Source organism: Dendrobates tinctorius, unplaced genomic scaffold (assembly GCF_039654945.1).
Source record: "Dendrobates tinctorius isolate UK_male_01 unplaced genomic scaffold, ASM3965494v1 ptg000011l, whole genome shotgun sequence".
In the NCBI taxonomy this organism is placed as follows: Eukaryota; Metazoa; Chordata; class Amphibia; order Anura; family Dendrobatidae; genus Dendrobates; species Dendrobates tinctorius.
In genome coordinates this window covers 90,752,446-90,896,624 of record NW_027361679.1, presented here as the reverse complement: position 1 = coordinate 90,896,624, position 144,179 = coordinate 90,752,446, and the positions used below count along the sequence as shown (strand labels likewise).

The 144,179-nt window shown below is 43.1% G+C and overlaps 1 protein-coding gene and 1 non-coding gene across 5 annotated transcripts; one reads left to right on the top strand and one right to left on the bottom strand.

Moving 5' to 3' along the window:
* Positions 1-8,823: 8,823 nt before the first annotated feature.
* On the bottom strand, positions 8,824-8,909 carry TRNAR-UCU (transfer RNA arginine (anticodon UCU)). The gene is given in 2 exon segments: positions 8,824-8,859; positions 8,873-8,909. It is a non-coding gene; the product is annotated as a tRNA-Arg (tRNA).
* A 35,308-nt stretch (positions 8,910-44,217) lies between these two features.
* On the top strand, positions 44,218-143,583 carry SCAMP4 (secretory carrier membrane protein 4). Of its 4 annotated transcripts, none has more exons than XM_073544731.1 (7): positions 44,243-44,344; positions 78,739-78,780; positions 84,589-84,717; positions 99,311-99,467; positions 116,710-116,811; positions 118,530-118,647; positions 142,392-143,583. In XM_073544731.1, exons 1-7 carry the CDS (start codon positions 44,272-44,274, stop codon positions 142,566-142,568), a joined length of 798 nt encoding a protein of 265 aa, XP_073400832.1. In that variant the 5' UTR covers positions 44,243-44,271; the 3' UTR covers positions 142,569-143,583. The 4 variants fall into 4 exon arrangements, with proteins under 4 accessions (XP_073400841.1, XP_073400832.1, XP_073400852.1 ...); XM_073544751.1 differs by lacking the exon at positions 44,243-44,344 and adding an exon at positions 44,404-44,415; XM_073544746.1 differs by lacking the exon at positions 44,243-44,344 and adding an exon at positions 44,455-44,603.
* Positions 143,584-144,179: the final 596 nt, after the last annotated feature.

Sequence of the window (144,179 nt, the reverse complement as noted above, 5' to 3'; positions counted from 1 at the left end):
ATCAGCCAAAATTATCTAGAAACTCCAAATCCTGACATTAGAGATCATCAAGAAATATCTTGCAATCACATACAAATAAGAATTTTAGAAAGGTTCAAATTCAAGAAAGAATATGGTCTACTGAAAACAGGTAACAGAACACCAAACACTAGACCAAAAATATGCAATAATGAATTGTGCCCTATCTGTTATCCATGGGTCAATGAGCCTTCAGTGGCTGAATTGCATAGTTCAATTTTAAATGTAACATCTAATTTGCTCTAAACGTTAACATTTTTCATCTTTTCAAGATCAACCGAGATAAAGTATCTAGATTTGACAAAACACCTACTTCTTGTTGAAGTAGGTGTTTTGTCAAATCTAGACAATATTTTCCTGATGATTAAATAACAGAAAGATTCCTGTTTTCTTTGTAACTTTGTTTTCGCCTTCTTATATGTAAAAGTAAAACTGGTCAGCAGGAAAATGCCTATGTTGTAGAAAAGAAAGAACTATTTTATATTAAAACTCCTTACATGCCCTTTTTAGTCTTACATGCCAGCAGTTCATTTTAAATTACTAACAAAGGTACCTGTTGGTAAAGTGTCACATAGAAATTCATGCAAGATAACAAAAGGGTAGCTTTTGTTGGTTTCTAAATCTCAAGCTTTGATCTTTTTCACTTTCTACAGATTCAATGCAGTAGCCACTGACCCTCAGGAAATTAAGCTGAGAAAAACGGATTGGAACATCAGTTTCGTTATACGCTAATGGGCCACTGGTTTGGGAAGGAAATTAGTCAAAACAAAAGAAATAATTTTATCCATGTGAAAAAACTATCAGGGAAGATTTGTTTTAGTCCAAATAAATGCTGGGAAATTTCCTGGAGTCTCCTACTAGATATCCTGATTTTAGCAGTCAGCTATACTTTTCTTTAGATGTTTTTCCATTCCTCATTTTTTCCTTTTGCAGTTTTTCTAAGAATATCTAGGACTGTACAATAGTGGTGAAAAGTTTTCAGACTGATACCAAATTTGGTTTTCACAGTTTACTGCCTTAGATTTTATACTGGTAATTTGTGTTAACACTAGATTATTCTGAAAAGAGATCAGATGATTTGCCCAAAATTGCAAACTCAGTTCTTACCATGAAAATTAAATCAATCGCAAAAAACTCATTTCTACTAAATTTCAGTTTCCCAAAAATGACCTACTTGTATGATTTCCGTGGTCTCATCAGCACAGCAGAAGGTGTTTATGAGGACAAGGCAGCTGATAACACTCTGTTCTTATCTTTAAACCTATTTTTTACTTTTAAGCAAACAATTGTCCATGTTTTGCATTAATGACATAAAATTGATACCAAAAAGCCATGCAAACATTTCATCAAACTATGGATGGACTGGAGAATGCTTGCACCAAAGTTGCATTTTTTAAAGTTATAGTTGACAAATCAGCCAAAAATATCTAGAAATTCCAAATCCTGACATTAGAGATCATAGAATCATAGAATCGTAGAGTTGGAAGGGACCTCCTGGGCCATCTGGTCCAACCCCCTGCTCAAAGCAGGATTCGCTAAATCATCCCAGTCAGATGTCTGTCCAGCCTCTGTTTGAAGACTTCCATTGAAGGAGAACTCACCACTTCTCGTGGCAGCCTGTTCCACTCATTGATCACTCTAACTGTCAAAAAGTTTTTTCTAATATCTAATCTGTGTCTCCTCCCATTCAGTTTCATCCCATTGCTTCTAGTCTTTCCTTGTGCAAATGAGAATAAAGTTGATCCTTCTACAATGTGACAGCCCTTTAGATATTTGTAGACAGCTATTAAGTCTCCTCTCAGTCTTCTCTTTTGCAAACTAAACATTCCCAAATCCTGCAACCTTTCCTCCTAAGACAGGGTTTGCAGACCGGTCACCATTCTGGTCGCTCTTTTCTGAACTTGCTCCAGTTTGTTGATGTCTTTTTTAAAATGTGGTGCCCAAAACTGGACACAATATTCCAGATTAGGTCTGACCAAAGAGGAGTAGAGGGAAATAATGACTTCACGTGATCTAGACTGTATGCTTCTGTTAATACATCCTAGAATTGCATTTGCCTTTTTTGCTGCTGCATCACACTGTTGACTCATATTCAGTCTGTGATCTATTATTATACCCAAGTCTTTTTCACATGTGTTGTCACTTAGCCCTATTCCTCCCATTTTATATATGCTTTTTTCATTTTTATTGCCCAGATGTAGTACTTTGCATTTCTCCCTGTTAAAAACCATTCTGTTAGTTGCTGCCCACTTCTCCAGTTTATTTAAATCTTTTTGAATCCTCTCTCTCTCTTCTCTAGTATTAGCTATCCCTCCTAGCTTAGTGTCATCAGAAAATTTAATCAGTTTACCCTCAATTCCTTCATCTAAATCGTTGATAAAGATGTTGAACAATACAGGGCCCAGGACAGAGCCCTGTGGTACCCCACTTGAGACATTCTTCCAACTGGATGTGCAGCCATTTACGACCACTCTTTGGGTCCAATCACTAAGCCAGTTATGAATCCACCTAATAGTTGCCTTGTCCATTCCATACTTAGTCATTTTTTCAATAAGGATTGTATGAGAGACTTTGTCAAATGCTTTGCTAAAGTCAAGATATACTATATCTACAGCATTTCCTTGATCCACCCAATCAGTGATACCGTCGTAGAAGGAAATTAAGTTAGTCTGACAAGACTTATTAGTTACAAACCCATGCTGACTCTGTTTAATCACTTCATTCTTATCCAGGTATTGACATACATGTTGTTTAATAATTTGTTCAAAGATCATCAAGAAATATCTTGCAATCACATACAAATAAGAATTTTAGAAAGGTTCAAATTCAAGAAAGAATATGGTCTACTGAAAACAGGTAACAGAACACCAAACACTAGACCAAAAATATGCAATAATGAATTGTGCCCTATCTGTTATCCATTGGGTCAATGAGCCTATCCTGAATTGCATAGTTCAATTTAAAATGTAACACCTAATTTGCTCTAAATGTTATTAACATTTTTCATGTTTTCAAGATCAACCGAGATAAAGTATTGATGTCTCAAAACACGACTCTGGTGGGTCTCAAACCCACAACCTTTGAATCACATCAGCTTCCTACAAGTCCAGTGCGCTATCCATTGCGCCACAGAGGCACAAGACTTCATGTTGAAGTAGGTGCTTTTTCAAATCTAGACAATATTTTCCTGATGATTAAATAACAGAAAAATTACTGTTGTCTTTGTAACTTTGTTTTCACCTTCTTATATGTAAAAGTAAAACTGGCCAGCAGGAAAATGCCTATGTTGTAGAAAAGAAAGATCTATTTTAAAATAAAACTCCTTACATGCGCTTTTTAGTCTTACATGCCAGCAGTTCATTTTAAATTACTAACAAAGGTACCTGTTGGTAAAGTGTCACAGAGAAATTCATGCAAGATAGCAAAAGGGGTAGCTTTTGTTGGTTTCTAAATCTCAAGCTTTGATCTTTTTCACTTTCTACAGATTCAATGCAGTAGCCACTGACCCTCAGGAACTTAAGCTGAGAAAAACGGATTGGAACATCAATTTCGTTGTACGCTAATGGGCCACTGGTTTGGGAAGGAAATTAGTCAAAACAAAAGAAATAATTTTATCCATGTGAAAAAACTATCAGAGAAGATTTGTTTTAGTCCAAATAAATGCTGGGAAATTTCCTGGAGTCTCCTACTAGATATCCTGATTTTAGCAGTCAGCTATACTTTTCTTTAGATGTTTTTCCATTCCTCATTTTTTCCTTTTGCAGTTTTTCTAAGAATATCTAGGACTGTACAATAGTGGTGAAAAGTTTTCAGACTGATACCAAATTTGGCTTTCACAGTTTACTGCCTTAGATTTTATACTGGTAATTTGTGTTAACTCTAGATTATTCTGAAAAGAGATCAGATGAATTGCCCAAAATTGCAAACTCAGTTCTTACCATGAAAATTAAATTAATCGCAAAAAACATATTTCCACTAAATTTCAGTTTCCCAAAAATGACCTGCTTGTATGATTTCCAATGTATGATTTTTGTATGACAAGGCAGCTGATAACACTTTGTTCTTATCTTTAAACCTATTTTTTACTTTTAAGCAATCAATTGTCCATGTTTTGCATTAATGACATAAAATTGATACCAAAAAGCCATGCAAACATTTCATCAAACTATGGATGGACTGGAGAATGCTTGCACCAAAGTTGCATTTTTTAAAGTTATAGTTGACAAATCAGCCTAAAATATCTAAAAACTCCAAATCCCAACATTAGAGATCATCAAGAAATATCTTGCAATCACATACAAATAAGAATTTTAGAAAGGTTCAAATTCAAGAAAGAATATGGTCTACTGAAAATAGGTAACAGAACACTAAACAATAGACCAATTATATGCAATAATGAATTGTGCCCTATCTGTTATCCATTGGGTCAATGAGCCTTCAGTGGCTGAATTGCATAGTTCAATTTTAAATGTAACATCTAATTTGCTCTAAACGTTATTAACACAGAGCCACAAGCCGTCTTGTTGAAGTAGGTGTTTTGTCAAATCTAGACAATATTTTCCTGATGATTAAATAACAGAAAGATTCCTGTTTTCTTTGTAACTTTGTTTTCACCTTCTTATATGTAAAAGTAAAACTGGTCAGCAGGAAAATGCCTATGTTGTAGAAAAGAAAGATCTATTTTATATTAAAACTCCTTACATGCACTTTTTAGTCTTACATGCCAGCAGTTCATTTTAAATTACTAGCAAAGGTACCTGTTGGTAAAGTGTCACATAGAAATTCATGCAAGATAACAAAAGGGGTAGCTTTTGTTGGTTTCTAAATCTCAAGCTTTGATCTTTTTCACTTTCTACATTTTCAATGCAGTAGCCACTGACCCTCAGGAACTTAAGCTGAGAAAAACGGATTGGAACATCAGTTTCGTTATACGCTAATGGGCCACTGGTTTGGGAAGGAAATTAGTCAAAACAAAAGAAATAATTTTATTCATGTGAAAAAACTATCAGAGAAGATTTGTTTTAGTCCAAATAAATGCTGGGAAATTTCCTGGAGTCTCCTACTAGATATCCTGATTTTAGCAGTCAGCTATACTTTTCTTTAGATGTTTTTCCATTCCTCATTTTTTCCTTTTGCAGTTTTTCTAAGAATATCTAGGACTGTACAATAGTGGTGAAAAGTTTTCACACTGATACCAAATTTGGCTTTCACAGTTTACTGCCTTAGATTTTATACTGGTAATTTGTGTTAACTCTAGATTATTCTGAAAAGAGATCAGATGAATTGCCCAAAATTGCAAACTCAGTTCTTACCATGAAAATTAAATTAATCGCAAAAAACTCATTTCCACTAAATTTCAGTTTCTCAAAAATGACCTGCTTGTGTGATTTCCGTGGTCTCATCAGCACAGCAGAAGGTGTCTAGGAGGACATGGCAGCTGATAACACTCTGTTCTTATCCTTAAACCTATTTTTTACTTTTAAGCAAACAATTGTCCATGTTTTGCATTAATGACATAAAATTGATACCAAAAAGCCATTCAAACATTTCATCAAAATATGGATGGACTGGAGAATGCTTGCACCAAAGTTGCATTTATTAAAGTTATAGTTGACAAATCAGCCAAAAATATCTAGAAACTCCAAATCCCGACAATAGAGATCATCAAGAAATATCTTGCAATCACATACAAATAAGGATTTTAGAAAGGTTCAAATTCAAGAAAGAATATGGTCTACTGAAAACAGGTAACAGAACACCAAACACTAGACCAAAAATATGCAATAATGAATTGTGCCCTATCTGTTATCCATTGGGTCAATGAGCCTATCCTGAATTGCATAGTTCAATTTTAAATGTAACACCTAATTTGTTCTAAACGTTATTAACATTTTTCATGTTTTCAAGATCAATTACATCAGCTCCCTACAAGTCCAATGCTCTATCCATTGCGCCACAGAGCCATAAGCTTTCTTGTTGAAGTAGGTGTTTTTTCAAATCTAGACAATATTTTCCTGATGATTAAATAACAGAAAAATTCCTGTTGTCTTTGTAACTTTGTTTTCGCCTTCTTTTATGTAAAAGTAAAACTGGCCAGCAGGAAAATGCCTATGTTGTAGAAAAGAAAGATCTATTTTATATTAAAACTCCTTACATGCGCTTTTTAGTCTTACATGCCAGCAGTTCATTTTAAATTACTAACAAAGGTACCTGTTGGTAAAGTGTCACAGAGAAATTCATGCAAGATAACAAAAGGGGTAGCTTTTGTTGGTTTCTAAATCTCAAGCTTTGATCTTTTTCCCTTTCTACAGATTCAATGCAGTAGCCACTGACCCTCAGGAACTTAAGCTGAGAAAAACGGATTGGAACATCAGTTTCGTTGTACGCTAATGGGCCACTGGTTTGGGAAGGAAATTAGTCAAAACAAAAGAAATAATTTTATCCATGTGAAAAAACTATCAGAGAAGATTTGCTTTAGTCCAAATAAATGCTGGGAAATTTCCTGGAGTCTCCTACTAGATATCCTGATTTTAGCAGTCAGCTATACTTTTCTTTAGATGTTTTTCCATTCCTCATTTTTTCCTTTTGCAGTTTTTCTAAGAATATCTAGGACTGTACAATAGTGGTGAAAAGTTTTCAGACTGATACCAAATTTGGCTTTCACAGTTTACTGCCTTAGATTTTATACTGGTAGTTTGTGTTAACTCTAGATTATTCTGAAAAGAGATCAGATGAATTGCCCAAAATTGCAAACTCAGTTCTTACCATGAAAATTAAATTAATCGCAAAAAACTCATTTCCACTAAATTTCAGTTTCCCAAAAATGACCTGCTTGTATGATTTCCGTGGTCTCATCAGCACAGCAGAAGGTGTTTATGAGGACAAGGCAGCTGATAACACTCTGTTCTTATCTTTAAACCTATTTTTTACTTTTAAGCAAACAATTGTCCATGTTTTGCATTAATGACATAAAATTGATACCAAAAAGCCATGCAAACATTTCATTAATCTATGGATGGACTGGAGAATGCTTGCAGCAAAGTTGCATTTTTTAAAGTTATAGTTTACAAATCCTCCAAAAATATCTAGAAACTCCAAATCCCGACATTAGAGATCATCAAGAAATATCTTGCAATCACATACAAATAAGAATTTTAGAAAGGTTCAAATTCAAGAAAGAATATGGTCTACTGAAAACAGGTAACAGAACACCAAACACTAGACCAAAAATATGCAATAATGAATTGTGCCCTATTTGTTATCCATTGGGTCAATGAGCCTTCAGTGGCTGAATTGCATAGTTCTATTTTAAATGTAACATCTAATTTGCTCTAAACGTTATTAACATTTTCCATGTTTTCAAGATCAACCGAGATAAAGTATGTAGATTTGACAAAACACCTACTTCGTGTTGAAGTAGGTGTTTTTTCAAATCTAGACAATATTTTCCTGATGATTAAATAACAGAAAGATTCCTGTTTTCTTTGTAACTTTGTTTTCACCTTCTTATATGTAAAAGTAAAACTGGTCAGCAGGAAAATGCCTATGTTGTAGAAAAGAAAGATCTATTTTATTTTAAAACTCCTTACATGCGCTTTTTAGTCTTACATGCCAGCAGTTCATTTTAAATTACTAACAAAGGTACCTGTTGGTAAAGTGTCACAGAGAAATTCATGCAAGATAAAAAAAAGGGTAGCTTTTGTTGGTTTCTAAATCTCAAGCTTTGATCTTTTTCACTTTCTAAAGATTCAATGCAGTAGCCACTGACCCTCAGGAACTTAAGCTGAGAAAAACGGATTGGAACATCAGTTTCGTTGTACGCTAATGGGCCACTGGTTTGGGAAGGAAATTAGTCAAAACAAAAGAAATAATTTTATCCATGTGAAAAAACTATCAGAGAAGATTTGTTTTAGTCCAAATAAATGCTGGGAAATTTCCTGGAGTCTCCTACTAGATATCCTGATTTTAGCAGTCAGCTATACTTTTCTTTAGATGTTTTTCCATTCCTCATTTTTTCCTTTTGCAGTTTTTCTAAGAATATCTAGGACTATACAATAGTGGTGAAAAATTTTCAGACTGATACCAAATTTGGCTTTCACAGTTTACTGCCTTAGATTTTATACTGGTAATTTGTGTTAACTCTAGATTATTCTGAAAAGAGATCAGATGAATTGCCCAAAATTGCAAACTCAGTTCTTACCATGAAAATTAAATTAATCGCAAAAAAATCATTTCCACTAAATTTCAGTTTCTCAAAAATGACCTGCTTGTATGATTTCCAATGTATGATTTTTGTATGACAAGGCAGCTGATAACACTCTGTTCTTATCTTTAAACCTATTTTTTACTTTTAAGCAAACAATTGTCCATGTTTTGCATTAATGACATAAAATTGATACCAAAAAGCCATGCAAACATTTCATCAAACTATGGATGGACTGGAGAATGCTTGCACCAAAGTTGCATTTTTTAAAGTTATAGTTGACAAATCAGCCAAAAATATCTAGAAACTCCATATCCCGACAATAGAGATCATCAAGAAATATCTTGCAATCACATACAATTAAGAATTTTAGAAAGGTTCAAATTCAAGAAAGAATATGGTCTACTGAAACAGGTAACAGAACACCAAACACTAGACCAAAAATATGCAATAATGAATCTGTTATCCATTGGGTCAATGAGCCTTCAGTGGCTGAATTGCATAGTTCAATTTTAAATGTAACATCTAATTTGCTCTAAACGTTATTAACATTTTTCATCTTTTCAAGATCAACCGAGATAAAATATTCATGTCTCAAAATACGACTCTGGTGGGACTCAAACCCACAACCTTTGAATCACATCAGCTCCTTAGAAGTCCAATGCGCTATCCATTGCGCCACAGAGCCACAAGACGTCTAGTTGAAGTAGGTGTTTTGTCAAATCTAGACAATATTTTCCTGATGATTAAATAACAGAAAGATTCCTGTTTTCTTTGTAACTTTGTTTTCGCCTTCTAATATGTAAAAGTAAAACTGGTCAGCAGGAAAATGCCTATGTTGTAGAAAAGAAAGAACTTTTTTATATTAAAACTCCTTACATGCACTTTTTAGTCTTACATGCCAGCAGTTCATTTTAAATTACTAACATAGGTACCTGTTGGTAAAGTGTCACATAGAAATTCATGCAAGATAACAAAAGGGGTAGCTTTTGTTGGTTTCTAAATCTCAAGCTTTGATCTTTTTCGCTTTCTGCAGATTCAATGCAGTAGCCACTGAGCCTCAGGAACTTAAGCTGAGAAAAACGGATTGGAACATCAGTTTCGTTATACGCTAATGGGCCACTGGTTTGGGAAGGAAATTAGTCAAAACAAAAGAAATAATTTTATCCATGTGAAAAAACTATCAGAGAAGATTTGTTTTAGTCCAAATAAATGCTGGGAAATTTCCTGGAGTCTCCTACTAGATATCCTGATTTTAGCAGTCAGCTATACTTTTCTTTAGATGTTTTTCCATTCCTCATTTTTTCCTTTTGCAGTTTTTCTAAGAATATCTAGGACTGTACAATAGTGGTGAAAAGTTTTCAGACTGATACCAAATTTGGCTTTCACAGTATACTGCCTTAGATTTTATACTGGTAATTTGTGTTAACTCTAGATTATTCTGAAAAGAGATCAGATGAATTGCCCAAAATTGCAAACTCAGTTCTTACCATGAAAATTAAATTAATCGCAAAAAACTCATTTCCACTAAATTTCAGTTTCCCAAAAATGACCTGCTTGTATGATTTCCGTGGTCTCATCAGCACAGCAGAAGGTGTTTATGAGGACTAGGCAGCTGATAACACTCTGTTCTTATCTTTAAACCTATTTTTTACTTTTAAGTAGAGTTGAGCGAAACGGGTCGAAAAAATTCAAAAGTCGCCGACTTTTGGCAAAGTCGGGTTTCATGAAACGAAACCCGACCCTAGGATGAGGTCGGCCACGAGGTCGGCGACTTACGCGCCAAAGTCGCGTTTCAAAAGTTTGTTTTGCGCTCTTTTTCAGCCAATCAGGATCCACGGACACTGTGGGCAACGTGATGACCTAGGCACGGGTCACCACCATCTTTCAGAAGGGCATGCAAGTGATTGGCTTGCTTTGGTGGGCGTCACAGGGTGTATAAAAGGGCGTGCACGCCGACCGCCATCTTACTTCTGCCGATCTTAGTATAGGGAGAGGTTGCTGCTGATTCTGTAGGGAGAGCGTTAGGCAGGGAAGAAGACAAAAAAACTGCTTCTGCTGCTAGCAATTTGGCCTGCACAACACACAAGTCACTGTGTGTGCAGTGCAAGGGGAGGCTATATTGTGGTGTATCAGTGGTGTTGGTTGTTGGGCTGCCTTTTAAGGCTTCCTGACACGCTGGCATTGCTGTTTACCCACTGCTCCGCAAACTGCTTTTTTAAAAGCAATCCAATCTCCCTTATCCTCTAGTCACTTTTGTCACAGCTGTGCCATCGAGCGTGTCACATAGCGCTCAGATATCAGTGGGCCTCACACAATCCACAAGTGTCCAGTGTCCAAAAGTGTACACAGAGATTCAAAATCTCCATTATCCTCTCGTCACTTTGGTCACAGGCAGCTGTGCCATCGAGCGTGTCACATAGCGCTCAGATATCAGTGGGCCTAACACAATCCACAAGTGTCCAGTGTCCAAAAGTGTACGCAGAGATTCAAAATCTCCATTATTCTCTCGTCACTTTGGTCACAGGCAGCTGTGCCATCGAGCGTGTCACATAGCGCTCAGATATCAGTGGGCCTCACACAATCCACAAGTGTCCAGTGTCCAAAAGTGTACGCAGAGATTCAAAATCTCCATTATCCTCACGTCACTTTGGTCACAGGCAGCTGTGCCATCGAGCGTGTCACATAGCGCTCAGATATCAGTGGGCCTAACACAATCCACAAGTGTCCAGTGTCCAAAAGTGTATGCAGAGATTCAAAATCTCCATTATCCTCTCGTCACTTTGGTCACAGGCAGCTGTGCCATCGAGCGTGTCACATAGCGCTCAGATATCAGTGGGCCTCACACAATCCACAAGTGTCCAGTGTCCAAAAGTGTACGCAGAGATTCAAAATCTCCATTATCCTCTCGTCACTTTGGTCACAGGCAGCTGTGCCATCGAGCGTGTCACATAGCGCTCAGATATCAGTGGGCCTCACACAATCCACAAGTGTCCAGTGTCCAAAAGTGTACGCAGAGATTCAAAATCTCCATTATCCTCTCGTCACTTTGGTCACAGGCAGCTGTGCCATCGAACGTGTCACATAGCGCTCAGATATCAGTGGGCCTCACACAATCTACAAGTGTCCAGTGTCCAAAAGTGTACGCAGAGATTCAAAATCTCCATTATCCTCTCATCACTTTGGTCACAGGCAGCTGTGCCATCGAGCGTGTCACATAGCGCTCAGATATCAGTGGGCCTCACACAATCCACAAGTGTCCAGTGTCCAAAAGTGTACGCAGAGATTCAAAATCTCCATTATCCTCTCGTCACTTTGGTCACAGGCAGCTGTGCCATCGAGCGTGTCACATAGCGCTCAGATATCAGTGGGCCTCACACAATCCACAAGTGTCCAGTGTCCAAAAGTGTACGCAGGGATTCAAAATCTCCATTATCCTCTCGTCACTTTGGTCACAGGCAGCTGTGCCATCGAGCGTGTCACATAGCGCTCAGATATCAGTGGGCCTCACACAATCCACAAGTGTCCAGTTTCCAAAAGTGTACGCAGAGATTCAAAATCTCCATTATCCTCTCGTCACTTTGGTCACATGCAGCTGTGCCATCGAGCGTGTCACATAGCGCTCAGATATCAGTGGGCCTCACACAATCTACAAGTGTCCAGTGTCCAAAAGTGTACGCAGAGATTCAAAATCTCCATTATCCTCTCGTCACTTTGGTCACAGGCAGCTGTGCCATCGAGCGTGTCACATAGCGCTCAGATATCAGTGGGCCTCACACAATCCACAAGTGTCCAGTGTCCAAAAGTGTACGCAGAGATTCAAAATCTCCATTATCCTCTCGTCACTTTGGTCACAGGCAGCTGTGCCATCGAGTGTGTCACATAGCGCTCAGATATCAGTGGGCCTCACACAATCCACAAGTGTCCAGTGTCCAAAAGTGTACGCAGGGATTCAAAATCTCCATTATCCTCTCGTCACTTTGGTCACAGGCAGCTGTGCCATCGAGCGTGTCACATAGCGCTCAGATATCAGTGGGCCTCACACAATCCACAAGTGTCCAGTTTCCAAAAGTGTACGCAGAGATTCAAAATCTCCATTATCCTCTCGTCACTTTGGTCACATGCAGCTGTGCCATCGAGCGTGTCACATAGCGCTCAGATATCAGTGGGCCTCACACAATCCACAAGTGTCCAGTGTCCAAAAGTGTACGCAGAGATTCAAAATCTCCATTATCCTCTCGTCACTTTGGTCACAGGCAGCTGTGCCATCGAGCGTGTCACATAGCGCTCAGATATCAGTGGGCCTCACACAATCCACAAGTGTCCAGTGTCCAAAAGTGTACGCAGAGATTCAAAATCTCCATTATCCTCTCGTCACTTTGGTCACAGGCAGCTGTGCCATCGAGCGTGTCACATAGCGCTCAGATATCAGTGGGCCTCACACAATCCACAAGTGTCCAGTGTCCAAAAGTGTACGCAGAGATTCAAAATCTCCATTATCCTCTCGTCACTTTGGTCACAGGCAGCTGTGCCATCGAGCGTGTCACATAGCGCTCAGATATCAGTGGGCCTCACACAATCCACAAGTGTCCAGTGTCCAAAAGTGTACGCAGAGATTCAAAATCTCCATTATCCTCTCGTCACTTTGGTCACAGGCAGCTGTGCCATCGAGCATGTCACATAGCGCTCAGATATCAGTGGGCCTCACACAATCCACAAGTGTCCAGTGTCCAAAAGTGTACGCAGAGATTCAAAATCTCCCCTGTCCTATAGACACCTTGTACCTTGTTTTACATTACTATATAGTTTGTTGGATTTTGCCTACATTTCTACCAAAAATGAGGAAGGCTGGTGGAAGAGGCCGTGGAATTGGGCGGGGGTTGGCAGCTGGTAATGATGGTGTTGGTGGTGGATCTGATGGTAGTGGCAAGAGCAAAATAGGACCGAATGCAGGAGGTGCTGACCCTGCGTCATCGTCTGGCTACATAAGGCCTCGAACGCTTAGTTTTCTAGGAGTTGGCAAACCGCTTTTAAAGGCAGAGCATCAGGAAAAAGTTTTGTCTTACATTGCTGACTCAGCCTCCAGCTCTATCGCCTCCTCTTCTTCAGTTGTAAAAAGTAAAAGCACTGAGTCGTCATTGGAGGCTCATGTTCATGAACCACACCTTTCCTTGTGTCCTTCACCCCAACCAAGATTGAAGGATGACGCAGGCCATGCTACTGATTACTCCATGGAGCTGTTTTCACATACCATGCCTGGATTATCAAGTCAAATGGTGAATTACCCAGGCCAAGATGAATCTGACATGGAGTGCACTGATGCACAGCTGCTGATGGATGATTCTGCTGGTACATTCACTCAGAGCACTACATTGTCCTCGCAGTGTACAGAGCCAGATTTTGACCCTGATGAGACTCAGGTGCCCCTTCCCGCACACTATACCACCATACACGGTGACACAGAGAAAGGTGCACATGACATAGAAGAGGAGGTGATGGATGACCCAGTTGTTGACCCAGATTGGCATCCATTGGGGGAAGAGGGTGCTGCTTCCAATAGCTCAGATGAGGAGCATCCACAGCAGACATCGACATCGCAACAGCTGTTATCTGGCAGGCCCGGAGCACTCCAAAGACAGGTTCCAAACATCAAAAGAGTTGCTGGACAGCTTGTCCAGAGGGTCAAAAGATCACAGCGTGCTAGGCCGCAAAATTTCTGCCAAAGTAGGAAGAGTGCAGTGTGGCACTTTTTTGAACAAAATCCTCATGATCAGGCCAAGGTTATCTGTAAGAAGTGCGCAAAGACCTTTAGCCGAGGGAAAAATCTGAAAAATTTGAATACCAGTTGCATGCTTAGACATTTAACCAGCATGCACTTGCAAGCGTGGACACAACACCAAACCTCAAGTGCCACATGTGCAACTGATCACAACGAAGGTAGTCAGCAACGCTACATTGTTTCCCCCACTGTAAGCCCACCGGTTAGCACAGCAGCAAATGTTGAGGTGTCGTTGCAAGGCCACAGCAGTCAGGGAATCCCACTGTTATATCAACGAAAGACTGATTCTAGGCCATCAGAAAGAACACCCACTCCATCACCATCATCAACCCTCTCTCAGTCCGCCCTGTCCACCGCTACTTCCACCATATGCAGCTCTCAAGTCCAGCTCACCCTCCCAGACACTATGAGTAGGTCAAGAAAGTACTCAGTCTCTCATCCGCATACACTGGGTTTGAACGCCCACATTGCCAAACTAATCTCGTTTGAGATGATGCCCTTTCGGTTGGTGGAAAGCACAGCTTTCCGCGAACTCATGGCCTATGCAGTACCACGCTATGACCTACCCAGTCGCCCCTTCTTCTCTCGCAAAGCCATCCCAGCCCTCCACCATCATGTGAAAGACCGCATTGTCCATGCACTCAAGCAGTCAGTGAGCGGAAAGGTGCACCTCACAACTGATGCATGGTCCAGTCGGCATGGCCAGGGCCGTTACGTGTCCATCACTGCGCACTGGGTTAATGTGGTGGATGCAGGGTCCACAGGGGACAGCGGTGGTGGGACAGTGCTGCCTAGCCCACGGTATAGGAAACAGTTGGCTGTAGGCGTTCGACCCTCCTCCTCCTCCTCCTCCTCCAGAAGCGAAATCTCGTCCACAGAGCGCAGTCGTACGAGCACTCCATCTGCAGCTGCCACTGTTGCACACGATGTGTCCCCCTATCGAGCAGCTAGTGGAAAGCGTCAGCAGGCTGTGTTGCAGATGATGTGTTTGGGCGACAGACACACCGCCGAGGTGCTGGCCGAGTACTTGAAGCGACAAACTGAGTCATGGCTGGGCAGTGTACATCTTGAGGCAGGCAAGGTAGTTAGTGATAACGGCCGTAATTTTGTGGCAGCCATAGCCCTTTCAAAACTCAGCCACATACCTTGCTTGGCTCACACCTTGAACCTGGTAGTGCAGTGCTTCCTCAAAAATTATCCGGAGTTAACAGCCCTGCTCCAGAAGGTGCGAAGACTGTGCGCGCACATCCGCCGGTCGCCTGTACACTCCGTTCGTATGCAGAAGCTGCAGCGATTGCTCCACCTTCCCAACCACCGCCTCATTATCGACATTGCAACAAGGTGGAACTCCACCCTGCACATGGTGGAGCGGCTGTGCGAGCAGAGGCAGGCCATAATGCATTTGTGGGAGGATACACGGCCAGGCACTTTGAGAGCAGACATGGAGTTGACAGGCGTGCAGTGGTCGAAGCTGAAAGACCTTTGTAAAGTCCTTCAGTGTTTTGAGGAATGCACACGGCTGGTAAGCGCAGACGACGCCATCCTAAGCATGAGCATCCCACTTATGCGTCTGCTCATGCAAACTTTGACGCACCTTAAGGAGCAGGCGTCTGCAGCCAATGTTGATGAGGAGGAAGAGGAGGAGGGAATCCTTGATGACATTCAGCCATTGTCTGCTCAGGGACCTCTCCTGGACGAGGTGGAGGAAGAAGAGGAGGAGGAGGAGGAGGATGATGGGGATGATTACTTAGGGGAGGAGGATGCATCTCGTGGGGCAAGTGAAAATGTTGGCGTGGCAAGGTCTGGTACAGGGTTTGTGCGTGACTGGAGGGATGTGGATTTGCCAGAAAGTGCTCCTCCACCCAGCACTCGCAGTGCATCATTGACACCGGGAACATTGGCCCACATGTCAGATTATGCCTTGCGGATCCTAAAAAGGGACCCCCGCATTGCCAAAATGATGAACGATGACGACTACTGGTTGGCCAGCATCCTGGATCCACGCTATAAAGGCAAATTACAAAACATCATGCCACAGGAGAACCTTGACCTAATATTGGCTAATAAACAAGCAACTCTGGTAAATCGGTTGCTTGAGGCATTCCCAGCACACAGCAGCGGTGATGGTTCTCACACGAGCCGTACGGGCCGGGGGCAGCTTGGCAGAGGTGTTCGTGTTGCACACAGCAGAAGTGGCGTTGGAGACAGGGGTTTCATGACAATGTTGTGGACTGATTTTTCAAATACCGCTCACACAACTGGTAATACTGCATCGATGGAAAGTGACAGGAGACAGCAGTTGTCAACTATGGTTACAAACTACTTTTCCTCCCATATCGATGTTCTCCCACACAGGTCATTCCCCTTTGACTATTGGGCCGCTAAACTGGACACCTGGCCTGAATTGGCCCAATATGCCTTACAGGAGCTCGCTTGCCCAGCTGCAAGTGTGCTATCGGAAAGAGTCTTCAGTGCAGCTGGATCAATCCTGACAGAAAAAAGGACCCGTCTGTCAACCCAAAATGTGGATGATCTAACCTTCATTAAAATGAACCACGCATGGGTTTCCAAGGATTTTGTCCCACCTTCCCCTGATGACACATAGGGTGACAGAAAAATGGCTTGCTTTGGTCCACCTCTTCCTGGTACTTCACCTATTTCGCCTTTTGCATCAGCTGAATGTCCAACATCAACATATGCCACTTTCTAAAACTCCCTAACTGTGCTGCCTCCCCCCCCATGGCCGGGGTAACCACCTAGCGCACGACACCGTGCGAGTGCCGTTGCCCTGGACAGGTGGGTAGGCCGACTCTTGGGCGCGGGCACTGGCACAGGGTCCCTCATAGTGCAATCAAGTGTCTCTGACGGTGGTGGTGCACACCCGCCGTCAGACACACCGCTGTACTATGAGGGGCCCAGTGCCAGTACCGACGCCCAAGAGTGGGCCCCCCTTGCTTGGGCAGGGCCCCAGCATTTGCAATCTTTACCTCTCCCTGCTCCTCCGCTGTGTAATCTGGGCCGTCAAATCCATACTGTGCCTGACACCGTCTGAGCCTGCCTCCTGAGACATATATTTTGAATGTGTACGCTATCCATACATGTTATCCAGGGATACGGTACCCTTTCTAACCTTTGTGCAATGACGTGCAATCCATACTGGGCCTAACACCGTCTGAGCCTGCCTCATGCTGTATAGACATATATTTTGAATGTGTACGCTATCCATACATGTTATCCGGGGATACGGTACCCTTTCTAACCTTTGTGCAATTACGTGCAATCCATACTGGGCCTAACACCGTCTGAGCCTGCCTCATGCTGTATAGACATATATTTTGAATGTGTACGCTATCCATACATGTTATCCGGGGATACGGTACCCTTTCTAACCTTTGTGCAATGACGTGCAATCCATACTGGGCCTAACACCGTCTGAGCCTGCCTCATGCTATATAGACATTTATTTTGAATGTGTACGCTATCCATACATGTTATCCGGGGATACGGTACCCTTTCTAACCTTTGTGCAATGACGTGCAATCCATACTGGGCCTAACACCATCTGAGCCTGCCTCATGCTGTATAGACATATATTTTGAATGTGTACGCTATCCATACATGTTATCCAGGGATACGGTACCCTTTCTAACCTTTGTGCAATGACGTGCAATCCATACTGGGCCTAACACCGTCTGAGCCTGCCTCATGCTGTATAGACATATATTTTGAATGTGTACGCTATCCATACATGTTATCCAGGGATACGGTACCCTTTCTAACCTTTGTGCAATGACGTGCAATCCATACTGGGCCTAACACCGTCTGAGCCTGCCTCATGCTGTATAGACATATATTTTGAATGTGTACGCTATCCATACATGTTATCCAGGGATAAGGTACCCTTTCTAACCTTTGTGCAATGACGTGCAATCCATACTGGGCCTAACACCGTCTGAGCCTGCCTCATGCTGTATAGACATATATTTTGAATGTGTACGCTATCCATACATGTTATCCGGGGATACGGTACCCTTTCCAACCTTTGTGCAATCACGTGCAATCCATACTGGGCCTAACACCGTCTGAGCCTGCCTCATACTGTATAGACATATATTTTGAATGTGTACGCTATCCATACATGTTATCCGGGGATACGGTACCCTTTCTAACCTTTGTGCAATGACGTGCAATCCATACTGGGCCTAACACCGTCTGAGCCTGCCTCATGCTGTATAGACATATATTTTGAATGTGTACGCTATCCATACATGTTATCCGGGGATACGGTACCCTTTCTAACCTTTGTGCAATGACGTGCAATCCATACTGGGCCTAACACCGTCTGAGCCTGCCTCATGCTGTATAGACATATATTTTGAATGTGTACGCTATCCATACATGTTATCCAGGGATACGGTACCCTTTCTAACCTTTGTGCAATGACGTGCAATCCATACTGGGCCTAACACCGTCTGAGCCTGCCTCATGCTGTATAGACATATATTTTGAATGTGTACGCTATCCATACATGTTATCCAGGGATACGGTACCCTTTCTAACCTTTGTGCAATCACGTGCAATCCATACTGGGCATGAGAACGGCTGGCGAGCTGTTAAGCAAGCTACAGCACCTGTCCAGACAAGTACAGGGATTCCCTAGCGAGGAGACTTATTTGATTGTTTTCAATGTTGGGACAGCAATTTTTGGGGAGCACTATACTCTGGAGAATGATAGATGGGGCCCACCATACACTGGAACATTCCAAAGGTGGACATCAGACACTGGAGCAGCATTTACAGGGCCCATTATACACTAGAGCATTAGAAATGGGGCCCATTATGTTTGGAGCATTATTTGGGCCCATAAGACAGTGGAGCTTCATCCATGGGGACCAACATATACTGTAGCATTATGTGGAGCTCATCATATACTGTTTCAAACATTATATGGGACCAATGATTCTGTATGGAGAAATAGATGGGCCTCGTCATGAGATGTAAAAAGTGAGGTATTTTTCATTGTACTATACCGCTATTTATCTGCCGTATCGGAGCATGATGAGTTGTGGTATGTGTTAAAGGGGCGCTCTTTCGCCCAGGGCACATGAAAACCTGCAGCCAGCCCTCCCCCCCCACAACTTTAGCCAAATAACACCCATTTTTCAGTGCGTAACTTATATTATGAAGTTAATTAAGGTTGACAAGCTTAAGTAAGAAGAATTGATGCTTTTGGCATTCAAATGGGCACTGTTGGTGTGTCTCCTGTCCTCCTCTCACGGCCGACTTTTATTCCCCATTGACTTACATTGGGTTTCGTGTTTCGGGACGACCCCGACTTTTCCCTATAATCGGACGATCTTGCTCGACCCGACTTTTGGAAAAGTCGGGTTTCACGAAACGAAACGCGACCCTAAAAAACCAAAAGTCGCTCAATTCTACTTTTAAGCAAACAATTGTCCATCTTTTGCATTAATGACATAAAATTGATACCAAAAAGCCATGCAAACATTTCATCAAACTATGGATGGACTGGAGAATGCTTGCACCAAAGTTGCATTTTTTAAAGTTATAGTTGACAAATCAGCCAAAAATGTCTAGAAACTCCAAATCCCGACATTAGAGATCATCAAGAAATATCTTGCAATCACATACAAATAAGAATTTTAGAAAGGTTCAAATTCAAGAAAGAATATGGTCTACTGAAAACAGGTAACAGAACACCAAACACTAGACCAAAAATATGCACTAATGAATTGTGCCCTATCTGTTATCCATTGGGTCAATGAGCCTTCAGTGGCTGAATTGCATAGTTCAATTTTAAATGTAACATCTAATTTGCTCTAAACGTTATTAACATTTTTCATCTTTTCAATATCAACCGAGATAAAGTATTGATGTCTCAAAATACGACTCTGGTGGGACTCAAACCCACAACCTTTGAAAGCCATCAGCTTCCTAAAAGTCCAATGCTCTATCCATTGCGCCACAGAGCCACAAGCCTCCTTGACAATATTTTCCTGATGATTAAATAACAGAAAGATTCCTGTTTTCTTTGTAACTTTGTTTTCATCTTCTTATATGTAAAAGTAAAACTGGTCAGCAGGAAAATGCCTATGTTGTAGAAAAGAAAGATCTATTTTATTTTAAAACTCCTTACATGCGCTTTTTAGTCTTACATGCCAGCAGTTCATTTTAAATTACTAACAAAGGTCCCTGTTGGTAAAGTGTCACAGAGAAATTCATGCAAGATAACAAAAGGGTAGCTTTTGTTGGTTTCTAAATCTCAAGCTTTGATCTTTTTCACTTTCTACAGATTCAATGCAGTAGCCACTGACCCTCAGGAACTTAAGCTGAGAAAAACGGATTGGAACATTAGTTTCGTTGTACGCTAATGGGCCACTGGTTTGGGAAGGAAATTAGTCAAAACAAAAGAAATAATTTTATCCATGTGAAAAAACTATCAGAGAAGATTTGTTTTAGTCCAAATAAATGCTGGGAAATTTCCTGGAGTCTCCTACTAGATATCCTGATTTTAGCAGTCAGCTATACTTTTTTTTAGATGTTTTTCCATTCTTCATTTTTTCCTTTTGCAGTTTTTCTAAGAATATCTGTACAATAGTGGTGAAAAGTTTTCAGACTGATACCAAATTTGGCTTTCACAGTTTACTGCCTTAGATTTTATACTGGTAGTTTGTGTTAACTCTAGATTATTCTGAAAAGAGATCAGATGAATTGCCCAAAATTGCAAACTCAGTTCTTACCATGAAAATTAAATTAATCGCAAAAAACTCATTTCCACTAAATTTCAGTTTCCCAAAAATGACCTGCTTGTATGATTTCCGTGGTCTCATCAGTAGAGTTGAGCGATACCGTCCGATACTTCAAAGTATCGGATCGGAATGGATCGGCCGATCTTTAAAAAAACTATCGGTATCTCCGATTCCGATACCGGAAGTCCCATTCAAGTCTATGGGACTTCCGGTATCGGAATAAGAAAAACCCTGTTTTTGCCTTGTACAGCCTCTCTGGGGTCTGTACGGGCCTTTCGGGGGGCTGTGCCGGCCTGCCAGGGGGTCTGTGCAGGCTCCGGTGGTCTGTGCCGGCCTGCCATGGGGCTGTGCCGGCCTGCCGGAGGGCTGTGCAGGCTCCGGTGGGCTGTGCTGGCCTGCCGGGGGGCTGTGCCGACCTGCCGGGGGGCTGTGCCGGCCTGCCGGTGGTCTGTGCAGGCTCCGGGGGGCTGTGCCGGCCTGCCGGGGGGCTGTGCCGGCCTGCCGGTGGTCTGTGCAGGCTTCGGGGGTCTGTGCAGGCATCGTCCGATGGGACTACAAGTCCCATCGGGCGATGCCTGCTACCATGACAGTGATTGACACATTAGCCAATGATGGGACAGTAGTAGTCCCATCATCCGGCTAATGTGTTGAATGTAAAAAAAAAAAAAAAAAAAATTACATGCTACATACATGCTACATACATACAACATGCATACTACATACATGCTACATTCATACTACATACTACATACATGCTACATTCATACTACATAAATACTACATGCAACATACATACTACATATATACTACATATATACTACATGCATGCTACATACATACTGCATGCTACATACATACTACATGCTACATACATACCACATATATACTACATACATACTACATGCATGCTACATACATACCACATACATACTACATGCATGCTACATACATACTACATGCATGCTACATATATACTACATGCATGCTACATACATACTACATGCTACATACATACTACATATATACTATATGCATGCTACATACATACTACATGCTACATACATACTACATATATACTACATGCATGCTACATACATACTACATGCTACATACATACTACATATATACTACATGCATGCTACATACATACTACATGCTACATACATACTACATATATACTACATGCATGCTACATACATACTACATGCTACATACATACTACATATATACTACATGCATGCTACATACATACTACATGCTACATACATACTACATATATACTACATGCATGCTACATACATACTACATGCTACATACATACTACATATATACTACATGCATGCTACATACTACATGCTACATACATACTACATATATACTACATGCATGCTACATACATACTACATACATACTACATGCATGCTACATACATACTACATGCTACATACATACCACATACATACTACATATATACTACATGCATGCTACATACATACTGCATGCTACATGCTTGCTACATACATACTACATACATACTACATGCTACATACATACCACATATATACTACATACATACAATACATTCATACAATACATACATAGACATACAGTACATATAACATAGAGTAACATACTTACCAATACTTGTCACATTGTTCCCCGAAGCCATTGTCTTTTCCGGAATAAATATTAACATAACAAACCACAAAAATACTCACCCACGATCCGAAGCAGTCCACGAGTGTGTCCCACGACGATCTTGGGTAGAGAACTGCAGCATCAGCTGATGCTGCCGTTCTCTACGGGCTGCAGGAATCCAATGACGGAAGGTAGGTATCCTTCCGCACTGTATCCCTCCGCCACTTAAAAAAAAAAAAAGTCCCTAGTCTCACTTTATGCCATTGCTGTGTGGGAATTTGCGGTATCGGAATGCTCAACACTACTCATCAGCACAGCAGAAGGTGTTTATGAGGACAAGGCAGCTGATAACACTCTGTTCTTATCTTTAAACCTATTTTTTACTTTTAAGCAATCAATTGTCCATGTTTTGCAATAATGACATAAAATTGATACCAAAAAGCCATGCAAACATTTCATCAAACTATGGATGGACTGGAGAATGCTTGCACCAAAGTTGCATTTTTTAAAGTTATAGTTTACAAATCCGCCAAAAATATCTAGAAACTCCAAATCCCGACATTAGAGATCATCAAGAAATATCTTGCAATCACATACAAATAAGAATTTTAGAAAGGTTCAAATTCAAGAAAGAATATGGTCTACTGAAAGCAGGTAACAGAACACCAAACACTAGACCAAAAATATGCAATAATGAATTGTGCCCTATCTGTTATCCATTGTGTCAATGAGCCTTCAGTGGCTGAATTGCATAGTTCAATTTTAAATGTAACATCTAATTTGCTCTAAACGTTATTAACATTTTCCATGTTTTCAAGATCAACCGAGATAAAGTATGTAGATTTGACAAAACACCTACTTCGTGTTGAAGTAGGTGTTTTTTCAAATCTAGACAATATTTTCCTGATGATTAAATAACAGAAAGATTCCTGTTTTCTTTGTAACTTTGTTTTCACCTTCTTATATGTAAAAGTAAAACTGGTCAGCAGGAAAATGCCTATGTTGTAGAAAAGAAAGATCTATTTTATTTTAAAACTCCTTACATGCGCTTTTTAGTCTTACATGCCAGCAGTTCATTTTAAATTACTAACAAAGGTACCTGTTGGTAAAGTGTCACAGAGAAATTCATGCAAGATAACAAAAGGGGTAGCTTTTGTTGGTTTCTAAATCTCAAGCTTTGATCTTTTTCACTTTCTACAGATTCAATGCAGTAGCCACTGACCCTCAGTAACTTAAGCTGAGAAAAACGGATTGGAACATCAGTTTCGTTGTACGCTAATGGGCCACTGGTTTGGGAAGGAAATTAGTCAAAACAAAAGAAATAATTTTATCCATGTGAAAAAACTATCAGGGAAGTTTTGTTTTAGTCCAAATAAATGCTGGGAGATTTCCTGGAGTGCTCCTACTAGATATCCTGATTTTAGCAGTCAGCTATACTTTTCTTTAGATGTTTTTCCATTCCTCATTTTTTCCTTTTGCAGTTTTCCTAAGAATATCTAGGACTGTACAATAGTGGTGAAAAGTTTTCAGACTAATACCAAATTTGGCTTTCACAAAGCTTACTGCTTCAGATTTTATACTGGTAATTTGTGTTAACTCTAGATTATTCTAAAAAGAGATCAGATGAATTGCCCAAAATTGCAAACTCAGTTCTTGCCATGAAAATTAAATTAATCGCAAAAAACTAATTTCCACTAAATTTCAGTTTCCCAAAAATGACCTGCTTGTATGATTTCCGTGATCTCATCAGCACAGCAGAAGGTGTTTATGAGGACAAGGCAGCTGTTAACACTCTGCTCTGTTCACACTTGCTCTTGTTGGTCATTGCAGTTTTTTGTGTGGTCAGCCAGCCCGGCTGGGCTGTGCTGAATTTCCACACTTATTTGCCAAATTGTCTTTTTTTTGTCCCTTATTAGATTGGCCTCTTTTTGCTCTGTCTCAGAATATTTCAGAGTGCTGATATAGTGGGAGAAGTCTAGTGACTTCAGGTTTAATTTTGCTATCAGTTGTGTTGGACATTTTTGTAGGGTTTTTTGGCAGATTGCAGACAGTTTCTTTCCTTTCCTGTCCTTTTTAGTTAGTTTGGCCCCATCGTTTGCTCAGCCTATTTTCCTGCCTTTGTTTGTGTTTTCATCTGGTTTAACCGTCAATACATGTGGGGGGCTGTCTCTACTTTGGGGTCTGCTCTGGGGCAGTTAGTTTTCCTCTTTTCCTACTTTAGGTTTATTTAGTTCTCCGGTTGTGACGAGGCGTCTAGGACCACCGTAGGAATTCTCCACGACTGCTGCTAGTTGCGTGTTAGGATCATGAGTCTGCTGTCTGCATAGTTACCAACCTCTTTAGTTTTCTGAGACTTAGCTTGTTTGTTTTTTATTTCCTCCTTGGCTACCCATTCATAACACAGGCCCAGACAAATTGAACAACCGAGCCTTAGGTAACTTGGCTCCGGGTACTAACTCAATGGCACAATCATAGGGTCTATGTGGTGGCAGCACCTCAGCCTCACTTTTGGAAAAAACGTCTTCGAAATCCTTCAGGTACTCCGGAATACCTTCCAGACCAACAGACGACACAGATAAGGATTTAACAGATTTAACAAGATGTCCCAGGTTACAACATTTATCCTTGCATCCCCATTGAGTGATCTCCCCTGTAACCCAATCAATGGTAGGATTATGGCATTGAAGCCAAGGCATCCCCAGTACCAGTCCTGCAGGCAAGTTATCTAACACAAGATAGCTTAATTTTTCCACATGAGTGGGACCCACCTTTAGAGAAAAAAGTTCAGACCTGAAACAGATACCGTCCTGGGTAAGAGGGGACGAGTCAATTGCCACAAGTTTAACAGGATCCTGTAGCCTGACTGTCCCTATCTTATTAAGAGTCATAATTTGGGTATCAATCAGGTTCACAGCAGAACCACAGTCAACAAAAGCAGTAGTCTGAACAGGACCATTACCAAGTTCCAGTTCCATCTGCAGCACCATTTTGGCACGTGAGGAAAATTGTACCTGAAGGTCTGGGTAGCCTCCTCGACTACTACCCAGACCTAGTCGTTTCCCGCCATCTTGGAGGATGACGGACAGGAGGGGCAGTCCTTCTTCCAATGTCCAGATTCCCCACAATAGAAGCACAGCTGCTTTTCCCGGCGGCGTCTTCTTTCCTTCTCCTCACAGGTGACAGCGCTCACCTCCATAGCCACAGGAAGAGTCCGGGTCTCACCTCCACTGGAGAATAACGGTGTTTCAAGTTGCATAACGCCTCTTGCCTGCAGTCTGCGATTCATGCGAACCGCTTGGGTCATGGCATCCTCCAGGGAGTCAGGTGGAGGATGGAGTGCCAGGGCATCCTTCAGACGTTGACACAGACCTCTTTGGAACAGCCCCTGAAGGGCGGCATCACTCCAAGAGATCTTGGCTGCCCAACGTCTGAATTCTGAACACAACCACTCGGCCGAGTGCTTCCCCTGACAGACACTCATCACCTTCTCCTGAGCCAAACGCACTCTATCAGGCTCATCATAAATAAGCCCTAAGGCCTCAAAAAACGCATCCACAGACATTCTCTCAGGGGCAGAAGAGAAAAGCAAAAATGCCCAGGCTTGTGGGGACCCCCTAAGCAGGGACATAACCACCCCCAGCCTCTGTTTCTCATCCCCAGAGGAGCGTGGTCTCAAGGAGAAAAAGAGCTTACAGCCCTCCTTAAGTGCTCTAAATTCATTTTTGTTACCAGCAAACGTATCTGGCAATTTAACCTGGGGTTCGGGTGGGACTAAAATGACATCTCTATTCCCACCTACTGAAAACCTGCGGAAAGCACCCCCTGAACCGAGTCCGCAACCTGCCGTTGGGACTGGGCCAGAGCTTGGTGTTCCAAACTTAGCTTCTGCAGCGACTGAGTCAAGCATTTCACCTGCTCAGATAAAGCACACATTGGGTCCATGCTGCAGAAGTGAGGAGAGAAAAAAAAAGTTCACGGTCAGTTATAATGTCAGGAACACTGCACTGAACTTGCTCACTGAGCCAGTGCGTGTGTCCTGAGTAAAGCAAACTGTGCTCAGAGATACCTGTGGAGCGGGCAGCAGCAGAGAAGGTGCGTACTTCAGAACAGCAGGACCTGAAGCACGTGACTGTTGGGGGCATGGCCTAAACCTCAGAGAGCTAGGAGCTGCAGGAAAACTCCTAGCAGGGTAACTGTGGGACAAAGTTACCAAGGGGCATAGACAGAGAGGATAGTCAGGGCATAGCCAATGAGTCATATACGGAGACAGCTGCAAAGTACAAGAGGGGCGAGCAGAGAGTAGTCAGATCACAGGCAATGAGTCATACACAGAGAGGGTAGCACAGTACAGAATCAACCGGAAAACTCACAACAGGGAACAGAACCAGGTCAGAACCATATAAGCAAGCTATAAGACAACGAACAGGCACACAGGGGTCAACATACTCGGCCAAAGGCAAAAGTATAACTGACGGGGATTGGAGTTTCCCAGGGGTTTAAGAAGCTCTCCCTGAACCAAAGAGAGGCCATAATAGTTAACCCCAGGCATGCAGGTCAAAGCCTGCACTGGGCTCCAGACATTAACCCCTGACGTACATGTCAAAACCTGCACTGGGATTGTAGAGTCGGTGGGCCGAGCTGGGGGGGTGGTCCCACTTTATACCGCGCAGAGATGTAACAGAGACAATGGAGGCAGATGTCGGGTACAACAGGTCCAAGCTTTATTCTCTGGCCGTCCACTTGACAGCCTCCGCAGTACACCGCACTTCAAAGCAATACACTTTACTTCGCTTCCCTTGTCGGCCCTCCGTTTCCAGAGCTGTTTCCCGCACACCGTACTTTACACTGGGGACGTGTATGCGTACACCGTCCCCTCTTCACTCATTGACACTCCTGTCAGATCCGTCACTGTGGCCGCCCAAGGCCTGTAACCAACAGTACTTTTGCTGTCAATACGATATGCTTTACCTCGATGCCTCGCCTATTCTGCGGTACTTTCCTGTCAGGACCACCCCCCTGATGTTCTCTCTCCTCAGTCCCCCTGGTTTGGTTTTCCTCAGAGTGCACAGACTGTCGCAGTCCTCCTGTCACTTGAACTCCCCCTGGGGACTGGAACCTTCTGGAACCCTCCCTCAGTATTTATAGCAATCCCGGTCCCCTGTCACTGTAATTCCGCCCCCCATGACCAACGGTTTCTAAAGCTGATGTCAAGTCCTTTGCTCACACTCCTCCCTGCCATCTAATGTCAACCCAAGGTACTGCACGTCCACTACACTTTCCTAGCTGTTTCCCCACTGTAGTAACCGACACCTGTCTAAACTGTGTAAACCTATCTTTCTCTATACTGACACGTCCGTCCGTCCGTCAGGTCACCTTCCCTACAGGATCATGACAGGTTTTTAATGTCCAACAAAACTCATTCAGTGCACAGCACGCTGTATCTTCCGGATCGCAGCTGGGAAGCAACAAAACAGTCCGTGGCCAGTTGCCATGAGTGACCGCGTTGCCCGGGTATGAAAGGGGTGCCAGACCTTGGCTCAGCCTGGCCCTGTGTTGCCTCACACAGAGAACTCTGCAGGCCACTGCTCTGTGTCTGTGCAAGTCAGAACTGACACACCCAAAACCCCTACTGCAGGGTTTTCCTGAATAAACTCCTTGGTCCAAATAACTTGACCTGGCTCAAACTCACTTTTATTCTGCCCTGTGAGTCACAGGCGCACTGCTGCGACGACATGGCACTCCAGCGGATCTACTCCGGTCGCTGCCTCACACCCTCTATACACCTATGAAGATATTGCATTACAATCCAGACGGTTGCAGCTAGAATAGTCATTTACCACATTAACAATGTACAGAGTGTGTTTCTGAATCATTTAATGTTAGCTTCATTGGAAAAAACTGTGGATTTCTTTCAAAAATAAGGAAATTTCTATGTGACCCTAAACTTTTGAACGGTAGTCTATCTTTAAAAGTTTTTCCTTTCCTCATTTTTTCCTTTTGCAGTTTTTCTAAGAATATCTAGGACTGTACAATAATGGTGAAAAGTTTTCAGACTGATACAAAATTTGGCTTTCACAAAGTTCACTGCTTCAGATTTTATACTGGTAATTTGTGTTAATTCTAGATTATTCTGAAAAGAGATCAGATGAATTGCCCAAAATTGCAACCTCATTTCTTGACAAAAATTAACTTAACAACAAAAAAAATCATTTTTACTGAATTTCAACTCTCCAAAAATGACCTGCTTATATGATTTCCGTGATCTCATCAGCACAGCAGAAAGTGTTTATGAGGACAAGGCAGCTACCACACTGTTTTCATCTTTGAACTGTTTTGCGACTTTTTAGCAAAAAAATGTCCATGTTTTGCATAATGACATAAAATTCATACCAAAAAGTGATGCAAACATATAATCAATCTATGGATGGCTGGTGTATGCTTGCTATAAATTTGCATTTTTTTTAAGTTATAGTTGACAAATCAGCCAAAAATATCTAGAAACTCCAAATACAACCCACAATGCAGACAATAAAGAAATATCAGGCAAACACATACAAAAAGTCTTTTAAAAAAGCTCAAATTAAAAAGAGAATTTGGGACTACTGAAAACAGGTAACAGAACACCAAACATCAGACCAAAATATGCAATAATGAATTGTGCCCTATCTGCCATGCTTTCTAAACTGGATGAAAATAAAATCATTTTAAAAGTCAATAAAATTGACTTCTGTTACAAGTAGGCCCCAGTGAAATTTTCATCCTTGAATAATGGTCTACATGTTTAATTTGAAGCCCAGATCTGATTTTTTTTTCTGGCTTTTAGGAACTGTACTATTATAGACACAGGTGCTTAGTAAAATTAAAAGTAAAAATTTGTTTTAGACGCAGCACTCCCACAGACACTGGTGCAGAGTAAAAAAAAAAAGCGTTTTTTATGAACAGTATTCCCACAAACAAAGGTGGATAATAAAATAAGTGGATTTTAGGCACAGTATTCCCACACAGACATAGGTGCAGAGCAAAAAAAAAGTGTTTTAAGGCAGTCACAGTACACCTTCAGACATGGCTACAGAGTAAAATAACTGTTTTTTAGGAACAGTACTCCCACAGACACAGGTGCAGAGTAGAGATACGTGAACCTGAACAGTAAAGTTGAGGGCTTGTACCGAATACCTACTGTCCATGTTACTGTTTGGGTTTGGCATCCCGAACACTGGGTTTTTCTCATGCTGTAATCTGCATGACAGCGCGAGAAACACCTGCGCTCTGATCTTCACTGAGATCATTACCGCTTGTCAGAGAGCTGTGGTTCTCATGCTGTCAGATGACAGCGTGAACCCATAGGTGTGACCGGAGGTAAAAAGTCATCGGCTGATGTTACTATTAGGCCGGAGTCACACTAGCGATTAAATCGGACGAATGCAATGCGATAAAAAATTGTATTGCATTCGTCCCAATGTTATTCTATGGTGCTGCTCCCATCATGTGTTTTTTTATCGGATCCGATCGTCGGACCGAGACAATCGCAGCATGCTGCGATTGTCACCGATTTTCGGATTGGAATCGACAATGCAAGTCTATGGATGCGATTAAAAATCGCATTGAAAACGCACCACACGTGTGACTTGCGATTAAATCGCCAGACTTCTCCTGGGCAACAGGAAAGAGCAGGATGCATGGCCAGGAAGCTTGGGTATGCAAATTTCTCTTGCAGCATAAAAAAAAAACAGGAAGAACGCTTCCACGGAGACCTCCATCATGTCCACGCCAGTCAATGTGGAAATGCTGATAGTTCTGGTCCAGGAGAGGCCAGAACTATGGGACCAGAGAGATCCCCACTATGCTGACAGCAGACGCAGGGAGGCAGCGTGGACAAGAATCTGTGGCCAGATGTTCCCTTGATATGCGGCAAGACCTCGTGAGGAGCGTGACCGAATTAGTAAGTGAAAGAATGTGTACACATAATCAAATCCCCAAATCTTATCTGCACAATGTAAGGCCCAATAATTGTCGTCATTGCTCAGATATCAGTAATTAATTACTTCGCTTTTTTTGGGGAGCCCATATTTACAACATCTACATTCCAACTCCCTGACTGGTGGCAGCATGAAGATTTTGCCTTAAAAAATTTTAAATTAGTTAGCTAATTGTTCTGCCACCAAATGCAGTGATCTTCTTTTTTTTAGGGCCCGTTTCTTAGCCACTATATAACTAGTGTTTTTGTAATACAAACATCATAGATGTTCGCATTAATACCACAGGATTTTTTACATTTTTTTAGCAATCATGTTGTTTTGAAGGTCCTTTGTAGTAGGCCTCAACCTTTTTTTTATTTTGGATTGGTGTGGAGTCAACAGGAATATAAATCATATCATTTGTAAAATGTCTGCCTATGCATAGGTTAACCCTTGATGCCATAGCCATATGTGTGTTGTAACTAAATCCTGTGTTTTTGTTAACATTGTAGTGACTGATGTGACAAGGCGTTGGCGCAGCTGCAGGGACACATATAGGAGGGAGAGACAGCTGAGGTCCCATAGTGGAGCGGCCGGAACCACCAAGAGGAAATACCTCTATTACGACCGCCTACATTTCCTGGCTCCTGTGATGGAGCTGAGACCGTAAGTACATGGTTTAATGTAGTACTTTGTATATTCCGTATGCACAATTTACTTTATGTTATTTTTACCATTGTAGCACCGAGTCAAACCTCACAGAGAGGGAGACGGGTTCCGACTCTGAGGTGCTGAATGATCCTGAGTCGAATGTTGCTGCAGGCTCCGGCCCATCTGCAGGACTTCCCAGAGCAACACCACCACTAAGATCACCACCAGAATCTGTTAGCCAGGCAACACAGCATGATGACCGGGGCAACAGTAGCAGCCCCATCATGCCACTGGAGACCTCGCCACAGCCTTCTGCCCTACCACGACGAGGCAGGCGCAGGAGAGAAGGAGCAGCTTCGGGAACAAGGATGCAGGTTGACCAAGGTGTATTGGGCTACTTGTCCACAGCTGCTCATGATGATGGGGAGGAGCTTATGGGTGCAGTCTCGCACAGTATTTGAGGGAAATTCCCCATGGTTACAGGCTGCGTACGAGAGGGGCTCTCCAAATTGTTTTGGATGCCAGCACACCACCCAATAATCCCCGCAGTGACTTTCAGTTTCTTGAAAGGAGGCAGCTGTCAGATGAGAATCAGATTGATAGGCTGGTTGGACTTGATGTGACAAGTCAACCATTCTTGGAACCTGTTCCTCCTCCTCCTCCATGGGTGTCAACACCTCCGCCTCAGCCTGCACACATCCCCAATGTGGCTCCACAGGTCCAATATATGGGCCAGGGCGCACATGCCCAATATGGCCACTTTAACTTACCCAATGTTGGTGGTTGGCCCCAACATGGGTATGTTAGACATGGACATATTGGGGATATGGGCAATTTGGGCAGCGCTACCAGGACTACCCACAACAATATCCAAATTACCCCTACCAAAACCAACAAAATGATCCTGGCAGGATGCAACAGATGCCACAGCCAGCTGCCAGTGCACAGGGGGACAGAGATGTGGGCCAGCAACCAAGGCCAAATATACAAACAGGCCCCCCACCTTCACCAGCCCCAACCTACCATGACTTGTAGGTTTTCCTTTTTACCTTGTTGGTAGGTTTTGTGTATTCTACGTGATGTTTAATTTTTTGATTGTAATGTTTAATACTAATGTGCTGACAACATTAGGCCATAGGCCAGTACTATGGTTATTTGGTACGGCAATAAGCCAAAAAAAAAAAAGTAGTAAACTTGGTTATATTCACAATGTGTGTCTGTTCATGTACGTACATGTTCTGTAATGTGTTAGATAGATATAGTAACAAGTATTGGTTTAAAAATATTAACAAAAAGGTGAAGCAAACAATCTTTATGAGAACACAACACTACCAAACCACTACATAGATAAGACATCATCTTGCCATGGAGTTGCACCCTGAGGTGTTATGAAATAATTTGTAAACACATCACGTACTTTGAGTCCGGAAAATGGACGACGGGGTAGGTTTACATGTGTCCTAGGCCTAGACACATTAGCAGAGTCCACTTGAGCATCATCATATGAGGGGCAGTCATGAATTCTTGTGAAGTTATGTAGGACAACACAGGCTTTAATAACTTCATTGACATTAGCTTCACTCAGCTGAATTGCGGACTGTAGGACCCTCCAAAGGCATACTCCACCAGTCGCCGAGCACGTGATAGGCGATAGTTAAATATTCTCTGCCGGTGGTCAAGGGTTCGTCGGGGATATGGCCTCATGACATGTCTGCTCAATTGAAACGCCTCATCTGCTACAATAACATAAGGCACCGGTTCCAGATTTGAGTTGGGAATCTGACGTGGTGGTGGTAGGTCAAGCTCATTGTTACGCAGCCCCCGACCCATAATGGAAGAAGTAAAGACTCTGGAGTCTCCAGTTCTTCCATAGGCCCCAATATCTACAATTATAAACCTGTAGTGAGTGTCAACCAAAGCCAACAATACTACTGAAAAATATTGTTTATAATTATAGAATTGGGACCCTGAGTTGGGCGGCTTACGCACACGGATGTGCATCCCATCTAGGGCTCCAATACATTGTGGAAACTGGCACGTGTCCTTAAATCCACGGGAGATACGCAACCAGTCAGGCATTTTGGGCTCCGGCATTACCACGTGATGGAGTCTGGTCCAGATTTCGGAGCATGTAGACCGTACAATGCCAGAGATTGTTGATTTCCCAATTAAAAATTCTAAATGCAGACCAGCATATGAAAGGCCAGTTGAAAGGAACCTAAAAAAAAGGAAAAAAAAAAACATTGAGTACACAGCCCAACAAACAAGAGATACAGTTTCAAAAACATTTAAAGTCGAGGAAGTCTAAAGTAGGCATGATGAACATTACATTACATGCCATGGCTTGGTTACGTAAGCCACAAGCATAAAAAATTTTTTGGTAAATGATTTCTACATCATTTAAGATAATAGGGCAATACGAAATAAGATTCAAGGTGTGTTAAATAAATATGCAGCTTCACACATCATCAACATATTGGTTTGAGACATACCGTAAGGTGAGGAGTAGACGCTCCTCTGCAGAAATAGCTTTGCGCATCCTCGTGTCCTGAAACATGATCCCAGGGCGCACAATCTCCAGCAAAATATCAAAGGTAGCAAGGCTCATCCGACAATATTGATAGAACTTCTCCGGATGGCTACGCAGAGATGTATAGAGACGGTGTAAATGGCCTTTAGATATCCTTCGGAGCAAAAGGGGATGGACCCACATTCGCCTACGCCTCCTCGGATCCACAATCACAGGGTATTGCTCCCCAAAACGTCGGGATAAAACTCAATAGAAAAGAACACGCTCAGTGGTGTTTAAAGATGGATTTTTGGTTCTTACCGTAAAATCTCTTTCTTGGAGCCTTCATTGGGGGACACAGATTACCATGGGTGTATGCTGCTGCTGCTAGGAGGCTGACACTATGCAAAACAAGAAAATTAGCTCCTCCCCGGCAGTATACACCCACCGACAGATACCAAGTACCCCAGTTGGTGAGAAAGCAGTAGGAGAAGCCACGGAACTTTAAACATATGTACCAACCCAACAAGAAGCTCAAAGCCCAACACGGTACAACTTAAACAGGGAGGGTGCTGTGTCCCCCAATGAAGGCTCCAAGAAAGATTTTACGGTAAGAACCAAAAATCCATCTTTCTTTATTGCCTTATTGGGGGACACAGATTACCATGGGACGTTCCAAAGCAGTCCCAAGGGCGGGAACAGCAAAAAGGAACGAAAGAACCAGAAAGGCTTAGGTCGGCCGGTGAGCCACCGCCGCCTGCAGAACCTTCCTACCAACAACTGCATCAGACGAGGCCTGGGTATGAACCCTGTAGAACCTCGCAAAGGTGTGCAAGGATGACCAGGTCGTGGCCCTGCAATTTTGCAAAGCCGAAGCCTGATGACAAATTGCCCACGAAGCCGCCACAGCCCGGGTGAAGTGAGCTCTCACTCCCGGAGGGGGCCGTTTTTCCTGAAGTCGGTATGCTTCCTGAATGGTAGAACGAATCCAGCGAGCGATCGTGGATTTGGATGCCGAAAGCCCTTTCCGGTGACCTTCTGAGATGACCAGCAATGAATCGGACTGACGAAGTGAAGCAGTCCTAGCGAGGTAGACACGCAAGGCTCTAACAACATCCCGTTTGTGGAGCGACTTCTCAAGAGGGTGAGAAGGAGCAGGACAAAACGATAGAAGAACGATATCCTCGTTGATGTTAAAGGAGGAAATCACCTTTGGAAGAAAGGAAGGAACGGGCCTGAGGACAACCTTATCCTGATGGAGCACCAGATAAGGAGAATGATATGACAAGGCCGCTAACTCTGAAACTCTTCTGATGGATGTAATGGCGATCAAAAAGGTTACCTTCCATGACAGAAGTGAGAAAGGAATGTCCTGGATGGGCTCAAACGGCGCCTTTTGAAGAGCGCTAAGAACGAGATTGAGATCCCACGGTTCTATTGGTGAATGATAAGGAGGAGCCACATGAGCGACTCCTTGGAGGAACGTCTTAACCTGCGTTAAGGAAGCGAGCTCTCTTTGAAAGAGGATAGACAAGGCAGAAACCTGGCCCTTGAGGGTACTGAGAGACAGACCCGAATCTAAGCCAGACTGGAGAAAACCCGCACCAACGGAAAAAAGCCTTCCAATGCCTATGGTAAATGCGGGAAGAGGCCGGCTTCCTGGCTTTGATCATTGTCTGAATCACCTGGTTGGAAAAACCTGATTCTCTTAGGATTGCGGCCTGAACGGCCATGCCGTTAAATTCAGAGACCGAGAATTCTCGTGGAAAAGGGGGCCTTGTGAGAGAAGATCCGGACAGTCTAGATGCCTCCAGGGAACGTCCGCGAGCATGTTCACCAGCTCCGCATACCAAGGCCTTCTTGGCCAGTCTGGAGCCACAAGAATTACTGGAACGCCTTCCGATTTTATCTTCTTGACCACTCTTGGGATCAAGGCAAGAGGTGGAAAAAGATAAGGTAGTTGGAACTGGGACCACGGAATTACTAGGGCGTCGCAAGCGACGGCTAGAGGGTCCCTGGACCTGGCTACGAAGCGCGGAACTTTGTGCTTCATCCAAGGTGCCATGAGGTCGACGTCCGAATAACCCCAGCGCTTGCATATCTGATCGAAGACTGAGGGATGGAGAGACCATTCGCCTGACGCTAGTTCTTGATGACTCAGAAAGTCGGCTGCCCAGTTTTCCACCCCTGGAATGTGAACGGCGGAGATTTCTGGGACGTAACGTCCCGCCCAGCGCAGAATCCTGGCCACTTCTGACATGACTTGGCTGCGCGTGCCGCCCTGATGGTTTATGTACGCCACAGCCGTGGCGTTGTCCGACTGAATGCGGATCAGCTGCCGACGAGAAGGGGTTGCCAGCGAAGAAGGGCCAGATTCGTTCTTGTGAACGGATGCGATGATTTCCCTGACCCAAGCGTCGTCGACAACCAACAGCCAAGCGTCCACGAAAAAGGAAAGTCTGCCTCCCACCCTGGAAACACTTCCAGGTGGGGGTGCCCCGTCACTTGGAGGCAAACCTACCGGAACGGGCGCCTGAGGAACTGGAGTATTGTCCTCTAGATCTCCAGCGGGGAGCGGGCTTGTAAGATGGTTTCTTCTGCTCTCGCTCCCTAGATGCGGAAGGGCGCTCTTGCTGGACAGATCTCTCTGTGGACGAGAACGGACGAAAAGGTCTAAAGGGCCGAAAACCCTTTCTGTTAAAAAGGCGTCTTGGTCGAGACTGGGGGAGTGAAGTACTTTTACCCCCAGTAATCGGAAATTATTTGATCCAGCTTGGCCCCAAAGAGCCTAGAACCATGGAAGGGCAGATTGGTGAGTGACTTTTTTGGAAGTGGTATCCACATTCCATGACTTTAACCAAAGACCTCGGCGTACAGCCACTATATTGCTGTTAGCCCTTGCTACGCAACCGGCCGCATCTAAGGCGGCGGCCAAAAGGTATTTACCCGCATGTTTAATTTGGTCTGCCAGAACTTCCAACTCGTCCTGAGGGGCAGCCGACAAGAATTTTTGCCCAAGCTGAAATGACTTTTGCCACCCTGGCAAAAAATAGGGCAGAAAGAGGCGCCGGATGCTTCAAAGAGGATAGACGAGAAACTGGTGGGTCCACTTCGGGAGCTTTCGTCCATTTTGTAAGAAGGTCCGCATCGAATGGATACAGGACGTCTAAGTACCTGCGGCCTGAGAAGCGCTTCTCAGGGGGCTCCCAGTGTTTGGATAAAGTGGTCTCGAACTCCTTGTGGTTAGGAAAGTTTAGGGAGGAAGGTTTGGCTCGTTTAAAGGGGATGGAGCCGTCCTGAAGAGGAGCTTTATCTTTCTTTATTTTGAGCGTTTTGAAAATGGCCGATATGAGACTATCGACCATGTCCTGAGACTTAGACATGCTATCTGCGTCTGAGTCAGATCCCGTCGTTTTCTGATGAGGGAAACGAGAAAAGCAGCCTGGGTGGAGCGGACGGACCTTGCGAGTTGGAAGACGAGCTAGAGATAACGCGCTTCCTAGCAATCCTATCCGGCCTGTCCCTGTGGAGGTCGCGGTCAGGTGCAGACGACTCACCGTGAGAGGCGGTCGGAGCACAGGTGGCTGAAGATAGTTGCATAAGACGTTCCAAGACCTGGACCAGGGACTGAGACATTGCAGCAGCCCACTCTGGAGGAGGGGGGGTGCGCTCATCCCGGGACTCGGGGTGCTCCGGTGGGGCAGACATCCGGAAGGACTGCCGGACGGCCAGAAGGGAGACAACTGCCCTGACACCCGCTTATTTATGCAGTGCGCGCAGGCGTAGTGGGTAGCGGAGGGTCTAGGGCAAGGAGCCCCTGCAGAGTAGGACATATGCAAGGACTGCAGAATTACTGCGTCCAGTATCTGAATAGGGAGTACTGCCGCGGGGGCTAAAATAAGAGCCCACCGTTACCAGCACCGTTATCTGATGTGCAGCAGAACAGCAGAAGAGTCCCCCAAGCTGAGATCCCTGGCGTCACACGAGGAATAGGGAGGCGCAGGACCTTAGAGATGGGCGGCGCTGGGCGATTGGCTGAGACCTGCGGGAGGGGGCGTTTTCATAAGGAGAGAAAGGGTCCATGAACAGAGCGCAGTCCTATGACGGACTGAGGAATGGCGCCAACAAAGCGCGCGCTCTGCAGTGGGTGCGCACCGGAGCAGAACAGAAAGTGAAAGTAAAATCAGCGCCGCGCCGGTTTCTGCCCCCGCAGCCCTGATCCTGGCGCGATGAGCCCGTGATGCCGCGGTGGATGAGGGAGGTAAGGTAGAGAGACCCCGCTGCCTGCTGCTTCAGGGAAGGGCACCCGGCGTGGGAGCTGAGAGGCGCGCGGCTGCAGAGAGGCGCGCGGCTGCATAGAATGGGCGGGAAATTCAAAGAAGACTCTGCTACCAGACTGTAAGGAGTGTGCATTGGACTGATGGTAGCGCTTTTGGCTGCTTACCTGATGTCCACATGCTTCCTGAAGAGGATGACCACAGGGGCCCGCGATGAGTAGGTGCCGCTGGGAATGAATGTCCTCTGCCCCGCACTCTCTCTGGATAGTGCAGAAGACAGCGCCAAACCTTTCTGCCTGCAAGGGATAGTCACCGCCGGTGACCGCCGTCTTCCTCTCAGCCCTGTCCCGGGAGAGGGGTGAGGAGGGGAATTGGCTAGGACCCGCCACCTGAAGTCAGCCCGTAGCACCCGAGGGTGATAGGGAAAGGGTCCTGCCTGTGGTCCTGAGAGTTGCGATGTGGGTAACACCACATTGCCCGCTCAGCCGCATGATATGGGAAAGCAGGGTGAACATTTACCCCCTGTTTCCCGGTGTAGAATCTGGAAAATAAATGGGAAAAGATTAATACACACACACAAAACCTAAAAGAAAATGGTTAGATGCGGATCTGGGGAGATCCCGGTCCGCCTCCTACAGACACTAAGCACAAACTGAGGTACTTGGTATCTGTCGGTGGGTGTATACTGCCGGGGAGGAGCTAATTTTCTTGTTTTGCATAGTGTCAGCCTCCTAGCAGCAGCAGCATACACCCATGGTAATCTGTGTCCCCCAATAAGGCGATAAAGAAAGTGAGCCTGTCTGTCATGTTTAGCACAAAGCAGAGCTAACCAAATCCAAGCAGTGACTGTATTTCAAAGGTAGCAGCCTCACACCTGTAGGAGAGGCCATAAATATAGGGTGCGATGATTTTTTAAATGAGTTTCAGGCCTAAAAACCGTTATTTGTCATTTTTGGAATGGTCAGATAAAAAATCGGCAGACGGATGTGAAACGGATCCTTACATTCGATTAAAATCACATCAATGAACAAAAATCGCATCAAAAACGGATCACAGGTTAAGATACCTTTGTGCGATTTCGGACCGTTAAAATCGGACCGTTTTTTTCATCGTTGCGTGTGACTCCAGCCTTACTCCCATCAGCTTACGCCTACTGTCGCTGATAACATAGAGAGCAGGCGCTGCTGATGGTAGTATTCATCAGCCGGTGTCTGCGCTATAAATAAATTTTAAAAAAATGGCCTAGGTTCCCCTGCATTTTTGATAACCAGACAAGGAAAACTGACAGCTGTGGGTGACTAGTGACTAGCGGTGACGTCAAGGAGGTTACCGCAGGTCACTGAGGCTGCATTCCCAGCCTAGCCAATGAACTCACTGAGCTCAGCGCTGCACTGTGAGACTTTTTCTCAAAGTGCTAGCGGTGATCTCACTGAGGTCACCGCAGGTCATTGGCCCAGCTGGGAATGCAGACTCAGTGACCTGCAGTAACCTTGATGACTTTACCGCTAGTCACGGAGGCTGCTGCTGTGGTTTTCAGCCTGGACGGTCACATCTTGGCACTGTCCAGATTGAAAACCATTTATCGCAGACATAGATTACGGCATAGAACAGAACATCGGACAGATGAGGAATATGGTTGCTTTTTATTTTTGTTATTTTTTACAGGAGACCAGGGCTTCAATGGAATGAGGTTTTAAATGAGTATTTTGTTGTTTATTATTTTATGTTTTTACAGGGTATGAGGGCTTCAATGGAATGGACATTATGGGAGTATAAATGTGTTTGTTATTTTTAAATAAAAACTGTGTCTTTTTCTTTCATATAAACAACTTTATTTTGTCTGTGCGTTTATTTACAATAAGACTATGGGAGTAGTAATGGAAAGGCGTCTACAAAACGTTTCTCCATTAATAACTCGTAATCATCATCTCCACTTCTGACTTTTCATTTCATTCAGCTATCTAGACCCTAGTCAGTTGGAACAAATAATCAAAAGATCAGTGTTAGGCCGGGGTCATACTTACAACTGCATTGCGAGAAACTCGTGCGAGTCTCTCTCATCAATACCCGGCACTGCCGCCGGCACTTGGAACCAGAGTGTGCGACTGCATGTATTTCTATGCAGCTGAATGCTCTGGTCCCGAGTGCCGGGTATTTATGCGAGAGACTCGGGCGAGTTTATCGCATTGCAGTTGCAAGTGTGACCCCGACCTTATAATTACAATCGGCAGCTAACTTTATACAAAACTATCCCTCTATCTAGTCATCAAATATTAAGAGACCTTGGCTATGAGTATGTCCTGTTATTATGCACATCGGTCTTATGTTGGGCTGAGACCTACGGTATATAAGGTCTTTTCTGAACTAGAATCCGGCATATTTTATGAGAATTATTGTTCATACTGTTCAAATATGTTAATATGAATTAATAATAAAGATTATTTTAACTTATTACTGTATTCACACATCTTGTTAGCTTTCCCTTTCCTTATATTTTTTAATAGCGGGAAAACATGTTAGACCCAGCTGTCGGCTTCAAGCAATGACTGGGCAATTACGTGTGTATCCGCTATTAAGGAAAATGAATAGTCACTGCCGCTCACGCCCAAAATCCCGGGTGTGGAGAGCAATGAATATTCAGGCAGCTAATGTCAGCGTGTGGAGTGCATGGCATTGACGTCATGCGCTGTGCTTCTTACACGCTGAAGTCAGTTGCTGGCATCAGAAGAGGACACAGTGCTGCAAGGGACCAGAAAGAAGGTGAGTAGAATCGTTTATTTGTTTATGTGTGCGGCGTAATGAGGGACATATAAACACTGGCATGTAAAAGTTTGGTTGGAGGAGGCTGGATTTTTATAAAGTAGGACATTTGCATCACCTCCCCTTCCCTAACGATGGTAGTGATCAAGCCATAACCCTAACAGGCTAATTAAGGGCTGAAACCTTGGTCAATGTTATCTGAGTACTCAAATCTCTAAGGCTATGTGCACAAGTAGCGGAACTCTCGCGGAAATTACTGCGAGAATTCTGGATTCCATTCCGCAGGAAAATCGCATTTAAATTCCTGCGATTTTCCCTCGGAAAAACTAGTGTTTTGCAAGCGTAATTAGCTTGCAGAATGCTAGCGTTCTCCAGGCGATCTGTAGCATCATCGCTTGGAGAACTGATTGACAGGTTGGTCACACTAGTCAAACATAGTGTTTGATGAGTGTGACCAACTTTTTACTACTGAAGCCGCCTATGCAGCATCAGTAGTAAAAGATAAAATGTAAAAAATAATAAAAAAAATAAAAAATATTGTTATTCTAACCTTCCGGCGTCCCACGCAGTCTTCCCGCCTCTCTCCACGCTCCGGTCCCAGTAATCCTTTGCGTGAATGACCGCGAGACGTCATGCTTCCGCGAGATTGCAACATAATCATCGTGGTCATTTTCGCAAAGGATTACTGGGACCGGGAGCGTGGAGAGAGGCGGGAAGGCTGCGTGGGACGCCGGAAGGTAAGAATAACAATATTTTTTATTTTAATTCTATTTTTTACAGGGATATGGTACCCAGATCCCGGAGGACAGTCTCCTCTCCTCCACACCGTGGGTACTATCCGCAAATGTTCTGCTTACTTTCCGCATGGTGTGCACAGCCACATGCGGGAGGTAAGCGGAACAATGCATTCCTATGGGTGCGGGATAGCTGCGATTCCGCTAAATTAATGAGCATGCTGCGATTCCGCCGCGGTAAAAACTGCAGCATTAGCACAGCATTGCGGAATCCCATAGGAATGCATGGGATGCTTATTTTTCGCGTCAAAATCGCGGGTTTAAAACCGCTGCGAAAACGCAAAAAAAAGCGACGTGTGAACTCAGCCTAAGAGTTCCCAAACTTTTGCATCAGCCCATTTTCCTTTTTGTAATTTTTAAAATGTAAAAGATTAATTTTTTTCCACTAAGCTACAAAGAAAATGTGTCATCTTTAACTTTAGACCTTTTAGGCTAGTTTCACACTAGCGTTTATTTCCTGCAGCGCATGGCGCCGCTAAGCCCCGCTCCCTGCCGGCTCCCTGCCCGCCCCATCCGGTCATCGCCGCATACTATGGATGCTTGCGATCTGCGCACCCTATCTTTAGCATAGGGTGCGCAGATCGTGCGTTGGCCGTGCGCACCGAAATGCAACATGCTGCGTTCGGCGCACACGGGCGCACCTTCAAAAGTGCGCAGCGCACGGCAAAATCCTGCTAACACACGGCCAGCGCACGATCTGCGCACCCTATGCTAAAGATAGGGTGCGCAGATCGCAAGCGCCCATGTGCGCTAGTAGGCGGCGATGACCGGATGGGGCCGGCAGGGAGCCGGCAGGGGGCGGGGCTTAGCGGCGCCGTGCGCTGCAGGAAATAAACGCTAGTGTGAAACTAGCCTTAGAGATCATTTCATCTTCAATTTGCTTAACTGGCTGGGCTGCCTGGAGGACTACAAATTCTAGTGAGTCTAAGCGAGGCTGCAGAGCGGAGCAGAGGTAGCATTAAAGTGCAGAGGAGGCAGATACGTGCATAGTTAAATACAATATAATATGTTTTGATAACTGTGTACTGTACTAATTGTTGGGACTTATCTGTGTTTTGTCTGTGAGTGGATTTAAAGCTTGTCTTAAAAAAAAAAAGCGGTAGCCTGTGATTGGTCTACACTCACTGGCCACTTTATTAGGTACACCTGTCCAACTGTGTGTTAAGACTTAATTTCTAATCAGCCAATCACATGGCGGCAACTCAGAGCATTTAGGCATGTAGACATGGTCAAGACAATCTCCTGCAGTTCAAACCGAGCATCAGTATGGGGAAGAAAGGTGATTTGAGTGCCTTTGAACGTGGCATGATTGTTGGTGCCAGAAGGGCTGGTCTGAGTATTTCAGAAACTGCTGATCTACTGGGATTTTCACGCACAACCATCTCTAGGGTTTACAGAGAATGGTCCGAAAAAGAAAAAAAATCCAGTGAGCGGCAGTTCTGTGGCCGGAAATGCCTTGTTGATGCCAGAGGTCAGAGGAGAATGGGCAGACTGGTTCGAGCTGATAGAAAGGCAACAGTGACTCAAATTGCCACCCGTTACAACCAAGGTAGGCAGAAGAGCATCTCTGAACGCACAGTGCGTCGAACTTTGAGGCAGATGGGCTACAGCAGCAGAAGACCACACTGGGTACCACTCCTCTCAGCTAAGAACAGGAAACTGAGGCTACAATTTGCACAAGCTCATCGAAATTGGACAGTAGAAGATTGGAAAAACGTTGCCTGGTCTGATGAGTCTCGATTTCTGCTGCGACATTCGGATGGTAGGGTCAGAATTTGGCGTAAACAACATGAAAGCATGAATCCATCCTGCCTTGTATCAACGGTTCAGTCTGGTGGTGGTGGTGTCATGGTGTGGGGAATTTTTTCTTGGCACTCTTTGGGCCCCTTGGTACCAATTGAGCATCGTTGCAACGCCACAGCCTACCTGAGTATTGTTGCTGACCATGTCCATCCCTTTATGACCACAATGTACCCAACATCTGATGGCTACTTTCAGCAGGATAATGCGCCATGTCATAAAGCTCGAATCATCTCAGATTGGTTTCTTGAACATGACAATGAGTTCTCAAATGGCCTCCTCAGTCACCAGATCTCAATCCAATAGAGCATCTTTGGGATGTGGTGGAACGGGAGATTCGCATCAGGGATGTGCAGCCGACAAATCTGCGCCAACTGTGTGATGCCATCATGTCAATATGGTCCAAAATCTCTGAGGAATGCTTCCAGCACCTTGTTGAATCTCTGCCACGAAGAATTGAGGCAGTTCTGAAGGCAAAAGGGGTCCAACCCGTTACTAGCATGGTGTACCTAATAAAGTGGCCAGTGAGTGTATGTGACCAATTGTGTGAGTGATGTTTGCTGGGCTGGGTGTTCAGGTCTGGGTGCAGCCGTCTCTTATCAGCGTGACAGGGAATAACCAGCTGATCGCTGGGGGTCGAAACACTGTGACATCCCGAAGAATGGAGCGGAGGAACACATGCACGCTCACTGCCTCATTCATTGTCTATGGCACTGCTGAATACAAGGCATCACTATTTCCAGCAGTCCACTAGACAACAGCTGGAGCGGAGGTCAAGCATGCGCACCTCCACTACAGTGTCCCAATTTCTAGGTGGTCTCAGCAGTTGTACCGTCTGTGATCAGCATGTTATCTCCCATCACTTGGATAGGGGATAAGTTGAATGTCTGACAACCTTTTAATGTGTCTCTTTGCCAATTATGACGATGTAGGAACTCCACTCCAGCCTGTTCTGTACTGATGTGACCAGAATGGAGTTTTTAGATGCAGCTCCTGTAGTCTAGTCCATAGTCACTCCATTACTGCACTGAGCATCCTGTCACAGTCACGAGATCAGCTGCCTGCCGCTAAGCACGCCGGGAGGTGTAGTACAACTAACTGGCCAGAGTCACAGTCAATGCAACCCGTGACTACATTTCCCGTCTGGCATTGCGCAGAGGGCGGGTGCAGCGCTGGAACGCTGAGAATCGGTGAGTTGAGCAGATAAAGACAGCAGATGTGAGCTCATTAATGCACAGGTAGACGAGCGCACTCACTGTCTGTAAGCACAAGCGTTTGTAAGCATGCGTAGTGTCACTGGCGCTGGGAGGAATACCTGGCGTCCACAGGCTAATCCGGGCTACACATGGTCCTAGGACCCTCCATGGGCAACAGACACGCACAATGGACGACTGCTAGTGTGACTGTCATGTGTACAGGCCATAACTGTCCAAGACCTCCACCACACTGGTATGGTGCGAAGCTCCCGCATTCTCAGTGCCACATTCTCACTGGTACATGTGTGAGCTCCCACATTCTCCGTGCCACGTTATCACTGGTACATGTGTGAGCTCCCTCATTCTCCGTGCCACGTTATCACTGGTACATGTGTGAGCTCCCTCATTCTCCGTGCCACGTTATCACTGGTACATGTGTGAGCTCCCTCATTCTCCGTGCCACGTTATCACTGGTACATGTGTGAGCTCCCACATTCTCCGTGCCACGTTATCACTGGTACATGTGTGAGCTCCCACATTCTCCGTGCCACATTCTCACTGGTACATGTGTGAGCTCCCACATTCTCCGTGCCACGTTATCACTGGTACATGTGTGAGCTCCCTCATTCTCCGTGCCACGTTATCACTGGTACATGTGTGAGCTCCCTCATTCTCCGTGCCACGTTATCACTGGTACATGTGTGAGCTCCCACATTCTCCGTGCCACGTTATCACTGGTACATGTGTGAGCTCCCTCATTCTCCGTGCCACGTTATCACTGGTACATGTGTGAGCTCCCACATTCTCCGTGCCACATTATCACTGGCACATGTGTGAGCTCCCTCATTCTCCGTGCCACATTATCACTGGTACATGTGTGAGCTCCCACATTCTCCGTGCCACATTATCACTGGTACATGTGTGAGCTCCCTCATTCTCCGTGCCACATTCTCACTGGTACATGTGTGAGCTCCCACATTCTCCGTGCCACATTCTCACTGGTACATGTGTGAGCTCCCTCATTCTCCGTGCCACATTCTCACTGGTACATGTGTGAGCTCCCTCATTCTCCGTGCCACGTTATCACTGGTACATGTGTGAGCTCCCTCATTCTCCGTGCCACGTTATCACTGGTACATGCGTGAGCTCCCACATTCTCCGTGCCACGTTATCACTGGTACATGTGTGAGCTCCCACATTCTCCGTGCCACGTTATCACTGGTACATGTGTGAGCTCCCTCATTCTCCGTGCCACATTCTCACTGGTACATGTGTGAGCTCCCTCATTCTCAGTGCCACATTATTACTGGTACATGTGTGAACTCCCACATTCTCCGTGCCACATTATCACTGGTACATGTGTGAGCTCCCACATTCTCCGTGCCACATTATCACTGGTACATGTGTGAGCTCCCACATTCTCACTGGTACACGTGTGAGCGCCCAAATCCTGCAACCTTTCCTCATAAGACAGGGTTTGCAGACCGGTCACCATTCTGGTCGCTCTTTTCTGAACTTGCTCCAGTTTGTTGATGTCTTTTTTAAAATGTGGTGCCCAAAACTGGACACAATATTCCAGATGAGGTCTGACCAAAGAGGAGTAGAGGGAAATAATGACTTCACGTGATCTAGACTGTATGCTTCTGTTAATACATCCTAGAATTGCATTTGCCTTTTTTGCTGCTGCATCACACTGTTGACTCATATTCAGTCTGTGATCTATTAGTATACCCAAGTCTTTTTCACATGTGCTGTCACTTAGCCCTATTCCTCCCATTCTATATATGCTTTTTCCATTTTTATTGCCCAGATGTAGTACTTTGCATTTCTCCCTGTTAAAAACCATTCTGTTAGTTGCTGCCCACTTCTCCAGTTTATTTAAATCTTTTTGAATCCTCTCTCTCTCTTCTCTAGTATTAGCTATCCCTCCTAGCTTTGTGTCATCAGCAAATTTAATCAGTTTACCCTCAATTCCTTCATCTAAATCGTTGATAAAGATGTTGAACAATACAGGGCCCAGGACAGAGCCCTGTGGTACCCCACTTGAGACATTCTTCCAACTGGATGTGCAGCCATTTACGACTACTCTTTGGGTCCGATCACTAAGCCAGTTATGAATCCACCTAACAGTTGCCTTGTCCATTCCATACTTAATCATTTTTTCAATAAGGATTGTATGAGAGACTTTGTCAAATGCTTTGCTGAAGTCAAGATATACTATATCTACAGCATTTCCTTGATCCACCCAATCAGTGATACCGTCATAGAAGGAAATTAAGTTAGTCTGACATGACTTATTAGTTACAAACCCATGCTGACTCTGTTTAATCACTTCATTCTTATCCAGGTATTGACATACATGTTGTTTAATAATTTGTTCAAAGATCTTTCCTGGTATAGAAGTCAGACTCACCGGCCTATAGTTACCTGGGTCCACCTTCTTCCCCTTTTTGAAGATAGGAACAACATTTGCTCTTCTCCAGTCTTCTGGCACTTCTCCTGTTCTCCAAGAATTTTCAAAGATTATAGAGAGGGGTTCAAAAATTTCTTCTGCTATCTCTTTCAGTACTCTGGGGTGTAATTCATCTGGACCTGGAGACTTGAATTCATTTAGGCTAGCTAAGTGTTTCCTCACTATCTTTCTGTTTATAGATATCCTGGATTCTTCTATTCCCTTAATAGGACAGTGAATAACAGTTGATGTTACATTTCCTTTCTGAGAGAAAACAGATGCAAAATAGGAATTTAAAAGTTCAGCCTTCTCAACATCCTGTCTTACCATTTCATCATTTTCATCCTGTAAAAATCCTATAGCATCTTTGACTTTTCTTTTACTTTTGACATATCCCCAAAATCCTTTATTATTGCTTTTGACATCTCTTGCAAGCCTCAATTCATTTTCAGCTTTAGATAATCTGATTTGTGCCCTGCATGTTCTGCAGACAGCATTATATTCTTCTTTAGATATGCCTCCCTCTTTCCATTTTATAAACATGTGTGAGCTCCCTCATTCTCCGTGCCACATTCTCACTGGTACATATGTGAGATCCCTCATTCTCAGTGCCACATTATTACTGGTACATGTGTGAGCTCCCACATTCTCTGTGCCACATTATCACTGGTACATGTGTGAGCTCCCACATTCTCCGTGCCACATTCTCACTGGTACACGTGTGAGCGCCCAAATTCTCCGTGCCACATTCTCACTGGTACACGTGTGAGCGCCCAAATTCTCCGTGCCACATTATCACTGGTACATGTGTGAGCTCCCACATTCTCCGTGCCACATTATCATTGGTACATGTGTGAGCTCCCACATTCTCCGTGCCACATTAACACTGGCATGTGTGAGCTCACACATTCTCCGTGCCACATTATCACTGGTACATGTGTGAGCTCCCACATTCTCCGTGCCACATTCTCACTGGTACACGTGTGAGCGCCCAAATTCTCCGTGCCACATTATCACTGGTACATGTGTGAGCTCCCACATTCTCCGTGCCACATTATCACTGGTACATGTGTGAGCTCCCACATTCTCAGTGCCACGTTATCACTGGTACATGTGTGAGCTCCCACATTCTCCGTGCCACGTTATCACTGGTACATGTGTGAGCTCCCTCATTCTCCGTGCCACGTTATCACTGGTACATGTGTGAGCTCCCTCATTCTCCGTGCCACGTTATCACTGGTACATGTGTGAGCTCCCACATTCTCCGTGCCACGTTATCACTGGTACATGTGTGAGCTCCCTCATTCTCCGTGCCACGTTATCACTGGTACATGTGTGAGCTCCCTCATTCTCCGTGCCACGTTATCACTGGTACATGTGTGAGCTCCCTCATTCTCCGTGCCACGTTATCACTGGTACATGTGTGAGCTCCCACATTCTCCGTGCCACATTATCACTGGTACATGTGTGAGCTCCCTCATTCTCCGTGCCACGTTATCACTGGTACATGTGTGAGCTCCCACATTCTCCGTGCCACATTATCACTGGTACATGTGTGAGCTCCCTCATTCTCCGTGCCACGTTATCACTGGTACATGTGTGAGCTCCCTCATTCTCCGTGCCATGTTATCACTGGTACATGTGTAAGCTCCCACATTCTCCGTGCCACATTATCACTGGTACATGTGTGAGCTCCCTCATTCTCCGTGCCACATTCTCACTGGTACATGTGTGAGCTCCCTCATTCTCAGTGCCACATTATTACTGGTACATGTGTGAACTCCCACATTCTCCGTGCCACATTATCACTGGTACATGTGTGAGCTCCCACATTCTCCGTGCCACATTATCACTGGTACATGTGTGAGCTCCCACATTCTCACTGGTACACGTGTGAGCGCCCAAATTCTCCGTGCCAGATTATCACTGGTACATGTCTGAGCTCCCACATTCTCCGTGCCACATTATCACTGGTTCATGTGTGAGCTCCCTCATTCTCCGTGCCACATTAACACTGGCACATGTACAAGATCCCACATTCTCAGTGCCACATTATCACTTGTACATGTGTGAGCGCCCAAATTCTCCGTGCCACATTATCACTGGTACATGTGTGAGCTCCCACATTTTCAGTGCCACATTATCACTGTCACGTGTGAGTGCCTACATTCTCAGTGCCACATTATCACTGGTACATGTGTGAGTGCCTACATTCTCAGTGCCACATTATCACTGGTACATGTGTGAGCTCCCACATTCTCCGTGCCACATTATCACTGGTACATGTGTGAGCTCCCTCATTCTCCGTGCCACATTATCACTGGTACATGTGTGAGCTCCCAAATTCTCCGTGCCACATTATCACTGGTACATGTGTGAGCTCCCACATTCTCCGTGCCACATTATCATTGTTACATGTGTGAGCTCCCACATTCTCCATGCCACATTATCACTGGAATGTGTGAGCTCCCACATTCTCCGTGCCACATTATCACTGGTACATGTGTGAGCTCCCACATTCTCCGTGCCACATTCTCACTGGTACACGTGTGAGCGCCCAAATTCTCCGTGCCACATTATCACTGGTACATGTGTGAGCTCCCACATTCTCCGTGCCACATTATCACTGGTACATGTGTGAGCTCCCACATTCTCCGTGCCACATTATCACTGGTACATGTGTGAGCTCCCACATTCTCCGTGCCACATTATCACTGGTACATGTGTGAGCTCCCACATTCTCCGTGCCACATTATCACTGGTACATGTGTGAGCTCCCTCATTCTCCGTGCCACGTTATCACTGGTACATGTGTGAGCTCCCTCATTCTCCGTGCCACGTTATCACTGGTACATGTGTGAGCTCCCACATTCTCCGTGCCACATTATCACTGGTACATGTGTGAGCTCCCACATTCTCCGTGCCACATTATCACTGGTACATGTGTGAGCTCCCTCATTCTCCGTGCCACATTCTCACTGGTACATGTGTGAGCTCCCTCATTCTCAGTGCCACATTATTACTGGTACATGTGTGAGCTCCCACATTCTCCGTGCCACATTATCACTGGTACATGTGTGAGCTCCCACATTCTCCGTGCCACATTATCACTGGTACATGTGTGAGCTCCCACATTCTCCGTGCCACATTCTCACTGGTACACGTGTGAGCGCCCAAATTCTCCGTGCCAGATTATCACTGGTACATGTCTGAGCTCCCACATTCTCCGTGCCACATTATCACTGGTTCATGTGTGAGCTCCCTCATTCTCCGTGCCACATTAACACTGGCACATGTACAAGATCCCACATTCTCAGTGCCACATTATCACTTGTACATGTGTGAGCGCCCAAATTCTCCGTGCCACATTATCACTGGTACATGTGTGAGCTCCCACATTTTCAGTGCCACATTATCACTGTCACGTGTGAGTGCCTACATTCTCAGTGCCACATTATCACTGGTACATGTGTGAGCTCCCACATTCTCAGTGCCACATTATCACTGGTACATGTGTGAGCTCCCACATTCTCCGTGCCACATTATCACTGGTACATGTGTGAGCTCCCTCATTCTCCGTGCCACATTATCACTGGTACATGTGTGAGCTCCCTCATTCTCAGTGCCACATTCTCACTGGTACATGTGTGAGCACCCACATTCTCCGTGCCACATTATCACTGGTACATGTGTGAGCTCCCACATTCTCCGTGCCACATTCTCACTGGTACATGTGTGAGCTCCCTCATTCTCAGTGCCACATTATCACTGGTACATGTGTGAGCTCCCACATTCTCCGTGCCACATTATCACTGGTACATGTGTGAGCTCCCACATTCTCCGTGCCACATTATCACTGGTACATGTGTGAGCTCCCACATTCTCAGTGCCACATTATCACTGGTACATGTGTGAGCTCCCACATTCTCCGTGCCACATTATCACTGGTACATGTGTGAGCTCCCTCATACTCAGTGCCACATTATCATTGGTACATGTGTGAGCTCCCTCATTCTCCGTGCCACATTATCACTGGCATGTGTGAGCTCCCACATTCTCCGTGCCACATTATCACTGGTACATGTGTGAGCTCCCACATTCTCCGTGCCACATTCTCACTGGTACACGTGTGAGCGCCCAAATTCTCCGTGCCAGATTATCACTGGTACATGTCTGAGCTCCCACATTCTCCGTGCCACATTATCACTGGTTCATGTGTGAGCTCCCTCATTCTTCGTGCCACATTAACACTGGCACATGTACAAGATCCCACATTCTCAGTGCCACATTATCACTTGTACATGTGTGAGCGCCCAAATTCTCCGTGCCACATTATCACTGGTACATGTGTGAGCTCCCACATTTTCAGTGCCACATTATCACTGTCACGTGTGAGTGCCTACATTCTCAGTGCCACATTATCACTGGTACATGTGTGAGCTCCCACATTCTCAGTGCCACATTATCACTGGTACATGTGTGAGCTCCCAAATTCTTCGTGCCACATTATCACTGGTACATGTGTGAGCTCCCACATTCTCCGTGCCACATTATCATTGGTACATGTGTGAGCTCCCACATTCTCCGTGCCACATTATCACTGGAATGTGTGAGCTCCCACATTCTCCGTGCCACATTATCACTGGTACATGTGTGAGCTCCCACATTCTCCGTGCCACATTCTCACTGGTACACGTGTGAGCGCCCAAATTCTCCGTGCCACATTATCACTGGTACATGTGTGAGCTCCCACATTCTCCGTGCCACATTATCACTGGTACATGTGTGAGCTCCCACATTCTCCGTGCCACATTATCACTGGTACATGTGTGAGCTCCCACATTCTCCGTGCCACATTATCACTGGAATGTGTGAGCTCCCACATTCTCCGTGCCACATTATCACTGGTACATGTGTGAGCTCCCACATTCTCCGTGCCACATTATCACTGGTACATGTGTGAGCTCCCACATTCTCCATCTCACATTAACACTGGTACATGTGTGAGCTCCCACATTCTCATTGCCACATTATCACTGGTGCACGTGTGATCGCCCAAATTCTCCGTGCCACATTATCACTGGTACATGTGTGAGCTCCCACATTCTCCGTGCCACATTATCACTGGTACATGTGTGAGCTCCCTCATTCTCAGTGCCACATTATCACTGGTACACGTGTGAGCGCCCAAATTCTCTGTGCCACATTATCACTGGTACATGTGTGAGCTCCCACATTCTCAGTGCCACATTTTCACTGGTACATGTGTGAGCGCCCAATTTCGCCGTGCCACATTATCACTGGTACTTGTGTGAGCTCCCACATTCTCTGTGGCACATTATCACTTGTACACGTGTGAGCGCCCAAATGCTCCGTGCCACATTACACTGGCACATGTGTGAGATCCCACATTCTCCGTGCCACATTATCACTGGTACATGCGTGAGCTCCCTCATTCTCTGTGCCACATTATCACTGGTACATGTGTGAGCTACCACATTCTCCGTGCCACATTATCACTGGTACATGTGTGAGCTCCCACATTCTCCATCTCACATTAACACTGGTACATGTGTGAGCTCCCACATTCTCATTGCCACATTATCACTGGTACACGTGTGAGCACCCAAATTCTCCGTGCCACATTATCACTGGTACATGTGTGAGCTCCCACATTCTCCTTGCCACGTTATCTATAGTACATTTGTGAGCTCCCACATTCTCCGTGCCACATTATCAGTGGTACATGTGTGAGCACCCAAATTCTCCGTGCCACGTTATCACTGGTACATGTGTGAGCGCCCAAATTCTCCGTGCCACATTATCACTGGTACATGTGTGAACTCCCACATTCTCCTTGGCACATTAACACTGGTACACGTGTGAGCTCCCACATTCTCAGTGCCACATTATCACTGGTACATGTGAGAGCTCCCATATTCTTCGTGGCACATTAACACTGGTACATGTGTGAGCTCCCACATTCTCAGTGCCACATTATGACTGGTACATGTGTGAGCGCCCACATTCTCAGTGCCACATTAACACTGGTACATGTGTGAGCTCCCACATTCTCCGTGCCATGTTATCACTGGTACATGTGTGAGCTACCACATTCTCCGTGCCACAATAACATTGGTACAAATGCTAGATCCCACATTATCACTGGTACATGTACGAGATCCCATATTCTCCGTGCCACATTATCACTGGTACTTATGTGAGCTCCCACATTTTCAGTGCCACATTATCACTGGCACGTGTGAGTGCCTACATTCTCAGTGCCACATTATCACTGGTACATGTGTGAGCTCCCACATTCTCCGTGGCACATTATCACTGGTACATGTGTGAGCTCCCACATTCTCAGTGCCACATTATCGCTGGTACATGTGTGAGCTCCCACATTCTCCGTGCCACATTATCACTGGTACATGTGTGAGCTCCCTCATTCTCCGTGCCACATTATCACTGGTACATGTCTGAGCTCCCTCATTCTCAGTGCCACATTATCACTGGTACATGTGTGAGCTCCCTCATTCTCCGTGCCACATTATCACTGGTACATGTGTGAGCTCCCTCATTCTCAGTGCCACATTATCACTGGTACATGTGTGAGCGCCCAATTTCGCCGTGCCACATTATCACTGGTACTTGTGTGAGCGCCCAATTTCGCCGTGCCACATTATCACTGGTACTTGTGTGAGCTCCCACATTCTCTGTGGCACATTATCACTGGTACACGTGTGAGCGCCCAAATGCTCCGTGCCACGTTATCACTGGTACATGTGTGAGCGCCCAAATTCTCCGTGCCACATTATCACTGGTACATGTGTGAGCTCCCACATTCTCCTTGGCACATTAACACTGGTACACGTGTGAGCTCCCACATTCTCAGTGCCACATTATCACTGGTACATGTGAGAGCTCCCATATTCTTCGTGGCACATTAACACTGGTACATGTGTGAGCTCCCACATTCTCAGTGCCACATTATGACTGGTACATGTGTGAGCGCCCACATTCTCAGTGCCACATTAACACTGGTACATGTGTGAGCTCCCACATTCTCCGTGCCACGTTATCACTGGTACATGTTTGAGCTCCCACATTCTCCGTGGCACATTATCACTGGTACATGTGTGAGCTACCACATTCTCCGTGCCACAATAACATTGGTACAAATGCTAGATCCCACATTATCACTGGTACATGTACGAGATCCCATATTCTCTGTGCCACATTATCACTGGTACATGTGTGAGCGCCCACATTTTCAGTGCCACATTATCACTGGCACGTGTGAGTGCCTACATTCTCAGAGCCACATTATCACTGGTACATGTGTGAGCTCCCACATTCTCCGTGGCACCTTATCACTGGTACATGTGTGAGCTCCCACATTCTCAGTGCCACATTATCGCTGGTACATGTGTGAGCTCCCACATTCTCCGTGCCACATTATCACTGGTACATGTGTGAGCTCCCTCATTCTCCGTGCCACATTATCACTGGTACATGTCTGAGCTCCCTCATTCTCAGTGCCACATTATCACTGGTACATGTGTGAGCTCCCTCATTCTCAGTGCCACATTATCACTGGTACTCGTGTGATCGCCCACATTCTCAGTGCCACATTATCACTGGTACATGTGTGAGCGCCCACATTCTCCGTGCCACATTATCACTGGTACATGTGTGAGCTCCCTCATTCTCAGTGCCACATTATCACTGGTACATGTGTGAGCGCCCAATTTCGCCGTGCCACATTATCACTGGTACTTGTGTGAGCTCCCACATTCTCTGTGGCACATTATCACTGGTACACGTGTGAGCGCCCAAATGCTCCGTGCCACATTATCACTGGCACATGTGTGAGATCCCACATTCTCCGTGCCACATTATCACTGGTACATGCGTGAGCTCCCTCATTCTCCGTGCCACATTAACACTGGTACTTGTGTGAGCTACCACATTCTCCGTGCCACATTATCACTGGTACATGTATGAGCACTCAAATTCTCTGTGCCACGTTATCACTGGTACATGTGTGAGCTCCCACATTCTCCATGCCACATTATCACTGGTACATGTGTGAGCTCCCTCATTCTCAGTGCCACATTCTCACTGGTACATGTGTGAGCACCCACATTCTCCGTGCCACATTATCACTGGTACATGTGTGAGCTCCCACATTCTCCGTGCCACATTCTCACTGGTACATGTGTGAGCTCCCTCATTCTCAGTGCCACATTATCACTGGTACATGTGTGAGCTCCCACATTCTCCGTGCCACATTATCACTGGTACATGTGTGAGCTCCCACATTCTCCGTGCCACATTATCACTGGTACATGTGTGAGCTCCCACATTCTCAGTGCCACATTATCACTGGTACATGTGTGAGCGCCCAATTTCGCCGTGCCACATTATCACTGGTTCTTGTGTGAGCTCCCACATTCTCTGTGGCACATTATCACTGGTACACGTGTGAGCGCCCAAATGCTCCGTGCCACATTATCACTGGCACATGTGTGAGATCCCACATTCTCCGTGCCACATTATCACTGGTACATGCGTGAGCTCCCTCATTCTCCGTGCCACATTAACACTGGTACTTGTGTGAGCTACCACATTCTCCGTGCCACATTATCACTGGTACATGTATGAGCACTCAAATTCTCTGTGCCACGTTATCACTGGTACATGTGTGAGCTCCCACATTCTCCATGCCACATTATCACTGGTACATGTGTGAGCTCCCACATTCTCCATCTCACATTAACACTGGTACATGTGTGAGCTCCCACATTCTCATTGCCACATTATCACTGGTACACGTGTGATCACCCAAATTCTCCGTGCCACGTTATCACTGGTACATGTGTGAGCTCCCACATTCTCCGTGCCACGTTATCACTGGTACATGTGTGAGCGCCCAAATTCTCCGTGCCACATTATCACTGGTACATGTGTGAGCTCCCACATTCTCCGTGCCACATTATCACTGGTACATGTGTGAGCTCCCACATTCTCCTTGGCACATTAACACTGGTACACGTGTGAGCTCCCACATTCTCAGTGCCACATTATCACTGGTACACGTGTGACCACCCAAATTCTCCGTGCCACATTATCACTGGTACATGTGTGAGCTCCCACATTCTCCTTGCCACATTATCTCTAGTACATTTGTGAGCTCCCACATTCTCCGTGCCACATTATCAGTGGTACATGTGTGAGCACCCAAATTCTCCGTGCCACGTTAACACTGGTACATGTGTGAGCGCCCAAATTCTCCGTGCCACATTATCACTGGTACATGTGTGAGCTCCCACATTCTCCTTGGCACATTAACACTGGTACACGTGTGAGCTCCCACATTCTCAGTGCCACATTATCACTGGTACATGTGAGAGCTCCCATATTCTTCGTGGCACATTAACACTGGTACATGTGTGAGCTCCCACATTCTCAGTGCCACATTATGACTGGTACATGTGTGAGCGCCCACATTCTCAGAGCCACATTAACACTGGTACATGTGTGAGCTCCCACATTCTCCGTGCCACATTATCACTGGTACATGTTTGAGCTCCCACATTCTCCGTGGCACATTAACACTGGTACATGTGTGAGCTCCCACATTCTCCGTGCCACAATAACATTGGTACAAATGCTAGATCCCACATTATCACTGGTACATGTACGAGATCCCATATTCTCCGTGCCACATTATCACTGGTACATATGTGAGCGCCCACATTTTCAGTGCCACATTATCACTGGCACGTGTGAGTGCCTACATTCTCAGTGCCACATTATCACTGGTACATGTGTGAGCTCCCACATTCTCCGTGCCACATTATCACTGGTACATGTGTGAGCTCCCTCATTCTCCGTGCCACATTATCACTGGTACATGTCTGAGCTCCCTCATTCTCAGTGCCACATTATCACTGGTACATGTGTGAGCTCCCTCATTCTCCGTGCCACATTATCACTGGTACATGTGTGAGCTCCCTCATTCTCAGTGCCACATTATCACTGGTACACGTGTGAGCGCCCAAATTCTCAGTGCCACATTATCACTGGTACATGTGTGAGCTCCCACATTCTCAGTGCCACATTATCACTGGTATATGTGTGAGCGCCCAATTTCGCCGTGCCACATTATCACTGGTACTTGTGTGAGCTCCCACATTCTCTGTGGCACATTATCACTGGTACACGTGTGAGCGCCCAAATGCTCTGTGCCACATTATCCCTGGCACATGTGTGAGATCCCACATTCTCCGTGCCACATTATCACTGGTACATGCGTGAGCTCCCTCATTCTCCGTGCCACATTATCACTGGTACATGTGTGAGCTACCACATTCTCCGTGCCACATTAACACTGGTACTTGTGTGAGCTCCCACATTCTCCGTGCCACGTTATCACTGGTACATGTATGAGCACCCAAATTCTCTGTGCCACGTTATCACTGGTACATGTGTGAGCTCCCACATTCTCCATGCCACATTATCACTGGTACATGTGTGAGCTCCCACATTCTCCATCTCACATTAACACTGGTACATGTGTGAGTTCCCACATTCTCATTGCCACATTATCACTGGTACACGTGTGATCGCCCAAATTCTCCGTGCCACATTATCACTGGTACATGTGTGAGCTCCCACATTCTCCGTGCCACATTATCACTGGTACATGTGTGAGCTCCCTCATTCTCAGTGCCACATTATCACTGGTACACGTGTGAGCGCCCAAATTCTCCGTGCCACACTATCACTGGTACATGTGTGAGCTCCCACATTCTCAGTGCCACATTATCACTGGTACATGTGTGAGCGCCCAATTTCGCCGTGCCACATTATCACTGGTACTTGTGTGAGCTCCCACATTCTCTGTGGCACATTATCACTGGTACACGTGTGAGTGCCCAAATGCTCCGTGCCACATTATCACTGGTACATGTGTGAGCTCCCACATTCTCAGTGCCACATTATCACTGGTACATGCGTGAGCTCCCTCATTCTCCGTGCCACATTAACACTGGTACTTGTGTGAGCTCCCACATTCTCCGTGCCACGTTATCACTGGTACATGTATGAGCACTCAAATTCTCTGTGCCACGTTATCACTGGTACATGTGTGAGCTCCCACATTCTCCATGCCACATTATCACTGGTACATGTGTGAGCTCCCACATTCTCCATCTCACATTAACACTGGTACATGTGTGAGCTCCCACATTCTCATTGCCACATTATCACTGGTACACGTGTGAGCACCCAAATTCTCCGTGCCACGTTATCACTGGTACATGTGTGAGCTCCCACATTCTCCGTGCCATGTTATCACTGGTACATGTGTGAGCGCCCAAATTCTCCGTGCCACATTATCACTGGTACATGTGTGAGCTCCCACATTCTCCTTGGCACATTAACACTGGTACACGTGTGAGCTCCCACATTCTCAGTGCCACATTATCACTGGTGCACGTGTGAGCACCCAAATTCTCCATGCCACATTATCACTGGTACATGTGTGAGCTCCCACATTCTCCTTGCCACGTTATCTCTAGTACATTTGTGAGCTCCCACATTCTCCGTGCCATATTATCAGTGGTACATGTGTGAGCACCCAAATTCTCCGTGCCACGTTATCACTGGTACATGTGTGAGCGCCCAAATTCTCCGTGCCACATTATCACTGGTACATGTGTGAGCTCCCACATTCTCCTTGGCACATTAACACTGGTACACGTGTGAGCTCCCACATTCTCAGTGCCACATTATCACTGGTACATGTTTGAGCTCCCACATTCTCCGTGGCACATTAACACTGGTACATGTGTGAGCTCCCACATTCTCCGTGCCACAATAACATTGGTACAAATGCTAGATCCCACATTATCACTGGTACATGTACGAGATCCCATACATATTCTCATTGACACATTAACACTGGTACATGTGTGAGATTCCACATTCTCAGTGTCACATTAACACTGGTACATGTGTGAGCTCCCACATTCTCAGTGCCACATCACTGGTACACGTGTGAGCACCCAAATTCTCCGTGCCACATTCTCACTGGTACATGTGTGAGCTCCCTCATTCTCCGTGCCACATTAACACAGGCACATGTACGAGATCCCACATTCTCAGTGCCACATTATCACTGGCACGTGTGAGCACCCAAATTCTCCGTGCCACATTATCACTGGTACATGTGTGAGCTCCCACATTCTCCGTGCCACATTATCACTGGTACATGTGTGAGCTCCCACATTCTCCGTGCCACATTATCACTGGTACATGTATGAGCTCCGACATTCTCAGTGCCACATTATCACTGGCACGTGTGAGCACCCAAATTCTCCGTGCCACATTATCACTGGTACATGTGTGAGCTCCCACATTCTCCGTGCCACATTATCACTGGTACATGTGTGAGCTCCCACATTCTCCGTGCCACATTATCACTGGTACATGTGTGAGCTCCCACATTCTCAGTGCCACATTATCACTGGTACATGTATGAGCACCCAAATTCTCCGTGCCACATTATCACTGGTACATGTGTGAGCTCCCACATTCTCCGTGCCACAAAACACTGGTACATGTACGAGATCCCACATTCTCATTGACACATTAACACTTGTGCCACGTGTGAGCTCCCACAGTCTTACTGCCACAATAACACTGGTACATGTGGGAGATCCCACATTCTCAGTGTCACCTTAACACTGGTACACGTGTGAGCTCCCACAGTCTCAGTGCCACAATAACACTGGTACATATATGAGATCCCACAGTCTCAGTGCCACATTAAGGGTGCTCTGATTTATAAAGGACATATTATTCTGCAGCACTGCATATGCCAATGACGCAGGACTAGTCCAGCGGGGACGGCTAACCTCACACTAGTCCTGCCTTGGATCTTCTATTTCCACCTGGGCGTGATTGACAATCGCTGTAGACCCGCTGATGAAGAGTGGCTCTAACAGTTCTGCTTCTTTGACGTAGTCGGCGCTGCAGATTAAAATTTTGTTTTTAAAACCGTTCCAACTGTACGTTACTGCTTAAGGGATAGAATACTGTATAAGATGTGTCATAAGTACTGCTAAAGTAGTGGGTTTGAACAATTATTGGACTTTACAGGTTCCATTTAAAGGGATTGTCCAATGGAAATAAGTTATCTCCTATCCACAGGGCAGACGAGAACTTGCTGGTCATTTGCGCTCCATAATTCCCCATGGGGGTGTCAAGCTGTGCGCTTAACTTTTTCATGCAGCCCCAAATAACAAATCACAAACTTGTATAACATTGGGCTGAGTAAATTCAATATTACTATTCTTTTCCACTAAAATGTTGCTTTAACCCCAAATTTGCAATTTTCCAAAGACATAATAGGAGAAAACGAACAGTACAGTTTGTTATGCAGTATCTCCTGAGTACATCAATACCCCAGTGGTCGAAAACTACTTTGAGGCACAGTGCAAAGCTCTAAAGGGAAGGAGCACAATATTACAGTGCAGATTTTGCTGCACTAATTTGAGGGTTCCCTGTCACATTGGCAGAGCCCCTGGGGTTCTAGAACAGCAGAAACCCCGATAAGTCCCCCCATTTTACAAACTATACCTCTCAATGATATCATTTTGGGGTGCAGTGATCATATTGACAACACAGGTGGGTCAAAGAATGTTATACCATTGGGCAGTGAAGAGAAAATAAATCAATTTTTACCACAAAAAATTTGTTTCAGCCCCAGATTTTACATTTTCACATGGGAAATGGGTAAAAATTGTTCCAAAATGTGCTACACAATTTCTGCTGAACGAGGCAATACCCCTGGAACTGAGTGGGAACTTGCTTTTTTGGTGGATTGTGTCGATGCTTTTATTGGGAACATTTAACATAACATTTGGGATCACATTTATCCGACACTCTAGACTGAGCGCTTACATCAGGGTTTTCATCTAAATCTCCGTGTGACGTGAATCAGATGAAACCCCCGAGGGATCCATTCACTATGAGGCAGCAGAGTTACTCTGGACTACATCTGGCCTCTGTTAAGTGTTGTCCTTTTCAGAGGTGCACAAAACTGCCGGACTGCTTTTATGTAAGCCTTAGGCTGGTTTTACAATTGTTTTTTGCGGCCCGTTTTTGCGGTCCTTTTTTGCAGGCCATATGGCCGTGATTTTTGCAGTATCCCGCAAAAACGGGCCGCAAAAAACCTTCACGGATCGCCGTTTTTCCCTGAAATAGCAGGGGGAAAAACGGTGATCCGCAAATACAGTGTACCACAAAAAGAAGCAATGTTTTTGCTGTACCATTGAAATGCATTGCAGCCGTGTCCGTAAGCCATGAAAAATATCGCGCAAGCTCGATATTTTTTCACGGGCGCAAATACGGCCCTCACTGCCATACAGAACACGGCCCTCCTACTAATTTTTGTGGGCCGATTTTGCGGCCCCATAGAAATCTATTGGGGCTGCAAAAACGACCAGCAAAAATACGGCAAGTGTAAAACCAGCCTAAAAAGACGGACATTGCCAGATCACAGGTCAGCCAGCATCCATAGTTAACGCCATCTGCCTCATTCCGCCTAAATCATGTATTTCATAGATTTACATATAAACCCCGAGGTAAGCGCTCAGCGTATAGTGCTGGATAAATGTGTGCCAATCCTTACTGCGATCTTTGTGAGGCAAAATGAACAAATCAACCGCAGGTGAAGAATTGTTTTTTGTTTTTTTTTCCTTTGCGGTGTAAGTGATTAGACGGACTTCATTTTTCAGGTTGGTGCGATTACAGCGATCCCAGATTTATATCTGGTTTTTATGTTTGGCTGCTGTCACACACTAAAAGATGCGTTTTCTTACAAAAACCACATTTTGAGAGCTATAATTTTTCCATATGTCTGCCAACAAAGTCATGTAAGGGCTTATTTTTTGCGAGACAAGTTGACATTTTTAGTGGTACCATTTTTGGGCACATTAAATTTTTTGATTGCTTTCTATTCTGATTTTTGGGAGGCACAATGAACAAAAACCTGCAATTCAGGAATTGTTTTTTTGCTTTTTTTTTCATTTTAATTTATTGCCGTTCCGTATGTGGTAAAATTGATAAGACAGCTTTTATTCTTCGGGTCAGTACGATTGCAGTGATACCACATTTATATAGTACACTGCTCAAAAAATAAAGGGAACACTCAAATAACACATCCTAGTTCTGACTGATTGAAATATTCTCATTGAATACTTTGTTCTGTACAAAGTTGAATGTGCTGACCACAAAATTACCCAAAAATTATCAATGGAAATCAAATTTATTAACCAATGGAGGCCTGGATTTGGAGTCGCACACAAAATTAAAGTGGAATGTAATGTCCTTAAAACAAGTCAAAATGAGGCTCAGTATTCTGTATGACCTCCCTACTATACAATGCCTGGGCATGCTCCAGATGAGATGGCGGATGGTCTCCTGAGGGATCTCCTCCCAGACCTGGACTAAAGCATCCGCCAACTCCTCGACAGTCTGTGGTGCAACGTGACGTTGGTGGATGGAGCGAGACATGATGTCCCAGATGTGCTCAATCGGATTCAGGTCTGGGGAACAGGCGGGCCAGTCCATAGCTTCATTGCCTTCATCTTGCAGGAATTGCTGACACACTCCAGCCACATGAGGTCTGGCATTGTCCTGCATTAGGAGGAACCCAGGACCAAACGCACCAGCATATGGTCTCACAAGGGGTCTGAGGATGTCATCTCGGTAGCTAATGGCAGTCAGGCTACCTCTGGCGAGCACATGGAAGGCTGTGCGGCCCTCCAAAGAAATACCACCTCACACCATTACTGACCCACTGCCAAACTGGTCATGCTGAAGGATGTTGCAGGCAGCAGATCGCGCTCCACGGTTTCTTCAGACTCTGTCACTTCTGTCACATGTGCTCAGTGTGAACCTGCTTTCATCTGTGAAGAGCACAGGGCGCCATTGGCCAATTTGCCAATCCTGGTGTTCTGTGGCAAATGCCAAGCGTCCAGTACGGTGTTGGGCTGTGAGCACAATCCCCATCTGTGGACGTCAGGCCCTCAGATCATCTTCATGGAGTCGGTTTCTAACCATTTTGCAGACACATGCACATTTGTGGCCTGCTAGAGGTCATTTTGCAGGGCTCTGGCAGTGCTCCTCCTGTTCCTCCTTGAACAAAGGCATAGGTGGCGGTCCTGCTGCTGGGTTGTTGCCCTTTTACAGCCCCCTCCACGTCTCCTGGTATACTGGCCTGTCTCTTGGTAGCACCTCCAGCCTCTGGACACTATGCTGCCAGACACAGCAAACCTTCTTGCCACAGCTCGCATTGATGTGCCATCCTGGATGAGCTGCACTACCTGAGCCACTTGTGTGGTTGTAGAGTCAGTCTCATGCTGCCATGAGTGTGAAAGCACAACCAACATTCAAAGTGACCAAAACATCAGCCAGAAAGCATTGGTACTGAGATGTGGTCTGTGGTCCCCACCTGCAGAATTTTATTGAGTGTGTCTTGATAATTACCAATGATTTCCATCTGTTGTCTATTCCATTTGCAGGAGGGACCCCGCTCACAGAAGGACTGTGTTTGATCTGCCACCATTTTGTTTTCCTGTTTTGCCCAGAGGGCTATATTTTCTTTACCATACCTGGGTTTTTGTTGCCTACAAATAAATCCAAGGAAGTTCTTAAAGCCGCAGTGTACACATGTCTACCTCCGTTTACAGCCAAGTGAGTCGATCTACCACAAGACCTATAACAGGTCTTTGTCATGTATACAAGACATCACAAAGGGCTGATTTATATAAATTTCTGACACATTTTCTCTAATCTCATGTCAAGTTTCTCCACGAAACTATCCTCTTCACTCTGATCAGTTGACTCAAAGGGAGGGAACTGACTATTCTCCGTGGGTGATTACTATTAAAATGAAGTAAACTATTTATATCTATTCTTTTCACAAATAGTTTCTGGTATCCATGATGATAAGGGATGCCATTGTTTGATTGGCTTATCACCTTTTGCAAACCCATGTAAACGACGCATGTATCATGTTGTGGAGGTGCCATTTTCAATTAATGTATAAGGTGTGACCTATGGTGTTTATAGTTTATTTATGTGGATTTCACTTGAATTTGTATATAAATCATGTAATTTAAGCTTGTGGGTTTGGCTTCTATGGTGATTGGTGCAGTCTGGGTCTCCACACTATATAAACCAGCCCTTTGTGATGTCTTGTATACTTGACAAAGACCTGTTATAGGTCGAAACGTTGTATTTCTGTGGTGGAATAAACCTTTTTTGGAATCTATCACACGTATTGAACGCTGTGCTCATTTTATCCTGAAATTTGCAGATTTTCCAAGTGGGTTCCTTGGATCCTGAGCGGGCATCTGTACTTTCTGAGTGCTGTCAGCCCTTCCTTATGTGACGGTACTGACAGTTTTACACTGTTAGATCGCTTGTTAGACTCAGAGTCTAACAAGCCACCGTAGCTGGCAGACCCAGAGGTCATCATGTGACCTCCAGCTGCTGGGACAACATTTGATCCCCCGTGATGGGATCAGATCTCATCATGGGGGTGTCGGGGAGCTGAGTACAGCAGTGATTTCCCTCTGCTATCTTCTAGCAGATAACGAAGGGTTCAACATCATTGGGACCTGATCCAATCAGGTCACGATGATGTCAACGGACAGAGCTATTGCTCTGCACAGGAATAGCAGCGCTTGCAGGACCCTAGGGGTCCTGAGTGCTGCGAGACCATTGACCGCTGATAAACGTCCGCACTGCACATAGCCCAGCAATCGCCGACGTTTATATATAGTAAGTTGTTGGGGAGCGGTTAAAAAATCTTTTAGCCAAAAGAAAAGCTGATTATGTATGTGATATGGTGTTCGACGGAAACTGTTAATTCCTGGTGGCAGCCCTGTGTGGAACAATCAGAGGAAAAGTATATTAGAAACACATGCACCAATTCTGTATTTTTCACCAAGTCCTGGTTTTACTGATGTAAAAAACTTACCAAATATGTTAATTAACGCGTGCACGTGGCCTAAGCGCCCACACTCCTTCTAGTGAAAGCAGCAGTTGGCCTTGAATGTATCTCCTTCCCTCTTGTTGATTTTTTCATTTTTGCTTGTTTATTTTTTTCTCTCCCCTTCTTCCAAGAGCCATATTTTTTTACTGTTAAAATAGCCATATGAGAACGTGTTTTTTGTGGGAAGAACAGTGTTAATCCCTTTCTGCCATTTGTCATAATAATACATCCCTGTGACCAGGAATGTATCATTACTGTATGACGATCGTGTGCGCAAATGGGCTGTGCACGGGCGATCGCCGTCATGTCAGCTGATTCTGACAACTGACACCCGGCACTAAGTGCCAGGATCGGTCACGCACTTTAACTCACTAAATCGATCACAGCATTCAGGGTGCCGGCAGAGGAATGACGGCCCCTCTGCCTTTGGATCGAACACCCCGTGGCGTGACGCGGGCTCCCGATCGTTGCCATGGTGATCCGATATCGTCTTGATGACAACCGGGTCACCAGAGCTAGAACAAGTGCTGATCTTGCGCAGTGCATGATCTGCAATAGTGATGAGTGAGTATACTTGTTGCTCGGGTTTTTCCGAGCATACTCGGGTGTCCTCCGAGTATTTTAGCATGCTCGTAGATAGTTTGTCGAAACAGCTGCATGATTTGCGGCTGCTAGACAGCCTGAATACATGTCTGGAATTCCTAACAAACAGGCATTCCTCACATGTATTCAGCCTGTCCAGCAGCCACAAATCATGCAGCTGCATCAACACAAACTAAATCTCCGAGCACGCCAAAATACTTGGAGGACAAAAAAAATAAAAATCGAAAGCTATTGTATGTAAAAAATAAATATTTGTATGAAAAAAATATAAACAATAAATGTAAACATATTTTGCTATTTGGCGCATCCACGACAACCTGACCTATAAAACTGTCCCACTAGTTAACCCTTTTAGTGAACACCATAAAAAAATATAAAAAAGAAAGGCAAAAAACAATGCTTTATCATCATACCGCCGAACAAAAAGTGTATTAAAACGCAATCAAAAAGATGGATATAAATAAAAATGGTACCACTGAAAACGTCATCTTGTCCCACAGAAAACAAGCCGCCATACAGCTCCATCAGCGGAAAAATAAAAAAGTTATAGCTCTTAGAATAAAGCAATGCAAAAATAATTATTTTTTCTATAAAATAATTTTTATTGTGTAAAAGCGCCAAAACATAAAAAATAAATGACATATTGCTGTAATCGTACCGACTTGAAGAATAAAACTGCCTTATCAATTTTACCACACATGGAACTACATAAACCCCCCAACAAAAAATTCCTGAATTGCTGTTTTTTGTTCTTTCTGCGTCCCAAAAACCGGAATAGAAAGGGATCAAAAAATGTCATGTGCACAAAAAAAGTACCTATAAAAGCGTCAATTCGTCCTGCAAAAAACAAGCTCTCACATGACTCTGTGGGCCAAAATATTGAAAAATTATAGCTCTTAAAATATGGTGATGCCAAAACTATTTTTTTGCAATAAAAAGCATCTTTTAGTGTGTGACAACTGCCAAACATAAAAACCCCATATAAATTTGGGATCGCTGTAATCACACTGACCCAAAGAATAAAGTCGCCTAATCACTTATGTCACACGAGGAACAGCGTAAAAAATAAATAAAACCAATTCTTCACCTGCTGTTGATTTTTTCATTCTGCCTCCCAAAGATCGCAGTAAGGCTCAGTGCACATTTATCCTGCGCTGAGTGCTTACACCGGGGTTTCCATGTAAATCCATGAAATACATCATTCAGATGGAACCTCTGGTGGAAGATTCCCTATAATGAGGCAGATGAAGGCACTGTGGACGCCGTGTAACCTGTGATCCGGAGGTATCCATCTTTTTAAGATTGCATAAAAGTGCCATCGGCCACATTTTTGTACACTTCTGAAAAGAAGGACATCACTTAACAGAGGCCAGACGGAGTCCAGAGTAACTCGGCTGCCTCACTATGGTGAATGGATTCCTTGGGGGTTTCATCTAAATCACGTCACTCAGAGATTTAGATGGAAACCCCAAAGTAACTGGTCATTGTAGAGCGCCGGATGAATGTGATTCCAAAAGTTATGTCAAATGTTCCCAATAAAAGCTTTAACTAAATGCACACAAAAAAAGTCACTCAGTCTGTCATCTGTTAACGGAAATATAGGTGGCTTCCACGTTACTGGTAGTACAAAGGCTCTGGAAAAGTGAAATGGCTTCATAACCATTAAAAAGAAATTCAGCGCTCATAAATCCAAATGCCCCTCTCCCTTCTGAGCCCCAGTGTGCCTAAACCACATATAGCCTCCACATGTTTGGCATTTCTGAAGCGATGAGAACCCGCCTAACTTACAGGTGTTTGTCTCCAGAAGAACGGGCTGGGCATAACATACTGGTCACTGCAATGGCAGTTTGCAGTTTTCACTCAGCAACATTCATTGCTGCTTGTTTCTTGAAAATACCCATTGGCACTACATCTGTAGGTAAATTTCCAAAGGGGTATAATTTCCAAAATGGGGCCACTTGAGGGGGGATTCTGCTCTCCTAGCAATTAGGGGCTCTGTCTATGGAGTACACAAACTGTTCTGGGAAAATCTGCGCTACAGGAGGCAAATAGCGCTCCATTCCTCCCAAGTCTCTCTGTATGGCTAAGTAGTACTGTACAGCCACATATGGGGTATTGCCACGTTCAATAGAAATTGTGTGACAAAATATGGTGCCATTTTACCCACTTCATGAGTAAAAATGTAAAATCTGGGACTTAAACAAAATTTTGGTGGTAAAAATGTAGTTAATTTTTTTTTCACTGCTCAATGGTATGAAATTCTGTGACACACCCGTAATGTCAATATGATCACTGCACCCCTAAATTAATTAATTGAGAGGTGTAATTTGTAAAATGTAGTCATTTATGGGAGGTTCTGTTCGGGCACCTCATGGGCTCTCCCAATGGGTCATGACACCTGCAAACCAAAACAGTAAAATCTGGCGCTTCTTGTCTTCTGAGCTTTGCACTGTGCCTGAAAAATATTTCCTGATTACATGTAGGGCATTGGCGCACTCAAAAAAAAAAATGGACCTCAGTTTGTTGTAAAAAAAATTTCCTATTATCTCTTAGAAAAATTGAAAACTTGGGGCTAAAACAACATTTTTGTGAGGAATATGTGATTTTCTTATTTTCAGAGCTCAAAGTTCTAAACTTCTGTGAAGCACCTAGGGGTTCCAGTTGCTCACCACACCTCTAAATACATTCCTTGAGGGGTCTAGTTTCCAAAATGGGGTCGCTTGTGCGGAGTTTCCACTGTTAGGCACATCAGGGGCTCCCCCAATTGGACATGACGTCCGCTAATGATTCCAGGAAATTTTACATTCAAAAAGTAAAAATGACACTCCTTCCCTTCCGAGCCCTGCCATGCACTCAAACAGTAGTTTTCTCCCTATCGCTATTGGCATACTCAGGAGAAAATGCACTACAAATTGTATGGTTCAATTTTTCCTGTTACCCTTATGGAAATGCAAAATTTGGGGCTAAAATAACATTTTTGTGAGGAAAATGTGATTTTATTATTTTCATGGTTCAACGCTATAAACTTCTCTGAAGCACCTGAGGGTTCAGTGTGCTCACCAACAATCTAAATCAGTTCTCCAAGGGGTCTGTTTTCTAAAATGATGTCACTTTTGGAGGGTTTTCACTGTTTAGGCACATCAGAGGCTCTCCAAACGTGACATGGTGTCCGGCGAGTTAATGTTGATGATTATGGCTTACAGCCAATGAAACCCCAAAAGTCTTGAAAAGTGATTTTAAAATCCGAAATGTTGGCCTACTGAAATGTACAGTTAGGTCCATATGTATTTGGACAGAGACAACATTGTTCTAATTTTGGTTCTAAAGATTACCACAATGAATTTAAAACAAAACAATTCAAATTGCAGTTGAAGTTCAGACTTTCAGCTTTCATTTGAGGGTATCCACATTAAAATTGGATGAAGGGTTTAGGAGTTTCAGCTCCTTAACATGTGCCACCCTGTTTTTAAAGGGACCAAAAGTAATTGGACAGATTAAATAATTGTAAATAAAATGTTCATTTCTAGTACTTGGTTGAAAACCCTTTGTTGGCAATGACTGCCTGAAGTCTTAAACTCATGGACATCACCAGACGCTGTGTTTCCTCCTTTTTGATGCTCTGCCAGGCCTTCACTGCGGTGGTTTTCAGTTGATGTTTGTTTGTGGGCCTTTCTGTCTGAAGTTTAGTCTTTAACAAGTGAAATGCATGCTCAATTGGGTTGAGATCAGGTGACTGACTTGGCCATTTAAGAATATTCCACTTCTTTGCTTTAATAAACTCCTGGGTTGCTTTGGCTTTATGTTTTGGGTCATTGTAGTATGAAGCGATGACCAATCACTTTGGCTGCATTTGGCTGGATCTGAGCACACAGTATGGCTCTGAATATCTCAGAATTCATTCGGCTGCTTCTGTCCTGTGTCACATAATGAATAAACACTAGTGACCCAGTGCCACTGGCAGCCATGCATGCCCAAGCCATCACACTGCCTCCGCCGTGTTTTACAGATGATGTGGTATGCTTTGGATCATGAGCTGTACCACGCCTTCGCCATACTTTTCTCTTTCTATCATTCTGGTAGAGGTTGATCTTGGCTTCATCTGTCCAAAGAGTGTTCTTCCAGAACTGTGCTGGCTTTTTTAGATGTTTTAGATGTTTTTTTAGCAAAGTCCAGTCTAGCTTTTTTATTCTTGATGCTTATGAGTGGCTTGCACCGTGCAGTGAACCCTCTGTATTTACTTTCATGCAGTCATCTCTTTATGGTAGATTTGGATATTGATACGCCTACCTCCTGGAGAGAGTTGTTCACTTGGTTGGCTGTTGTGAAGGGGTTTCTCTTCACCATGGAGACTCTGCGATCATCCACCACTGTTGTCTTCCGTGGGCGCCCAGGTCTTTTTGCATTGATGAGTTCACCAGTGCTTTTTCTTTCTTTCTCAGGATGTACCAAACTGTAGATTTTGCCACTCCTAATGTTGTAGCAATTTCTCAAATGGTTTTTCTGTTTTTGCAGCTTAAAGATGGCTTGTTTCACCTGCATGGAGAGCTCCTTTGACCGCATGTTTCCTTCACAGCAAAACCTTCCAAATGCAAGCACCACACCTCAAATCAACTCCAGGCCTTTTATCTGCTTAATTGAGAATGACATAATGAAGGGACTGCGCACACCTGTCCATGAAATAGCCTTGGAGTCAATTGTCCAATTACTTTTGGTCCCTTTAAAAACAGGGTGGCACATGTTAAGGAGCTGAAACTTCTAAACCCTTCATCCAATTTTAATGTGGATACCCTCAAATGAAAGCTGAAAGTCTGAATTGTTTTGTGTAAAATTCATTGTGGTAATGTTTAGAACCAAAATTAGAAAAATGTTGTCTCTGTCCAGATATATATGGACCTAACTGTGTGTTCAGTAAATGCACTCAATGCTTGGTTGGTGCTCCTTTTGCCTCAATTACTGCATTAATGCGGCATGGCATGGAGGCGATCATCCTGTGGCACTGCTGAGGTGTTATGGAAGCCCAGGTTACTTTGATAGCAGCTTTCAGCTTGTCTATATTGTTGGGTCTGGTGTCTCTCATCTTCCTTTTGACAATAGCCCATATATTCTCTATGGGCTTAAGGTCAGGCGAGTTTGCTGGCCAATCAAGCACTGTCATACTGTTGTTTTTAAATCAGGTATTGGTACTTTTGTTAGTGCAGACAGGTGCCAAGTCCTGCTGGAGAATGAAATTTCTATCTTCAAAAAGCTTGTCAGCAGAGGGAAGCATGAAGTGCTCTAATATTTTCTTGGTATACAGTAGAGCTGCGCTGACTTTGGTCTTGATAAAACACAGTGGGCCTACACCAGCAGATGACATGGCTCCTCAAACCATCACTGATTGTGAAAACTTCACACCAGAACTCAAGCAGCTTGGATTGTGTGTCTCTCCACTCTTCCAGACTCTGGGACCTTGATTTCCAAATGAAATGCAAAATTTACTTTCATCTGAAAACAGCACCTTGGACTACTGAGTAACAGTTCAGCTCTTTATCTCCTTGGCCCAGGTAAGATGCTTCTGGTGTTGTCTCTTGGTCATGAGTAGCTTGACACAAGGAATGCAACACTTGCAGCCAATGTCCTGGATACGTCTGTGTCTGGTGGCTCTTGAAGCAATGACTCCACCAGCAGTCCACTTCTTGTGAATCTCCCCCAAATTTTTGAATGGTCTTTTTTTAACAATCCTTTCAAGGCTGAGGTTATCCCAGTTGCTTCTGCACCTTTTTCTACCTTTTACCTTCCACTCAACTTTAAATTAATATGCTTGGATACAGCACTCTGTGAACAGCCAGCTTCTTTAGCAATGAACATTTGTGGCTTAACCTCCTTGTGGAGTGTGTCAATGACTGCTTTCTGATTATCTGTCAAGTCAGCAATTTTCCCCATGATTGTGGAGCCTACTGAAACAGACTGAGACTTTTTTAAACACTTAGGAAGCCTTTCAAATTTTTTTGTTAATTCTAATTTACTGAGATAATGACTTTTGGGTTTTCATTGGCTGTAAGCCAGAATCATCAACATTAACATAAATAAACACTTGAAATAGATTACCTTAGGCCGGAGTCACACTACCGTAGAATACGGACGAGTGCTAGGCATGGTACTCATTAGCGTGGGAAAGTTTCTGAACATTTAATCTAACGGATATGCAATGGTTTACTATATGTAAATCATGTCTTACTGTATATCCTGTTTGGTTCTGTAATGATTTTACAGAAGTCGACAATTGAATTATTGAGCTATACTACCTACCTCTGTATGAAATATAAATATATATAAATATATATGTGTCTCACTGACGTGTGTGTGTGTGTGTGTGTGTATATATATATCTGTATATATAACTGTATATATGTTGTTACGAATATTTGAGGACATGGATGCATTATATGTCCATTTTGCAAGCCGGCGAGAAAGTCTCGCCACACGGATGCCATACGAATGTCACACCTATCCTTAGATGCAAGAAAATCGAATAATCGCATTGAAAACGGATTACATACGGATCACCACACGGAGAACATTTGTGCGATTCTCGCCTGACAAAATCGGTCCGATTTTGTTAAACGTTGCGCCTGACTCCGGCCTTATAGTCTCCAGCTTCATATTTTTGTATGCCAGTTATTTGTATAAACATTTAAATTTTGAATCATTCTTAATTCAACATTTAGTTGTTTTTTTTTTAACTAGAAACAAGGTGGAATAAAAGGCTGCAATGTCATCAATACATTTTTTGCAGAGCAATTTAGAATCTAATGTGCATAACTTGGTTTTACCCATAGTACATACCTTATGCTTAGTTTTGTGGTACTCTTCCTAGGTTTAGCAATTTAACAAAGTCAACAAAAGCTAGAATCACAAACATGGAATAAAAGCTTATTCTGGCTTACAGTCACTCACCCATAGCCAGAATACCATGACAGAAGGGGATGAGGGGGTCTCAATTAGCTTCTCCTGGATTCTCCATACTTATAGTCCTGGTAGCCCCAATTGGTGACTGAGACTCACCTGAGCCCTGAACCTGCCTTCTTAGGCTAGTTTCACACTAGCGCATGGCCGAGGTGCGGAGAGCTGCGGACTTCCTCTGTGAAGCTCCGCCCACGGCCGCAACTCTCGTCAGCTCCGCCTACATCGGCGTGCGTACCCTATCTTTAACATTGGGCATGCAGGCCGTGCCGATGTATGCGGATGCCTCCGCATGTGTTGTTTTGATGGTGCGACAACCTGCGCCAAACGCAACATTTTTCATTTTGGTGCGGTCGCCGCACCGTCAAAATGATGCATGCGGAGGCATCCGCATACATCGGCTCGGCCTGCGTACCCAATGTTAAAGATGTGGTAGGCGGAGCTGAAGGGAGAACGTACAGCCATGGGCGGAGCTTCACAGAGGAAGTCCGCAGCCCTCCGCACCTCGGCCATACGCTAGTGTGAAACTAGCCTTATCGCATATGTAATCACTGGGCTGGCTGGTAATGATCTGGTCCTCTCATCTAACTGCCAGGTACCACTGACCTGGAGGCTGGACCAGAGTCCCACAAATCGCTATGCTCCTCTCTACTGACCATTGATATTCCAGATGTGCTGAAACTGAAATACCCCTTTAAGTCAAGTTCAATCTTGTATGCAGTACTAAGTTTGTCCATGTAACTTGGATGCTACTGTGACATACATGTATGTAGTCCATTTTTATCAATAGTTGTATTTACCCCCCCAAAAAAATTCTGAAATTCTTATGTTTATGATGTGTTTATATGAAAGAATGTGTAAGGAAAGTGTTAGAAAAGTAGTGCTCCCTAAGGCTACTTTCACACTTCAGGATTTCGGCGTCAGGCGCGATCCGGCGTCGTGCCGGAACGCCGGATCCGGCAAATGTTTAGTAAAACCGGATGTGACGGATCCGGTTTTCTGCCGGATCCGTCTTTTTCTTGACAGACAAAACCGGATCCGTCTCATCCGGTTCATCCGTTTTTCTATCCGTTTTTCGACGGATTACGCTGGATCCGGTTTTTAAAATTGACCCTTGTGGCCTTCCGAACGGGATTGGCTACTGGAAAACTATATATAGCATGTTCCTACAGCCCTTCTTTGACAGGTTGGAGAGAAGAGCAAGTTACTGGCGAAGATGGATGTTGTCATTGGAAATATTTTGAAGAATTTGGCGGATTTTATAGCGGAGGCGAATCGTTTGAGGGTGATTGTTCTGGAGAAGGAGAGAGCGAGACAGCAGCGCATCAGGCATCGTAGATGACGTTTGTGGATCCACCCCATCACAGCCAAGAGAATGACGCGTGGGGTCTATTCTACACTCTGCATGGACCTTCGACGAAACCCGGATAAATTTTTTGGATATGTTAGGATGAAAATGGAGAATTTTGATTACTTGGAGCGCATTGCACACCTCATAAGAAAAGCGGACACCTATTGCCGCTTCTCTGTTTCACCCGCAGAGCGTCTGATGGTGACTTTAAGGTAAGCCACATTTATTGGATGTGATCGCATCAGAGCACACTTTCACTGCAATCTTGTTGGTGGTAGTTTGTATCTCCAAGTGTTATAGCTCAGTTTTGGTATGTAATGCTGTGATTTAAAACTAATTTATTGTTTTTTAATTCCCCACAGATTTCTTGCAACTGGAGAATCCCTTTCTTCACTGCATTTCCAGTACGGACTCGGGATTTCCACCATATCTGGAATAGTGAAGTACACATGCCGTGCACTGTGGGACTCCTTAGCTGAAGAGTTTTTACCAGAGCCCACAACAGAGAGGTGGATTGAAATTGCTGACAAGTTTCAACAGATATGTCAGTTTCCCAACTGCTTGGGCGCTGTGGACGGGAAACATATCCGCATTGTAAAGCCATCGGGATCGGAATATTTCAATTACAAGAAATATTTTTCAATTGTCCTCATGGCCATCGCTGACGCGGAATACAAATTTATTGCGGTTGATATTGGGGCCTATGGCCGCTCCAATGACTCTCAAGTTTTCAAACTGTCTGCCATGGGGCGTAAACTGTATGGAAACACCTTCCAGTTCCCACCACCTAGACCGCTGCCGCAAACATCTGGTCCACCTATGCCATTTGTCTGTGTAGGGGATGAAGCCTTCCAGCTGTCAGAACACCTTTTGAAACCGTACTCTAGCAGAGGATTGACAAGATCAAAACGCATTTTTAATTACCGCCTCACAAGAGCAAGAAGAATGGTTGAATGTACCTTTGGTATTCTGACAGCCAAATGGCGGGTCCTATTGACTGCGATCAACCTCAAGACAGAAACTGTGGACGAGGTGATCAAAGCGTGCGTGGTACTCCACAATTTTGTTATCTGCAAGGAACCCATTTCCATTGAGGACACCTCTGAAGAAACCACCTTGCAAGATTACCATGACATTACCACTAGAAGTTCTGTGACGTTTTCAGTAATGAGGGACAATTTTGCACTATACTTTGTCACCTCAAGGCAGAGTACACTGGCAGGATGACAGAGTGTGAAAGATTTGTGCCCTAACCAAACTTGTGTACCTTCTGTACCAACAGTATATACCTTTGCCAACCAAAGTTGGCTATCTTGTCATGGTCTCTATTTTTAGCTTTAGGCCACAGGTGTGTACCTGGTTGTGTTTTATGCAAAGTATTTCACCTTTTAACAAAAGTTGTGTACATTGTTATGAAATCACCAACAATAAACACAACTTTTTAGGTGAAATACTTTGCTTCAAACACAACCAGGAACACAACTGTGGCAAAAAAGCTAAAATTTACCCACAGTTATATACCTAGTTTTGAATACCATTTCACCTTTTAAATACCCTGTATTTAACCTTTTTCGCCGCAGAAAGAAATGACAGACAACCAGTGTAAAATAATTTAACTTTTATTGAAAAATGTTTTTTTTAGTAAACTTTTTTAAAATTTTAATAAACTTGTTTAATAAAGCTTTGAAACCATAAAACTGGTCATTTTTATTTAAATACACACATTATAAATCTGTGTAGTGTGTGGTGGAAATACTGCTGGAGGGGCTGCGGGACACTTCGACACTGGGAGTGTGGAGAGAGGACTGGGATCGTGGTGGGGAAGGAACAGTTAGAGGTGAAGGTGTGGAAAAAACTACAGAATGGGTGGACATGTGGGAAGCAGAAGAGGTGGTGGGTGGTGGAGTGGAGGGTTGGGCAGGGACTGTAGGAGCAGATGATGTTGATGGCAAGTTGTATGGGGAAGGAGTTTGGTACGGGGCAGGTTGCTGGAAGTGGGGAGATGTCTGGTACGGGGCAGGTTGCTGGAAGTGGGGAGATGTCTGGTACGGGGCAGGTTGCTGGAAGTGGGGAGATGTCTGGTACGGGGCAGGTTGCTGGAAGTGGGGAGATGTCTGGTACGCGGCAGGTTGCTGGAAGTAGGGAGATGTCTGGTACTGGGGAGGTTGCTGGTACTGGGGAGTTTGCAGGTACTGGGGAGGTTGCTGGTACTGGGGAGGTTGCTGGTACTGGGGAGGTTGCTGGTGCTGGGGAGGTGGATGGTGCTGGGGAGGTGGATGGTGCTGGGGAGGTGGATGGTATGTAATAGGAGGGGGAGGATGGAAAGTGGCTGGAGGGGGTGTAGATGTAATAGGAGGGGGAGGATGGAAAGTGGCTGGAGGGGGTGTAGATGTAATAGGAGGGGGAGGATGGAAAGTGGCTGGAGGGGGTGCAGGTCGAGGAACTACTGTGGTGGGAGGAGGTTGGGATGTAACTTGCTGGAGAGCAGCGTGGCATGAATGCATTACATGCATCTGCTGGGCAGGAGAGAGCGTTTCCATGCGCTCCACAACAGACCTGAAAAAGGTGTGGTTTGGCGAAGATCTTGCTTCTGAATGCATGGTTTGCAGAAGTGTCTTCACCTCCAGAATGCTGGAGTTGATCTGCTGATAGCCTGCGGAGATTTGCTCTGACAAGACTTTTAGACAGTTCTGGAAAGATGCATTCAGATGCAAGAACTCTGGCGCATAAGTCTTTTCCTGACCCCTCTGCCGCTGCCGCCCAGTACTCGCAGGTGTACTAGAGGTGGCAGGGGCAGAAGGGTGGGGTAAAGGGAAAGCGATCTCCTCACCAGCAGCTTCATGTAATGTAGGCGGCCACGATGCTCCTGTGCTGGTGGATGGGACAGATGGGTCGAATGTGTGGGAAGGCTGGGAAGGTGCAGATGTACCGGGGCGGTCGAAGTGTCCCTCGGTGCCGGTCTCCTCAGGGATCGCCTCAGAAGGGTCCAATCGTGCAGGCTCCCGAGTGCTGCTCACCGTGCTGTGGAATAAAGAGAAAAAAAAACAATTAAAATAGTGACATGGTATGGCCCTGGCTGAAAAAAAAAAGTTACATCTAAACATTTTTTTGTCACATGTGGTGTGTAATATTTACCTTCTGGTGAGCATTGTCTCCCGGAGGAACGACAGGGCTCGTGCGTACTTGTACTTGCTCCTGCGTCCTCCAGATCCACTCGGGGCCCGCATCTCTTTATTGAACTCCTTCTTGAAACGATCCCTCACAGACCGCCACCGCTTCACAATTCTCTCCCCTGAAACGAGAAAGGACAAAGTGGTTAGTATACAACATCAGTGTTTCCCAAACTCCAGTCCTCATGGTCCCCAGGGGTCATGTTTTCAGGATTTCCAAAGTAAATAGAAATCCTGAACACATGATCCGTGGGGACCACGAGGACTGGAGTTCGGGAAACACTGGTTTAAATCAAGCAACCGGTACTGTATATACTTACGCTCTTTAATCTGGGCCCGAGCTTCGAGGTCCTCCCAGCGGTCCACAAGGAGCGAACAGATTTCCTCCCAGAGTCGTCGAGTAACGATCAGGTCAGCGTGGCGTCGGTCAGCCATATTGCAGAGCGGCTCCCTTTCTCTGACGAGATCGATGAGGCGGTCCACATCAATCCCTCCATCCTCACCGTCAGAGTCGGGAGCACGCTGTGAAGGCTGTTAAAGAAAAAGACAAAAATAACATAATTAGCCTCCACAAAAGAAATGAAATAAAAAGTGCAAAAAAAACAAAGCAAAAATATTTATACTTACACGCTGGTGACCGCCGCGTTGCTGTCGCCGACGACCCTGGGAGGCACTGCGAGGACCTCTTGGCCGAGCACCAGATTGGGAAGACTAGAGAAGAAAACAAAAAATGTTATGTCTTTGGATGTAGGCATTTGTTTGCTGTGTGTGGTCTGCAGAACATTGTTTTCTATGTGTTGTGTGTAGTGTGATGTTGTGTTTCTGCGTTTGATGCAAAAAACTTACCAATTGTGAGCCCACTCCAAGTGTCTGTCCACCCCTTCCTTCTTCTTCTGGGAGCTCCTCTTCATCTTGTGATTCCTGTTTTGAAATAAAAGGCAATGAATACACATATATTAGAGAGATGATGGATTTTGGAAATAAAAACTTACCGTCAAACGCTGACGATGCGAGGGAGGGCTCCCAGAAGATGTGCTGTCTTCCTCATGGCCAGACTCCATGGCTGTGGGTGGTGTTTCTGCTGCTGCCATTGCTGCTGCTGCTGCTGCTGCTGCATCTATTGGGCGGCTGTTGAATAAAGAGAAACAAAGGGCCAATGAATATCTTGATATTCCATAGCCCTAGTTTGGAGGAATGGGGGATTTGATAATTACAGTCTCTCATCTGCTGCTGGACTCCCCTCCTGTTGTTCAGCATGCTGCTCCATTTGGGGTGGTGCTGATGGTGCTGCTGCTGCAGATGTCTGCTGCCTTCTCCTGCTCCTGGTTCTTGGCTTGGGTGGCATGTTGGGTGTGGCTGAGGGTCCCATTGTCTTGCTTTTATATATGTCCTGTGGGCAAAGCTACTGAGCATGCTCAGACCAAAGAAACCGGATCCGGCGCATTGCGGCGCTCATAGGCTTTCATTGTATGAAAAAGCCGGACATGCCGGATCCAGCGTGTCCGGCTTTTTCGACGGATACAAAAAACGTTACAGTCTCCGTTTTTTCCAGACGCCGGATCGCGTCACATTGCCGGATCCGGCGAAAATCGGATGAAACGCATGGCCATCCGGCTCGATCCGGCTCTAATGCAAGTCAATGGGGGGGAAACCGGATCCGGCATTGCATTTCGACGGATCCGGTTTTAGTCAAAAGCGCCGGATCGCGCCTGAAGCCGAAAACCTGATGTGTGAAAGAGGCCTTAGCCAAATGCATAAAATAATTCCCACTCAATTCTTTCATTCCAATAGGTGTGCCAACTTTTAACCTGCTGAAAGATAACAAAATGGAAGGTAAGTGTCACAAGCAGTATGGATGGAATTATGCAAGAGAAATTAGTGTTTTAACTCGGATAAGATAGTGGATCAAATGCATTTACGGTAGAAATGAACATATCTTTGTGTCTCTGTGTGGTTGATATGTATCTTCTCCTTCCCATCTAAATACAAATTTCAGCAGAGACTGTGATCTGGTCTCTGAAATTGAGTGTTACAGAGCAGTTGTGTGTTCACAAAGAGCAGACACACATTTTCCACCTGTATTGTCGGTAAGAAGATCCGCGGTGTAATAGGAGTATGTGAATATGCAGCAAAATCTGCAACACCCAAAAACAACACACTTTGTGAAAAGTTTCTGCAAAAATAAAAATACATATTGATTTGTGCTTTCGTTGCTCTCTTCTTTGGTTCCCTGCTGGTCTTTGTATAACTGCCTTTTTTTTTTTCCAATTATTCAGCCAAATCCAAAATGGCAAATCGGCAGACAAATCAGCATCAAAATAAGCACAACATGATGCAGATTTTCTACTGCTGGTACTATTACAGTTTCTGGGGCAGTTCCTCAGTATATTTTCCACAGCAATTATGCCCTGTTACCCATACCCATGACATAGCTGTATCTGTCAACTTCGCTCACATGTTTTTAATGGGGATAGATGAGAAAGCCTCTGCCAGAAATTGTTGGCGCTTCACGCTCATGATGTTCATTGTCTACTAGGCATATATTGATACATTTGGAGTTGCTAGTTTCTAGTGCATAGGTCTAAGCTCCTATACTAGATGCAGTGGCAAATAAGTGAATGATTTGGTGGGGTGCTAGAGCTAGACTCCCATCTGATTTTGATAGCCTATTGTACTCTAAGGATAGGTGGTGCATCTGTACTAAAACAGTGAAGAAGTACATTCATTTTGTATGTAAAGCATGCTTAACACATCATTTAGGATACACAAGAACAAATGATGCATCGGTAGAGATACAAATATCCAAAAAGGTTTGTTCATGAAGGAATAAAGTGATCACTCTAGTGCAGCCTATAGGTGCCTACCCAGTGAAGCTGGCAATACACTTTTTGTACTTGTTAACTGTTCTTTCTCCCGAATCCATACACGTGTGCTTTACTTTTCTGAGCATGAATGAATCTTCACTTAGTAGAGGGGTGTTAGATACTGCTAGAGGTTTCTGGCATTAACTCTCCTAAGAACAATGTTGAAATCCAAAATGTTTTTCCTTACCCCTGACACCAGTCATCAGTGAAGTGTTACACCCCCATAAATATTATACAGGGTATGTATGAGTTATACATAATCCTGGCCAAGGCCCGTCTAGTGGGCGTGACCTCACACCATACGCTTGTATTGCGCAAGGCCACGCCCCATCTAGTAACATGGCCAACCAGTGTGGATGGCCGACTACAGGGCGCAGCCTCACTCCATACAAGTGTATGGAAGGGAGGTCACCTCCACAAGCTGGGAGAGTATAACGCATACATACTCTCTAGTTAAAGGTCAGAAACCAGTCAATTTCCTCAATGCACAGTTCATGTGCTGGGTGGATTCATAAGTCTGTAGTCACACAGAGTGACTGCAGACTTATCAATTTTTAGTCAATGATCAACCCTATCAATTGCCTCAAAATACTCTACCAGAGCAGGGACACCCTACTCTATACAGTACATTTTATTTGATGTCCTTCAGAGTAGGAATTGCCATCTGAAAGTCACATTAAAGGGAATCTCACTCTTTTTTGAGATATCATATAATGATATCATTCAATTGTGTGTCACATAAGGATTCTTTTAAATACCTTTTTTATATCGGTTCAGATGTATGTAAACTGCAGCGGTCCTGTCCGCTGGGTGGGGCTTATTCAACTACTCCCCCCCTCCCTGTCTTGCTCTACGCATTTCTTCTTGTGTAGAGCAATACAGGGAAGGGGGAGCAGTTGAATAAGTCCCACCCATCGGACCGGACCGTGGCAGTTTATATACATCTGAAACGATATAAAAAAGGTATTTATGCATGAAAGGTGTGGGGTCAGGGGGAAGCAAAAGTACTAAGAGAATCCTTATGTGACACACAATTGAATGATATCATTATATGATATAGAATCGTAGAGTTGGAAGGGACCTCCTGGGCCATCTGGTCCAACCCCCTGCTCAAAGCAGGATTCGCTAAATCATCCCAGTCAGATGTCTGTCCAGCCTCTGTTTGAAGACTTCCATTGAAGGAGAACTCACCACTTCTCGTGGCAGCCTGTTCCACTCATTGATCACTCTAACTGTCAAAAAGTTTTTTCTAATATCTAATCTGTGTCTCCTCCCATTCAGTTTCATCCCATTGCTTCTAGTCTTTCCTTGTGCAAATGAGAATAAAGTTGATCCTTCTACAATTGTGACAGCCCTTTAGATATTTGTAGACAGCTATTAAGTCTCCTCTCAGTCTTCTCTTTTGCAAACTAAACATTCCCAAATCCTGCAACCTTTCCTCATAAGACAGGGTTTGCAGACCGGTCACCATTCTGGTCGCTCTTTTCTGAACTTGCTCCAGTTTGTTGATGTCTTTTTTAAAATGTGGTGCCCAAAACTGGACACAATATTCCAGATGAGGTCTGACCAAAGAGGATTAGAGGGCAATAATGACTTCACATGATCTAGACTGTATGCTTCTGTTAATACATCCTAGAATTGCATTTGCCTTTTTTGCTGCTGCATCACACTGTTGACTCATATTCAGTCTGTGATCTATTAGTATACCCAAGTCTTTTTCACATGTGCTGTCACTTAGCCCTACTCCTCCCATTCTGTATATGCTTTTTTCATTGTTATTGCCCAGATGTAGTACTTTGCATTTCTCCCTGTTAAAAACCATTCTGTTAGTTGCTGCCCACTTCTCCAGTTTATTTATATCTTTTTGAATCCTCTCTCTCTCTTCTCTAGTATTAGCTATCCCTCCTAGCTTTGTGTCATCAGCAAATTTAATCAGTTTACCCTCAATTCCTTCATCTAAATCGTTGATAAAGATGTTGAACAATACAGGGCCCAGGACAGAGCCCTGTGGTACCACACTTGAGACATTCTTCCAACTGGATGTGCAGCCATTTACGACCACTCTTTGGGTCCGATCACTAAGCCAGTTATGAATCCACCTAACAGTTGCCTTGTCCATTCCACACTTAGTCATTTTTTCAATAAGGATTGTATGAGAGACTTTGTCAAATGCTTTGCTGAAGTCAAGATATACTATATCTACAGCATTTCCTTGATCCACCCAATCAGTGATTCCGTCATAGAAGGAAATTAAGTTAGTCTGACATGACTTATTAGTTACAAACCCATGCTGACTCTGTTTAATCACTTCATTCTTATCCAGGTACTGACATACATGTTGTTTAATAATTTGTTCAAAGATCTTTCCTGGTATAGAAGTCAGACTCACTGGCCTATAGTTGCCTGGGTCCACCTTCTTCCCCTTTTTGAAGATAGGAACAACATTTGCTCTTCTCCAGTCTTCTGGCACTTCTCCTGTTCTCCAAGAATTTTCAAAGATTATGGAGAGGGGTTCAAAAATTTCTTCTGCTATCTCCTTCAGTACTCTGGGGTGTAATTCATCTGGACCTGGAGACTTGAATTCATTTAGGTTAGCTAAGTGTTTCCTCACTATCTTTCTGTTTATAGATATCCTGGATTCTTCTATTCCCTTAATAGGACAGTGAAGAACAGTTCATGTTACATTTCCTTTCTGAGAGAAAACATGCAAAATAGGAATTTAAAAGTTCAGCCTTCTCAACATCCTGTCTTACCATTTCATCATTTTCATCCTGTAAAAATCCTATAGCATCTTTGACTTTTCTTTTACTTTTGACATATCCCCAAAATCCTTTATTATTGCTTTTGACATCTCTTGCAAGCCTCAATTCATTTTCAGCTTCAGTTAATCTGATTTGTGCCCTGCAGGTTCTGCAGACAGCATTATATTCTTCTTTAGATATGCCTCCCTCTTTCCATTTTATAAACATTTTTTTCTTCCATCCTGGTTTCCTTAAATGCTTCCTATTCTTCCCTCTTTTCAGAATTGTTAACAACTGTGCTTTGAGAATTTCATTTTTCAAGATTTCCCATCCTTCCTGGACATTTTTGTCTTTAAGGATATCCAGCTATTGGATCCCTCCAATTCTTTCTGAATCCCTTAAAATCTGCCTTTCTGAAATCTAACCTTGACGTCTGAGTCTTCACAGGTCTTCCGCCTCTAGTTATCCAAAATTCTAAAATAGCATGGTCGCTACCTCCTAGGGTCCCAGCCACTTTACCTCCTCAACCATTTCCTCCCTGTTTATAAGGATTAGATCCAAGGTAGCAGATCCCCTTGTTTTCTCCCCTACCTTTTGGAAGATAAAGTTGTCAGCAAGAGAGGATAAGAATTTCCTTGACCTGTTAGTTTTGCCTGAGAGAGATTCCCAACAAGTGTCTGGATAGTTGAAATCTCCCATGACAACTATGTCATATTTTTTGGAGAACGTGGCCATTTGATGCATAAAGAGTTCATCCATGTCTTCAGCTTGCACAGGCGGCCTGTAGTAAATGCCTACAATGGTGTCCTTTCCATTGTTCTGTCCTTGTATTCTTACCCAAACAGTTTCCACAGAACTCCCAGTCTCTGAAGCTTCAATCTCTGTGCAGATATATGTGTTTCTAACATACAATGCGACACCTCCTCCTCGTTTATCAAGTCTGTTTCTTGCAAATAAGTTTTATCCTTCTAGTCTTGTATTCCAATCATGTGTATTGTCCCACCAAGTTTCAGTGATTCCAATGACATCATATTTCTTTTCCTGTGTTAGTAGTTCCAATTCTCCTTGTTTGTTGCCCATGCTTTGTGCATTAGTATAGAAACATTTTAGTTTGTGATAGGTTTCTCTTTCTCCAATATTTTTATTAATTAGATTCTTTTGTCTTTGTTCTTCCTTTCCACTTCTAATAGCAGAGTTCTCAATAGCATTTGTCAGGTGTATGGCTTTTTCTGGTCTTTTGCTTCCCTTCCCATGTTGTTCTAGTTTAAAGCTCTCCTTACAAGTGTAGCAAGGCGACTTCCAAATACATGCTTTCCAGTCTTCGTAAGGTGACAGAAAGGGGTGACAGATTCCCTTTAAAGATGTTAGAAAAACAAGGATAAACTTTGTAAAATTCCAACCCTTTACATAAAATGCACACTGCTTATAAGGGTATGCAAAGTTTTATGTTTATCCCTGTAGCACTAATAAATTGAAATATAGTGTATAAGGGGGGATGTTTCTCCTTGTTGAGAGTGCCAGGTCTGTGTAAGGAGACTTATAGGCTATGCAGTGATCCTCCAGAAATGTAAATATACAAATTACCTCTTCGGAGAGGAAGAAGACTTGCACTCTAGTGCCACCAATTGGATTTAGCAATCCTAAAAGTTAATATTGACTCTCTAAAAAGCCATGTCATATGACTAAGAATAAAAGCCAAACTAGAAACTCCATTTACAGACACCTGTTTCCTCTCCTCAGTACAGGTCAGGAGGTTTGATTTGGCTAGGTGGGTGACCTCTGATAGCGGTTCTAAGAAGAAACGTGTCTGGAAATGTGTCTGGTTTGACTTCTTATAACTCGTGGCAAGGCTCATTATAGGGTTGATATTGACTATCTTAATTGCTACTTCCAAGTGGTGGCATTGGAGTTCACGTCCTCTTCTTTTCTGAAGAGGCTATTTGCACAAATTGTGTAAAAAATGTATGTGAACTATAGCATTATGTGGACAAACGGCAGAAAATAATTCACATTTCTTATTTTTGCATTCCCTTTAGATCGCAGCAACAATTTTCCTCCGTTGCCTAAATTCATCCCTTTGCGTCCTTGTTTCTACCAAAATTTTGAGGATGACATCCCAGCAGAACACCGGATTTTGGTGCGAAGGATCTACCATCTATGGTTATGTATGTATTGGAAACTGAATCTATACATGAAAATACTTGTTGAGGCCTGCAATTCACATGGGTGATGTAGTGTAGTCACATTGTTAGATTCACCTCTTGAAACAAATTACGATTCATTTGGAGAGTAGCGAAGCAAAAAGATTATTTAGAACATGAAAAGTAAAAATTGTAAAGTGCTTGTAATCAAAGTACTATAAAAGTAAAGGTACTTATTATCAAAAACCCTCTTCGTTCTTATGAATGGACGCATGTTTTATTTTGATTCCCTCTCTGCCAGGACTGATTGTTTTAAAAATGTAAAATTCACAGATAAAATCTGTATTTAGTGAAGACAGACTTTTCCATTACTAAGATAGGAGATGACTGTTGATAGACCAGAGGAGGTAAGAGCTCTGCCCTTAAGGGCATGTCACACTAAGAGATATCGCTAGCAATATCGCTATAACTAGTGACGTTATAGCGATATTGCTAGCGATATCTCTGTGTCTGATACTTACCAGCGACCGGCTCCCCCGCTGGTTATCGCTGATCGCGCGAGAACGTTCAGTACTGTTTCTCGTCGTCAGCTTCCTGTGGCGCTTCCTGCTGTGAGGACGAGCGACGCGTGGAGCCGGGTGGGAGGACGCAGGATCGCCTGGTGTGACAGGTAAGTAGCGATCCCCGTCCCCAGCGATGTCGCTAGTGAGATCTGCCTGTGTGGCAGCTCACTAGCGACCACTTAGCGATGTACCAGCGATCCTGACCGCGTCATATCGCTGGTCGGGATCGCTGGTACATCGCTAAGTGTGACAGTACCTTAAGTGCTACCTCCTTCACCCCTCTTCCCACACATAGAAACTCATCAGTAGCAGCTCTCATCTATCTCAGTAGTGCCAACATCTGTCTTCATTGAATACAGGTTTTACCTGTGCGTTGAAAATTTTGAAAATGAATGATCAGTCCTGAAGGAGAAAAAAGTGGATTGCTCTGATAATGTATTGCAAAGTTACTTATTTTTCTGCCTATTATAGATTTGTGAAATAAAAATATAAACGACGGTTACTCTGTGTCCCTGTGCTATGCTGATACTAGAAAGGTAAAGCTGCCTCTGCTTGCCACATCCGAGAGCGCACAGTTCTTTTGGTCTAAACTGTCAATCAAGAAGAAGTGCAGGCTAGTAAGCGGTGTTCTGAAGAATGAAGATGAGAAAACCCCTTTAACATGACATCTGAAAAAAACAGTTTTGCAAAATCCGTGCTTCAAATGGCAGTCCTTCCTTTCTAAGCCCCATAGTGTGCTCAAACAGCAGTTTATGCCGACATATATAACATTTTTGTACATTCTGTAATGTATAGGGTGGGGTACAAGATGGCAACTACATATTGGGCACTGTAAATACCGTATTATTCAGACTATAAGACTCGCCTTACCATAAGACGCCCCCTAAGTTTAGAAACTACCAAAAACATATTTCCTATTTTTCCTGGTGGTGTAAAGTGGGAGTCATTTTCACTAATTTTAATGTACTAGGGACGACTAGGGAGGTAATAACTCTGTTGTTAGTGACTGTTTGCAGTGTGTATTATACACTGAGCTGGCAGTGTATAGTCATGATATGCAGCGCTGTCTAATAATGAAATTCACTGCAGCAACTACTGCCTCGTTTTTATTTTAGCTGACTATGACTATTAAGATCACTTACCTCTGGCCAACTGTATGATATTTGGGACCTTGGCTAGAGTTTAGCTAAGCTATATCATACCCTGTTACCTGCATACTTGGACTTTAGTGGCTCACAGTTGCATAGCAAGTAATAAAATCGATCAGCATTCATTCAATCTAAATACCCAGTATATGATGCCTTAATATTAATTTTTATAATTGCAAATTTAAAATTGCAATTTTCACTGTTCAGTCCTTTTTTCTTTCTGACGTTTGTCTCTAAGTCAGGTTTTAGAGTAAGGCCACACATTGAATATTTCTAAAAACTACAGATTCATGGTGATAAATATAAAATATAGAAAATGGACTTAATTGAATATGTACAAAGAAAGCTTTCTGAATGCCATTTTGAATACTTTGAGGGGTATGTTTCAAATGGTCATTTATAGGGGGTTAATTATTTCAGTGCCTCAAAGCCACTTCAAAACTAAACTGGATAATAAAAAAAGACATGTATACAAAGATTATGCAACAGCACTCTGCTAATAAAGAACAAATGAATTCCTCTATTTCTATACACGTAAAGAGCAGAGATGGGTGGACCTGTGGATGTTCAGGTCTGTCTGCGGATGTTCAGGTCTGTCGGGTTTGGCCGAACTTTATAAAAAAGTTTTGTTTGGGTACCAGAACGGTACCTGAACTTGATCCCAATTCAAGTGAATGGGGAGCCTGAACATCCGGTGATTCCCACGCTCATCTGTGTGAATCTTGTAGAAAACTTGGCACTCAGGTAAATGTTGTAAGTAGATAATTTTATTGTGTGCAGGCAATCCAAAAATAAAGAAGTCGTTTCGATCCTACAATGACTTTCATCAGTCAGACAGATTGCAGTGTGCACAGGGTTACAGGCAGAATGAACATTCAGGATCAGCAGCACATGCTTGGTTTCACTGCAGATGCTGATGAGAGTAATTACCATCCGGCTCTTATCCATAGTAAGAAAGATGCCAATGAACTATAAAATTAGTGCGAAGCTTGCTGTACATGTATTTAGCTAATAAAGAAATAACAGAAAAAAATGGCATGGGGTCTCCCCTATTTTAATACCCAGCTGAGGGAAAGCAGACATCTGGGGGCTGGTGTTATTATCCTGGGAAGGGGGCAATAAACATGGAGCTTCCCAGCCTATTAATATCAGCCCACAACTATCTGCGTAGCCTTTACTGGTCATTAAAAATGGGGGACCCAAAGAAAAATTATGTGGGGTCTCCCCTATTTTTAATAACCAGCAAAGACTAAGCAGACAGTTGTGGGCTGATATTAATAGGCTGAGTAGGGGCCATGAATATTGGCTCCCTCCCAGACTAATAACACCAGCCCTCGGCTGTCCCAGAAATGGCATATCCATTAGATGCGCTAATTCTGGTGCTTAGCCTCTGCTCTTCCCCCTTGTCCTGGTGCATTGGCAAACTGGGTAATGGTTTTGGGGATGATGTCCACTTTGTAATGTCTGCCAACATCAAGCCAAGGGGTTGATAAATGCAGCTGCTGTGAAGAGCATTGACGTCCCTAATCTTATTGCGGTTCATATTTGATGAACTGCAGTAACTTTACTGACATCATCGCTCACAACATGAGACATGCGCACCCAACTTGGCAACCAAGGATGGGTGGTATGTCCCCCAATGACTACAAGAAGCGAGTACCAAAAATTTTCATTTCTCGGTCGCTTCATTGGGTAACACAGGAACCATGGAATGTCTCCGTAGGGTGAGGATAGCAAAGAAATATCATACTATTACCACTGAAGAATTCGCTCTTGCTTCTGCTGTGGCCTGAGCGACCATTGCCTGCAGCACCTTCCTGCCAAGACATGCATCTGCTGAAGTAAAAATGTGGACCCTGGAAAACTTAGAAAAAGTGTGAACCAAAATAGTAAGAAAACAACCACAGGGAAACCAGAGCAGGCCACAGCATGGGACATACTTGCCTATCCTGAAACTACTTGAATCAATGGCTAGGCATCGGGAAGTCAGAAATCCATCTTCCACCCTGTGCAATCGCGCCATGCAATGGTGTTTTGGCAGGCTATAATTAAAGGCAAAAGGATCAACCTCCCCAGGGACCTGATTGCCATCTATGTCAAGGTATGCAGGCCTGCCATACCAACGAGAGAGGATACAGACTGTCCAGTATAAGCTGTACTCTCCATTGCTCTGTGGAAGGAAACAGAGTAGCATCTTATGTTACCCATCCTAACGATCATCAGAAATCTAAAACATAAAAAGAGAGAAGGTTAGCACCTAACCTAACCAAGGCTAAGACTGATCTGAGACTCCAACCCATATCTGTCTTCAAATTACTCTACGCTAAACTGGTGAGGCTGTAGATGAGTGGGTTAAATTCTGCACAACCAGTGGTTCAAAGATGAGCAGGAGACTGGAAATGTGGAAACGCGTTTCAAAGTGATACACTTCTTCATCTGGACAAACCACAATTATAAGTACAGCCAGCAAGTGAGGATATAAATTAACACATCATTCAAATACAGTTTTGCAAAACGAACCTCTGAGATCATATGACCGGGATACGTCATCATACAAAAAAAATGTATGTATAAATTGGTACCAATTATATTGAAATATAAATTGAATGGGAGAGCAAGAAAAAGGAAAAAGAAGAAAAAAAAAAAAGGAAGAAATTAAGACAGAAAAAACCCCAAGAAAAACGTGGTTTAAATAAAATGAAATAGAACCTGCTTATGTGTGGTCAGTGTGTGTATGGTGGAAATAGGGGTCTGAATGAGTGAGCCACTCACTGTATCCAGAAGATACAAAAGGAAGAAAGATATCTTTTGGATGTTAGTGGTTCGAATCAAGGAGCAGCCATGAAGATTTCTCAAGAAAAGTGAAACGACATCATCCAGATCATCGATGGCGGTCTATCGGTCAAGAAAATTGCCAAATTGCATAATGTGAGTACCATCACAGTTGGAGGAATACAAAATGAAGTCTGTCCATCCATTCAAAAGCCAAGATGTGGACTTCCAGGCAACCATCATAGTGGAAGAAATACAAAATTAAGTCTGTCCATCCATTCAAAAGCCAAGATGTGGAAGTCTACTGTAGGCAACCATCACAGTTGGAGGGATACAAAATGAAGTCTGTCCATCCATTCAAAAGCCAACATGTGAACGTTCGGGCAAAATATCAGAGTCTAGTGGCTCCGTGACTCTGCATCCTTGCATATTCATTCCCCAGTCTTATCAGCTTTCCCTACTTTCTCTGCTTTAAACACCACACTCCTGTACCTTGTGACCCCATTCTCAACAGATATATCTTGAAAAAGGCCAAAAGGAGCTGAAACGTTGATTTATGTATCTTAAACCTATTTGGTCTTATTACGCCTTTTTTTTTTTTTCAATAAACTGTATCTTCTGAAAACTATTTTTTTGAGTTCCAAAGTTTCTACTCTACATAAAATATCAGAGTCAACAAGTCAACTCATCACCAGGTGTCAGTTCTGTCGACACAAACATGGCAGTGGAGGTGGCCCGTATTCTTCGTAATAGTGAGATCCGACATCCAAGCAAGTATCATGCAACGCACGTGTCACGATCAGGGGTGTGACCTTTGGCCTGCACACGGCTATCACATGGGCAGGGGCTTATCTTAGCTATCCCACCACTGCCACAATGTGATGAAAAACAGCAAGCTAGTCTTGACCTATCAATTTACCGCAGGGGGGCTTATTTTTGTTATCCCACCACTGCCAACAATGAGTTACAAACTGCTGGGATTTATGTATATCCCACTTTCCAGTTCCACTTTGGAACTTGCAGCTCTCCGGCACCCCCTTTGCCCTCAGGTCAGTCAGGGAACTGCACCTAGGATAATTAGTCAACAGACGGGCTACTTGTTGTGCACTGGCTATTAGGCCCGCTGCAGCGAGGGAATTATAAAGGCTCTGGCCGCATCCAGACAATCAGCTTATAAAACCCCTTCCGTCACTGCCAGCTAGCCCACTTAGCCCAGAGCACACTTCGCTGCCACCAGCTTCCGATTTCTCTATCAATATTTAAATTAATAAAGGGGTACGAAGCCAACCCAAATTAGTAGCGTAATTACTTCAGGCACGTAAAAGTTCGGTATAGAACATGGAGACGGAACTAATAATTTTATATTTTGCTCCCAAATGATAGGCAGTGTTTACAGAAGATATAAAAAAATTTTGCAATATGAGACAATTAAATTATGTACACAGCAATTACAAATAAAAAGAGGATTAACAGAAGAAAAGGGGCACTCACATGTTACTTAGATAATTTCAGGCAAAACCATGCTGGTGGGAGGAGCCAGATGTCACAGTGCATTGAGGGGTCTGGATGCAGCAGTTTCCCAGGCTAGAATGAGGGCTGTCCTGAATGAAAGTGACTTATACCCCTGGGCTTGTGACATCACTAAAGGGGCTGGCTTGTGGCGGTCCTCCCCCTGCTTTCCGAGTTACCATCTGGCTAAGAAAACTGCAATAATCATATCTCGCAGAGGGTACCTCGTATAGAAACGCATATAGTATCATCTTATTCGGTTTGTTGCTGGCGTTCATTCAAAACCAAACACGAAGCATCGGACTGCCCCGGCTGCGCAGGAATCCACTTCTCGGATTCGGCTGAAGTTAGATTTTGGAAAAACACTGGCCAAATAGTCCCGTCGAAGAACGTCACGGATATGTAGTTTTTATTTTTCTATCACAACCTCACATCGCTTTATGATGAAATGATTAGATTCTCATTATTGTATATGAGAAGTCCTCACATGGTGGAAAGACAAAGGGGCTCCCTGCTAGGAGGAGGGAAATCACTCACTGGTATCTCAGGTTATGTTGAGGTGTTCAGGCTGGGGGGGAGCAAGGGGGGTGGGCAGTGTCAGGCTGTGAGTGAGCAGAAATTTGCAGGCATGACAGGCAAAGGGAAAGGAACAGGGGGGGTCAAACCCTCACCACTGGCATAGCAGAGTTCAGTATGTGAATAGCAGATTCTGGAATGGTCCGGAAGGTGTGATAATAGGAACAAATACATGACACTTTACATTATCATTACAGCACGTTACACAAGTCTGGAATTCTGGCCGGGAAAAGGTGAAGAAGCCTCAACTTAGTCATAAGAGGTGTTGGTTCGAGTTTGCAAAAAAGTACCAAAAGTGGACAGTAGAAGATTATAAATGGGTGATTTTAAGCGATGAGACAAAATTCAGTAAACTAGGCTCTGATGGGTGCAAATCTGTCGTAAGGGAAATAGCGGGCTAAAGGATCGAGCATTTGAACTTTCAAGTTCGGTGGAAAAAGCCTGATAATGTGGAGTTGTTTCACAGCCAGAGGCATTGTATAATTGACCAAGATCGATGGGGGTCTCAATCCTGAGCTATATGTGAGTACTCTGCAAGATAAGTTACTTCGTACACTCAAGTGCTATAGTTATGAAAAGGACAACATAGTGTTCCAGCAGAACAACGACCTAAAGCATATATCGAGATTGGCGAAAAAATGATTCAATGACAATGAAGTAGAGGTGCTGGATTTGCCCCCACAGTACCCAGACCTCAGACCTCAACCCAAATGAACACTTGTGGGTAGAGTCGAAGATAAAACCTATACATACACAACTGAGTCGACCAGTATGCATCAACTTTGGGAACTTGTAGAAAGACTTAGAATCAGTTCTCGGTCGAGACATGCTTGAATCTGATCGAGAGTATGCCCAGAAGGATTCAAACTGTGTTGAAAGTCAAAGGTGGATTTACAAAATACTAACAAAATGATAAAAAAAAAAATTTTGATTTTTAGAAGCCGAAGCAAAACAGTAACAATCTTATGCTAAATAGTTGCAAGTTGACAAACCTACAACCTGCAGTGACCACCGATCCACCAAACCGCTGCACGACCAGCTCTACCCTCGCCTACTGTATCCTCACCCATCCCTTGTAGATTGTGAGCCCTCGCGGGCAGGGTCCTCTCTCCTCCTGTACCCGTCGTGAATTCTATTGTTTAAGATTACTGTACTTGTATGTATTATGTATACCCCTCCTCACATGTAAAGCGCGATGGAATAAATGGCGCTATAATAATAATAATAATAAAGTCAAATTTATGTATGAGATAGCCAGGATAATTGTCTATCAAATCATGGTAGTTTCACATTGGACGCCATCATGGATGAGATATGGAGCCTGAAAGTCAAAAGTTCAAAACATTGTTACCCTTTTGCTCGTCAGTGTATGGGAAATGTTGTTTTTTCATTTTTTTTATCGTTATATAATCATCTGGTTTAAGGATATAAAAAGGGAGGGAACCCCCTCTGCACTCCAATCGGCGCCCTTGCAGATTTAGATGCGGATCTGCAGCGTTTTTGGCTGCACAGATTTGCATCAAATCCGCAGTGTAGTGCACAGCCAATGTTAGTGAATGTGAAATTCAGGTTTGTTGTGCACATGCTGCGGAAAAATCCGCGCAGATTTGCAGCGTTTTTTTCCGCAGCATGTCAATTCTTTTTGCAGATCTGCAGCGTTTCTACACACATTGACTTCCATTGAGTCAGGCTCATCCGCAGCAAAACCGCAGATGTTAAAAAGATCTGTGGATTTACTGTGGATGTGGGTGCGAGAAATGCTGCAGATCAGGAAGAGGCAAAAGTGAGAATTAAAATGTAACCTTTAATATAACAATTAAAAAGATAACATGAAAGTGCCACCTTTGTGAAAACACAAATAGAGTGGTTGTATAATTATCCTAGAGCAGTCAGCTACCATCTGACTGAAAAAACAACCCAAAAAAAAAATCCTTTCCCTTCTATGGCTAAATGAAATTGGTGAGAACGTTCCAATTTTTTTCTATTTTATGTCTACATATTGATATTCTCTGTCATAGATATCATTGTATATGCAACCAGTATTATGATCTTTGCTTTTTCTATGGTTGTTTTTCCGTTTCTGTGTACCAGCTAATTATAATTGCAACATTATTCTCTGCGTATGTAGACTTTCTGACTACTGCAGAATAGATTTTATTTTTTATTTTTATCCTGAGGTGGTTGTTTTTTCAGTCAGATGGTATCTGACTGCTCTAGGATAATTATACAACCACTTTATTTGTGTTTTCACAAGGGTGGCACTTTCATGTTATCTTTTTAATTGTTGTATTACAGGTTAAATTTTAATTCTCACTTTTGCTGTATATCATACAAAGGTGAGATCTAGAAGAATATATTATTGGTGCAGCTACACCATTTTTTTGCTTTTTTTCAGATCGGGAAGAGGGAAGTGTGTGGGCGGAGACTGTGCGTGTCTGTCTGCGGGGGTCTGTGTGTATGTGCCGTATGTGCAGGGGTCTGCGTCTCTGTCTGTGTGTGTGTGCATGTATCTGCGTGTGTTCCTGTGTGTTCTGGTGTGTGCGTGTCTGTGTAAACAGCCATTGTCTGATGGGACTACAGCTCCCATCCGGCTATGGCTGCTCACAGTGATAGCATTGCCAATGATGGGAAAGTAGTCCCATCAGACAATGCATGTGTTCGGTAGTAAAAAAACATACAGAGCATACAGTACATACATATAACCTACATTATAGACAGTACATATAACATAGAGTACATACTCGCCAATCACCTGGTCCTCAAAGACCTCGATCTCCTGTAATAAAAATAAAATAAACCAACCAATACTTACCTTTCCACCGTAGTCCAGTTAATAACGAGTGTCCCACGACGATCTCCCATGTAGAACACTGGCATCATGGAGTGATGTTAGTGCTCTACAGGGGCTCCCGCGATGAACTGACAGGCGGAGGTAATCCTCCGCGTTGTATCCCTCCACTACTGGGAAAGAGGTCCTCTAACCCTAATTCTCACGCAGCATTGCCGTAAAGTGAGAGGATGAACTTGGGTAACCTCTTCAGTGATGCACTGCAGGAGCCATTGTCTCCTGATCACTATTCTACAGGGAAGATTGTCGTGGGACACTCGTTATTAAATTGACTACGTCGGAACAGGGAGTATTTGTTTTATTTTTATTGTTTTTTTCAGGTGATCGAGGGTGTCACATGGATTAGGCGTCTAATAAATATGGCAAAAGTGTGTAGTGTTTTATTTCACTAAAAAAAAATTTCTGGCTGTGTCTTTTTCTTAACTCTTAACAACTTTAGGATTAGTAAAGGATAGGTGTCTTATTGACGCCTCTCCATCACTAACCAGGCTTGATGTCACCTTACAATACAAAGGTGACATTGACCCCTTATTACCCCATATGTCACCGCTACAGGGCAGTGGGAAGAGAGAGGCTAAAGATGTGCCATTTCTGGGGCGGCTGGGGGCAGATGTTTGTTGCCAAGGGGCCAATTACCATGGTCCCTTCCTAGGCTATGAATATCTGCCTCCAGTCGTCAGCTTCCCTCTCTGGTGCAGAAAATTGCGCGGGAGCCCACGGCATTTTTTTCCCTTTCTTTTTTCAAAATTAAACATTGCTCATTAATAAATATCGGCCTTGGTATTATATCTATATATACAGTACAGACCAAAAGTTTGGACACACCTTCTCATTCAGAGTTTTCTTTATTTTCATGACTATGAAATTTGTAGATTCACTCAGAAGGTATCAAAACTATGAATTAACACATGTGGAATTATATAATTAACAAAAAAGTGTGAAACAACTGAAAATATGTCTTATATTCTAGGTTCTTCAAAGTAGCCACCTTTTTGCTGTGATTACTGTTTTGCACACTCTTGTAATCAGCAAAAAGTGATCCAACAATTATCAATGTGCCTCATGCAATGATATAAAACCCATCCGTTCCATAAAGTTAGATAAAGAACAGAAATAGCACAAATATAAGGAAAACATTAAAAATAATTAAATTTCACAATGGAAAAGTTTTACTACAACAAAAATAACAATCAAGCAAAGAAACCCTCAGTGGTGGGACAAAAAGAGGCTATAGGCTACTTCAACACATGAATATAAAAATGCAGTCCAAATTACTGGCCCTTTAAATGCTTGTGGCTAGTGGTTAATTAGTCTACCACCGTGAATATTGCACTCAGCCCGACAATAGCCATAGCTTAATAAATAGGTACAAATCCTAAGGAACAAAATAAATTGTATCCCCAAATACTCAAAGCACATAGCCAAAGCAATAAGTAAAAGACAAATGCTTACATGTGTGGAGCCTTATGCCACGTCCCTCACCCCGACGCACATTTCGTCCTCTTCTTCAGGGGGCGTGCCCTGCATTTTTATATTCATGTGTTGAAGTAGCCTATAGCCTCTCTTTGTCCCACCACTGAGGGTTTCTTTGATTGTTTTTGTTGTGGTAAAACTTTTCCATTGTGGAAAAATTATTTTTAATATTTTCCTTATATTTATGCTATTTCTGTTCTTTATCTAACTTTGCACACTCTTGGCATTCTCTTGATGAGCTTCAAGAGGTAGTCACCGGAAATGGTCTTTCAACAGTCTTGAAGGAATTCCCAGAGATGCTTAGCACTTGTTGGCCCTTTTGCCTTCACTCTGCGGTCCAGCTCACCCCAAACCATCTCGATTGGGTTCAGGTCTGGTGACAGTGGAAGCCAGGTCATCTGGCGTAGCACCCCATCACTCTCCTTCTTGGTCAAATAGCCCTTACAGAGCCTGGAGGTGTGTTTGGAGTCATTGTCCTGTTGAAAAATAAATGATGGTCCAACTAAACGCAAACCGGATGGAATAGCATGCCGCTGCAAGATGCTGTGGTAGCCATGCTGGTTCAGTATGCCTTCAATTTTGAATAAATCCCCCACAATGTAACCAGCAAAGCACCCCCACACCATCACATCTCCTCCTCCATGCTTCAGGGTGGGAACCAGGCATGTAGAGTCCATCCGTTCAGCTTTTCTGCGTCGCACAAAGACACGGTGGTTTGGAACCAAAGATCTCAAATTTGGACTCATCAGACAAAAGCACAGATCTCCACTTGTCTAATGTCCATTCCTTGTGTTCTTTAGCCCAAACAAGTCTCTTCTGCTTGTTGCCTGTCCTTAGCAGTGGTTTACTAGCAGCTATTTTACAATGAAGGCCTGCTGCACAAAGTCTCCTCTTAACAGTTGTTGTAGAGATGTGTCTGCTGCTAGAACTCTGTGTGGCATTGACCTGGTCTCTAATCTGAGCTGCTGTTAACCTGCGATTTCTGAGGCTGATGACTTGGATGAACTTATCCTTCGCAGCAGAGGTGACTCTTGGTCTTCCTTTCCTGGGGCGGTCCTCATGTGAGCCAGTTTCTTTGTAGCGCTTGATGGTTTTTGCCACTGCACTTGGGGACACTTTCAAAGTTTTCCCAATTTTTCGGACTGACTGACCTTCATTTCTTAAAGTAATGATGGCCACTCGTTTTTCTTTACTTAGCTGCTTTTTTCTTGCCATAATACAAATTCTAACAGTCTATTCAGTAGGACTATCAACTGTGTATCCACCAGACTTCTGCACAACACAACTGATGGTCCCAACCCCATTTATAAGGCAAGGAATCCCACTTACTAAACCTGACAGGGCACACCTGTGAAGTGAAAACCATTTCCGTTGACTACCTCTTGAAGCTAATCAAGAGAATGCCAAGAGTGTGCAAAGCAGTAATCAAAGCAAAAGGTGGCTACTTTGAAGAACCTAGAATATAAGACACATTTTCAGTTGTTTCACACTTTTTTGTTAATTATATAATTCCACATGTGTTAATTCATAGTTTTGATGCCTTCAGAGTGAATCCACAATTTTCATAGTCATGAAAATGAAGAAAACTCTTTGAATGAGAAGGTGTGTCCAAACTTTTGGTCTGTACTGTTTTATATATTGTGATGCAGTGACCGCTGTAACAGCTAGGGGGCGCTGTCTGGGTCATGCACACAGGCATCTCCATTATTGTGATGGAGAAAGGATGTTAAATGACTTATGTATCCCAGGGTGGGTGGCCCTGGGATGGAAGATGAAATATGTGGTAATCGGCAGAGGTAATGCTGAGTGTTTGTTACTATGTATCAGGGAAGGCTTTCAGGTGGCTTGGTGAGATGGGCGGGACCAGTCACCTACAAACCCACCCAGGGGCATGTGTCTGAATGGCCAAAGTATATGTGTGTGTGTATGGTTGGGTGTCTGAAAAGGACCTGCAATGAGGTCATAGCCATATGATCACCTTTGGGTGTGGCTACGGACCATATAATGTGCCTGAGGTAGGTCACATGGGGGGAGAGTGTGAACCTGAATGGTTCAGGGTGGAAGGTCCTGGAAGGTCTAGGTGTTGGAAGGTGTGCTGCCTTACTGAATAGCACCTGCTGTGACCTTGGACCTGGTGAGGCTGGTGTGTTGGGAGTCCCTGTGTGTAGGGATGGATCCCTAAATAGCAGCCGGTGAAGCATGAGTGTTGGACGGTCTCAGGAGGGGACAGACGTCCTGAATAGCACCCGCTGAGGCCCTGGATCTGGTGAGGCCCGTGTGTTGGGAGACCCAAGGAGTAGGGTCGAATCCCTGAATAGCACCCGGACACGCCACATGTGTGAGCAGAATCTGCACTGGCCGGCTGTGGTTCTGGAACCGTGAAGCGGCCTAGTGAATAAGGCACTGTCCGGAATGGTGAGCCCAGTGCGGCCGCTTCCCCGAAAAAAAGGACCAACCAAGAGTCGGCGTCTGGAGCAGGAGCTCCAGGGGGAAATAACTGTTGAGGCTATAGAGCCTGTTACTGGACATGGCACAGCCTGTGTGGCCTCAGAACTGAGAGAGCGGAGCTCTAATGTAAACACGGATCTATCTGATACAAGATTGTTTTCTTTGTGTTGCCTTATATGGTTTATGCCGTTCAATAAACCACATAGACTGTTTAACGGAAAGTATTCCTGTGTGATGTGAATGCGCTGCCAAGTGAGTGTCCCCCAATACATTCGGTGAGCGCTACCTTACTATATATATATATATATATATATATATATATATAGAGAGAGAGAGAGAGAGAGAGAGAGAGAGAGAGAGAGAGAGATATCTCTCTATCTATAGATATATCTATATATAGAAAGATAGATAGATACATGGTGCAATTTTTCTTGTTACCCTTAAAATTTGGGGCTAAAATAACATTTTTGTGGGGAAAATGTGATTTTATTACACGGCTCAACGTTATAAACTTCTCTGAAGCACCTGGGTTCAAGATTCTCACTACAAATCTAGATAAGTTCCCTGAGAGGTCTAGTTTCCAAAATGATGTAATTTGTGGTCAGTTTCCACTATTTAGGCACATAAGGGGCTCTCCAAAAGTGACATGGCATCCTCTAATTATTCCAGCAAATTTTACATTCAAAAAGTCAAATGGCGCTCCATATTTCTCCTAATGAGATTGCCGGGTTACTTTTAACCACACAATGTACGTTGCAAAAACAATTCCAGAACACGGTCAGAATTGCGGTTTAAGTTTTCCAGTACACTATGGAATTACACGATTCTTTTTACCCCAAAATATAACTTGTCTCACAAAAACACAAGCTCTCTATGTGGGCAGAACAATAAGAAAGTATTGGGTCTTGGAAGAAGGGGAGGAAAAAACAAACACACAAAAACAGAAATTGGCCACTTTGTGAAGGAGTTATATGCAACACATATCCATTTACCACTAACATAAATACAATGTGTCACAAATAATCATTCTCACTGGGATATAGAAGCAGTCCAGAGTTATTACGATGTAAAGTGACTTGTAAGATTAGAAAAATGGGGTTTGGTCACGAAGGCCAAAATTGGTTCTACCAGGGATGAACAATTTGCAGTTGATGGAATATAAACCAGAAGCTTGTTTATAAATTGTTCCCAATTTATTGCTGTAATTTTCATTAATAGAATGATCCAAGCGCAATTATTGAAATTCATATGGATTTATTTATTTATTTTATTTTTTTTAGTTTATTGTCTGTCTCTTGCCGTGAATCTGATTGCTTGCCTTGCTTGGTGGATTGCTGGAGGCTCTGGAGTAAACTTTGGATTGGCTATATTGTGGCTTGTCATGTTCAGTCCCTGTGGGTATGTTTGCTGGTTTCGACCAGCATACAAAGCTTTCAGGTGAGTTCTTTAACTGAGCATGTATTCAAATAACCAATATTAGCAGATGCACAGTAGTGGGTGGGATTATTACAATGTCTTTAAGGCTGCGTTCACACATTGTGGCCATGGTACATTTTTTTGTCTGGTAACTTGTGGAACTGCGACTTTTCTGCTGCAATTTTGGAAAATAACAAAACCATGCATTTTTCCACAATTACTGCAAAAAAATGCAATGTGTGAACATAACACCAAAAAAGCACAACCAGAAGTTAATTATATAATTCCACATGTGTTAATTCATAGTTTTGATGCCTTCAGAGTGTATCTACAATTTTCATGGTCATGAAAAAAAAGAAAACTCTTTGAATGTGAAGGTGTGTCCAAACTTTTGGTCTATACTGTATATTTCACAAGACCTCTACATATTATTAAACTTGTACCCTTTAGTGTATATCATTTGGCACTAAAGTGTGTTTAGTCTTGTTTAATTTTATAAATAAATAATAAAAAACTATGTGGTTTACCCCCTATGTTTGATAACCAGCAAAGGTGACGCAGACAGCTGTGGGGTTATAATATCAGACTGGGAAGGTCCCTGGTTATTGGGTACTTCCGAGCCTAAAAATACCAGCCGTATATGCATCTTGGTTGAAAACCACTTGTCGTAGAGATGGATTACGCATTGGGACAGTATGTTGGACAGATGAGGGATATGGTTTTTGTTTTTTGGGGGTTTGTTTTTACAGGAGACCAGGGCTTCAATGGAATGGGCGTTTGGTGAGTGTTGTTTATTATTTTCTGTTTTTTCACAGGGGACGAGGACTTCAATGGAATGAGCGTATTTTTTAATTAAAGGGAACCTGTCACCTCATTTTTCGCATATAAGCTGCAGCCATCGCCATTAGGGGCTTATCTACAGCATTCTATAATGCTGTAGACAAGCCCCCAATGTAACCTGAAAGATAAGAAAAACAAGTTAGATTATACTCACCTGGGGGGGCGGTCCGGTCCGATGGGTGTCGCGGGTCCGGCTCCTCCCATCTTCATGCGATGACGTCCTCTTACTTGCTTCTGTCACGGCTCCTGCACAGGCATAATTCTCTGCCCTGTTGAAGGCAGAGTAAAGTACTGAGGTGCGCAGGCGCTGGACCTCTCTGACCTTTCCTAGTGCCTGCGCACTGCAGTATTTTGCTTTGCCCTCAACAGGGCAGAGAATTACGCTTGCACAGGAGCAGCGACAGAAGCAAGGAAGAGGACGTCATCGTATGAAGATGGGAGGCGCTGGACCCAGACCTGTGACACCCATCGGACCCAGACCGCCCCTAACTTGTTATTCTTTTCTTTCAAGTTACATCGGGGGCTTATCTATAGCATTATAGAATGCTGTAGATAAGCCCCTAATGGCGGTGGCCGCAGTTTATATGCGAAAAATGAGGTGACTGGTTCCCTTTAAAAAGTAAAACGGTGTGTATTTTTATTTCAAATAAAGGACTTTATCCTGGCTGTGTATTTATTTACAACGTGACTATGGGGTTAGTAATGGAAAGGCGTCTTACAGATGCCTCTCCATTACTAATCCGTGGGCTTGATGTCACTTGACAAAACAAAGGTGACATCAAGTTCACATATATTACCCCACTTGCCACCGACACAGAGCAAGTGAGAAGAGCTTGGCAAAGCACCAGAATTGGCACATACCAGCCCCCAACTGTCTGCTATGGTCCATAGCATCCACTGAATGCACGCACTCCTTCCCCGTGGGCAGATATTTACTCAGAAAACAGGGTGAAGGTAACACAGTGGGGGTGATACTTTATTGGATCACCAACAGTCAATAACATATAGTACAGTCCCAGCAAGTACATAAGATGGTGCAAATGAGAGTCTTATCCTTCCCCTGGCTCACCGGGAATTAGAACATTTGCAACTACGGAGCTTTCAGGGACAACTACCCCAGCCAGTACCACCCCACTTTTGGCAAGCATCCACAGATCCACAGAGAGGAGGTAGCGGCAAGCTTAGGAAACTGACATAGTCCATTGAGGTATGTGGCCAGGTGATCTGATTGTCCTAACCTGGGTTTTTCAAATGTCTCCATGGGTTCAGTGATGGGCAGTGGATCACATCTGTATTCCTCTGGTTGGAGCCATGGTGACTTGACTGCTGTCCTGTAGAGTCTCTCTGTAGAAGGAGAGAGGTCCCTTTTAATACTGACAGCTGTCCTTCAGTCAGTTATGCACAGGTTTGGGGAAAGGTGGGAGGAGGTCATCTCATTGTTTGAGTGTACAGTTAGCCTAGAAATTTTGTCCTTCAATGTTTGCAGAACAGGCTGCATGGACTGATACAATAGGTAGTCAGCAGGCATTCACCAAAATAACAAACATCAACTGTTCAATTAACCTGTGACTTTGTACCCCAAAGATAGCAGAACAATAAGCTTTAAAGGCTGATACATTAGGTAATCAGCACCCACTCAAAAATTCAACAAACATTAATTGTACCTACAACAAGAGTCAACATTAAGGCTCATATGAACAATAGCTCATGTCCCTGGGCCTACAGAATAATATGTGTGGCAAATTAAAAATAAACGTGGTTTCGTCAAAATAAGCATTTTGTCCTGGGATTTGACTATTCTTTTTTGACCTATTGAGCTGTTTGGTTTGTCATTAAAAGAGTATTACTTTCCTCTGCATATTGGTTGTCTGACATGTTACTCAATAGGTTTGAAATTTGTTCACTGGCTGTGCTGCACTTTAATATTTTTTTTAGAGCCGGGGTATATTATGATATACAAGGCTATTCATCTCAGTGCAGGTGCACTAGTTCGTATATCTAGGGTGCCACCTTCTATGGTACACATGTTCAGTATCTGGTCAGTATATAAGGCTAGTTTCAGACTTGCTTTTTTTTGCAGCGCGTTTTTCCCGCAAAAAAACGCATTGAAAAAACGCATACATAAGCATACAACTGCTGCGTTTTTTTCAAGCATTTTTATGAGCATGCATGAAAAAAACGCAGCGTTTTTATGCGTTTGTATGCGTTTTTAGCGCGTTTTTACCGCGTTTGCGTTTTTTCCCAACATTTTTAGGTGGCCCCTCACACTACCCAAACCATGACTTTACTAACCCTAACCCTGACCCTAACCCTAACCCTGACCCTAACCCTAACCCTGACCCTAACCCTTAACCAAATCATACTTAACCCTAACCCAAACCCTAAACCCTAACTAACCCTAACCCTGACCCTAACCCTGACCCTAACCCTTAACAAAACCATACCTAACCCTGACCCTAACCCTAATCCCGACCCTAACCCTGACCCTAACCCTAACCCTGACCCTAACCCTTAACCAAACCATACTTAACCCTAATCCTGACCCTAACCCTGACCCTAATCCTTAACAAAACCATACTTAACCCTAACCCTGACCCTAACCCTGACCCTAACCCTTAACCAAACCATACTTAACCCTAATCCTGACCCTAACCCTGACCCTAATCCTTAACAAAACCATACTTAACCCTAACCCTGACCCTAACCCTGACCCTAACCCTGACCCTAACCCTGACCCTAACCCTTAACAAAACCATACTTAACCCTAATCCTGACCCTAACCCTGACCCTAACCCTTAACCAAACCATACTAAACCCTAACCCTGACCCAAAACCCAACCCTAACCCTGACCCTAACCCTAACCCTAAACCCCCTTAACTAACCCTAACTCTAACTCAAACCCCTAAATTCCATGGTTAAAAAAAAAAAACGCATATGCAAAAAAACGCTTACATGAGCATGCCAGTGCGCACATATGCGCATCCATAGGCTATAATGGCCATTTTTAGCGCAAAACGTGCGCATATGTGCGCATGCGCTTTTTTGCAGAGCCAAAAAATGCAACATGATGCGTCTGGAAAATCCAATCGCACACCCCAAAAAAACGCAGCGCATGAAAATCGCATACATGCGCTTACAAGCGCGCAGGTATGCGCACCCATGTTAAATATAGGGGAAAAAACGCATGCGCAGGTTAGCGTTTTTTTCCAGCGCTAAAAAACGCAAATGTGAAACCAGCCTAACATCAGTATTTGTAAGCCAAAACCAAGAATGGGTGAAAAATGCAGAAGTGGTGCATGTGCTTCTGTTATGCTTAGATGAGTTCCATTCCTGATTTTTGCTTACAAATACTGAGGTAAAAAAACTCACCAAATACTGAATGTGTGAACGCGGCTTTAGTCTCATTTTTGTCCTACCCTCCCTTTGGATTTATTTGGTTCTGGTCATCACTATCATTAGGCACATCTCTCTTTTTAATCTTTGTGATAGTGTTTTTCTATAATTTTGTGTTGTAGGGGTAATTTAATATAAGTTATATTTTAGGGCTAATTGCACCCCACACAATATTTTTTTTTCTGTTTGTTTTTCGTTTGATTCATAATTGGCAACTTGCAAAATTTGTCTTGGTCCTACCTTACAGTGGACTTTTTGAACTGAAAAGTCATAAAATTCAACAAAGACAGGAAGACCCTTTTTTACTTGGTACAAAATTTCTGAACCACATGCTCCATATTGAAAATTTTGTTGCAAAAAATGACAGTGAATACCACATGACAAAAAAAGAAAAGTGACTTCACTTGTAAGAACTTGTAAACGATGAAATGGGCTGCCTTCAGTGCTTTTTGTGCTGAGCACCACCATTGGTCTAATGAACAGCTGCATATTCCCTGATACGAAAAGTGTCGGTAGTGCCAATCCTTTGTTCTTTGGACTTGAGCATTTGCTGTGTTATACAGCTTTTATCCACCTATAACAACAGTCACTGGAGATGGCTCCAATACTGCACTGGAGATTATTATTTCACCACCAAAAAATAGAAATGCTAAAATTGCTGTTTTTCAGATGTCACACCTCTTTCTCCAAAAACAAATTCAATATAAAGTTAAAGCAATCATAACATTATATGAACCTGAAATTGTATCCATTAAAACATCAGCCCGCCAATTTAAAAAAAAAGAGTTCATATAGTGTATGGACGGAAAAATCAAAAAGTTCTTATTCTCAGAAAATTGTGATGCAAACTAAATTTATTTTTATTTTTTACAAATTTCTGATTTTTTTTTTACCGTTACACGTTTGGTATCATTCTGAAAATACCAACCTGAAAAATATCACCAGGTCATTTTTAATGCACTCTGGACTTCAGTTTATTCACCGTTTTACCCTCTTGGAATTTCTGCTTGTTTTACAGTAAATAATTATTATATTGTGATGTAACCATAAAAATTGGATGCCAAACTGTGGCCCCATGTGACATCCGATTTTTTTTTTTTTTTTTTCTCACACCCATCTGACTTCAGCCAGTGTGCAGTAAGAGATAAGAGGCTGCAGGAACAAGAAGGAGATGATGTGTAATTTCCTCCTGTGTAAGGCTAAGTTCACATTTGCGTATATGTGCGCAGCGTATCATCTGCGTGCCAAAACGCATGCTAGCGCAGTGTTTTTTATCCGCCTCAGCTGATGCATGGCGCAATAAATGCGGTGTTTGCATGCGTTTTTGCATCCTTTGCGTTATTTACAGTATGTGCATGCATTTGATAGGAAAATGCTTTTCCATGAGAATTTCCTTGACACAAGCCACGTCCAATGTTCGTGTCTCATGGAAATTCTGTATATAGACCCTTGTACAGATGAAATCCTCAACTTTTGCTGCTGTATCCAGCTGCAAGATGAATCTTGGCATGGAGAGCTATCGTAATCTGGATTTGAAATTGGCTGTTGCCTTTGCTGTGGCTTGTGAAGAAGAAAGAAGAAGAGAAAGACAGAGAAGACGTTGTCATTGATACTGGCAGCACCCCATCATTGAAGTCCGAGAGAGCCGTGGAGCCTACCACTCATTGTACACCAAGCTGCGTGCAAACCCTTAGACGTTTTTCGACTACACGAGGATGTCGGAACAGAACTTCGATGACTTGCTGCAACATGTCCGAAGATCCATCACCAGGCAGGACTCACAGCTACTTTGAGCAATTCCTGCTGAGGAACGTCTGTTGGTGACCCTAAGGTACGTAATTTTGAAAAAGAAACACCTGTCATTAATATTGTTATAAAAGCCTTGTACTGATTTTTTTTTTTTCACCATTTTCTGTTCCGCAGTTCCTGGCTATCGGTGAGACCTTATCATCTCTACATTTTCAATTCCGCATTAGAGTGTCCACCCTTTCTGGGATTGTTGGAGACACCTGCCGTGCTTTATGTGACATTCTCCATGAGGAATTCCTTCCTCAACCCACATCTGAACTCTGGCTGGAAAATGCCACAAATTTCCAGGACATTTGTAATTTTACTAACTGTTTGGGGCTGTGGACGGCAATCACATTCGGATTAGGAAACCTGCTGGAAGTGGATCTGAGTATTTAAATTACAAAAAATATTTTTATATTGTTCTCATGGCGATTACAGATGCTGACTGACAATTTGTCGCCGTGGACGTTGGCTCAGTTGGACGAGGAAATGACGCACAGACTTTCAAAAACTCTGACATGGGCCAACCTTTTGTATGGGAATAATTTCAATTTTTCACAGCCACGACCTCTTCCAAACACTGAAGGACCGACAATGCCATTTGTTGTGGTTGGGGATGAGGCGTTTCAAATGTGTGCCAACCTCCTAAATCATACTCAAGTCGGGACTTCAATCACACTAAACGCATTTACAACTACCGACTGACAAGGGCATGAAGAACTGTGGAGTGTGCCTTTGGATTGCTGGCATCTAAATGGCGCATTTTGGGAACACCCATCAATCTAAAAACTGAGACAATTGTTGAGGTTGTGAAAGCGTGTGTTGTTCTGCACAATTGCATCCTGGCAAAAGAGCAACCCAACTTAAAACTTGATGAACCTGTTGCTACCACATTGCAAGATTACCAACATCACCCACTGAGGACAGCAGTGTAAGTTGCCCAAACGAGGGATAAATTTGCTGCCTACTTTGTTTCTGATATTGGATGTGTGGTATTGTAAGACGAAATGGTTTAAGCCGCTAATAATTAAAATGTACCTGTAATGTTTGCTGACTTTAATACTAACACCTTCACTGTTACTTTAATACTAAACACCTTGACTGTAACACCCATTAATACTTAATTCAAAAATAAACACATGTTTAAATAAAGAGATAAAGAAAACACAGTCAGACAGGGATTGTGAAAAAAAATAATTTTTATTAACAAAAATAAAAACAAAGTTTAATTTAACACTTCCTGGACCTGCTCATTCTGAAGAACACATTCGTATCAAACGCATGCGGACGCATGTCCTTGCATACCAATGCGTTCCCATAGACGGTAATGCAATGTTTTGACGCACTTCATCCACAATTATCTGCATGTGTATGGCTGCGCTTATTTGACGCCTCAAGAAATTCAACATGTTGCGTCCGCCGCACACCACGAAACGACGCATGCATCCGAAAGGGAACGCATGCAAGCGCTTGTTCCTGCGTACACCATGTTAAAAATATGTACGCATGATGCATGCGGATCTATGCGGATCAAACGCTGAGCACAGATATGCAAATGTGAAACCAGCCTAAATCTTGCAGTTTATCACAACTGCAAAATACATAGAAAATGTAGAGAAAAAACAAAAAAATCTAAAAAAAAAAAAAATATTCCCTTTTTCTCTCATGTCCTTTATTGGGCCAAAAAACATACACCTAATTGGAATTGCCCGGTCTGTAACAACTCAAACTATAAAATCTAGCATGTTACTTCCCTCTCCCTATGAACAGCGTAAAATAATAAAAAATAAAACAATGGTAAAATCATTTTTTTCATTGGATTTATTGGTAAAAAGGGGATCAAATATAAACGCTAATTATCCCACTTAGTGACCATAAAAAAAAGTCAGAATCGCTGTTTTTTGTTTTAATATATTTATTGTTTTTTTAACAAGTATACAAAACAGAGCCCCCAAATTATAGCTTAATAATACAGCGGGAAAAACAGCAGATTAACATCTGGTGCTATAATAAAACACTCCCCTCACAGACCAATCATGAAATGAAAGTCAGTTTCCTACATAGCGACTCTCCATCAATTTCCCAAGGAATTTAAAAGTCCAACCTTAATTTTCCCAAGGTCCCCTGCAATTCTTCCATGAGGTACCAACTTGCCCCTCGGAAGGGAAGGAAAATCGACCAGATATCTGACCTAGAAAGTAAATTCGTTATAAACCTCCTCCATTTAGTGAAAAATTTCTCCGCCTCTTTATCCACATCTCTCTCCGCTTCGATCCTTTCAGAAATTAGGGCCCTGCGAGCCTCGTCCACCACATCTTTAATCGTGGGGACCATTGAGTTCAGCCATCCCCTGAGTATGATTCTTTTCGTCACTAATGCAATCATGTGGAACATCTGCGTATCTGATTTTCCCAATGTAAGTTCTCCTAAACAGTGAAAAATCCAGATCTTTGGATCTAATGCCATCCAGACTCCTATCATATCTTTCATTATCCTTTAGACCTCTTTCCAAATTCCCTGTATTTCCCTACAATCCCATAGTCCATGCAGCATATCTGTGTCCTGTATCTTGCATTTGGGGCAAAATTGGATTCTATCAACCAAGGTACCTCTAGATGGAATATTGAACCCCATAATATAATCCTGAAGTATGAATCTCTATCTTTCATTAATTATATTTTCACGTACTGCTTTCCAGCCCCCTCAAATTTTGTCCCCTGTCTCTGAATCCCCAAGTTGGCGCTCCCAGCCCCTGAATATTTTCTTTGTACTCGAGGGTAACAGGTGCCCCCCAAGTATCGCATAGATGGAGGATGAATCGCAGTTTAAGGCTGTGTTCACGTCGTGGTTTTTTCCTGTTTTCGCGGCGGTTTTAAACGCGCGATTTTGCCGTGAAAACACGAAAAATAAGCATCCCATGCATTCCTATGGGATTCTGCAATGCTGTGCTAATGCTGCGTTTTTTTCTGCGGCGGAATTGCTTCACGGTAAAAAACGCAGCATGCTCATTAATTTAGCGGAATCGCGGCGATCCCGCACCCATAGGAATGCATTGTTCTGCTTACTTTCCGCATGTGGCTGTGCCCACCATGCGAAAAGTAAGCAGAACATTTGTGGATGGTACCCACGGTCCGGAGGAGAGGAGACTGTCCTCCGGGCTTTGGGAACCATATCCCTGTAAAAAATAGAATTTTAAAATAAAAAATATTGTTATTCTTACCTTCCGGCGTCCCGCGCAGCCTTCCCGCCTCTCTCCACGCTCCCAGTCCCAGTAATCCTTTGCCAGAATGACCGCGATGACGTTACACAAAGGATTACTGGGAGCGTGGAGAGAGGCAGGAAGGCTGCGCGGGACGCCGGAAGGTGAGAATAACAATATTTTTTATTTTTTTTAATTATTTTTTACATCCTATCTTTTACTACTGATGCTACATAGACAGCATCAGTAGTAAAAAGTTGGTCACACTCGTCAAACACTATGTTTGTCTAGTGTGACCAACCTGTCAATCAGTTCTCCACGCGATGCTACAGATTGCTTGGAAAACGCTAGCATTCTGCAAGCTAATTACGGTTGCAAAACGCTAGTTTTTCCGCGGGAAAATCTCAGGAATTTAAATGCGATTTTCCTGCGACATGGAATCCGGAATTCTCGCTGTAATTTCCGCGAGAGTTCCGCTACGTGTGCACATAGCCTTAATGTCACATTGTCTCACAAAAGAAGAAATGAAAAACAATCACAAAGTCACATACTGTATACCCCAAATTGATATCAATAAAAACTACAACCTATATGGCAATAAAATTAACAATTTTCCCTTTTTACAATCTGCTGTACATTGATTTCTTGAAGAGTCTTTTTGATAAATGTCTTCACAGGTCATTTTCGACTAGGGTCACTTCAGTATTTCTTTTGTACTAATACCTCAGGGGTTCTAAAAATTCAATATGGAGACCAAAAAAACATTCCTGCAAAATTTGTGCTCCAAATGGCGTTCCTTCCCTTCTGAACCTTGCCGTGTGCCCAAACAGTAATACACTACCACATTTAGGGTATGTTCCCACGTAGTTTTTAGTCTCTGCGGATTTTGTAGAGAAAACCGCAGGAAATCCGCAGGACAAAGTGCTGCGGTTTTTCTGCGGATTATCTGCGGATTATCTGCGTTTTTTCTGCGGTTTTACACCTCATAATGGATGAGGTGTAAAACCGCAGCGTTTCTGCACCAAACAATTGACATGCTGCGGATTGTAAACCGCAGCAAAACCGCGCGGAAAAAAACGCAGCATGTGCACAGCTTTTTTTTATTTCCATAGGAAATCTGCTGCGTTTCTGCAGAGCCAAAAACGCTGCGGAAACGCAGCAGAATCCGCAGCGTGTGCACATACCCTTAAAGTATTACTGCACTCTACAGGTTCCAATTTTACATCTACATAATATTGTAAATAACATAATTTTTTATTTTCACAAGCCAATGGTAAAAAAAATTTGAGACACACCTGTAGTATAAAACTTGATTTATTGAGGGGTGTAGTTTCCAAAATGGGGTCAGTTCTGGGAGTTTTACTCTGCACTAATACTTCAGAAGGCTCTGCAATTGACTTCAATATAGCAAATAAAAATCGATCCAGCAAAATTTTTGCTCCGAATGGCGCTTATCTACTGATCCGTGCCATGCACAAACATCTGTTGAATTAAACCACATGTAGAGTATTGTCGTACTCTGCAGAAATTGGGTAATAAGTTGTAGATTGTTTTTTTTCTCATATTCTCATTGTGAAAAATCAAACTTTAGCCACTAACACATTTTTAGGAATTTTTTATGAAGCGTCATCTTGAAGCAAAGTTGCATGAAAGTGCTGAGTGTTTTTTGGACAATGTGCCAGGTCTCTCCTTTCAGAAAATATATAGTTAAGAGGGTCTAATATTAACTTTTTAGTTTGTAATTTAGATTTTTTTGTTTGTATATGTAACAAATGCAAAAATGTCCTTGCTACCCGAGGCTTAAAATTATGAAAAACATCGGGCAGCAAAAGTATTATTAGTTTAAGTAACTGATAGCCACATTAAAATCTTTGCTTGCCACTGTATTCCTAGGAAAAAATGTTCTGCAATAAGAGAAAAAGACTGTACGAGCAATAATTACTGACGTGGCAACAGGAAGGGAATTCTCTCAATGATACCCTAAAATAAAAATAATTAATTAACCCCTTCACGACCAATGACGCCACATAGGCGTCATGAAACCTGGTTCAAATCTGACCAGTGACGCCTATGTGGCGTCATGACTTCAAAGCCCCCTTGCGGGTCGGGTGACCGGGGTCACTGAAAGGTCACCCGACCCGCAGATACAGGGGGCTTTGTAATTCACCACAGGGGGCGTGGCTTCGCCCCCACGTGGCTACGATCGCTCTGATTGGCTGTTAAAAGTGAAACAGCCAATCAGAGCGATAGTAATATTTCATCAATGAAAATTGATGAGATATTACAATCCAGCCATGTCCGACGCTGCTGTAGCATCGGACATGGCTGGACACCGATTCCACCCCCCCCACCGGCGATCGCCCCCCCGCAACTGAATGACAGTGGCGATTTGCCGCCGCTGTCATCATCTGCCCCCCTCCCATTCCCTCTGCTCCCCGCCAGCCTCCGATCCCCCCCTCACCCCCCCCGGTACCTCCTGAGTCCTCCCATCCCTCCCGGTGTCCCTCGGGTCCGGATGATGGGCGCCGCCATCTTTGAAAATGGCGGGCGCATGCGCAGTGCGCCCGCCTGAATCTGCCGGCTGCAGATTCCATTCTTTCATTTTGATCACTCTCACAGTGATCAAAATGAAAGAAAAAGTAAATAAACCCCCCGATTATCACCCCCATAGGTAGGCAGAACTAATAAAATAAAGAAAATATTTTTATTTTTATTTTTCCATTAGGGTTAGGGTTAGGGTTGAAAAGAGGGTTAGGGTTGAAAAGAGGGTTAGGGTTAGGGTTGAAAAGAGGGTTAGGGTTAGGGTTGGAAAGAGGGTTAGGATTGGAAAGAGGGTTAGGGTTGGAAAGAGGGTTAGGGTTGGAAAGAGGGTTAGGGTTGGAAAGGGTTAGGGTTGGAAAGAGGGTTAGGGTTGGAATTAGGGTTAGGGTTGGAATTAGGGTTAGGATTAGGGTTCGGGGTCTGTTGGGGATAGGGTTATGGTTAGGGTTGGAATTAGGGTTAGGGATGTGTTGGGGTTAGGGCTGTGGTTAGGGGTGTGTTGGGGTTAGGGCTGGAGTTAGAATTGAGGGGTTTCCACTGTTTAGGCACATCAGGGGGTCACCAAACGCGACATGGTGCAACCATTGATTCCAGCCAATTTTGCGTTCAAAAAGTTAAACGGTGCTTCCTCCCTTCCAAGCCCCGACGTGTGCCCAAACAGTGGTTTACCCCAACATATGGGGTATCAGCGTACTCAGGAATAATTTCACAACAACTTTGGGGGTCTAATTTCTCCTGGTACCCTTGGGAAAATAAAAAATTGGGGGCTAAAAAAATATTTTTGTGGAAAAAAAATTTTTTTTAATTTTCACGTCTCTGCGCTATAAACTTCTGTGAAGCACTTGGGGGTCCAAAGTGCTCACCAGGCATCTAGATAAGTTACTTGGGAGGTCTAGTTTCCAAAATGGGGTCACTTGTGGGGGGTTTCTATTGTTTAGGCACATCAGGGGCTCTGCAAACATAATGACGACCGCAGACCATTCCATCAAAGTCTGCATTTCAAAACGCCACTACTTCCATTCCGAGCCCTTACGTGTGCCCAAACAATAGTTCCCCCCCATATATGGGGCACCAGCGTACTCAGGACAAACTGTACAACAACTTTTGGGGTCCAATTTATCCTGCTACCCTTGTGAAAAAAAAAATTGCTGGCTAAAAATCATTTTTTTTGAGGAAAAAAAAATATTTTTTATTTTCACGGCTCTGCGTTATAAACTTCTGTGAAGCACTTGGGGGTTCAAGGTGCTCACCACACATCTAGATAAGTTCCTTAGGGGGTCTAGTTTCCAAAATGGGGTCACTTGTGGGGGGGTTCCACAGTTTAGGTACATCAGGGGTTCTGCAAATGTAACATGATGCCCGCAGACCATTCCATCAAAGTCAGCATTTCATAATGTCACTACTTCCCTTCCGAGCCCCGATGTGTACCCAAACAGTGGTCATCCCCCACATATGGGGTATCAGCGTACTCAGGACAAACTGGACAACAACTTTTGGGGTCCAATTTATCCTGCTACCCTTGTGAAAAAAAAAATTGCTAGCTAAAAATCATTTTTTTTGAGGAAAAAAAAATATTTTTTATTTTCACGGCTCTGCGTTATAAACTTCTGTGAAGCACTTGGGGGTTCAAGGTGCTCACCACACATCTAGATAAGTTCCTTGGGGGGTCTAGTTTCCAAAATGGGGTCACTTGTGGGGGGGTTCCACAGTTTAGGTACATCAGGGGTTCTGCAAATGTAACATGATGCCCGCAGACCATTCCATCAAAGTCAGCATTTCATAATGTCACTACTTCCTTTCCGAGCCCCGACGTGTACCCAAACAGTGGTCCCCACCCACATGTGGGGTACCAGCGTACTCAGGACAAACTGGACAACACATTTTGGGGTCTAATTTATCCTGGTACCCTTGTGAAAATAAAAAATTGCGCACTAAAAAATAATTTTTTGAGGGAAAAAATTTTTTTTTTATTTTCACGGCTCTGCGTCATAAACTTTTGTGAAGCACTTGAGGGTTCAAGGTGCTCACTACACATCTAGATAAGTTCCTTAGGGGGTCTAGTTTCCAAAATGGGGTTATTTGTGGGGGAGCTCCAATGTTTAGGCACACAGGGGCTCTCCAAACACGACATGGTGTCCGCTAACGATTGGAAGTAATTTGCATTTCAAAAAGTCAAATGGCGCTCCTTCCCTTCTGAGCCCTGCCGTGTGCCCAAACAGTGGTTCCCCCCACATATGGGGTACCAGCGTACTCAGGACAAACTGGACAACAAGATTTGTGGTCCAATTTCTCCTGTTAGCCTTGTGAAAATTAAAAATAGTGTGCTAAAAATCATTTTTGAGGAAAAAAAATTATTTTTTATTTTCACTGCTCTGTGTTATAAACTTTTGTGAAGCACTTGGGGGTTCAAAGTGCTCCCTACACATCTAGATAAGTTCCTTAGGGGGTCTAGTTTCCAAAATGGGGTCACTTGTGGGGGAGCTCCAATGTTTAGGTGCACAGGGGCTCTCCAAATGCGACATGGTGTCCGATAACGATTGGAGCTAATTTTCCATTCAAAAAGTCAAATGGTGCTCCTTGCCTTCCGGGCCATGCCGTGCACCCAAACAGTGGTTTATGACCACATATGAGGTATCTGTGCACTCAGGAGAAATTGCTCAACAAATTTTAGGATCCATTTTATCCTGTTGCCCATGTGAAAATGAAAAAACTGAGGCTAAAAGAAAATTTTTGTGAAAAAAAAAGTATTTTTTTTTTTTTTACAGATCAATTTGTGAAGTACTTGGGGGTTCAAAGTGATCACTATGCATCTAGATAAGTTCCTTGGGGGGTCTAGTTTCCAAAATGGGGTCACTTGTGGAGGAGCTCCAATGTTTATGCACACAGGGGCTCTCCAAACACGACATGGCAACCGCTAAATATTCCAGCATATTTTCCATTCAAAAAGTCAAATGGCGCTCCTTCCCTTCTGAGCCGTGCCGTGCGCCCAAACAGTGGTTTATGACCACATATGAGGTATCGTTGTACTCAGGAGAAATTGCCCAACAAATTTTAGGATCCATTTTATCCTGTTTCCCATGTGAAAATGAAAAAATTGATGCTAAAAGAAAATTTTTGTTGGAAAAATTAAAATGTCCATTTTTTCTTTCCACATTGCTTTAGTTCCTGTGAAACACCTGAAGGGTTAATAATCTTCTTGAATGTAGTTTTGAGTAGCTTGAGGGGTGCAGTTTTTAGAATGGTGTAACTTTTGGGTATTTTCTGCCATATAGACCCCTCAAAGTGACTTCAAATGTGAGGTGGTCCCTAAAAAAAATGGTTTTGTAAATTTTATTGTAAAAATGAGAAATCGCTGGTCAACTTTTAACCCTTATAACTTCCTAACAAAAAAATATTTTGTTTCCAAAATTGTGCTGATGTAAAGTAGACATATGGGAAATGTTATTTATTAACTATTTTGTGTCACATAACTCTCTGGTTTAACAGAATAAAAATTCAAAATTTGAAAATTGCAAAATTTTCTAAATTTTCACCAAATTTCTGATTTTTTGACAAATAAACGCAAAAATTATCAACCTAAATTTACCACTAACATGAAGCCCAATATGTCACGAAAAAACAATCTCAGAATCGCTAGGATCCGTTGAAGCGTTCCTGAGTTATTACCTCATAAAGGGACACTGGTCAGAATTGCAAAAAATGGCCTGGTCATTAAGGTCAAAATAGGCTTGGTCATGAAGGGGTTAAATCCCTGCAGTAAGTAGTACATAGAGAAGATAAAGTACTTAACTGGCATTTTTGTCATCAGAAAAGTGATAAAGCCATCCCACTGTTACAGGGTTTTCCCAATCGGGATAATCCCTAGCTCTGGTAATTCACCTTGCTATGTGCCAGCTAAATACACTAGATGCACAACCCAACGGTGGGGGGAGCACCCAAATGTACAAAGTACTAAAACAAAACCGCAAAGTACTATTTACGTACTGTGATGCAGTGACCCCCTGTGACAGCTAGGGGGCGCTATATGGGTCATGCACACAAGCATCTCCATTAGTGTAATGGAGAAAGGATGAACGTCGGGATGGTAGATGACTGATATGTATCCCAGGGTGGGTGGCCCTGGGATGGAAGCTGAAATATGTGGTAATCAGCAGAGGTACTGCTGAGAGTTTGTTACTATGTGTCAGGGAAAGCTTCCAGGTGGCTGGTGAGACGGGTGGGACCAGTTACCTACAAACCCACCCAGGGGCGTGTGTCTGAACGCCCAGGATAAAGCCTGTGTGTGGCTGTGTGAAATAGGACCTGTGATGAGGTCATAGCTATGTGATCCGTATCTCACCGGTGTGCGTGGCTACGGACCATATAAGGTGACCAGGGTAGTTCATATAGGGGAGAGTGCCTGGATCTGATTGGTCCGTGTGGAAGGTCCTGGAAGGCCACGTGTGAGAGCAGAGTCTGTGACAGACTGCATTTGGGGTAGCCACTGTCCGGCTGTGGTTTGGGAACCGTGAGGCGACCTAGTGAATAAGGCACTGTCTGGAACGGTGAGCCCAGTGCAGCCACTTCCCTGAGAGAAAGGACTAACCAAGAGTCGGCATCTGGAGCAGGAGCTCCTAAGAGGTAACCCCGGACAGGGGGAATTAACTGAGACTGTAGAGCCTGATTGCTGGACAAAGCACAGCCTTTGTGAACACAGGGCTAAGGGAGCGGAGCTCCACTATGAACATTCGTTTGGTCTGCTGTAAGACTGTTATCATTTCTTCATGCTGCTATGGTTTATGCCATGTACAATAAACCGTATGGACTATGTTATGTGAAAAACCTGTGCCGGACCTGGTTTATCTGCAGCCAAGTGAGTGTCCCCAATACACTCAGTGAGCGCTACATTACAGTACTTACTGCAGGGTATTTATTCATTGTTTTAATTCTAGGTTATACGATGGCCACAGTGTGAATGTGCACCTACACATTACATTTACACCAACAGGTGTACTGGCCCATGACTTCTATTTTGCTTTAATTCCTTTGAAAACTATATGGCCCTGATTTATTAAGAATTGTGTTTCGTATGACAGACTTAATGAGAAGCATGCAGAAAGAAGATGCATCAAATTCATTAAGCGAAGCTCTCCACTTAATGAATTTGGCACATCTTATCAGTAACGTTTTCCTCCGTGCTCCTTGCCAGAAATGTCATTATCCAATGTTTTTCACGTCAGTTTTGTGGTGTAACACTTTGATTTATTGGCTCCTATATTGCTTAAAAAAATCTATACAATATACTAAACATTATGATACACTATTTTTGAGAAAGTGCACTTCTCAGAAATGATCAGTTGTCATTACCAATATCAAAATGTCAAACGCATTTAGGAATCAATATGACTGCACTTTTTGATGTCACTATTACAACACAGATTTCAAAATCTCTGTATGTTTAATGACTACAATTCATTACTTGTTTGTTAATCTCAGATACTTCTACCATTTTTCCTTAGGTCTGACAGCTCATTTAATTTTATGGCTTTCTTCTTCGTGAGTGGAGTGCAGTTTGTTTTATCCGTTATCCAAGCCATTGGGATTTCAGGATGGGGTGCCTGGTAAGAACATATTGTACATTTGTAGTTTGGACCAAATAATATGAAACAGATGATACAAGTCTTTCACAGTCTTCCTCTGTCCACCATAGCCCATCTGACACTATTTTAGTATCTGTGAACTTACATCCAAGTTTGGCAGTTAATTTTCGTCCCTAGAAATAAGGCATTATTTTTTCCGATTGGAAACTGCTTAGAGGACATGTAGACAGTTCAGTCCATTTAAGTAAAGAATAGATTTTTTTATAGAAAGGTCAGAGATCCATCTCCTTCCCTCAGAGCTGAACTCATATTCTCTACAATAAATTTACATGTTTCCCTTCCATAGGGTCCTCCAGTATCAAAACTCACTGTGGAAAATGTTCCTTTACTTTTTTAAAACATAGTCATGCTCTACAGTGTCCTACAATTACCTTACTGCATATTTATAGCACTTAGTTCAGTATATTATTCCCAGGCACCATTGTTGAAATTGTGCTCGCTTAGCAGGACCTCCCACTAGGTCCAAAAACAGTAGAAAACCAGGGCACCTTAGATGATTTTTATAAAATTTTGATCTTTATTCCAAATTTAAAAAGAAATCGCAATAGCGAGGAGACAAAATAAGGCATTGGTTCAACCATGTGGCTTTTATCAAGCCTAAAAATACAGTCACAGTACGCGGACATACAAACAGTGCTTTACATAACACAAGGTTAATGATCTGTTCCTCCTCTAAGCCCATCTGATTAGCCATTGTAACCATCTAGTACGTAGAATAAACAACAGTATTAAAATCACTCTAAAATATAAATACTTATGGTATAGAAATGGGGGTGGTTGGAGCTTACCACGCTTGTAAGAATTGGAGTCCATGGGAGGCAAAACCGGTGGGTACCATGTCTCCAGTTGATGTGGCACTCTAGAATCTAGAATTTCTGCCTTAGAGTGTCAAGCCTGACATGCCAAGGTGAAGAGGCTTGACATGTCAATCTCTGTTTTTTGAAGGTTTTTTTAACAATTTGGAATAAAGATCGAAGTTTTATAAGGATCATCTAAGGTACCTCGGATTTTTCTGGATTGCATACTCATAGCAGGGATATTAAAAAAGTTTCCCAAGGACTCACCTGTTGATGACCTATCCATAAGATAAATCTAGCTGCAGCCCAATGATATATCACTTGTGGTGAAGACAAATGCAGGTCCCCAGCTTATCCAATAGATTGGTCATAAATTTGCGAGTCCCAAACAACACCATCAAAATCTGCATTCCCAAGAATGCTGTCACTTTTGCTTAGTTTTTATTGTTACGGACACATCATTGTTTAGGAATATTGTATATCTGTGCCATTCATCTGAATAAAGTTGCAGAAATGTCTGCACTTTTCACAAAAACAACTTTATTTAGATGTATGGAGCTGGCGTTACGTCCCAGAAACCTTTTCATCAAATCTGCCACGTGTGACTTTACCCAAAAAAAGACTGTAAACTCAAACACTTAAGACTATGTTCACATCCACATTTTGTAGCTTTTGTTTTTAATGGAAGTCAAGGAGTAGTGCCTTATACATTATATGCAAAGGCTCCGGATGGACCCACTGACTTATAAAGACAGTCCATCTGAGCTCACCAAATTTTGATAAGGAGCATTGCACTGTGTTCGTCATCACATCTGACAAAATTGCAAAAGAAGCAAAGATTGAACTATCTGTTATTGTAATTGTAAGATCTTTCTGTTGCAGTGGTTGGCTGGCTGCTGGATCCTTTTTCGGCACTAATGTAGGGGCAGCAATAGTGATGCTGTTTCCTGCCGTGATGTTTACGGTTAGCGCTGTGGTGACAGCTTTGGCATTGCTCCGAGTAAGTACACGTTGTAAAAAATTTTTTTTAGGAAGCTGACAGAAAAAAATTACTTTTACCTTTGACATTGAATTCATAACCAAACTTAAAAACTTTTGAGACTGAAACAAATTTTGGTTTCCACACTGTTTTCTGCTTCACTGATTTTAGATGTTTTAGGCAGATGTTTCTATGGTTAAATTGAAGTATAATTATAATTTTTTCATACGTTTCTATATTTTTTTAACAAGTTTATGTGAAGATTCAATGTTTACAGTGTTGTCCCGTATTCCCTTCTTTTTCAAGTCTTCTGCAATTCACCTTGACATGCTGTATAACAGCTCTTGGGTCAAATCCTGTGTGATGACAATCCATTCTTATCCAATCAATCCTTGGAGTTAATCACAATTCCCGTTTTTGTTTGTCCATCCGCTTTTTTAGGACTGACCACAGACTGTCAATGGGATTGAGACCTGGGGAATTTCTTGGCCGTGGACTCAAAATTTCAATGTTTTGTTCACCAAGCCACTTGGTTACCACCTTTTCCTTGTGACATTTATCTCAATCGCAAATCTTTTGACCATGACAGTATATACCATAAAAGCCATGTCAATTTGGATAGTTTTACATCTTTGTTAAAATAATTATCCCATACTACTTGCCTTTTGCATTACCCTGCAATATACACATCTTTAGGTATTATTAAATGGGTTGTGTAGCTTTGGGGCCACACCTTCTCAAAGAGTTTTCTTTATATTCATGACTATGAAAATTGTAGATTCACTCTGAGGGCATCAAAACTAAGAATTAACACATGTGGAATTATATAATTAAGGCCTCTTTCACACATCAGGTTTTCGGCGTCAGGCGCGATCCGGCGCTTTTGACTAAAACTTGATCCGGCGAAATGCAATGCCGGATCCGGTTCCCCCCCATTGACTTGCATTAGAGCCGGATCGAGCCGGATGGCCATGCGTTTCATCCGATTTTCGCCGGATCCGGCAATGTGACGCGATCCGGCGTCTGGAAAAAACGGCTACTGTAACGTTTTTTGTCTCCGGCGAAAAAGCCGGACACGCCGGATCCGGCGTGTCCGGCTTTTTCATACAATGAAAGCCTATGAGCGCCGCAATGCGCCTGATCCGGCGACAGCCGGATCCGGCGGCCAGATCCGGTTTCTTTGGTCTGAGCATGCTCAGTAGCTCTGCCCACAGGACATATATAAAAGCAAGACAATGGGACCCTCAGCCACACCCAACATGCCACCCAAGCCAAGAACCAGGAGCAGGAGAAGGCAGCAGACATCTGCAGCAGCAGCACCATCAGCACCACCCCAAATGGAGCAGCATGCTGAACAATGGGAGGGGAGTCCAGCAGCAGATGAGAGACGGTAATTATCAAATCCCCCATTCCTCCAAACTAGGGCTATGGAATATCAAGATATTCATTGGCCCTTTGTTTCTCTTTATTCAACAGCCGCCCAATAGATGCAGCAGCAGCAGCAGCAATGGCAGCAGCAGAAACACCACCCACAGCCATGGAGTCTGGCCATGAGGAAGACAGCACATCTTCTGGGAGCCCTCCCTCACATCGTCAGCGTTTGACAGTAAGTTTTTATTTCCAAAATCCATCATCTCTGTAATATATGTGTATTCATTGCCTTTTATTTCAAAACAGGAATCACAAGATAAAGAGGAGCTCCCAGAAGAAGAAGGAAGGGGTGGACAGACACTTGGAGTGGGCTCACAATTGGTAAGTTTTTTGCATCAAACGCAGAAACACAACATCACACTACACACAACACATAGAAAACAATGTTCTGCAGACCACACACAGCAAACAAATGCCTACATCCAAAGACATAACATTTTTTGTTTTCTTCTCTAGTCTTCCCAATCTGGTGCTCGGCCAAGAGGTCCTCGCAGTGCCTCCCAGGGTCGTCGGCGACAGCAACGCGGCGGTCACCAGCGTGTAAGTATAAATATTTTTGCTTTGTTTTTTTTGCACTTTTTATTTCATTTCTTTTGTGGAGGCTAATTATGTTATTTTTGTCTTTTTCTTTAACAGCCTTCACAGCGTGCTCCCGACTCTGACGGTGAGGATGGAGGGATTGATGTGGACCGCCTCATCGATCTCGTCAGAGAAAGGGAGCCGCTCTGGAATATGGCTGACCGCCGCCATGCTGACCTGATCGTTACCCGACGACTCTGGGAGGAAATCTGTTCGCTCCTTGTGGACCGCTGGGAGGACCTCGAAGCTCGGGCCCAGATTAAAGAGCGTAAGTATATACAGTACCGGTTGCTTGATTTAAACCAGTGTTTCCCGAACTCCAGTCCTCGTGGTCCCCACGGATCATGTGTTCAGGATTTCTATTTACTTTGGAAATCCTGAAAACATGACCCCTGGGGACCATGAGGACTGGAGTTTGGGAAACACTGATGTTGTATACTAACCACTTTGTCCTTTCTCGTTTCAGGGGAGAGAATTGTGAAGCGGTGGCGGTCTGTGAGGGATCGTTTCAAGAAGGAGTTCAATAAAGAGATGCGGGCCCCGAGTGGATCTGGAGGACGCAGGAGCAAGTACAAGTACGCACGAGCCCTGTCGTTCCTCCGGGAGACAATGCTCACCAGAAGGTAAATATTACACACCACATGTGACAAAAAAATGTTTAGATGTAACTTTTTTTTTTCAGCCAGGGCCATACCATGTCACTATTTTAATTGTTTTTTTTCTCTTTATTCCACAGCACGGTGAGCAGCACTCGGGAGCCTGCACGATTGGACCCTTCTGAGGCGATCCCTGAGGAGACCGGCACCGAGGGACACTTCGACCGCCCCGGTACATCTGCACCTTCCCAGCCTTCCCACACATTCGACCCATCTGTCCCATCCACCAGCACAGGAGCATCGTGGCCGCCTACATTACATGAAGCTGCTGGTGAGGAGATCGCTTTCCCTTTACCCCACCCTTCTGCCCCTGCCACCTCTAGTACACCTGCGGGTACTGGGCGGCAGCGGCAGAGGGGTCAGGAAAAGACTTATGCGCCAGAGTTCTTGCATCTGAATGCATCTTTCCAGAACTGTCTAAAAGTCTTGTCAGAGCAAATCTCCGCAGGCTATCAGCAGAGCAACTCCAGCATTCTGGAGGTGAAGACACTTGAGAGGCGTCTGTAATTTACATCATAGGTAGACCTCAACTATGGGAGACAAACTGAGAAAAAAAAATCCAGAAAATCACATTGTCTGTTTTTTTTTTTTTCATTTTATTTGCATATTATGGTGGAAAATAAGTATTTGGTCAGAAACAAAATTTCATCTCAATACTTTGTGATATATCCTTTGTTGGCAATGGCAGAGGTCAAACGTTTTCTGTAAGTCTTCACAAGGTTGCCACACACTGTTGTTGGTATGTTGGCCCATTCCTCCATGCAGATCTCCTCTAGAGCAGTGATGTTTTTGGCTTTTCGCTTGGCAACACGGACTTTCAACTCCCTCCAAAGGTTTTCTATAGGGTTGAGATCTGGAGACTGGCTAGGCCACTCCAGGACCTTGAAATGCTTCTTACGAAGCCACTCCTTCGTTGCCCTGGCGGTGTGCTTTGGATCATTGTCATGTTGAAAGACCCAGCCACGTGTCATCTTCAATGCCCTTGCTGATGGAAGGAGGTTTGCACTCAAAATCTCACGATACATGGCCCCATTCATTCTTTCATGTACCCGGATCAGTCTTCCTGGCCCCTTTGCAGAGAAACAGCCCCAAAGCATGATGTTTCCACCACCATGCTTTACAGTAGGTATGGTGTTTGATGGATGCAACTCAGTATTCTTTTTCCTCCAAACACGACAAGTTGTGTTTCTACCAAACAGTTCCAGTTTGGTTTCATCAGACCATAGGACATTCTCCCAAAACTCCTCTGGATCATCCAAATGCTCTCTAGCAAACTTCAGACGGGCCCGGACATGTACAGGCTTAAGCAGTGGGACACGTCTGGCACTGCAGGATCTGAGTCCATGGTGGCGTAGTGTGTTACTTATGGTAGGCCTTGTTACATTGGTCCCAGCTCTCTGCAGTTCATTCACTAGGTCCCCCCGCGTGGTTCTGGGATTTTTGCTCACCGTTCTTGTGATCATTCTGACCCCACGGGGTGGGATTTTGCGTGGAGCACCAGATCGAGGGAGATTATCAGTGGTCTTGTATGTCTTCCATTTTCTAATTATTGCTCCCACAGTTGATTTCTTCACTCCAAGCTGGTTGGCTATTGCAGATTCAGTCTTCCCAGCCTGGTGCAGGGCTACAATTTTGTTTCTGGTGTCCTTTGACAGCTCTTTGGTCTTCACCATAGTGGAGTTTGGAGTCAGACTGTTTGAGGGTGTGCACAGGTGTCTTTTTATACTGATAACAAGTTTAAACAGGTGCCATTACTACAGGTAATGAGTGGAGGAAAGAGGAGACTCTTAAAGAAGAAGTTACAGGTCTGTGAGAGCCAGAAATCTTGATTGCTTGTTTCTGACCAAATACTTATTTTCTACCATAATATGCAAATAAAATTAAAAAAAAACAGACAGTGATTTTCTGGATTTTTTTTTCTCAGTTTGTCTCCCATAGTTGAGGTCTACCTATGATGTAAATTACAGACGCCTCTTATCTTTTTAAGTGGTGGAACTTGCACTATTGCTGACTGACTAAATACTTTTTTTCCCCACTGTATATATATACACACTATATATGTATTTTATATTGCATAGAGCGATAGAAGAAAACAAGATTTTTGGTTGCTTACCGTAAAACCTGTTTCTCGGAGCCTTCATTGGGGGACAGAGGAAACCATGGTGTGTATGCTATGCTGCCACTAGGAGGCCCACTATGCAGAAAAAAAGTTAACTCCTCCTCCACAGTATACACCTCACCGACCAGCCCTAGGATATTCAGTTAGTGAAAAGCAGTTGGAAAAACAACATGTAAAAAAGTAAGAAACCACAAACTCAAACTGTAATAATATAATACAATAAAACAGAGCTGTTCAACTTGGGAGGGTGCTGAGTCCCCCAATGAAGGCTCTGAAAAACAGATTTTATGGTAAGCAACCAAAAATCCTGTTTTATCTATCGCTTCATTGGGTGAGACAGGAAACCATGGGACATCCCAAAGCAGTACCCAAGGGGAGGGAACAGCTGATAACTTCTATCTGGTCGGCGAACTCCTGTCCGTCGCCTGCAAGGTCTTTCTAGCTAAGCCGGCATCCGCCGAAGCAAGACATGCACTCTGAAGAATTTTGCAAACATGTGGAGGGCAGATCATCGTTCTGCAGAGGTGCAGGGTGGAGTGCCTATGTGTACCGCCAGGAGGCGCCCCCTACCTGGGTAGAGTGTGCCTTAACCCAGAAGAAGGCGCTCTGCTCTGACCTGGTAAACCTCCAATTGTTGACCGGATTCAGCGAGCATTCACTGACCTGGAGGTCGGAGGGCCTCTATACGCCGAGCCTGTGTTCTGAAAAGGGGGAGGGGGCGGTCTTAGCTGGACAGACGCACGTTGCCCTGGCCAGGTAGCCTGATGAAAGAGCGCTACGAAGGATGAGTCCGAGCTGGGCGAAGGAAGGAATCAATAATGATGGAGAGAGCCATGGAAAACATCAGCGAGATACAAGAAGAGCACTGAAGATGTGATCCACAGAATGTGCAAAACTGCTGCCACAGACTCTGCAAGACTCTGGGAGTGGTTGAAGCCCGAAAGAGAAAGCTATAAAATAAAAAAGGGTGTGCCCCTCGCAGAACCGCAGGAATTTCCGATGCCCTGAAGAAATCAGGACCTGGATAAAGGTTTCCATGGGACAAAGGAAAACTCATGCGGTTCCCAGGAAGCAATTACTGAACGAAGAGATTTCATGCTGAAAAGACAAGGACGGACTCCTCCATTCAGCAATCTTAGATCCCCGAAAAGTCACGCTGAGGAAAAACCACCAGGAGAATAGCAAGGTTTAGCCTGAGGAAGGAGAGAGCTCGACCCTCCGGTGATCTCCTTATTATTGTGGTCCAACTTGGAGCCAAACCAATGGGAACCCTGGAAAGGCAAGTTGGTAAAGGACTTCTTTGAGGATAAGTTCGCCTGCCACGCCGTAAGTGAAATGGTCCTTCAGATGGCCACGACATAGCTTGATACCAGAGCAGCACCTGCAGCGGCGTCCGGGGAAGGCAGATACTATGTACTTCCCTGCCAGAGTAATTTGGTCCACGAGGGCAGCCAATTCCTCCGATCAGGCTCTAGAAAGAATGCCCTGATGGAACAGCTTAGCTCATTCGTCTATAAACTTGCTACCCAGGTGGAGGCAAAAGCAGGGCACAATACACTGCGTGCAGAATTATTAGGCAAGTTGTATTTGAGAGGATTCTTTTTATTATTGAACAACAACTATGTTCTCAATTAACCCAAAAGACTCATAAATATCAAAGCTTAATATTTTTGGAAGTTGGAGTGGATTTTTTTTTTAGATTTGGCTATCTTAGGAGGTTATCTGTTTTTTCAGGTAACTATTACTGTGCAGAATTATTAGGCAACTTAATAAAAACCAAATATATACCAATCTCACTTGTTTATTTTCACCAGGTGAACCAATATAACAACAAAAAATTTAGAAATAAACATTTCTGACATTCAAAACCAAAAAAAAAAAATCAGTGACAAATATAGCCACCTTTCTTTACGATGACACTCAAAAGCCTTCCATCCATAGATTGTCAGTTGCTTGATCTGTTTACGATCAACATTGCGTGCCGCAGCCACCACAGCCTCTCAGACAATGTTCCGAGAGGTGTACTGTTTTCCCTCCTTGTAGATCTCACATTTTATGAGGGACCACAGGTTCTCTATGTTCAGATCAGGTGAACAAGGTGGCCATGTCATTATTTTTTCTTCTTTTAGATCTTTACTGGCCAGCCACGCTGTGGAGTATTTGGATGCATGTGATAGAGCATTGTCCTGCATGAAAATCATGTTTTTCTTGAACGATACCGACTTCATCCTGTACCACTGCTTGAAGGTGTCTTCCAGAAACTGGCAGTAGGTCTGGGAGTTGAGCTTCACTCCATCCTCAACCCAAAAATGTCCCACAAGTTCATCTTTGATGATACCAGCCCATACCAGTACCCCACCTCCACCTTGTTAGCATCTGAGTCGTAGTGGAGCTCTCTGCCCTTTACTGATCCAGCCTCGGGCCCATCCTTCTGGCCAATCAAGAGTCGCTCTCATTTCATCAGTCCATAAAACCTTAGAAAAATCAGTCTCAACATATTTCTTGGCCCAGTCTTGACGTTTTATCTTATGTTTCTTGTTCAAAGGTGGTCGTTTTCCAGCTTTCCTTAGCTTGGCCATGTCTCTGAGTATGGCACACCTTGTGCTTTTTGATACTCCAGTAACGTTGCAGCTCTGAAATACGGCAAAACTGGTGGCAAATGGCATCTTGACGCTTGATTTTCCTCAATTCATGGGCAGTATTTTGCGCCTTTCTTTATGAACACGCTTCTTGCGACCCTGTTGGCTATTTGCCATGAAACACTTGAATGTTCGGTGATCACGCTTCAAACGTTTGGCAATTTCAAGACTGCTGCATCCCTCTGAAAGACATTTCACAATTTTTGACTATTCAGAGTCCGTCAAATCTTTCTTCTGACCCATTTTGCCAAAGGAAAGGAAGTTGCCTAATAATTAAGCACACCATATAGGGTGTTGATGTCATTAGACCACACCCCTCCTCATTACAGAGATGCAAATCACCTGATTTACATAATTGGCAGTTGGCTTTCAAGTCTATACAGCTTGCACTAGGACAACATGTATGAAAAGGATGATGTGATCAAAATACTCATTTGCCTAATAATTCTGCACACAGTGTACAGCTGCAGACGCTTCGAAGGTTGATCTTGCCAAAGACTCTGAGTCTGCCAGTGGTATCCTTGAAGGATGCTCCCTCTGGGAGAGGAAGGACCGTATTGGTGGACAGTCTGGAAATTGGAGGGACCATAGTCGGAGAAGTGGTCCATTTCGCAGTGAGCTCAGAAGAGAAGGGATATAGGATACCAAGGCGCTTCCCTCTTTGGAAGCGGCTGGACTAAGGATTCTGAGAAAAGGAAAAGGAAAGACCATTAAATTAAATTGACAAGGAAAGCCTTGAGAGTAGGCTACTGTGTACCTGCTAGATGGCAAGACGCTGAAGACGTACTGAAGGGGCCTCGGGTGGAACCCTGGAACTCATCACAATGATGTAGGCTCTGTTTTGACCAACAAAACGGCTCAGAACAGAACCGTCTAAGCAGGTAGAATGTAGACTGCTGGACGACTTGACAGACTCAGATCGATCAGGAAGCCAAGCTCAAGCGTACAGGGATGAGGATCTAGATGGGCATTGGGAGACACAATAAAATATGAGTAGTCAAATGAGGAAAGTCCATGAAAAAGCTGGAGTATGTCAACTCCATGGAAAGTTGGCACATAGACTCCAGAAGAAACTTGACTGACGAAAGGAAGAGCTGTCATGAACTCATTTTCTGCTCCACCAGTTGAGAGTTCCTCTTCCGTTCTCCCTCTGGTGGTGACAGGAGGTAGTGTGGTTGGTTTAAGTGGTAGTGATCTGCCACCTGATGAGGAAGATAACGATTGAATCTCTGGAGTATCAGACTGGATATAAGACAGCCGACGCCCTATCCGGGTGCTGGTGATTCAGTCTGCTTCTCAGGTCCTGGACTTCAGTTCTCTTCCAGTCTTCTCAAGTTAAGTTTGTTTTTTGCTAATGTTCACACTTGCGCTTGTTGGTCAATTCAGTTTTTTGTGTAATCAGCCTTCCCCTGCTGGGGCTATGCTGAAATTCCACTCCTATTAATCAGTATTTGCCAATCTGCTTTTTGTCCCTTTTTAGATTGGCCTCTTTTTTGCTCTGTCTCAGAATATTTCAGAGTGCTGATATAGGTTTAGAAGTCTAGTGACTTCAGGGTTAATTTTGCTATCAGAAGTGTTGGACAATATTTTTGTACGTTTTTTTTGGCAGATTGCAGACAGTGTCTTTCCTTTTCTGTCCTTTTTAGTTAGCCGGGCCCCATCTTTTGCTCAGCCTATTTTCCTGCCTTTGTTTGTATTTTCATCTTGTTTCACCGTCAATACATGTGGGGGGGCTGTCTTTCCTTTGGGGTCTGCTCTGGGGCAGTTAGTTTTCCTGCTTTAGGCTTATGTGGTTCTCCGGTTGTGACGAGGCGTCTAGGACCAACGTAGGAACGCTCCACGACTGCTGCTTGTTGTGCGGGTAAGATCAGGGATCTGCAATCTGCATAGTTACCAACTTCTCTGGTTTTCTGAGACTTGGCTTGTCTTTTTTCCTCCTTGGTTTCCCATTCATAACAAAGAGCCTTCCTTATGATGACATGGGCGACCCTATGCATCCTGGACCCTCTGGATCGGGGAGAGGATTGTAGTGTGTGAAACCGCTTACCTAAGTATAAGACACCACACAACCGAAGATAACAGTGAAAAGGATACGAATCTTGCTGAAGCAAGAAAACTTCTCATTCGATTCTGGCCTGGAGCAGCCTTCCGCACTGGTCGATTCGTGCGCATAGTAAGATCCAATTCTTGTCCAAGATGGGAGAACTTGTTCCTGCCACCCTCAGATATCAAATCCTGGAACTGCTCGAGGCTTTATCCGGTGTCTGTAAGAAATAAGAGGTAAGTACTGACAAATAGAGAGGGAGCTCTGGTATTGAGGTAGCTAAAAGGCCCCTAGGATAGAACAGTGAACAGTCATGAGAGTCATGGTATACATATGGGTGCTGACTCAGTATATAATGTGTGTATGTGTGTTTTGAAGAATATTTCATTTTAAAACGGTGTAGAGGACAGAGAACTGCTGTATGTAAAAGCTCATGTTAAAATCTCATTGCATACTGATTGAATACGCATGTCATACGGATGTTCCGTTTAAAAATCACACAGAAATCACAAGACACTCGCATTGCACTCGTCCGTTTTTTCGATCCGGAAATCGGACCTTTTTTTTCTCAAATATACAGTAGGTATGAGCCCTAATAAGAAGTATAGCGCTGAAAGAAGGCTGGATTAGAACGAGCAGGAGGAAGGATAAGGGCAGAGAGGCTGATGAAAAAATATAATGCAAGACGAAATGTAAAGAAAGACTGTACTGAAAAAGGATGAGTGAAATAAAAGTGAGATGTGTATTATGTGAAAAATGTGAGACAAAAAATATGACCCGCGAATGAAATGTTAAGTAATAAAAGATAATTTTATCGGCAACAAGACATCTAATATGAGGCACACAAGGAGGACTGTTTTCAGCATTCTATAGCCTGCATGCCCATAATAATAGTTAAGATGGTCATATGTGGTGACAGATTCCCTTTAACACATTTCCGACATTGGGCGTTATAGAACGCCCATGTTGGATTCCCCCTTTTTGGTGCGGGCTCCGGCGCTGAGCCCGCACTTTAGCAGGCAAATGTCAGCTGATATATACCCGTCACCGATGGGTCGGCATGACAACCAGAGGTCTCCAGCAGACCTCTATAGTTGTCAGCCAGATTGCTATGAGCGCCGCTCGGTAGTTGGCGCTCATAGCAAGTGAGCATTTCTGCTATACACAGGTGATTTGATCATCGCCTGTGTGTAGCAGAAGCGATCAAAGTACTGCAGCTTCTAGTCTCCCATGAAGACTATTGAAGCATGCAAAAAGTAAAAAAAAGTTTTAAAAAATATTAAAAAACTGAAAAAATATAAAAGTTCACCCCCTTTGCCCCATTCAAAGTAAAACAATGAAAATAATCAAATATACACATATTTGCTATTGCCGCATTCAGAATTGCCTGATATATCAATATTAAAGAAGAATTAACACAATCGCTAAACAGTGTAACAAGAAAAAAAAGTCAAAACGCCAGAATTACATTTTTTTGGTCGCCGCATCATTGAATTAAAATGCAATAACAGGCGATCAAAAGATTGTATCTGCACCAAAATGGTATCATTAAAAATGTCTCCTCGGCAGGCAAAATATAAGCTCTCACCCAACCCAAAGTCCTGAAAAATGGAGACGCTATGGGTATCGGAAAATGGCGCAATTTATATTTATTTATTTTTTTTTTAAAACAAACTTTGGAATTTTTTTTCACCACTTAATTAAAAAAGAACCTCAACATGTTTGGTGTCTATGAATTTGTAATGACCTGGAGAATCATAATGACAAGTCAGTTTTAGCATTTAGTGAACATGGTAAAAATAATTTAAAAAAAACAACTGTGGGATTGCACTATTTTTGCAATGCAAAACAATGTGGTAAAATGAATAGTGTCATTGAAAGGTACAACTTGTCTCGCAAAAAAACAAGCCCTCAGTGGGGGAAAAAAGTATTTAGTCAAGTTCTCCCACTTAAAGTTCTCCCACTTAAAAAGATGAGAGAGGTCCTTAATTGACATCATAGGTAGACCACAACTATGAGAGTCAAAATGTGAAAACAAATCCAGAAAATCACCTTGTCTGATTTGGCCAGATTTAGTTTTCAAATTATGGTGTAAAATAAGTATTTGGTCATTAACAAACGTTCATCTCAATATTTTGTTTTATATCCTTTGTTGGCAATGACAGAGGTCAAACTTTTTCTGTAAGTCTTCACAAGGTTGGCACACACTGTTAGTGTTATGTTCGCCCATTCCTCCATGCATGTCTCTGCTAGAGCAGTAATGTTTTAAGCCTGTCGCTGGGCAACACGGACTTTCAACTCCCTCCAAAGGTTTTCTATGGGGTTGAGATCTGGAGACTGGCTAGGCCACTTCAGGACCTTCATATGCTTCTTACGAAGCCACTCCTTGGTTGCCCAGGCATTGTGCGTTGTTCCACCTGAGGAAGACAGAATTCATCTGTCGAAAAGCGTTGTGGATTACTTCAATAAAAAGAAGATTTCATAATAATTCATTTCCTGTCCTTGCGCTCCTAAAGACCAGGTTCACTAATCTCTGCAAAATAGACATCTTTATCATGATTATAAATGTACCAGGCATAACAGGAGACAAAAGGAAAGACAGAAACTCCACATAAACTACAATCCAAAGTGAGGGAATAGGAAGGATGCTGTAATGTGTTCTAGTACATCAATTTACCAGTGCGTAATTCTTTTTCTCTTTACCCATGATGGCATCACTAAGAGAATTATAGAGAAAACTGACCCTTTGAGAAAGACCACCACTTGTGATCAGTTTTTTCAGAACTTTCCTTTTAAAAAATGAAAGACGTTCAACACGAACAAAAGTTCATTTAATAATAAGTCCCACAATTGGATGTGTTTAAAAATAATGTTCATGTGCTGAGATAATCTTATAAATGTGCCCCTGCTGTGTACTGTGTAATGGTTGTGTCTGACGGTACAGGAACATGGTCTGATCATATCCCATTTCCTGGACTGGGGAGGATGCAGAAGAGTATACAGACAGGAAAGCATGGGATCACAAATGATTCTTTGTAGTAAATCATTTTTTAAAAACAGGCATGGAAATGTTTTACCTAACAAAAAGAATCTGCTGCGATCTTCTGCTGTAATGTCTATCTTATTTTTTCCTTCCCCTCTGCCCAGGAGATATGGTATGATCAGACCATGTCCCTGCACGGTCAGACACAGCCATTACACAGTACGTAGCAGGGGCACATTTATAAGATTATCTCAGCACAGGAACATTTAATTTAAACATATCTGATTGTGGAAATTATTATTATTACAAGTTCTGTTTTAAAATGAACTTTTGTTCATGGGAAAACCCCTTTAAGTATACCTCATGATGTTTAAAGGGAACTTATTAGACAGAGTGAAGTAACAGCACACCGAAAAGCACTTGGAGATGGCTCAAATAGGATTTATTGTCAGTACTTCATATTCATTGGTGACACTGCGGTATGTAAAGTATTACTTTAATGTTTTGCGTGAATACCCTTCATCAGTTGGCTGTATGTACCAAAAATTAAGAGACCACTTTCAAATGTTCAGTTTGTCTGATTTTTCCCTTTATAGGTACACTGCCGTTCAAAAGTTTAGGGTCACTTAGAAATTTCCTTATTTTTGAAAGAAAAGCACAGTTTTTTCCAATGAAGTTAACATTAAATGATTCAGAAATACACTCTATACATTGTTAATGTGGTAAATGACTATTCTCGCTGCAAACGTCTGGTTTATAATGCAATATGTTCATAGGTGTATAGAGGCCCATTTCCAACAACCATCACTCCAGTGTTCTTATGGTATTTTGTGTTTGCTAACTGCGTTAGAAGGCTAATGGATGGTTAGAATACCCTTGTGCAAGTATGTTATCACAGCTGAAAACAGTTTGGCTGATTAGAGAAACTATAAACCTGACCTTCCTTTGAGCTAGTTGAGAATCTGGAGCATTACATTTGTTTGTTCTATTAAACTCTGAAAATGGCCAGAAAAAAAGAACTTTCATGTGAAACTCCACAGTCTATTCTTGTTCTTAGAAATGAAGGCTTTTCTGTGCGAGAAATTGCCAAGAAACTGAAGATTTCCTACGACGGTGTATACTACTCCCTTGAGAGGAGAGCACAAACGGGCTCTAACCAGAGTAGAAAGAGAAGTGGGAGGCCCCGCTGCAGAACTGAGCAATAAAACAAGTACATGAGAGTCTGTAGTTTGAGAAATCGACGCCTCACAGGTCCTCAACTAGCAGCTTCATCAGGCCTGTTTCACACTTGCGTTTTTGACCATCAGTCAAAATCCACCAGTTTTTGAAAAAAACGGATCCGCCATTTTTTTTGGCGGATCCATTTTTTTTCCCCATTGAGTTGCATTACCGGCAGATCTTGACGGATGGCCATCCGTTGGATCCGTTTTTTTGCGGATCCACCAAAATGTTTGCGTCCGCTGGCATGCCTGAACGGACCCTGCAACGTTTTTTTTTGCTGTAGGATCCGCATTTTACAGTGCGTATGCCCGGAGAAAGGAAGTCAGGGGAATTTAACCCTGAAATCCTTTCTGGCGGTGGAAAAAAAAATTCTCTCTCTCTCTCTCCCCTTTCCGGACTGCGGTTCCTTTAAAATTCTGCATTCAACGGATCCGTCAAAAAACGGTCCGGTGGCATCCGTTTGCATCAGTTACAAACGAATCCGCTTTCCGCCATTTTGGTGGATTTTAACTGACAAGAAAAAACGGATGTGTGAAAGAGGCCTTAAAAAGTACACAAAAAACGCCATTGTCAACGTCTACAGTGAAGAGGCAACTCCGGCATGCTGGCCTTCAGGGCAGAGTGGCAAAGAAAAAGCCATATCTGAGACTGACTAATAAAAGGAAAAGATTAATATGGGCAAAAGAACATAGACATTGGACAGAAGAAGATTGGAAAAAAGTGTTATGGACAGACTAATCCAAGTTTTAGGTGTTTGGATCACACAGAAGAACATTTGTGAGATGCAGAACAACTTGAAAAGATGCTGGAAGAGTGCCAGACACCATCTGTCAAGCATGGTGGAGGTAATGTGATGGTCTGGGGTTGCTTTGGTGCTGGTAAAGTGGGAGATTTGTACAAGGTAAAAGGGATTTTGAATAAGGTAGGCTATCACTCCATTTTGCAATGCCATACCATACCCTGTGGACAGCGCTTAACGCTTAATTGGAGCCAATTTCATCTACAACAGGACAATGACCCAAAGCACACCTCCAAATTATGGAAGAACTATTTAGGGAAAAAGCAGGTGGATGGTATTCTATCTGTAATGGAGTGGCCAGCGCAGTCACTAGATCTCAACCCCATTGAGCTGTTGTGGGAGCAGCTTGACCGTATGGTACGCAAAAAGTGCCCATCAAGCCAAACCAACTTGTGGGAGGGGCTTCTGGAAGCATGGGGTGAAATTTCTCCAGATTACCTCAGCAAATTAACTGCTAGAATGCCAAAGGTCTGCAATGCTGTAATTACTGCAAAGGGCGCATTCTTTGACGAAAGCAAAGTTTGAAGGAGAAAATGATTATTTCAAATAAAAAAATTTTTTTTTTTTCTAACCTTGTCAATGTCTGGACTAGATTTTAAATTCATTTGGCAACTCATTTGATTAATAAAAGTTTGAGTTTTCATGGAAAACACAAAATTGTCTGGGTGACCCCAAAATTTTGAACGGTAGTGTATATTTTTGAGTAAAATGTAAATTGTTCTTTTAGTCTATAAACTTCTGACAACATGTCTCCGAATTTCCAAGCAATAAATTTTGTATTTTTTTTCTGACAAAGAAAAATGGTCAAAATAAAAAAAAACAGTGCTTTCAGACCTCAAACAATGCAAAGAAAACAAGTTCATAATCATTTAGAAACAACAATACTAATGTTTTAACTCAGGAAGAGTTCTGAAATCAATATTTTGTGGAATAACCAGGATTTTAAAAACCGCTTTCATGCGTCTTGGCATGCTTGCCACCAGTCTTTCACACTGCTTCTGTCACAAAAATTTAAGCGGTTCTTTTTTGTTTGATGGCTTGTGACTATCCATCATCCTCTTGATTACCTTCCATTACAGAGTTTTGATGTGGTGGTCTCTGAATTTTTGCCAGAGCTGTATATGCACTGCTCAAAAAATAAAGAGAACACTAAAATACCACATCCTTGATGTCACTTAATGAAATATTCCTGTGGCAGTCTTTATTCATTACATAGTGGAATGCGTTGATATCAATAAAACATAAAAATGATCAATGTAAATCACAATTAATATCCCATTGTGGTCTGGATTTGGAATGATACTCAAAATCAAAGTGGAAAATCAAATTAAAGACTGATACAACTTCAGTGGAAATGCCTCAAGACAAGGAAATTATGCTCAGTAGTGTGTGTGGCCTCCACGTGCCTGTATGACCTCCCTACAACGATTGGGGATATCCTGATGATGCAGCGGATGTTCTGAGGGATCTCCTCCCAGACCTGAATCAAAGCATCAGTCAACTCCTGGACAGTCTGTGGTGCAAAGTTGTGTTGGTGGACGTATCGAGACATTATGTCCCAGATGTGCTACATTGCATGGAGGTCTGGGGAAGGGGCAGGCCAATCCATAGCATCAATGCCTTCATCATGCAGGAACTGCTGACACACTTCAGCCACATGAGTCCTTGCATTGTCATGCATCCGAAGGAACCCAAGGCTCACTGCACCTGCATATGGTCTCAAAATGGATCTGAGGATCTCATCCCGGTACCTAATGTCAGTAAAGGTACCTTTGGCTAGCACATGGTCTGCTGTGCTTCCCTCCAAAGAAATGGCCCCCCACACCATTACTCAACCACTGCCAAACCAGTCATGCTGAAGGATGTTGCAGGCAGCAGAAGGTTCTCCATGGTGTTCCCAGATTCTGTAAGTTCTCTCACATGTGCTTAGTGTGAACCTGCTCTGATCTGTAAAGAGCACAATGCGCCAACGTCGAATCTGCCAGTCTCGGTGTTCTCTTGCAAATGCCAATCTCCCTGCACAGTGTGGGCTGTAAGCACAACACCCATTTGTTGACATCGACCCTAATACCACCTACATGGAGTCTGCTAATGACAGTTTGAGCAGACACATGGATGTTAGTGGCCTACTAAAGGTCATTTTGCAGGGCTCTGGCAATGCTTTTCCTGTTCCTTCTTGCACAAAAGAGGAGGTAGCGGTCCTGATGCTGGGTTGTTGCCCTCCTATGGCCCCCTCCACGTCTCCTGGTGTACTGGCCTGTCCCGGGTACCGTATCTGCTCCATGCTCGGGACACTGTGCTGACAGTCACAGCTACCCTTCTTGCCACAGCTCGTATTGATGTGCCACTCTGGATTAGCTGAATTACCTGAGCAACTTCTGTGGGTTGTAAACACCGCTTCATGCTCCGCTACTGGGCCCCTAGGGGCGAGAGCAATGACAAAATGCAAAAGTGACCAAAACAATGGCCAAAATGGATGAGAACAGACAAATGGTCTGTGGTTACCGCCTGCAGAACCACTCTTTTTATAGGGGTTGTCTTGCTAATTGCCTATCATTTCTACTTTTTGTCTGATCCATTTGCACAACAGCAGGAAAAATTGATTCACAGTGTTGCTTCTTAACTAGACATGTTGATTTTACAGAAGTGTGAGTGACTTGGAGTTACACACGTGGTCAAAATTGTTGGTACCCCTCATTTAATGGCAGACAAACCCACAATGGTCACAGAAATAAATTGAACCTGACAAAAGTAATAATAAATACAAAAAATCTATGAAAATGAACAAATGAAAGTCAGACATTATTTTTCAACCATGCTTCCACAGAATTAAAAAAAAAAAAAATAAAACTCCTGAAATAGGCCAGGGCAGAAATGATGGTACCTCTGAAAATAATGTGACAAAAGGGACATGTTAAATCAAGGTGTGTCTACTACTTAGCATCACAGGTTTCTACAGTCTTGGAATTAGTCAGTGGGCCTGTATAGAGGGCTACAGATACACACCATGTCACCAAACAGCACAGTGAGTATCACACTCAACATGGACCAGAGGAAGCAAAGGAAAGAGTTGTGTCAGGAGACAAGAAATAAAATCATAGACAACACGTTAAAGGTAAAAGTTCTAAGACCATCTTGAGGCAGCTTGATGTTCCTGTGACTATAGTTGCACATATTCAGAAATTTAAGCTTCATGGGACTGTAGCCAACCTGCCTCGACTTGGTTGAAGGAGGAAAATTGATGACAAATCAAAGAGACGGATAAAAAGAATGGTAACAAAAAAAAAACAGAAAAACTTCTGAACAGATTAAAGGTGAACTTCAAGCTCAAGGATCATCATTGTCATATCGCACCATCCGTCATTGTATGAGCCAAAGTAGACTTCGTGGGAGACAACCAAGGAGGACACCATTGTTGAAAAAAAATCATAAAAAAGCCACACTGGAATTTGCCAAACTACATGTTGACAAGCCACAAAGCTTCTGGGAGAATGTCCTTTGGACAGATGATACAAAAATGGAACTTTTTGGCAAGGCACATCAGCTCTATGTTGACAGATGGAAAAATTAAGCATATCAAGAAAAGAACACTGTCCCTACTGTGAAACATGGAGAAGGCTCTGTTATGTTTTGGGGCTGCTTTGCTGCATCTGGCACAGGATAAAAAACTGGAGTCTGAACTGAGAAAGTAAATTAATGTGTATGCACAATGTAAGTGCATATTAACACATGACCATTAACCAGAGAAAACAAAAAGCAAAAAGCACAAATATCCTGAAATAAGTAAAAAATGAACTGACTGTCCCACAAGGGTTGCCGTGACGTGGCGGGATGGCTTGTACATTATTTTGATCAAAATTATGTTTACTAAATACCCTTATTATTATTATTACTTTTATGCATTATTTGCAGTTTATTTTTTACTTTTTATTTCAGGATATTTGTGCTTTTTGCTTTTTGTTTTCTCTGGTTAATGGTCATGTGTTAATATGCACTTACATTGTGCATACACATTAATTTACTTTCTCAGTTCAGACGCCAGTTTTTTATTCATTTCACTGTGCATTCAGTGCATATAAGGGTGCGACCGCCCTCTTTCTGAGCTGGGAAAGCCATCCTGTCAGGCCTATGCTTTTACTAGTGGTTCAGCCGCTCGATCCTTGTTCACATTTATGTCACTTGGCAAGTCAAAAGTTTTTAAATACTAGAGTAGGACTGTCCCACAAGGGTTGCCGTGACGTGGCGGGATGGCTTGTAGATTATTTTGATCAAAATTATGTTTACTAAATACCCTTATTATTATTACTTTTATGCATTATTTGCAGTTTATTTTTTACTTTTTATTTCAGGATATTTGTGCTTTTTGTTTTATCTGGCACAGGATGTCTAGACTCTGTGCAGGGTACAATGAAATCTCAAGACTATCAAGGGATTCTAGAGAGAAATGTGCTGCCCAGTGTCAGAAAGCTTGGTCTCAGTTGCAGGTCATGGGTCTTGCATCAGGATAATGACCCAAAACACACAATTAAAAACACCCAAGAATGGCTAAGAGGAAAACATTGGACTATTCTGAAGTGACCTTCTATGAGCCCTGACCTAAATCCTATTGAGCATCTTTGGAAAGAGCTGAAACATGCCATCTGGAAAAGGCAACCTTCAAACACAAGACAACTGGAGCAGTTTGCTCTTGAGGACTGGGCCAAAATACCTATTGAGAAGTGCAGAAGTCTCATTGACAGTTACAGGAATCGTTTGATTGCACTGATTGCCTCAAAAGGTTGTGCAATAAAATATTAAGTTAAGGATACCATCATTTTTGTCCAGGCCTATTTCATGAGTTATTTCTGTCACCATTGTGGGTTATTCTGTCATTAAATGAGGAGTACCAACAATTTTGACCACGTGTGTACATTGTGTTGTTTAAGTGTTCCCTTTTATTGTTTTAGCAGTGTATATATACAGCTCTGGCAAAAATTAAGAGACCACTGCAAAATTTTCAGTTTGTCTGATTTTTCTCTTTATTTATAGGTATATTTTTGATTAAAATGTAAATTGCCCTTTTATTTTATAAACTACTGACAACATGTCTTCGAATTTCCAATTTCTCATACTGCGTCCTCTATGTTCTTCATTAAAGATGTGGCTGTACACGAATGCAGCCATTCTTCCATTTGAATGTATAGAGAATGTTTTGACCTGAAATTTGAAAATAAAAGTTTGGTGATATTTGTATGTAGCTGTAGAATGGGCACACAAAATTCTTATCGGTGGGCCCTTGGATCCCAGTTCGACACTAGGTTAAACAGCCAGGATAGGTGTTGACACTGCCACTGGCAATTGTTGCAGGTGCTTGGCTGTCTGTTTAACCGAGCTCCCAAGGTGATTACACTGGGTACAACTACTGTGCTCGTCCTATCATCATGACTTACATGTACATTAATTTGTGGAAACTCTTTCCCAACAATGACCTGTATGTATGTCATGTCGGGGAAGAGGTTTAAGATTACCAAACAACTATCATTACACTTTTTAGATGAGCACAAACAATTGGAAAAGATAAAAAAAAACCTGTTCAAACAAGTACTGTACTTTTAAATCAAGAAACATCACGTGTTCAGAATACAGCTGCATTCTCACAGCAGTGTGAATGCTACCATCTGAGAGAAACAGTGCCATCCTAGTGGCATCCTAGATGCCTGCATGTTTTTTTTTGTTTTTTTAAGCAGGAAGACCATCTAAACTTTTTTTTTATCTATTGCCTGTTAGGCTACGTTCACACATTCGCAAGTGTTACCATTTTTTTTCAGGTGTCATCTTAGTTTCTTTCATTTGTCTCTCTTTTGTTTTTTTTTGTAGTGAAAAAGTATTTTTACTTCCAAGCTAATTAAAAGTCCGCTGAAAAGTCGAATGTTCTTATTTAAATTGAGCACTAAGTAACATATCCTTGAGACATGGAAGTAAATCAGAAGTCTTCTGATTTGCATCTGTTTCATGAATTCCCAATGACTTTTATGACCTAATGTGATCCACAAACACAGATCCGAATACGACATGCTCTGAGTCTCATGAATCTCACACTCAGATTTGTGATTTTCACATTTGTATGAATAGATCCATTCAACTCTATGGGTCTATGTGCTCTTCAATAAAAAAAAAATGTGTGAATGTGGTGAATGCAGTCTTAGCAATGGATCAGTGAAAAATGGATGAACAGCATCCATCTCTGAACAACAATTTTCAAGTCTTGTCACAGATTCTCAATGGAATTTAAATCTGGACTTTGACTGGGCCATTCAAACACATTAGTAGCTCCATCTATTTTCCTATTAACTCAAAACATCTTTCCTGTCCCTGATGGAAGAAAAGCATTCTCACACCATGATGCCACCACCAATATGTTTGACTGTGGGGATGGTGCTTTCAGGGTGATGTGCAGTGTTATTTTTCCACCACACATGGCATTTTGCATTCTTCCACATGCTAGCTGTGTCCTCTACATAGCTTTTTGCTAACTGCAAATAGGACTTATGGCTTGCTTTCAAAAATGGCTTTTTTCTTGTTACTCTACCATAACGGACAGATTTGTGGAGTATACAACTAATAGTTGTCCTATTGAGACATTCTCCCAAATGAGCTGTGGATCTCTGCTGCTCCTTCGGAGTAACCAGGGGCCTCTATCTGCTGCTCCAATTAGTGCCCTCTTTCCTTGGGATATCAGTTTAGGTAGATGGCCATGTCTTAATAGGTTTGAAGTTCTGCCATATTCAATTTTTGTATGATGGATTAAACAGTGCTTTGTGAGATGTTCAGATGTTTGGCTATTTTTTATGACCTAACCCTGCTTTATTTACTCCACAACTTTATCCCCAAGCTGTATGGTGTGTTCCTTGGTTTCCATGATGCTGTTTGATCCCTAATGTTTTCAAACAAAGCTCTGATGCCTTCAGAGAACAGCTGTAGTAATACTGAGAATAAATTACACACAGGTTGACTCAGTTTACTAGTTCTGTGACTTCTGGTGGCAATTGGTCACTCAGGATTTTATTTCTTTGAAAGTAAGTATTTTATTGAGAAAGAATGATAAACTGGTATGAACGAGTCTTCCATATGAGCATTCACTCATTTTTTGTTGATGGCTTTTGTGTATTCTCCTTCGTCAAAAATTTAGTTCAATAGTTCCTGAAATACTTTTGTAGTATTTAATTTTTTGCTATTTCTACAATGCCATAACCTTTATCAACTGGTCATACAACCATGATGTTTTTAATTTCCCATATGGCTTTTCTCTTTTTATAAAGATTATTCTGCAGTTTGAAGTTTTCATATTGCAATAGAAAGTATTATAAATTATTTGCCCATATACAGTTCTTATTTGGGAGAAGTGAAAGGTCTATTGGTTACATCAGTGGGCTTTTTTCTAAAACATATCTTTTTTGTATTTGATAATATATTTTTTTTTACAGACATCTCCATTAAAATGTTTTTCTCAGATCCCTTGCAAATATTATCAAGTTCTACTGGGAAGAAAAGTTTCTGTTCTCTGAAATTAACTCATTTTCCCTACACGTCAAATAATATGGCTGTTATCGTGACTATATGCTACCGGTGTGGTTGGGGGCACAGAAACAGACAAATATCTTGTAGAATACACCAATGATAATCACGATAACCTACAAATTTACATGATATTACATTTATTTACAATATCACAATAATACTTCTAGAATACATGTTTTGGTTGTCTCATTATAAGGTGATAATAGGGTAAGGGTACGTGCACACACTGCGGAATGCTCTGCGGATTTGGCCGCGCGGATTTTGTAAAATCCGCAAGTAAATCTGCAGGTCATAAGACCTGCGGTTTTATCTGCGGATTAGCCTGCGGTTTTGCCCTGCGGTTTATCATCTCCACAATGGAGGAGATGGTAAACCGCAGCGGAATCCGCAGAAAAAATTGACATGTCAATTCTTTCTGCGGTTTAGAAACCGCAGCAAATCCGCACCGTCTGCACTGCGGTTTTTGATATCCATAGGATATTATGGTACTGTACACCGCAGCAAAAACTGCTGCAGCTCCGCATCGGCCAAATCCGCTGCGGATCCACAGCAGAATCCGCAGCGTGTGCACACACCCTAAATGTTGATTATCTTATCTACAAGCTCATGCCACCCACCCTATATCTTTGAAAATATTCTGATAGGAAAATTTACTTCAAAATGCAGTTGTGCAAATGCATCTGAATTGTATTGCAAACCTTGTATAGCTTGACATTACAGAAAAGGAGGTTGTTAAAACTGGTGTTAACAAAGAGCAAATAGTATTGTACGGCAGATGGAGAAAAATAAAACTTATTGCATACTACACATAAAAAAGCTTAAATATTGGTAGTATATACAACATATAGGGTCGGATTAATCCAGCGTGCGTTGTTCATGCCGATCTCAATGTTGTGCTGGTGTCAGACACTCCTGATTCATGAAGAGACATACACCTTTTCATGAATCAGGAGTGCCGGGCAAGTGGTGTACAACTCAGTGTGCACTTCACCACAATTTTTACTCCAGTCTCTGCTTGAGTAGGTTTTGTAGCATAGTGATTACCATGCCCCTGTCCTGTCCCAGCTCCACCCATTCGGAGCTGGATGAAAATCGCATGAGAAGGCCAAAAGTCACAACATTTTGCACAGTCTTAAGTTGCACTGAAACAAGGCAACTTTTCAAAGCAAACTTTTCAACTTTTTACACTAGAACACGGTCTGTAAACACTTTGATGAATCGGACCCATTAAAAGAAATAGCAAATATTATTGAAAAAACATACCAATGCTATCTGAAGATGAAGGACTACATAACATATTACAACATGATGTTAGATATGTTTGTATCAAATCTTCTACATAGGCAGTATTTTAACATTTAACTGGTTTTCAAGTAAAAAAAATAAATCCTGTATTCATACAGTAGGGTTTTATAGTTGTGTGTAAAATACACAAATCTTATTATCAGTGCTTAGTAATAAACCATTTTCCTCTAATAGTTTTCTGAACTGCCGTTGCTCATTTGTACTATATTTGCTCACATGAGTTAAAATTAGCAGAGTATGTAGCATGCACGACAGAGACTCTCAAAATTACTATCAGACGACATTTGTCCAACTCTATCAATCCAATTGCCACAGGGTCATCAACTGTTTCCAAGCACTTTGCAGAAATACATGGTGGCAATGTGAGCTCATTCTCATTTTGCAGCAACCATGTAACTAGTTTGTAATTGCTGATTTGTGTTTTCTCAAAAGGTACATCGTCTGTACAGAGGTGCAGGTGGAAGCTTCCAGAAAGCCCAGGAAGAGTGGCATAGTGGGACATGGAAAAGGCCACCTAGCCATGAAGAGCAGTACTCTAATTTCACTGGACCTACGTTGCCCCAATATCCAACAGTCCCAAGCTATCCTTCAGGAGGACAATGGCAATGACCTTCATTTTTTAATGAGTTGCAAGGTCTAAAGGAAATTTATAGCTCACATTTTTGCCAAAAATGACATCTCAAATTAAGTCAGTTTACACTTGTTCATTTTCTGTACAAATTATTATTTTCTTAAGAAAACCTAATGAATGCTATTTGTCACCTTTTTTTGTATACATTCCAAATTCAAGAAAACTGTGAACTATGGAAATAAATCTTGCTAGGTCTTCTTTTAACATCCCTAGTGTTAACTACTAAATTCATTCTGCAAAAATATATATTGTATGTTTACTCATCATTGCCTTTGTGTTTGTTTTTTGTCTAGTTTTGTGTGTTTTTCGCCTTTTTTGTTTGTGTGCACACAATTCATTATTGTATATGCGCCTTTTTAGAAGTCTATTTAATATGTCTCCTGTTTTTTTCCTGCTTTGGGAGTGGAGTTTAGCGATTCCAAATGTTTTAGCCTGATTGATCAATGGAAACTTTTTAAAAAGTCACAAAACTTGGAGCCACTTCACTCCAGTCACCCCCTAGTGTATATTATAGTACGCTCATATTTTGGCACCATTTTTTTGACTTTTTCTTTTTTTTTTTTTTTTGCACCAACATGTGACGTTTGACGTCACAAAAACAGTTGAAGACAGGAAAATTAAAATTTTTTTTGACTTTGTGCCAAATTTGTGAATCATATTCGCCATTTTGATGAATTTTGCACCAAATATGGCAACAAGACAAAATAGGAAAATGACTTTAAAAAAAAAAAACTGGAAATGATGAATCTGCGCCTTAGTTTGGTACTTTTGCTATTTGAGAACTTTTTTTTTCATAATACAAACATCATGAATATAATTTGTCGCACTTACCATTGTTTTATCTATTAGTTCCTTAATACATATGAATAATACCTGCATGGGTTGGAAATTTAAATAATCTATAACATTCTTTTTGTGTTTCATAAAATTATTTCTGGAATTGCTTCAGAATTTGCTACTTGTTTCAATAAACTATTAAATTTAAAATCAAAATGTTGTGTTTTAGTCCGTTTATATCAAGTTTAGCATGTAAATTATGGTTTATAGCAGTGACATACAGATAAAAAAAATGGATAAATTGGTTTGTATGGCCGTGTTTCAGATTGTGAGGGCTACAAATGTAGAAAAATACATCAGACTTGCAGGAAAAAGCACTTTGCAGCACTAATCGTACAAGTGAAGTAACGGTTCTGCTTCTTACAGAAACAACAATCCTATCACACAAAAATAGTAATAAGCGTATTCTGCTCCGTCTGTTTTTTATCTAGTAAGTTCTAACATCCATTGAAATCCAGTAGAAATAAAAAAGTGGTTATAAAAAGGGAGCACTGCCTAATGATTCTAGAGAAAAGTTCATAATAATGTTTGAATAAAAGTTTAACCTTTTATGACCTGCTTCCGAGTAGTTCGGACTCTACTAGGTCAGTATACAGAGAAATATAATGTAAGTAAATAGGAAAAACAAGAAGACATTAGAACTACCTTACAACCTGCTAAACGCTAGAACTATTGGGTAGAGCTCCCTCATTTTATCTTTACAATAAGGACCTTTCAGCTCATTTTATATACTGGCCAAATCATGATATATT

What these genes read in the sequence shown, in the direction of transcription:
- SCAMP4 (XM_073544731.1), top strand. Translation starts at nt 44,272, where the DNA reads ATGCAACCCGTGACTACATTTCCCGTCTGGCATTGCGCAGAGGGCGGG. An exon ending in GATCTACCATCTATGGTTAT is followed by an intron (nt 84,718 to 99,310) that starts GTATGTATTGGA and finishes TATTTTTTTTAG; the next exon opens with TTTATTGTCTGTCTCTTGCC. An exon ending in CAGCTTTGGCATTGCTCCGA is followed by an intron (nt 118,648 to 142,391) that starts GTAAGTACACGT and finishes TTTTCTCAAAAG; the next exon opens with GTACATCGTCTGTACAGAGG.